The sequence below is a fragment of the Lygodium microphyllum genome, chromosome 18 (assembly GCF_053477565.2).
Source record: "Lygodium microphyllum isolate KBCC chromosome 18, Lygodium_microphyllum_v1.1.10, whole genome shotgun sequence".
NCBI lineage: Eukaryota > Viridiplantae > Streptophyta > Polypodiopsida > Schizaeales > Lygodiaceae > Lygodium > Lygodium microphyllum.
The window spans coordinates 108,579,627-108,723,805 of record NC_141152.1 but is presented as its reverse complement, the minus strand read 5'-3'; the positions used below and the strand labels follow the sequence as shown (position 1 = coordinate 108,723,805).

Below are 144,179 nucleotides of genomic sequence, written 5' to 3'. Positions count from 1 at the left end.
CCGAAAAGTTCTTTTCATAAGGTTGTTCGGGAAGTCATGCAAGACTTGGAGCTGAAAGGGATGGGAAGATTTTGGGCACGAGTGCGGGATAGCCCACCAATAGGAAGGTGGACTGCTACAGCTATGGAGGCCCTACAAATAACTGTACAGGGGTTTCTCATCGACTTGTTTGATGATACACAACTTGCGGCCATCCATGCAAAGCGTGTCACAATCACATATAAAGACATGAACTTTATCATTCAGCTTTGACACATCAAGGGGACTCATCCATAAGTTACGAGATTAATGATGCAAGGTTTTGTAATGAGTGTTATAACACCATAGCATCTTGGAAGGCCAAAAAATTTTGTATACTCTGCCACATTGGAATATTTATTTATATATGCATAACATCGCATGTGATGTGTATTGAATTCAAATAATTGAGTAAAGTTGTTTTGATTTGTTTCTTGAAACGCACGACTCTTTTTTTTTTAATGTACGAACGCATCGAAGTAGTAGTATGTACGGATACGAGTTACGTTATTGCTTATGCACAATCGCAAGTGCAATACTACGTGTTGAATTATGTTAATGTATGCGAATGCGTCATTCACGTACTGCACATTATCGTCACACTTACACAATCACAAGTATAGTACTACACGTTGAATTATGTTAACATATGTGAATGCATCATTCACATACCACACATTATCGTCAGACTTATATGAACCACATATTTATTTAATAAATATTTATTTATAGGAAAAAAGTAAAATATCTTATATTCATCAAGAAAAATGCATGCGATGGCTACTAGTGATGGTAGATACAAAAAGCCGATAGCCAACAAGAACTCTCAATTGTTCCTTGGCTTTTTCATCGATGGAGAGGAGGGGCTAGCTTCCGATGAAAATATAAGTTCCTTCTTTACTTCAAAAATGATGCGCTCCCCCTTCATCTCTTTCTCTAGGAGAAGCGGATCTGACACTTTAGCAAGGTCACCTAATGTAGCAAGCACACACATTGCTCCACCATGCATTTAATCAAACAAGTAAAGAAGCTTTGACTGCTTGATTAGCACCATCTTCTCCAAGCTAGATGTCACAAGTATCGCTCGAAAAGGTCCAAACTTAGTCAAAGCTTGAATTTTCATGATTATTTCTTACCCTCCTGGTGAGCACTTCTTATGGAAGACCACCAAGTCTGCAACAAGGTTGCCAATGTACTCCTTCAGAGCTAAATCCTTCCGTCAATTTGCATGTCGAGCTCCTCCTTCCCTTGATGCAAACTCATCTATATACAGTATGTCCTAAATGACAAAGTCAAATCAAACAATATATTTAGCGACTAACCTAGAGTTATCAAAAAGCCAAAAAGTGGCCCCATATGCCAACTTTGAACAGGGCAGCTGTAGGCATCATTTTTTGCCAATATTTCACCAATGGACTCCGAGGGAGCCAACGCACCCTACCATCAAGTTTCATCTCATAAAAATATATGGTAGTTAGAAATATCACCTTCTCCAGATCATCTTGTATCTTCATTTCCTCATGTGTCAGCAAGGCACCTCTTTGGGCAGAGGGATCTACAAACTCCTTGGTAGAAAGCTGGGGCCTTAGTCCGAACAAATCATGCTGTAGTGCTTCAAATTCAGCATTCAGCACAAGGTAATCTTCTTCAACCGAGGTATTATGCTCTTGTGCTACTATGATGGCACTCACTGTATCTAAGCTTATGCCATTATATCTTCCAATCTCTACCGTCGTCGGATGCACATCCATGTAATCATAATCGATCAGGTCTTCCATCGAATCCCTGACTAGGATGGAAAACAACTCTTCTTCCTTCATTTCCAAGTATTGCAGCACATCTGATAGAAGCAAGTATTGTACACCATCTACTTCAATGGGCATCAAGGAGGCAAGGTTGGGTTTGTCAACTTGTGGTTGTTTTGAAGAAGATGGCACCATGAGAGCCAACCCTTGCTCTGCCACCACCCAATGTTCCTCTTCAACATTTATGAGCTCTTCAATCGATTCTTCTCTTGTGTATGGATAGCAACAACCTATGGAGTTGTATCTTCATTGCTCTCCTCCTCTAGGGGTGTATCCAATGCAAGGAGGTAGATTTCCAATACACAATCACACGAGATCCAAAGATGTTGTACCTGGTGCACTGCCCATGGGAACAGTGCATACTCTATGCGAAGGATCCACATAGACCAAATACCTATTCACCACTTTTTGGTGATTCTTCCCTGCCTGAAATACCATGAGTTGTTCCAGAGGCACCCAAGTCATGTCGGATTCCTCGATGGAGTATGTGCAGGTAGCAATGGTGCTCCCAAAGTCTTCCAAATCCTAAAAGGGGGGATCCAGGGATGAGAGCACGCTTTCAAGGTTGAAGTTCCTAGAGAAAACCTGGAATATCTCATCACCCTGGTTGGCAAAGATAGTCTTGTGGATCCACTCTCATCAAAGTGTGCGCGAGCATCCATCGTAGCATGTAGGAGGAATGTGGTGGATATAAAGAGATGAATAGAGAAAGTGTGAAATGAAACAATGAAACAAGAACTAAACTAGTTCTACCTTAAAAACCTTAAGTTTTAAACCATTAAGGGATGTTCGCATATGATATTTAGTTATGGCTTTACTAACGTATTTGTAAAGTTTACATGCATATGTAAATGTATTGATGTGAAAAGTGTATAACAAGTGTATGATTTTGCATAAATACCATATTTTTTAAATATTGCAAGCTTGCAAGCAACAATATTCTATTATCCAAAAAAATCCAAAAATTAATAGGTGTTGGATATTACAATTTGTGGTGTTGGGATTTTTAGGGAGACTCTACAATTTCTAAAATATGTGGAGCCACACACTTTCCGCTACTAATAGTATCCTAAGCTCGGCTTCAAATTTTCCTGCCATCTAGTTTAAAATAGAAGCTAGCAGGTGGATTCTACATTAACATTGTAATTTCCTGGCGCATTATACTCAAGGGCCAATCATCCTCCATTTGCAACACTTGGGGCTCGCGGCCCTCATAAATGAGAGTAACATCCACAACTACACTTTCACGCATGTCTTGATCAAGGCACAACCATTTACCCTTGAGCATCCTCCATCTATGATACTTGAACACTAGGCATAAAGTCTGTCGTGTGACAAAGTACCTATAATTGGAAAGGAAAGTTAGCCAATTCATCCCAAAGTAAGATAATAGTCAACTAAGAGAGAAAAATTTTACCTGAAAGCCATGTCCCTTGTTGTGACTCGATACTCCACTGTGTCAGGACTATGAGTTATTTTTTATGTCCAAGTTTTGCCTAGAATCCTTGTTACATAATCCTCTGATGCACTTTTTATGGCGTATGTGATTTTGGTACGTCTCAAACCCTTACATTCCTTAAACATGTGTGCAAAAATTGCAATCAATATGAACTAGCTTGGATGTACATTCTTTGAGCCGATGCTTGGCTTCATAGAATTCAATATGTCTGCTGAAATTTTTGTGCTACACATGTGCAAAATGTCACTACTACACAATGGCCATTCTATGCTATTGAGATTTGATATGTGCATAGACTCAAGGGTTCCATATTCTCGACCCCCCTTGCGCAATATGTACTTGGAGTCATAAAAACAAACAAGGTCCTCTGCGAGCTACTTAGTTGTATGCCCCTCAAAGAGCAATCTACCGATTTCGAGGTGGTAACACTTAAAAGAACCAGTGAAACTCTCAACATTTTTCCACTCACAGCAATCTGAAGGGTATACTTGTGTAAATATGAGACAAGTTGTTACATAGGTATCATGAAATTTCTCATTCTTAATGAGTTGCAAATACTTACTGTTTGCAATGTTTCATTGAAAAGGGCACAGTGGGCGCAATATATATTTATTTTTGCATGAATACATGTTGTACAAATGCCTTTGTTACAAGGTAAGAATCAACATTCCTTTTTTTGGGAACTAAAATTTTACCCTTCCAATGCTTTGATACATCTGCAATTGTAGATGCTTTCACCCTGAAAGCTCCCTTCATACTTGGACGCATATATACCCAAGACAAGCAATGATACGTATCAGTGATCCAATTCCCTTATTCATCTTTCTGTTATGTACTTCTATTGAGAGAATGCTTGTTCTTCTCTCAGGCATTATAACCTATGCATTAGATATAAAGAAGTATGTATTAATCCCTAAATAATAATCATTTTAGGTCTGTCTAGTAATCACCAATATGCCATACAAATCAACATGGCATTAAGAGATGTTTACACTTTTCTAAACAGACATAAGCATCGATATCGAAATGCATGTGGATATGTACATCGACACAAAGTATAGATTCCATTTCAAGGCATCACTTTAATCATACAATTTACATGAAATATAATGAAAAGAATAGCACAAGAATACTCAGAGAATTTTGCCAAAATAAATTTTATTATGATGAAAAGGAGTCTGATTTGACTCAATAAAATGTATAAAATGTGGGTATTATAGAGTAGTTATTACAAGGATAGCAGCCACATGGCATGAAATCTTAATAGGTACATTGGATTGACACTTGAGATATTCTAAGACTCAACACATTGTGTGTTATATGGATGATATGATACAAGAGTTTCATGGATCATTGCCAATTAGCATGGAGATCCAAATGGACACATAGGACCAATAAAGCAGAGGATTTTCGAACCATCGACTTCCAACATATCCATATCATCCAACACAAAGGAATCACTCACCACATCAAAATAGTCGATCGAGAATTATGTGCTTCACCTAAACCTTGTACAATACATGCATGCACAAAAAAATACTTGCATGAATCCCTTTTAACAAAAATACTTGCATGAATCTCTTTTAGCAAAAAATATCTAGATAACTGCATGAATAGAAGCAATACAAAACAGGGCCAATTTACCTATAAGCTGATCTATTGGAGATAAGATTGAATCGTTGCTAATCAAAACCCATTGCAAATTATGGACATAAGAAAACATCCATCCCATCAAACATAAAAGTCACTAATTAAATGAATAAATTTTGGCACCACAAAATATGGCAGATTTACTTGTAAATTGAGCTACAGAATCTCTGCTCTACCTTGTGTTAAGTGCTGCAACAACAATTGATCCTTAAGTTAGAACTAGCATCAAACCCTATTATAAAGAGAGTAGAAAAGGGATAATGCAAAGTTGAAGAAAGAGAGAATGTGTGAGTATGCGGGAGAGAGAAAGAAATGAGCACCTATCCAATCTTGCCCAAATTGATCTCTGCAAAAGACAATGGCAAGAGTTAGTATTTACATGAAGGTATATTGAAAAAATGGTAGAAAAGAGGAAACACAAAGAGAGAAAGAGAGAGAAAGAGAGAGGGAGAGATGAGCACTTATGCAATGTCACCCAAAATGATCTTTGCAATAAAACAACAAGTGTTAAAACTAACATTATGTTGTGTTGAGCACCTGTATCTCCTGCCCCAAACAACCTCTGCAATAAAACAACAATAACAATAAGAAACGACATCAAACCCTATTGAAAAAATAGCAAACAAGAGAAAATGCAAAGAGAGATGGACACCTGTGTTTTGCCCAAAATCTGGAGCTGCATGGAGAAGAAAGTGCAGAGGTAAGCAAAACGCTCAAAACCCTAATTACTCTCAATAGGGAGCTTCAATGGAGACGAAAATTCACGAGTATAGAGAAAAGAGGGAAAGTGGTCTATTGCTCAACTTTTGGGTCAAATTGATTTTGTGAGAGGAAAAAAAATCGAAATTGAAAATTTTCCAAAAAAAGAGGGGATATACGAGGTGAGAGAAACTCAAATTTTATGTACTATTCATTCTCCCTTTTTTTTAATCCCCCACTATCCCTTTATTTAATAGGAAACCCAAGATTTCGAGAGAGAAGATTCACCCTCCATGGATATCAACATCTAGCCTTCCTATTGGACAATCCAAAAGGCCCACATCTTAAACTATATTATTTTTAAGGGCCCATTTGTGAGTTCATTTTTTTCCTAATGTTTGTTGCTACTCCTACTGCAAGGGTGTTATTAAGATTATGGTGATGATCAAAGAAGATACAATTCAGGATAGTAGTAGATCAAACATGGATAGTAGGCGCCTTGTCTTCCTTCCTTAGGATATCAAACTCAACCCCAAAAAATACATACTTTTATTTTTTCCTTTTTTTTAAATTAATCTCTCTCTCTCTCTCTCTCTCTCTCTCTCTCTCTCTCTCAATGGGAAGTAAGAAAGTAAGCACAAAATGATTGCACACACATGAATAGCATTTTCCCTTAGTTCTCATCCTTTTTATACAAGAATTTTATGGTTAGGGTTTCCCCATCTCCCTTTAGCAAGAGGGAGGCATAGATTCCTCCTCTGCCTCCTATGACTTTTTCATTGTCCCCCGACTTTCATTGTTTGTCAGCCATTGATTGATTGAGGTCATAGTTATTGACTTCTTTTAACTCATCTTCCTACATTTTATACTCAAAAAATTGGGCCCCATCTACAAACTCATCTTCCTTGTCCTCAGAAGTGCTCATATCCCCTACTTAAGTCTCTCCAAAGTAGGCTTTAGGGTTTTCTCTCTCTAATTTGATCAAAAGGGCTAAGAACCTATTCTAACCCCCTTTCCCATTTATGTGTTTTGATTTCTTGGATTGCACTTTCTAATAATTGTATTTCTCATCTTGTGTCTTTGCTAAGCTTGGGAAGGACTTCCTTGAGGATCAAACGTTTTTTCCTTGATTTTCCCACTTGTGTAGTCTCTAATAAGGTGGGCCTACTTCATACATTTGAAGCCTCCATCTGCTATGTATGAATTACTTGGCCTATCAATTTTCTAAGGATCACTACATCATTGAGGTTTTTACTCATCTCTATCTCTACAGCCAATTAGGGGGCTTGGGGAAATACCATGGATACACCTCAAAGGTTAAAGATACCTGCCCAACTAGTTGAATGCTAGTATTTGCGGATGCCACCATAGGTTAATGTTTGATTGTAGTCTTTGCCCAAGCGCCCTTCTTGATGGGGCCGCAAGGGTTCCTAAATCCCTATAAAAAGGGTTGAGTAGATCAAGAAATACCATGGATACACCTCGAAAGTTAAAGATGCCAGCCCAACTAGTGGAATGGTAGTATTTGCGAATGCCACCATAGGTTAATGTTTGTTTGTAGCTTCCTGATGGTGCTGCAAGGGTTCCTAAATCCCTATAAAAAGGGTTGAGTAGATCAAGAAATTCCACCCATAATTGCATGTTTATTGGCTTAGGCCCATGGGCAGACAATTCTAGTGACCACTTGAATAGCATCAACAATGGATTTCAAAGCATCCATTATCCATAGGAGAGATCCTTGGATTCAAAGAGAAATATGCAATAGTTGTTTGGAGATAACCTGCTAACAACACCCAAATTCCTAGAGGGACCTAGTTATCTCTTATCCACGTCCTGACGATCTCAGTGGGGGGATGGGTGGTCCATGGCAAAGATTGATCAATGCATGCTCTTTATACACATCAAAAATCTTGAAAATAGTTTTATTAAAAAAACATACAAAATACATATATTCTCCTTTAGCTTCTAGATTTGTGTTTCATGCTTCCAAACCTCCACTTGAAGTTATTGTTATGGCCCCCTAAGGGTTGCCTCTCTTATCTATGCCAGGATGGACCAGATTTCTTCTCATGGTGTCACTTCCTTGTTTGTTCTAGTCAGCTCATCCCACTTGCATCGTTGTACTTTGGCTACTCCACTATGGGATGGTTTGGGGGTGGGGGGGAGGATGGCCTTTCTTTTGTGGTACATCAAAGGTTCTATAGTAGGATCCAAAGGTGAACCCTTTGTAGGATCCAATTGCTCCATAACCTACTCCTTCAGCCCCTTAGAAGAAAAGGGGATTTCTCTAAATATGATGGAGGGAAAGGAGAAGTGCATGTTGAGTAGGGTTGATTCACTAGTACATGTACTATGAGAGCAAGATCCCTCCCAAATCCCTTTGAGATGACTAATGGGACACACCTGTGTGCCCTATCACACAAAGGATTAGTGGAGAGGTTCTACCCAAAAAGTGACCAGTTGTGACTCTATTGTGCTTGCTTGAGCGAATGGAGACGGAAAATCTAGATTAGACAGAGGTGTACCTATCTACCCATTACATGTTTCTTCATTGTGCACTCCTTGCACCTACAAGGTTTCGAGCGAGCAGGAGGAGAGCTGCAGAGGGGGAATCTCCATGCCATGTGCCTACATGACCATGCTCCATGTGGTGAGAACCTAGACTCCCACCACCACATGGCCATTGCACTTCCTTTCCACATTTTTCACTCCTCCCTTTAGCAAATTTTTTTATAATGACTTCTTTGAGAAATTTTGAATGAGGATTTCTCCACAACATCAAGGCCTCTAAACTAGGTTCTACCCTTCTTACCTAAACATAATTCGAATACTTGAGGTTGCTTTGCATTATCCATGAGATTAGCTTCACACACTTGTTTGATATGGGTCATCCCTAACTCTGTATTGGTCTATTTTCCTAATCACGATGATATATTTACTTAATTCCTTGTCCCTAATGCGTTTTCTATTCCTATCAGCAAGATTTCAGTTGTGTGAGTTTTGACTTGGAGCATAACTATGTGGCCAAAGATTTGTCTCAACAATAGATCAAATAATACATCTTATGAGGACCCTATAGCTCCTCTATTTTGCAACATTCATTTGATACCATCCATTTCTGCTTGTATATAGCAATTTGTTGCCATGTATCATTACTAATATCAACCAACCAGTTAAGAGTCCTAGTTTCTCAATCTTTCAATTCTAAGAGTTTTCATTCCATAGCCTTAAGAGACGTGATGGACACATTGAACTACGCAACATTCTTGCAAGCATATATGGTTACTTGAAACCCTACCTCCTTTCATGCACTTGCTACCATTCAAGGTATGGACTTAGTTGAACCCATCCTAGAATATCCTCTGCTTGACAAATTCTCATGGAAGAGGAGCTGCACATTGCTAGGATGTGAGGACAAGGTACAATATGACTTGAGGTTGCACAATATTTATATTTCCTAGTCGAACTGCCACATCTTCTCGATGTCTATGCTATAGTCGAGTATAAGCCTGAGTTCTACAATTGGCTTTCACACCTCAACCTCAATCAGTTGGTTTTATCCATTTTGGTAAGCCTCCTAAATCCTCCTCAACCTTATCATCTTATCGCACTCTCACAAAGATTTAAAATCCTCTAGTACCACATCACACACACATACACAAATGGCACTCCACCTAGCCATGCTCAAGTTAGATGTGCCCAATGGCCTCAACTATTTAACCTCCTAGCCCCGTTTCCTATTCCCCCCATATAAACTCACGACATATCAAGGGCAAGACATACCTAGGGACTCTCAATTGATTGTCTCATAAATGATCATTGTCTCCTACAAATCATGTGTATCCAATACTTCATCAATCTGTGTGCCTTGGCACAAAATAGATTTGGGCTTTTTGTAGCTTCCTCATAAAGTTTGTCACCTCCGAGACTAAACACCACTATTCCTGCTGCCGCTCTATCTTTAATACGCTTGTAGACCCCATCGAAGTAGAGGGCATGGGCATTCTCCACTCGTGGCGGGTCCTCAAGAGGAGATGTCTCCTCTTTTACATTTCCCTTCTCTTTTTCCTTCTTTTGATGGCATCTATGAGTCAAGAAATCAGCTAGGCAGGCTCGAGTAGAGTCCTCCACCTTGAAGATGTAGTCAAACTCTTGGAGTTGTATCACCCACTTAGCGATTCTGGCTGAAACATCCATGTGTTGTAAGGTATAGGGAAAATGCTCTTGTGTCATGATCACTGTGAACGGCCTAGGGAGAAGATAAGGACAAAACAATGTATCTCTCATGCCCGGCCACCTCGTTGAGTATTTCATCCTGAAAGGGAAGAGGGAAGTGATCTCTCTTTGTTGCAGCATTTAGCGGCTTGTAGTCCATACAAATCCGTCATTTACCGTTCTTCTTGGGTGTCACCGCTATAGGTGAAATCCACTCTGAGTCCCCTACTGGATAGATGAAGCCTGCCTTCAAAAGTCACTGCACTTCAGTGAGTAGAGCATTTTGTTGAACTACTCCCAACCATCGTAGCCATTACACCACTGGCCTTGTTCCATCTTTTAGATTAATGTGATGTTGTACTGTCGTCACACCTATGATGTATTCATAATCAGAAATAAAAAGTGCAGAGTGTTTTATCACCACTTCCATGTAGGCTGCCTTCTCCTTAGCTGATAGATCCTTAGCCAATATTTTTTCTAACCCCTCCTTCTCGACCTTTAGAAGCTGCTACAAAATTTCACTACTAGAAGGCCCTTTCAATGTAATCCCCATCCTTCTTGAACTTTAGAAGGTGATAGATCCTTAGCCAATATTTTTTCTAACCCCTCCTTCTCAACCTTTAGAAGCTGCTACGAAATTTCACTACTAGAAGGCCCTTTCAATGTAATCCCCATCACTTCTAGAGAGCTTTCTTCTTCCTCATTAGAAGACTCATCCTCTGTCGTGGATGACCAATCCTCATTGGAACTCCATTCATCAGCGGTGGTCTCTAACGCAAGATCCTCCTGTCAGCCCTCCTTCATATTGTAGATAGTGCTCTTCCATTTTTTTTGTAGCCTGGTCTTAGCTCTAAAGCCCCTGTCTCCCAATCTTGTCTGGCTTTCATTCCCATTAGCCATGGTTGCCCAAGAATGAGTGGATAGTCGTCCCTCTTCACTGGCATTACATACATGTCAAGCTCCAATTACACTCTGCACACCTTTACCTTGACTTTCTTTATAACTCCCAAACAATTTACTACTACATTGTTAGCCATTTTGACCCCAAATTCAATAGTTTCACTTACCTCTTATCCCAAACGATGCATCAACTTTTCCATCATGACACAAATTTATGCACCTCCATCCACATATGTCTCTCTGCCCATTGCTTTCGGCTTCCACTAAAGGCACAATATCTTTCGTCTTTCTAGCCTTGATTGCATTCATGTGTCTTTTCTTCATGGGTCTAATGCTTACCATCTTTGACCATTGTCGCCGCATTATTGGAGATAGATGGAGTAATTGTGGCCATAAAATTTTTGGCCCTAGATCCCTCACATCAACAAGCAAATCATAATCTCTAGTACCTTTACCCAAGGAAAAATAATCTAGCTCAATACATTGGCGTGAGTGAGCCCTCCTCTTTTTAATGCCGTGTGTCTTTGTAGCCTTTGAAGACTCTTCTTCTTCTTCCATATTTTTAACATTCTCTGGTGGTGTAGGCTCCATCCTCTCAATTCTATGAGCTTTCTTCACTGGCATTGCTTCAACCTCTACTACTTTGGCCTTTCTTTTGACATCAGTCTCATCCAAACTGATCATCCTGATGTCATGATTTTCTCACAGTGGCTGGATAGGTAAGGGCGGCACCTCTGCAAGTGGTCAAGGATGCTGGAGAACTTGAACCTACGGTGGAGGCCCTAGATTTGGTGGAACAAGCCTCTCCCTTGGTGGTGTCACTTGTTGTCCCCTCCTTCTTTGTACGAATCCATTTCCTAGCAGACGCCTCGGATGACGGCAAAAGTACATACCATGGCCAGTCTCCCCACAATTATAGCAAACATACTCTCTTTCTTGTCTCCTTGGGCCCCGATTGCCTTCATTTGCGAGGAGAGGGGACTGTACTCCTTGCATAAATTCGACGAAAGGCTTTCAAGTTGATTAATAATGCATTGTAGGAGCTCTTGCTATGGCATTTCTGGTTCGGGTGGGGCCTCTGCTATTTCTCTAGGCCTTGGCATGGTTGGTAAAACTTGCATGGGCTCAACTCCCCCCTTCAACTAGGCTCGATACTTTAATTTCCTATCTTTCTCCCTAGCATAAGTGATTGATTCTTCATAGGATGTAGGAAACTTGCCTTTGACCTTCTCCCTTAGTAGAGGGTAGAGTCCGGCCAGAAAACAATCTTTCTTAAGGCAATCATGTACTCTCTCTCCCTCAGCTAAGGAGACTATCCATTTATCCCATAATTTTGTAAACATGCCTTCATATGCTTGGGACTCCCCTGGTAAGGTTTGGCAAAGATCCAAAAGTTATCTCCAAAGATCTTCAAGTGGCTATGTATCTTGGTACTCGTGCAAGAATGCAATCTTGAGATCCTCCCAGTTACCCCTTGTAGCCTCTAGGAGAGCTTGATACCATACTTGAGTATCACCCTTTAGAACTAAAGAGAAGGCCCGTACTTTGGTTGCTTCATCATCTCGGTCTGTTGACTGGGAAGGCCATTTCTAAGTCATCCAGAAAGTCTAGAGTTTTCTCCCCTTTGTGCCCAAAAAAGCTTGGAAAAGCTATGATAGAAAGATGTTGATCTAGCTCAATACAAAACAAAGATGAACACGTCTAGGCCCAAGTCATATCTTATTAAGGGTAGAATAAATGGATTCATAGATGCATTAATTTCAGCAACATGACAAGGGCCCAATAAGCCCCTTATGATATTTTGGAGCCTGAGCTTTGTGCTAGCTATTATGTGCATGGTTTGTCTAACAAGAGGACGGATAGGGCCGTACAAATCCCTACAGTTCATGAAATGCACTTAGAGTAGAATGAATATGTGCATATTAAAGGAAATATTATAATCCAAAATAGGAAATATTATGGAATCAGGGGGCAACAAGATCTCTCTCAACCTCTCAGCTCCAAAATAGAAGACCAACCTTTACTGAAAATGTATCTTTCTACTAATGCACACATCCACCCTAATGTTTTGAACCAATTGAAAGTTGTAGAAAATAGGATTATTTATTCATGCACTAACTAAAAATTTCCACTACAAACTTTCATGAAGCGTGTTGTTGAAGCTCTAGTCTCTTAGATCCCACTTGAAAAGGATTTGCTCACCAGTGATTAGCCTAGCTTTGGTGTGACCATCATCACCCTTGATAGCTACCTTTGTAAAAATTACATGGCGCAACGAACAGAATCTGAAAAGAGATAGAGATAGAGAGTACACAACAGATAAGAGGAGAATTAGAAAATTTCTTTAGCTTCAAACAACTGATACAGAGATGGCTCTGTCCACTCGTGCGCTTCCACAGTGAAGCTTAGATTGCGATCTAGACAGAAGATAGGTGAAGAGCTTAAGGCTAGCTGGAACAACTCTGATTGGGTGAAAGATAGATGATCGATGGCTATGAAGGGGTTTATCTTTTATATCCTGTGAAGACGGTTAGGTCGGCATGACCGACCTACCATATGAGCCTCCACAAGTCGGCCAAGGAATATTCCCTTACCCCTTTTAACTCCCTTACTCGATGCAATGTGCCTCTAGTTACTGCCAGCTTAACTACTCAGTCCAACCCAAAGATTAGACCCACAATGGTTACCTTTTTGCCATCCGGTCACATAGACCTCATCTGATATACAAGTTAGGACTCAATCAATGTCTGAGCTCACATTTGGCTTCTCCTCATAATGGGGGCCTTACAACTTTGAGCACCATGGATCATTGGTGGCACCTTATGAGGGTGGGGCATTGAGCATATCTAACAACATTCTCAATTACTTTGAGCCTTGTTGCTAGTAGTAGTTGAAGTGCATCACCATATGTAGCCTCTTGTCAATACTGCACACCATTGATGTGTAACTCCCCCTCCAAAAACTTGTTAATCCCCGAATTTGAAAGCGCCTTCACCACTTGAAGACAAGGCAACTTTAAGGTGCAAAGCTTGCACGATATTGAGAGCTGAAAAGATGGGTGGGTTGCCTCTTACCCACCCAACCTCCAATCCTCACTAAGAGAGCTAAAGAATGGAACCACCTAGCCAAAGGGAGGATGGGCTAGGACATCCCTTTCCTAAGCGAATGGAAAGAACCAAAACACAACTTCACAAGAGAGAATTTATAGCCCATCTTAAGGAAAATGAAGATGATGGAAGGTTAAGAGAGGTGGTGGCTCCTAATTTCTCCCATGAACATATATATAACATGAGAAAATAAGAATTTCCCACTAATAGAGCATATATGCTTCATCCTCCTCACTAAGGTCCTTAGCAATATATACCAACCTAGGGGATTCCCTTGGCTCAGTGATATTTACTTCTTTGATCTTCACTAGTCCCTCGATGGGTTCATTGGATGTGCCATTGTATTTAGCCCCAAGAAGTATAATTATTCGATTGCTTTTCTTAAACTTTTTGAAGCAAGGTGATAGATCATGTGGTTTCTTTTGGCTTTGAGATCCAAACTCAATACTGCATACATCATGTGCTAAGTATTTTCTCAGTTGATGGATTGGAAGTCTAGTTTTGGACTTTAGGATTGATATCGTTATGGAATTTTTGGGTCAAAATCGTAATCTTCTTTTGTATCAAAGTCAAGGCTTATCATGGTGTCCTCTTGGATATTGTCTTGGTTATTCATAGCTAAGAATACCTTTGCTTAGGACATAAATTATTGATTTGATATGATCTAGACGTCATATTAGAATATGAGAGAGAGAGAGAGAGAGAGATGAAAAGAGAGGGAGATAAGAGAAGAAGAGATAAAGGAAGCTTGCCATTATGTATTCATGGAATTCTATATAAAAAAAGAGACTCACTCATAGCTTATCCCAAAGAGATAGACTAGCATGAGTGTGTTGTATAATGTGCTCTTAGTGGCTCCCCTTTGGGCTTGGTGATCTAGAGTGCTCTCATTTGCTTGTGGTTGTTTGTCTTTATATCTCCCTGGGCACCTTATATAACCTCCATGAGGGATTAGATTAAGCTAATCTTCTTGATTAACATAATACTAGATTATGTATAGCATCTTTGATATTATGGAGAATAATGAATGGGACAAGTCCCCATCTTGGTCATCATGCAAGAAGCCAAGGGTGGTGATAGACAAACTAGAGAAAGGGAGCTAGATTACAAGAGGTTGGTGCCCGAAGCACATTATTATAATATGTTTCTTCTGCAACTTTGTAGATCATCCAAGTTGAAACCGGTCAGGCAGCGCGGAAATTTTCTTAAAATTAGATTTTTCCAAGGATTTATTAAAATTATTAAAAATGGCTTCCAAAAGATGCTTTGACTTTAATTCCTTATATATATATAAATACATATAAGCATGTGACAGAGGGGTCCATGCTTGTAAGCTTTTGTGTAAAATCCAAATGACACCATGGTGTAGGCATTGGCTTGTGTACAAGGGTGAGGTGTCCTCTAATAATGGTGATAGATCCCAAATCTTGGTGATGTAGGTGGAGCCCAAGTGTAGTTGGAGGTTAGTCCTTTGAAAAAAATCTATGCACTCACTCAACCCCTAGGTGTAATCCATTTCCATCTTCACTAAGATAACCCATCCCTTTTACCCTTTACATTGACATTCCTCGTAAGAACTTGTTTTCCCACTTGCTAGAGTTATTATAACTGAGAAGCAATGTAGCATACCTAGTGCTTGAGGAGTAAACCCAAAGTGATAAAATGTAGGGTTTAAGCTATGGGTAAGGCTTTTGATAGGGGTTTTGGCCAAATTTTGTGGTAGAAATCCGATCTGTAAAAAACCCAGATCAATATAAATGGGTGTTTTGACTGAAAAAGATACACTCTTGCATTTTAAAGATCGTGGGGACCATGGATATGCTTTAAGTTTGACGAGCTAAGGCATTTCTTTAACTTATCAAAGCTCTTTACTTTGTAGAAGTTCATATTACCTTGATCTGCTTCTTGAGAAGTTCAATCAAGGGAGTGGCAATAAGGATCCTTGATAAAATATGGTACCATCTTGTGATCCCTATAAATCCTTAGATTTTTCGAATAGTCTAGGGAGATGACCACTCCTAGACATCACTCACTTTTACAGGGTCAACTAAGATTCCCTCGGTTAAAACAATGAATCCTAGGTACTCGATGTTCTTTTTCAAAAAGATGTATTTGATCGGCTTGGCATAGAGCTTGTTTGCCCTCAAGGTATTAAGGATGACTCTAAGATGGCTTAGTCAATCTTCCTCTTTTTTAGAATAGGCTAAGATAGCTTTGCTCCTTGAAGTCTATTAAGTAACTCATTAATCCATGAGATTGGATATTTATTTTTTATGATTACTTGGTTTAGCCCATGATAATCAATGCAAATGTTTAAGGTCCCATCATTTTTCTTTTGGAAAAGTATGGGAGCATCCCATGGTGAGTTGCTAGGTTGGATAAACCCTTGCTCTAAGAGTTGTTTGACTTGCTTCTTCAATTCAATGGCCTCAGGAATTAACATTTTGTAGGGCCTCTTTGCTACTACTAGTTCAACCCCTAGGATTAATTTGATTTCATGATCTACATCTCGGCTTGGAGGTGATTTAGTTAAATATTCAAGAAACATGTCTATATACTCGCTAAGCCATGACACTTCTCCAGGGTCCCAAGGTGAATCTACCTTATTTAATGTGATTAAATTAATGGATAGTTCATCTCTTAGACCCTTAATTAGTAGACTTGGTTAAGGTTCCATCAATGTTGTTAGAGGTTATTGTACCTTGCCCATACTGGATACTTGCTTGATTATCCATATCTAAAAGATAGTCACATGCTCCTAAAGATAGGACCCTAAATTTTGCCTTTGTGCATTGATTTTCTAAGTGTGGATCAATGTTTGATTATCTAATTTGAGTACACTTATTTCCCATTTGCTAGTTCAACTATAAGTTTCCTAGTGAGTTTAGGTTCCAATCATAATTTTTTTATGTAGTTAGGAGATATAAATGAATAAGTAGCACCACAATCAAAAAGAATTCAAAAAGGTTTGCCTTGGTGCTCTACAAGCACTTCTAGGACAGTGAATTGGCATTCAACATATTGGTTATTGATGACCACATGGATAGTGCCTCTCTCCAATTCCTCATAAAGGGAAGGATCCTTTGCATCCTCATGTCTAGCAAGAAAACAAGCATGGCCAAATCCCACTCCTCATTCTTATCCTTGATTTTATTGAAGTTCTCCTTGGATGGAGGGCTATAAGGAGGGATGGTATTGTTTGTACAAACTATTGGGGGTAAAGGCGCCTCCGCCTAGCCGCCCGTGTATTACTACACTGACAGTACCCACCACTGCACACTTCTAGTGGCAGGCGCCCGTCACAGTCACTTATTCTTTATTCTTTTAGTGGCAGTTTGAATAAAGGAAGGCCCGGCCACACATTGTGGTTATTGGATTTCTCATTTCTTGTCTCTCTCTTTCTTGCACTTGCTCTCCCACCATAGCTCTTGCGTGTAAGCTTTGCTCCTTCTCACCTTTCAACTGGTATCAGAGCATAGATTTCCAACTGGTATCAAAGCATAGATTTCCAACTCTTGAGCTTGGCTCGTGGCATTCTCAGCTTCCCATCGACTCCCTACTCGCATTGGGTCTCCATCCCGGCAGCCATAGCCAACTCCCTTGAGCTCCCGTCACTCCCCAGCTTCCCAGCTTCCTCCTGGCCTATTGAAGCACCCTCAGGGCATTCACACAAAGGTATTGCTTCATTCTTTACTAGGTTTTATTCAGTCCACAGGGTGTAGGCAACAGGGCAGCCATATCCAAGGTTCATGGAGCTCATATCTTGCTCCCCCTTCATGGTGGCTTGTTGAGGCCTCTTCCTAGGCTTCATTGGTGCCTACCCTACCCCCCACACTTGCCATTTAGGCCACGTGGCATTGCAGCAACTCCAAAGCAGCCTGCGTGTTTTGCACCAAATTCTAGCTCTACGTGTGATTAGGATTCGACTACACACTTCATGCTTGGTGGCTCATATACTAAGTTTTGAGCATTTAGGTGCTTGGCAAATGGTCCTTGGCCATGTATTGATGCTCCTCAAGATTGGGCACTGATTTGAAGCCTCTTTAGCACTGTTTTGAAATAGTTTACGACAGGTCACATGCATTTTATGTTAGTACTACACTGGCATTTAATGTTATGCTTGGTTTGGGCATACATAGTGAAGCGGTTTGACACCCTATTGATGCCCGGTGATCATGCTATCTTATGCATATGCTTTGCCATCATTTTGGTGCTGATTTGAGGCTTGAAATACTTAGTTTGGAGCAGTGAATGTCTACTGTAATATAGTGGGCTGAAGTCATTTTACTCATGTATTCTTATGCCTATGCTAATCGGGCTACGTCTTTATGTCTTTGGGATATGCAATGAAGTATTGACCTTCGGGGTATAACATCGAGCTTGTATTTGGTTCCAGAATGCTTTTGAGCTTGTATTAAGCTCCGACTTGGTTGTTCTTCACTGGCATTTGGCTTCAGTTGGCATGCTTTGGACCGGTCTATGCCTATTGTCAATGCTTGACATTTAGGCCTCTTGCATTTATGCTTTGGTCAGATATGGATGTCACTTGGTTTGCCCAGGCTTGACAATTACTTGGAGCTTCATCTTCAGATGTATTTGAGCATTTTGGATCTACTGGGCATTACATTTGGTTGTCAATTATATGCTCTTTGAATGCTTTCAAGCTTATGCTTTACGGGTCTGGGATTTATGCTCCGGATGTACCCTAATGGATTTGGCATGTCTGATGCTATGTATTTGATATATTAGAGTGTCACTTGCTCTCTTTGCATCTGAATTCACTTCCAGTGGGAGCCTCTTGGTATATTCGGATGTACACAGAGTCTTATTTACAGATGAGCTTGAGCTTGTGGGATAGTTACATGCATTTGCTCTCTTGAGAGCTTTATGTCTGCAGTTAGTCTGTAGTGGGCTGATTTGATACGCCTATTGGGGTAGGCACCTATCTTTGTCAACCTGGAAACTATTGCCTCAATATCCCATGGTCTCCTTTCCAATTGTCTGATTCAAAAAGTTAGCAGTTCCTCTCTACTCGACCCTTCCTACCAAGGCAGCACACTCCATGTAGGAGCCACCTCCTCAATCGGCATAATGGGCTTCTGACCATGCATAAACTTAGCAGGCATAAAACTTGTCACTGCACTATGTGTCACCTTATCAATCTATAATGCATATGGTAACATTCGTGCCACTCCTTAATCCTACCTCAGCATGATTTTGCCAGTGCCTTAATGATAGGTGGGTATCCCCTCTTGCTCTTTCCATTTCCCTTTGGATTGTGTGCTAAAATTAATGCTAATCTTATCTCCAAGCATAAGAAGAACTTACAAGCCTCATCTGCATCTACTTCTCCTCTATCAACTATAATCTTGCCAGCACATCTGTATCAGCAAAAGACCTCTTTGAAGAGAAACCTATAGACATGCAGTGTAGTCTGAGTACTTAGAACTCTTCCCTCCACTTGATTTGTCAAGTCTTCCCATGCAATACAGGATATCTCGTATGTTAGAGACTTGTAGCCATGGTCACTAAATCAACCACCTACTTATAGTGCATGGAAAAAACAATAAGTCTGATGTAGTCCATCTCTATGATTTACTGTAGAGTACACTTGACAAGTGTTGCAAGATTCCATAAAGTGTGAAATATCCTTGTGCATACTCTGCCTACACTAGTACCTTGATTTTCTCAAATATCCCTTACACATATCTATGGCCAACCCATAGACTCTCATGAAACTCTTCCATTACTTGCAGTTGAGTAGATCTATCACCAATAATTCTCAATGGAGCCCCTTTCTTCTTCTTCGCATGCTTCTAGAGATATCCATCTTTCAAGAAGAACCCATACACCTTCCTTTTTATCCTCTTGAATTCCTCTCCCCGTACCACTTGTCTTTCTTGGATAGTGTGCTTAGCTACTATTCTATTTTTAGCTAGTCAGCTACATATAAATCCTCCAAAAATATCTCCGTGGCTGAGACATAACATCTATAATGACTTCTTCTTATTGAAGAAGATTTGTTCATAGCTAAATACACTCCTTGTCAGTCTACTTATTGTACTTGTTGCATTTACTATTGTCCTTGCATTTATGATAATTGTATCAACATTTGTGACACCTAAACCTACAATTACTACATTTGCCAATTCAACCCCTATTGTAACACAAGCATTTTCAGTAGCAAACTCCATCTTTCTCTTCATCCTCCATCATTCTCTCTCCATCCTCAAACTATGCCCTTGATAACATGTCTGCAAGCAAATCATCCCTTCCTGCAATATGATGTAATTCACAAATTAATGACCTAATATATGCTATCCATCGCAACATAGCAATATCCAATGTGTCAAAACTGGTAATCATTCCCAATAATGGTAAGGAATCTATCTCAATAATCACATGAGCACCCATAAAGTATTCTTTATGTAAGGGTAGTTACAATGCCCCAAAGCTCTCTCTTCACTTGTGGGTATCTTCTTTGCCTCTCATTTAGCACTTTCACACCAAATTTGATAGCATACCTATTCCCCTCATCATCATCCTATCCAACTGCCCACTTAATTCCAATTAGGCTTGTGTCAAACTATAAGGATAATAGATCTTATCCACCCTTTTTTATGTTGGTGCAAACTTTAATAATCTTTTCAACTTCTTCGTAGCTTTAGTGTTCCCAATGGAACTTCTACCCTTTCCTCAAGAGCTAATAAAGGTCACCAAACACATGTACAAAGTGAGGAATCCATATGAGATTAAAAATAGATGCACCTAAAAACCTCTTGACTTCTAACACACTAGAGCATGTCCTGTTAATACCATTAAGTTTTAGCAATGAAGGATTTCTACCATAGGGTCCACACATGTGACCTACAATTAGCACCTCTTCAACACCAAAAATAGACTTTTGACCTAATAGAGTTAAATGTACTTCCTCTAGTCAAGTCAAAATCTTTTTTATGTCAATAATGTGATTGGCAACAAGCAACCTGCAACCATTTGCATCCAACTCCTAGTTTTTGTCATGTATTACACAACCCTTAATAGGCAAATCATCAAGAAAAAACATAGTAAACTATGGGATATAGTCTTTCATAACCTTATTCATTACGTTCATCATGTGGGCTATAGAATTTGTCACACCTTTTATAAGGGTACATGTGTGTACCAATCCTAAGGGTGTGTTCATAGTGGTGATATCTCTACTTTCCACTACCAACAACTGAAACTAATCATAACCTAAGTACAAATCCCCCGACAATGAGTAGATAGCTCTTGTAGCAAATGCTTCTGTAAACTCATGGTACTACAACCCAGCTCCAACAATTTTAACTGTTACTTAACTGGCTACATGTCTTGAATGAACCGCAATGCACCATTCTTCTTAGGCACAATAAACCAATGGTGTGAATATGGAATTGATGGCTCCAAAATTTTCATCTAAATCTTCTCATTTATTAACTCCATGAGTTCAAGTAAGGCCTCTATTGTAGATAACCTTTGCAATTTATATTTTTTAATGTTACTTTATTGGGATTTACTCATGTTTGTTTCCCCATTGGAGTGCTTTAGTTTTGACATTTAGTTAAATGAGTATGATTCAATTATGTCATCATGTACACACTTCTTCCATTGAGCTAGATCATAAATCCTTAGAAGCATGTATACTTTAGCCATAAATTGTTGAGGTTTGCAAGTTGTTGAGTACAAAGCACATAATTTGTTGCATAAAATGCACGATTCATCCTTTTTTGTGATGTGAATCAAAGCACTAGGGTAAGGGGGCCAGTTTACCAATAACTACTAGGCCATTTGTCATGTTGTCAAATGTGTTGGGGGTAAAGGCGCCTCTGCCTAGCTGCCCAAGTATTACTACACTGACACTCACCGCCACTGCACACTACAGGTGGCAGGCGCCTGTCACCGTCACTTTATTCTTTATTCTTTTAGTGATAGTTTGAATAAAGGAAGGCTCGGTCACACATTGTGACTGTTGGAGTTCCCATTTCTTGTCTCTCTCTTTCTTGCTCTTGCTCTCCTGCCATAGCTCTTGAGTGCAAGCTTCGATCCTTCTCACCTTTCAACTGGTATCAAAGCACAGCTTCCCTACTCTTGAGCTTGGCTTGTGGCATTCTCAGCTTCCCATTGACTCCCCACCCTCATTGGGTCTCCTTTCCGGCAGCCATAGCTCATTCTCTTGAGCTCCTGTCACTCCTTGGCTTCCCGAGCTTCTTCCCAACCTATTGAGGCACCATCACGGCATTGAAATCGAGGTATTGCTTCATTATTTCAGAGATTTATTTCAGTCCACAGGTCCAGGCAAACAGGGCAGCCACCATTGAAGCTTCCAACCTTCATATCTCTTTGCCACCAGTTGTGGGTTGCTAGAGGCTTGTTCCCAGGCCCCTTTGGCTCATATTTGATCCCTCCAACCACTCCAAATCTTCCACATGGACCAACAGGACCAGCAGCAACCCCATGCAAATTTGCGCCTATTTTCTGGACAACCACACAGTCAGCCACTTCAGCTCCAGCTCCAGCTTGGCATCAAGCACTTGTTCGGGCTCCATTTCGGGCTTCTTGCATATGTATTGATACTTGGCATTGATCCTCTGAGATTAGGCATTGATTGGTGGCTAAAAATAGTGTTTCAAGACTGTTATAAATAGTCCACAGACATTTGATGCCAGTGCTACATTCAAGTTTATGCCTATGCTTGTTTGGGCATGACTACATAACCGGTTTGATGCCTATTGCATCCCGATTGATTTGGGGATTGAAGCTATATGTAATACTATGATTTTGGCCTGATTGTGGGGCTGAAAATACTCAGTTTATAACAATAAATGCATGTTGAATACTCTTGTGCTGAAGCTATCTTTCATGCTTTGACATATGCCTATTGGTTCCGGGTGCATGTCTTGGGTTATGCTATGATGTATTGATCATTGAGGGACGACTTCAAGCTTATCATTGGATCTGAATGCTTTTGGAAGCTTGAGCTTATTTCAGCCTGCACTTATTGACATCGGTCTATGCTTGACAGTGGGGTCAGTGCTTTGACAATTATATGCTCTTTGGGTACATGCTTACCCGACGCCTACGGCTTGATGCATTTGTCTTGGCACACTATACCATGTACTTGTTGAGCTTTAGTGCTCTCTGAAGACTTGACTTGGATTCTCATTTGCTATTCCAAAATTTTGTATTGGATGTCATTTTGGTTGTCAGAGATCTTTATTGGGATGTATGTCTTACTCATGGATGCTACCTACAGTTGCTTTGTAGCCGTCATGCTCTTGGGATGCTATTGAAGCATTATCTTCGTTATCTGTCTTTGGTACCTTGACTTGGTTTGATTGAGTTGTTGAGCTCATTTATCCGACTTTTGTGCTAGTGGGAGCATCTTGTATGCTTGATCGACATTGAGCAGGAGGTTTATGCTATTTGAGCATTTTGCAGATACTTGAGACTTTGCGATCTCATACATTTAAATCTTGCATGGTTCATGCACTGATACCTTGGAGTTGCTTTTGACCTGAGCTTGGGCTTTGCACTCTTGTGAGCATACACTTACTGGTGTCAGGTCTTGCTAGTGTTATGTATACTTTGCCCTATTGTCCAAAGGGTATACAGATGCTTTGGTGACATGTTTGGGTGTTTGCTCAGGGTCTTGATGATTGTTTGGTGCTGATTTATGCCCGTTTAGGCTGGTCATGTCTTGGCTGTCATTTCTTGACTTGGTACAGTGATTTGGTCAGCCACCATTGACTCTCACAGTACCCTGCTGCCATTTATTACATCAAGCATATAACTCCGAACTGGCATGGATTTTTCATACTGAAATATTCTAAAATGATGTACTTTCACTAGTACTTGGTGGGCAACTTTGGTTACACTTTTCTCGCCATTTTCTCTCGATTTTGGCGATTTTTTTATCATTTTCTACAGTAAACAACAAGCAGTTTTAAACTATCTGCAGTCTTCCAGCCTACATTATGGCGAGTTCGTCCACTGATCATGCTATTTTCAACATCACTAAGCTTGATGGTACGAATTACTCTTATTGAAAGAGCTAGATTTGGCAGGTGTTGGTGCAGAAATCGCAGATCAAACCATTGAGGTTGAGCGGGCATCCGCTTGCAACTATGCCAGATGAGGAATGGCTTGAGCTTGATGAGTTATGCAAGTCCACTATTGTATTATCCCTCATAAAACAGGTTCATTACAATGTATTTGAGGAAGAACAGAGTGCATGGCAGTTGTGGGATAAAATCAAGAATCTCTATGACAAGAAAAGTCCAGCGAGTCAAATGTATTGGCTGAAGCAGCTTATGGATTTGCGCATGAAGGAGAATGTGACTATGTCTACTCACTTGAGTAAATTCCATGCTATACTCAAGAACTTGACTTCACAGGACATCACTTTTGCAGAGGATGTCACTCCTCTTTTCTTGCTTGGTACTCTTAATGAGTCATGGGATATATTCCGCATTGCATTATATGTGCCTCTACTGCTACCTTGAAATTATCTAATGTTGAGAGTGCTCTTCTGGAGGAAGAGGTTAACCGTAAGAATTTGGATGCCTCTCGTATGTCACATGCTATGACAGTTAGAGGTAGAAATGATGGATATGGAAAGCATGGCAGTGGCAGTGGCCGTGGACGGGATTCTCAAAAATCTCAGTCCAAGTCTCGTGGGAAGTCACGTAGCAAATCCCGTGGCAGGAATGTAGATGTTACTTGTCACCATTGTGGGAAAAAGGGCCATATTAGGCCACAATGCCATGAACTGCGCAATGAAAGGTGAAAAGATAAGGGGAAAGACAAAGTGCAGGATAAGTCTTTTGATCGCAGCATAGTGCCTACAAAGTCCAGTGTTAAAATTGAAGAGATCAATGTTATGCAGCTTAAGGATGTTGATGATGATTATATCCTTGCGGCTTCTTCTAGTGCTTTGTAGATGACAGAGATACACTCTATGTATGCACAGTGTTGGCTCTTGGACTCAGGTGCGTCCTTTCATGTGACACCTTGCCGAGAGTGCTTTCATTCATACCGTACTATTTCAGGTTCTGTGCACTTGGGTGATGACAGCTCTCTTGATATTGTGGGCATTGGTGATGTTAGGCTGCAGTTTCCTTATGGCAGCAGTTTTGTTATGTAGGATGTATGTCACGTACCTGCTTTGACACGTAGTCTCATGTCAGCTAGACAGCTTGATGATGCAGGTTATCGTGTATCTTTTGGAGACTCTGCATGGAAGATCACTCGTGGCAGACTTGTTATTGCGAGAGGTGCCAAGGCTGGCAGCCTCTATCCCTTGATTGTATCCGCTTCTTCTCTTGATCATGTTTTGTATGTGGGTCTTATCCCACATGTATCTCTTTGGTATGCCCGTTTGGGCCATATGTCTTTGAAGGGAATGAAAATGCTTTCTGGTTTCCAGTACTTATCGCCCCTTCATTATGCATGTTTTGATTCATGTGAGCATTGTCTTTATGGCAGGCAGACTAGGTCTACGCATAAGAAGTCTGGTAGGCCACGCATGAGCGAGCCCTTGGCATTGGTACATTCGGATGTCTATGGGCCCATGCCTTGTCAGTCTATGGGTGGTGCAAAGTATTTTGTTACTTTCATAGATTATTTTTCACGGAAAGTTTGGGCTTATCCCATTAAGCTAAAATCCGATGTCTTGGCTGTGTTTCAGAGATGGCTTGCATTGGTTGAGAACCAGTCTGGGTATAGGCTAAAATGCCTAAGGACAGATAATGGGGGTGAGTATGTCTCATGTGCTTTTGAGCAGTTATGTGATGAGAGGGGTATTAAGCGTTAGTTGACCGCCCCCTACACCCCCCCCCCAGAATGGTTTGGCTGAGCGGATGAATAGAACCATCCAGGAGCGTGTACGTAGTATGCTTACCCATGCAGGCCTACCACAGAGCTTTTGGGCTGAGGTAATTAGTACAGCTATGATCACCTTCTAGTGGTTTGGATTTCCAAGTTGCAGAGGAGGTATGGACTGGAAAACCTCCCTCTTATGCGCATCTTCGTGTCTTTGGATGTGAGGCATTTTGCCATGTGCCCAGGGACAAGAGAAGTAAGCTGGATCCTAAGAGTGTCAAATGCATTTTCCTTGGTTATGGGGATGCACGCGAGATGGGTTACCGTCTCTGGGATCCGCATGTGCACGGAAAGTCATCTGCAGTCATGATGTAGTCTTCCGTGAAGACAAGATGCATAGGCAGTCTGAGAAAGTTATTGAGATCCACAGGGTCATATTTTAGGAGAAGCTGAGGGCTCTCGCACAGTCAGTTGGACAGCCTACAGCTGCACCAGCAGATGCTCATGGTCAGGGTGTTGGACAAGCAACTGGGCAGGTAGTAGAGCCTGCCGTGAGACGGTCTGCTAGAGACAAACGTCCACCTGATAGATTTCAGCCCTCGATGCATTATATCTTGGTTACAGATGCAGGAGAGCCTTTCACTTATGATGAGGCTATGCGCAGGGGTGACAATCACTCCTGGGAGAGGGCTATGTAGTCTGAGACAAACTCCTTGCATAAGAATGAGACTTGGGATTTGGTTTCCTTGCCTAAGGGCAAGAAGGCTTTGCCATGCAAGTGGGTGTACAAGCTGAAAAGTACCCCTGGACACCCCAAGCCAGCATACAAGGCTAGACTGGTAGCAAAGGGTTTTAAGCAGGAGCATGGCGTGAACTTTGATGAGGTCTTTTCTCCTGTGGTTAAGATGACCACCCTGCGCTTAGTCTTGGCTTTGGTTGCTCAGCTTGACTTGGATTTATACCAGATGGATGTCAAGATGGCTTTCTTACATGGGGACTTGCATGATTAGATTTATATGGAGCAGCCTAAGGGCTTTGCAGAACCTGGCAGGGAGCACCTAGTGTGCAAATTGAAGAAAAGCCTTTATGGCTTGAAGCAGGCACCTAGGGAGTGGTATCATAAGTTTGATGCCTTTATGGAGTCACAGGGCTACAACATGAGTGCTATGGATCCGTGTCTTTACACAAAGAAAGCCCGAGATGGTTCTTTATTGATTTTGGTACTCTATGTGGATGATATGCTGATAGAAGCAGGGAAAGCTCATGATGAGCTAGATGCTCTTAATGCTCAGCTCAAGAAGAGCTTTGAGATGAAAGATCTGGGAGACAGGCCTCTCACATACTTGGTATGCACATTAGACGCAACAAGCATCATGGACTCCTTTACTTGTCACAGAGGGAGTACATTCATAAAGTCCTTGAGCGCTTCCACATACAAGACGTAAAGCCTATTGGCTGTCCATTGCCTTCTTATGTGAAGGTATCACGGGCTGATTGTCCACAGACAGATGAGCAGAGGGCCAAGATGGCCAAGATTCCCTATACATTCGCAGTGGGTAGTCTTATGTATGCCATGATAGCCACTCGTCCAGATATTGCCTTTGCAGTTGGTGTTGTGGCACGCTATATGGCTACACCTGGCAAGAAGTATTGGGATGCCATGAAGGGTATCATGAGGTACCTGAAGGACACTGCAGATATGTGCATATGCTATGGCAGCCAGGATATAGGAGTCATGGGGTACACTGACTCTGATTATGCAGGACATGCAAATAGTAGAAAGTCCACTTCCGGCTATGTATTCACCTATGCTGGAGGTGTTGTTTCTTGGATGTCTAGGGTGCAGAAATGCACGGCCCTTTCTACTACAGAAGCCGAGTATGTTGTAGCCACTGAGGCTTGTAAGGAGGCCATTTGGTTGGGTCGTTTGGTTGCTGACCTTGGTATTGATGCTATCCCTACACTGCATTCAGATTCTATGAGTGCTATTCAGTTAGCCAAGAATCTGATCTTCCATGGGAAGATGAAACACATTGAGGTGAGGTATCACTTCATACATGGGGTCGTTGAGGACAAGTCTGTTGATCTTGTCAAGATCTCAACTGGCCAGAATCCTGCAGATCTGCTCATAAAAAGCCTCTCTACAAAGCGCTTTGCCTTCCTCAGGAGGTTGATGGGCATGGGATGAGATGACGTCTTTCTCATCCTGTTGTACATGTCTACATGTTGTACTGTCTTTTTTCTTTTTCTTTTCACTCTTCACTAGGGAAAATTCGCCTTTAAGTGGGAGGTTGTTGGGGGTAAAGGTGCCTCTGCCTAGCCGCCTGAGTATTACTACACTGACAGTCACCGCCACTGCACACTGCATGTGGCAGGCACCCGTCACTGTCACTTTATATTCTTTATTCTTTTAGTGACAGTTTGAATAAAGGAAGGCCCGGTCACACATTGTGATTGTTGGAGTTCCCATTTCTTGTCTCTCTCTTTCTTGCTCTTGCTCTCCCACCATAGCTCTCGAGTGCAAGCTTCGATCCTTCTCACCTTTCAAAATCCCACTCAATGTTCATTGTCACAGTTTCGACGAAGTGAGGCCCCAATTAAATTCTGGGACAACAATGTTTCACCTCGACGTTATGTCAGGCATGCAAAGATAATCCTTTATTGAAATTTTTACCCATAGTTTGATGGGGAGAAGGGGAGATCCATGTCTACGAGATACCACACAAAAGAATATAAACAAGCCAATTAGAATTCACAAAATAGGAGTAAAAGCACTAAGTTGCTTGTTAAAACAAAGTTGGGGGCTTTTATGATATAGCATAGAGGTCTGTCATTCAATTGGCCCCTTGAGTTTTAAAGGCTCCATCATTCAATTGATCAGGATCTAAGAAGGGAGAAATCAATTTTTATTCTAGGGGAAGCCATGGATCTCCTTTGATCTAGTGATCATATGAACAATTTTGTAATTGGGTTTTAAATCTATAGAGAGCGAGGGAAAAGCTTGAACGCTGGAAATTCATAATCATTAAGTTTACAAAGCTCTATAAGATCTTTATTCTCTTTGACATAAGTTTGTAAATTTTAGTATATATATATCACACACACCCCCTCCCCCTCCCCCCCCCCCCCTTCCCTTGCCTCAAGCTTAGGAAAAAAATGCAAAAGGAGCTAAGTGCAACCTTGAAAACTAATCTCTCCCATATATTATTAAAAGGTTTATTGAACCTCTCCTTTCAAAGCACATAAAGCTTTCTTGAACCTAAGGAAGATCTCCCTTATTTTTTGACAATCTCGTGTATATATTATTAAAAGGTTTAACAAACCTCTCCTTTCGAAGCACCAAAAGCTTTCATGAACCTAAGGAAGCTCTCCCTTATTTTTTGGCAATATTTATTCAGAAACATAGATATATTTATAGCTTCTCATAAAATATATTGGTCTAAGTTTGAAATAGCTGTCTAATATCATAGATGAGGAGAGGTTCAAGAAAACTCTATCCCTTCTTTTCTTTAAATGTAGGGATAGAGGAGGAAGAGAGGTATATGCGAGAATGAAGGAAGATTAGGGTGGCTTATGGTGACTCCCTCTCCCTCCTTGTCTTGACATGTAGGGATAGATGAAGAGAGGCATGTGCAATACTTTGGGGTGGCTAATGCCAACACGAGAGCAAGCTAGAAGCAAGGCTAAGTGGTGAAGGCAGAAGCATGGCACCCCCTTCGACTGGCAATGAAGATTCACTTCTAGTTGGATAACAAACATGTCATAGATGTTTGTCAAAGGGCACAACTGTTCATAGGTCGTCATGACCGAATACATAATTGTTAATCAACTAAAGTCACGAGCTTTGTCTAAGGTCACAACTATAGATATATTTAGGGTTCACAACCTACATAAGAAACCAAAGATTAATTGCATGTAGCCTACACCTCTTTCGCTCTCACATGTGCTATTGTGCAGATGACACCTCAAGTCTATAGATCATAAGTCAGCAAGTCACATCTCAGATTTGCAGTCATCCAAGCTTGATGACACTAATGTGGTGTAGTATTTGCACAATGCTCTCTCTCTCTCTCTCTCTCTCTCTCTCTCTCTCTCTCTCTCTCTCTCTCTCTCTCTCTCTCTCTCTCTCTCTCTCTCTCTCTCTCTCTCTCTCTCTCTCTCTCTCTCTCTCTCTCTCTCTCTCTCTCTCTCTCTCTCTCTTTTCTCTCTTTTTTTCTCGCGAAGGAGTTTGAAATAAGTAAAAGTATTTACATTAGGCCTTTTGGACAACCATGTAAATCCTGTCAATCACAAGTTAAAGTCAAAAAGCTACCAAAACATAGCACATAAATATCATGCAGGCAACACAATAGGAGTAGACCGAACAATATCTACCTAAGGAGTAGCTACATCAAGGAGGACTAGGCCTGCTGAAATCATGGAAGAAATTTGCAATAAGAATAATCCTCTAACATGAGCCACATGACCACAAATACTTGAGGCCAAATAAAAATTAAAGGCATTACAAGTATGCCAAATGTGCTAAAGAGTTGTTCATCTGAGAATATGGAAGAGGTAGGGATGATTTGATACAAAATAGGCAGGGATCTTGCCCAAGGCCTAAGAACGGATGGGTGTCTGTCAAGTCACTAAGGTCTACACATGATGAAGGCATCTTGCCAACGAATGGGCGTCTATCAAGTCACAGAGGTCCACACACATGAAACGAAGCTCCATATTTGTCTTGCTAGAGGGCAATAGATGAAGAGATGAATCGATATCTCCTCACAAGTAGTACAAAAGACACAACGGATGTCACAAATGTGGATCTAGAGCATGGCGCAAGAGCTATGGAGGATGGAAGATGAATACACAACTCATGATGACATAGACTTAGATAGACTAATTGTTACGCAAGTGAATTAGGTTCTAAGATGGAAGCTTGGACTCATAAACACATTCTTGTGTATGATGGACAATGACTCAAACTAATAGTTTCATTTCATTGAAATGAGTGTTAAGTACAATGCTTTATAGTAGTTGGGTTGTTCCATTCTCCTCACTGTGCATATGGGATTCAGGACATATCTTCCTAGAGCATACATCGTTTGTCATTTCTCAACACCCCCCCTCAAATGATGAGTTCCTGCTCTTGCTGGCTTTTGCCCCCTCTACATGATGACATGGCCCGGGAGACTAGCTGATAGGTAGCCTAGTCAAGTTAAAGCTTGAAACTTTATATATTTGGCAAGGGTTTTGTTTTACAAAGCAAATCCACTAAGGGAAGCAAAATCCACTATAGGAAATATAATTTCTTCAAAACAATATGTCAAAGTTGTTGTTGATAGCGGAAGCATCTTCTTCTTTTTCTCTTTCATTCATGAACTGATTCTGGTGGTTACCATTCTGCACCTGTTGTGTTCTTTTACGGTGGAAACATTCACTAGCTATATGACCAGTCTTACCACAATAATGACATGTCATCCGATCTTTGTTGTCGGAGTTGAATCCTCGGTCTTGGCCTTTAGCTCCAGCAACTCCTTTGGTGTATAAGAGATTTTCCCTAAATGATGGAACACCATCTTTTGCATTCTTGTTCTTCTATTTATTTTCTTCATCAAGAAGAGAGTGCTCAATATATTTCTGTGAACAATTAGGTACATTGCTGAGAGTAGAGACAAGATTTTCATAAGGATCTTGGTTTACATTAGCAAGGAGTACAACAACGACTTCATCTTCATCTATTGTTTTCTTCAAAGTGGCAAGTTGAGTTTTAAACTTTTGAATTTGTTAATATGCATAGTCATTGATGTGTTGTTTTTTATGTCAAGCTTATAGAACTGCATTAACAACTTGACCTTAGAGTTTTTGGCTTGACTTTCAAAGATCTTGCCAAGCTCATCCCAAGCCTTTTTAGCATCTTTGATGCCAGAGATATGGTGCAGTACATCATCAGATAGTCCCCAGCCAATGATTCCTAGATCCTTATTGTTCATCTTTTTCCACTCCTTTGTTTTGAGCTGGGTCTTCTTCAACGAACCCGTCTTCATCATCTTTCTTCTTGCTATGTGCATCATTCTCAAATAGGTCCCACAAGTCCTTCCCCATAAGCTGGTACATGGTCTTCTCCTTCCAGGCATGAAAGCCTTCTCCATTGAACTTGGCTATTTGGTCAAGTTTTGCCATGTTGATGAGCTTCAAATAGCTATGATAATACCAGAAAGTGAGTTGCCCAAGAACACAAGTAGATTAGTGCCAAATAACACTAGTTGAGTATCCATAGATACTATGTTTGAAGATTTGAAAATCTTTACATTGAGCTTGATGTTGCTAGTGATTTCTCCCCTTCTTTCTAATTTGATGGGAAAGAACTTACTGAAAACTGAGTGAATCACCAAATCAGAGTTGCAAGAACTTCCTTGATCTAAGAGAGGTGTGAAAATGAAGTGAAAAGAAAGCTTGAGGTGAAATGGGTATGGAGTCTTGGTCTTCTCTTGAATCTTTGTGGATGACTTCTAAGCTTCCTTGGGCAATTCCAGATTTGCATTGAACTTCAGAGAGTGTATCTTAGTGATTAAACTCACTGTTGATAGCTTCAACGAGAAGACACAGTGAACATGTCAAGCTTTGAAGCTTTGGCTATGGCTGCCCACAAAGATGATAGTTAGGGTTTCACTGATTGTGACAGATAGATAGAGAATTTCGGGGAGCCCTTTCAGCCTAAGATTGCCCACTTGGGGTTCTTCAAATGCCTTATGGTAGTCATTAAGATCGCGACCTGTACTCAGCCCTCGGCACTAGTATGACTAGACACAGGCGCAAAACAAGGAGCAATGGCAAATTTCTGCAATGCTGGCTTCTCTAATCAACAATGTCCAGCTGTGATGTAGTAGATAGAAGTGCCTAGAGTCAGGGATCAAATCCCTAGAAGGAAGCTCATGAAGATATGCCTTGTATAGAGAGATCTAGGAGCTCAAAGGAGGAAGGGTGTAGGCTAGCTATGGCAGACACAAGGTCAAGATGAAGGTGAATTTGAAAATGGAGTCATGAGTTGGATGGACAGAGATGACCAGAGGTGAAGAGAGACTAGAGAGGCAGTGTATGGAGCTATGCCATGCTCACCTGAGCTCTGATACCATGTCACAAATGCGGATCTAGAGCATGGCAGGAGCTATGGAGGATGGAAGATGAATACACAACTCATGATGACATAGACTTAGATAGACTAACTATTACACAAGTGAATTAGGTTCCAAGATGGAAGCTTGGACTCATAAACACATTCTTGTGTACGATGGACAATGACACTGACAATGACTCAAATTGATAGTTCCATTTCACTGAAATGAGTGTCAAGTACAATGCTTTGTAGTAGTTGGGTTGTTCCATTCTCCTCATTATGCATATGGGATTTAGGACATCTCTTCTTGGAGCATACATCATTTGCCATTTCTCAACAATGGCCCCATGAGCTCTTATTGCAAGCATGTAGGACATCTCTAGTAGGAAGATCATTGATAAGCAGTCTTCATACAAAGACTTTCCCTTGATAAGGAATCTTGGACCTCCACAATTGAAGAAATTTGTCTTGCCACTTCTCTCTACTATCCTAAGCATGCCAGACTTTATCAGATCTCTCAGTGACCCATCACTTATCCTCCATCATATTGTGGTAGATCTAAATAGCCCACCTTTTATAAAAATCATCACGTTTCACAAACATCCAATCCTGTCAAGGTGAAGTAGGTTGAAAAGAAGGCAATGGATTATACCGCTAAAGCTACTCCTACATGGTTAACCATATTTGGCTATAGCCTCTAGGTACCCAAAAGTACTGGTATATGTGACAGAAATAATAAAGATGGGACTGCCCAAGAATGATAGCATCATGTATTGATTGCATGCCCAATCTAGCTATTCAATTAAATTTATCTCTTTGATGTGAACAATCCTTGACATGTAAGTAATGTGCTTCTCCACATATCCTTGAGATAGTGAAATCCTTGTAAAAATTCTTATAAAGAGTGAACACTAGCTTTTTTTTAAACTTATGTGTACTTTTAATTTTGATAATTTTGGTTTACTGTGATCCAAGCATGTGAGTATATATGTTGTAATTAGTCAATCACACTAGTTAAAATCACAATTAAATTGCAAGAGGCTAGAGTTCTGTAGCCTTTGGAATATTGTCTTTGCATAATGATATATTGCAGCTCAACTCTTCTACTCATTTTTTGAGCACTCACTCTATTGTTGGAAGGAATGAAAATAAATGTTGGAAGTATTTAGATTTCTAACTGTTGTGTTTAAAGGTCTTTTAGATTTTTTTCTTTTAAAAATTCAATATTTTCTATAGCTAGACTTGAATATACTCAACGATCCAAACATGTTTGAGGATATAATGAAGTGTAATGAAGCATTTGTCTATTTGAGTAATTTTGATGGTGGCTTTCAATTATTGAAATAAAGTATCTAATCTCTTAGCATCTATGGACCTGGGTTAGTCTTGCACCACAAGCTGCAGATGGATCCCAACACGAGGGTGACCTACAATGATGTGGTAGGGGGTGCAAAGATGAAGCTAACTTTATGGAGGTGTTGGAGTTCATGCAACAACTAAAAAGGTTATGGGTAGTGGGTGTCACTAGTGGGACCCAAGCCCACTTAGGGAGTGGTTATCTAGGGAGAGAAGGGGGTAGTGTGGGGGCAAGACCTAGAGGAGGAGAAAGGGTTGGTGGTGGTTGAGTACACGTAGAGTAAGGTCATGCATGGCCTTGGAGAGGAAGTGGCACTTGAAGAACTTCTAACAAAGTAAATAAGAAAGTCAAAGCCAAAGCTTGATTGATATTCACTAGGAGGCTTAAGAGATCATTACTCCAAAGGGGACTCGTATGCATCCTTGACAATTGCACCCACTAAGAGCATATCTTATATGGCCATACAAGGATGGTTATAGTCTATAACCACAATAGTTTGAGGAGGTTGAAGAAGTAAGGGTGGGGAAGGTGGCTAAGCTAATAGATAATTTCACCTTGTGGGTGATTGCCATGGGGGTCAAGGTAGCTCGGGCTACATAGGTCGGGGAGGAAGGGCATAGGATGGGGTTGTTGAGAGATTTGCGAGAGAGGAGGGAGGTGAGATTTAAAGGATGTTGTGAGATTATTGGCCAAAGTCCAAATGCTTGGTTACGGAAAATTCCATGTAGTCTTCACCTATGATGGGTAAATCCTTGAAACAAAGTACTAAGTCTTACGAGAATCATAGTGTAAGGGAATACACATATGCATATGCATGTCTTTAAGGATACAAGTTGAGTTTTACAAATATAAAATGATATTTCTCTTTTTATATTGATGTTTATGCATTGTATGAAAAGTGTGGAAGGATGAATAGTTGAGGAAGGTTGGAGAAGAGAGGACCTTATATTTGAAATTGTGCAAAGATGATGACCTTTATTTTTTGTAAAAATATTGTTCACACATGGGATTCTTCACTTAGATAAATTTTGATTCTAACTTTAGGGTTCAATATTATGATGGGTCTCTCTATTGAGTATGTATGCATGTGTGCATGTATGTGTGCATCTTTCAAGAGAGAGGACTTTAGCTCCACAATGTCATCTTGGTCTCTTAGGAACTAGAGAAAGTTGCATCTGTATGAGAGAGAGTGTATGTGAGACAGAGAGAGATGAATAAAGTGAAGTGGGCAAGTTAAATTTAGAAAAATGATAGAGAAATACTATGTGTGGATATAATTTTTTTACCATTACATACCAAGGTCCTTTACCTTCACATGTGGGAATGAGAGACAAAGAGATAGGGTAAGGGAGGGAGGAAGAGTGCCCCAACAATATCTTATTTTATGACGCACACTCTACTGCACCAACAATGATGAGCTTATGAGACTAGAAAAATGAATACATGCATATAAATCACACACACAGACACACATATATGTTTGGCTTCTTTGTGACTCAACCACCCACAAATCTCATTGCCACATGAAATGCACATTAGGACGTGAAGTCCCTTAAATGTTAATAACATCGGTCTTTCAAATACCAGTGCGAAAGCATTGAAAGAATACTGGCCACGAAACGCCAGAAGAATCTAGGTGTGGAGTGCCTAGTATATAGTATGGCTCCAACGATCACTTGTTTCCACGTGAGCAATCTGTTCATAGGGTCCCTAAGATCACATAGCTAGGTTGTCCCGTGCTCATCTGAAGGAGGTGATGTAAATATACCATTTTTGATAATTTAATTACTACCACGCATTATTAAAAATCGAAAAATTAAGTTAAATCGTATGCTCAAATTGTAACTTTATGCTCTCTCTCCACTCACGGTGCGGAATGGCTTCCATGGCAGCCACAGGATGGCTCTTCTCCTCTCCGGTCGTGTCGCGCTCAGGTCTGCAGACAAGCACAAGCGGAAGGACTTTGCCACTGTGGTCGCGGAGAAGTCAACAGTGGATGGTGAATGCTGACAATTTAATATTACGCAGGAGATTAGCTAGCGGTTCAGTCACTTGTATGGCGGTGAGTAATCGACCGATGGCTTCGCATTCCATGGCACCGAGCAACTGATTGATCACACAGAGACATCACAGAATGCTTACTTCTGACCCGTATCTTGATAGCCGAACATTGACGAGTCATAAACATCATTGAGTGCTTGCTTCTACTTTGCAGGAACCTTACTTGATAGCCAAACTCGACTCAGCCGAGCGAACCTACAAGGAATTATCGGTATTCGCATGTTTTATTGTCATGCTGACCTTTGTTATTTTTGCATTCCCAAGCTTCAGCAGACACTTTTCTCTCAGGTTAGGCTGGCCGATCCTGATGTTGCGAGTAATCCTGGTGAATATCAGAAGCTTGCCAAGTCAGTCGCAGAATTAGAGCAGGTTGTGGATCTCTTCTTTTGATTTTGTTCCATACTTTCAAAGTAGCTCTCGCTTAGTTTAATCCTGCAAGCAATATGACAGGTAGTCACGATCTATCAACAGTTCAAGAATTCTCAATCTCAGTTGGAAGAATCCAAAGGTAGACTCTTTTCTCTATATTACAGTGTTGTAAAATTCAAGTTCCAAGATTGATTCCTCTATGGTTTGATTGCATTGTTCCCTCCTTTTTTTTTTCTTTGGGATTTTGGTCAGAGATGAAGGATTCACCTGACAGGGAGTTGGCAGAACTGGCAGCTGAAGAATCTTTATTCTACCAGCAACAGCTCGAAGATCTAGAAGCACAATTGAAGGTTTCATGTTTGCACTATGTTGGCATCAAGACTTAACATAATCATATGACAGACAGAGTACGAATCTTTAGATAATAAAACCTTGTAATTCTGAATAATGCAGTTGGCAAGACAATCATGTACAATACCCCAGGGGTCAAGTCTAGTTTGTGAAATTTGTGTATTGCTTTTAACGATTGCAATAATATCATAGTTGAACTTCCATTCTAGACTGAATGATGAGGATGTCTTATTTGAGAAGCAATACTTCATGATGTCATTGGCAGATAGAGCTTTATGAAAGCCTCCCAATGCATTTCAAGATTGTTGAATATCACACAATCTTGTCCATCCATCAATCTTGAAATCACAAAACCTTGTCCATCCACGGAAATCTATGAAAATATTTGGATGCTAGAGTGTTATCTGCTGTAAGCTACAAAAGGTTAATTAACTTTAGTCACTTTTTTCAGCTCATAAAAACATCCCCAAGGCTCAAATATTAAATGTCCCAAAAATGCCTGGGCACCACCCGAGTGCTTGGGTGCCACCCTAGACGTTGGTTGGCTTGTGTTTATAAACAAGGATCTGTCCAGCCAGTTTGCACATCCCTCAACCATTAGCTGCACCCTCACCGTTGCTGTCCATCTACTGCTGGTTGCTCCACCTATTGCCAAGCCATTTGCTGCTCCTAGAATAGCTGTGTTTGCTGTGCAGCAGGCCACCCTGTTGCTGTACAGCTGCTGCCCAGCTGCCTCCCTGCTGCCTCAACCTGTCCAGGCTGCTGGTGACCTGTTTGGAGCTGATTGTCCAGCATTTCCAGCAATGAAACAGCTGCGTTTTGCTGCTGTTTTGACTGACCTGGCTGATGTCACCATCACCACAGTCTACTGCCTGCATTTTTACTTGTTCGTGCTGCTGCTTGATTCCCGGACCATCCAGATAGCTGTGTTTTCTTCTCTACCGGCTGCATTTGCTGCTGCCCACTTCTCTGGGATTGTTACAGCTCCATTTTCTTATTCTTCAGCTGCAGTGGCATCCTCTGACATCTGAGCATTGGTGGTGTGTTGCTTCGGGATCATTTGGGGGCTATCTCCATTGACTCCCTCTGCTCAGCCTGCTCCTGGAGAGAATGGTTTGAGTTTTTCTTTGCTCTTTGGACAAATATTATGTTATTCAGTTCATTGGTTATTCCTTTACTCTACACTTTTTGTTGTTTTGAGTTTCCTTGAATCTCTTTTTGAGTTCAATTGTTTTAGATGAGTTCATATACACTTTGTATTTTCTATACAAACCCTAAGGTATTCTCCTCACATTTGAGTAAGGAGGCCTATCAAAGGCTTGTGTAGAAGAATCATGGTGAGTGACAAATGAAGGTTGGATAGAGAGATGGAGGGAGGGGAGTTTTATTGAAAGGAAAACTACCAAAATACCCCTACTCTGTGTGGAAATTCTATTCCCGTCATACACCTCCATTTTACCTAGAATTCCCTTGAGATTTTACCAATTTTTGGAAGGATCCATACCTTGAGGGGGTGATTTTGAGTTTTTTCTCGAGAGTAATATGGTGGGCTAAGGTCTCTTGATGATAGAGAGGAGAGCTTTGTCCACACCTCCGTTGCCAACCGCAACCTATGTACATGGACAAGGACAGAATCTTGTTGTTTGGTCCATAGTAGAACCAATGGCGGGATCCTTTAGAGGTTGAGGAATAGACATGGTAACAAAATCGCAAAGATCAAAGGTGTCGAGGAAGCACTCTGCTTTGCATGACCAAAGAGAGTATTCAACCCGTCAAGTCCATCTTCTTTGGGTAAGGAAGGAAGAACCGGCACCTGTATAGAGGGTGCCATTATAGCAACACAAGGGCTAGAAGGACAGGCCCTGTGGGAGACTTGTAAAGAAGTGAGAGGAGGAGAAAGCCGCCTTGATCTTCAAAACCTGTTAGAGTGATATTTCTTTTTGGAATGAGGCCGTGATCTCCATTCTTTGTGCCACTCTTTGCTACATTTAGACTAGTGAGAGGATGCCTATGATTTCCGCATCGAAGCCATCAAACACATTGAATTGGTGGTATTCCATCTCTGTAATAGCTTTGCAATCACATTAGAAAATTTGTGTTTTTGTGTAAAATTGCCTGAGCGGAGGGAAAATCAATGTTGAATACATCCGAGATCCACTACATATGAGAGCTGTCCAAAAGTGGCGAAGTGGAAGTGCTACCTCCCTCTTGAGCATCAGGCAATGCTCCGGACCCCTGCTTCGCTGAATTTGATTGAGCTCGAACCAAAGTTGACTATAACTAAAAGGCATCTAGGTAAAGTTGTAACAATCGAGGATGGTTTGCCAAGTCATTCTCTTTAATCTACTTTGCATCCATTGGTGAATAGTTCTCAGACTTCATCAAGTATCTCTTGGAAACTTTATCTCTAACATTGCTTTCCTTGTGTCCCAAGATGTGCTTAGGTATCAAGATCTCATTTAGCTACTCAACCTTAGGTTGAGTTTCTATAGATATATTCTCTAGTACATTACCAAGTAAAGGCCTCAACAAACTGACATGAAAGACATTATGTATCCACCAATGTGGTAGTAATTTCAGCCTATATGCCACATTGCTGATCTTTTCTATCATTGAGAAGGGCCCATAGTATCTCATACTTAACTTCGGATACAATCTCTCTCTTCCTTTCATCTTTTTCAGCCTTGTCTTTTCAAAACACAACAATACATTATCACTCTTTGCAAATTGCAAAGCACGTCTATGGCGATTAGCTACTTTCTTTTGCTTTTTGTGTGACCTTTGAAGTGCATATTTTATCTTTGCATAGGTTGCATCCAAGTTTTCCACATAACGATCAGCCTCAAAGATCTTATCCTTAGTCTATAAGATAGATGGTACCTTCTTGTCACCCTTAACCACCTCAAATGGAGCTTTGCGAGTGGAACTATGCACCGTATTGTTGTAAGTAAAGGCAATCACTTCATTCATTCACCATCTCTCTCTTCAGTCATTCTTGACCACCTTCTATGGTCACCACCACCACTTTTCTTCTCTCACCAACCCCTTCCACCAACCTCACACCCCTTCAGGAGAACATTGCAATTCATGGCTCATGGCTGTCTTCACCCTTCCTCTTTTGCTTCAGGCGTCCTGTTCCATCATCAAGCCTTGCATTTGGAGCATCTTCCACTTGGTGTCACCATCATTTGCTTGGCATCAACACCCTTCTCTATTAGGCTCCACCTTCACCTGCATTTTCCAATGTGGAGATCTTCTCCTTGCCTGGTGTCATCATCTCTAGCTTGGCTTCAGCATTGCGATGGTCTCCATCATCGAGCATCGGTGATTTCATCACTCGTCTATCACAAGGGCTGTTGGGACCTACGTTTTTGCAGCTTGGCTCCTCCTCCATCACCTTACATCATTCGTCTATCACAAGGGATGCTAGGACATGTGTTTTTGCAACTTGACTTATTCTCCATCACCTAGCATCACTCCTTTGTCGTAGAGGCTGTTGGGACCTGCGTTATTGCAGCCTGGCTCATGCTCCATCATCTAGCGTCATCGTCATCCACCTGGCATCAGCATCTAGGCTGCTCTCCATGCATTTGTGTCACGAGGACGTGAAAATTTGATGCTTTGCTTATGTTTAATTGACATTTGATTAAAGGATTAATCAAATGTGCAATTAAAAGAGGCACATGTGTTGCACATGTGAGGTGCAAGCTACTTTCTCACTGTTGAAGACCGAAGGACCCTGTGAAAAAGATGGGTGTCAAAGGCAAAAGTTGTAACAAGTTACACTTGTTAGATTCTAGGTGAATTTTGGTGTCAGTTTGCCCCTAGGACCATTAATTGGCCATTAAGTGTCAATGGTGATACTAGGGACTAGGCATTAATTAATGGATTAATGCTTGTCCAAGGGTCAATTAATGCATGGGACCACTTTGGGTTGCAAATGGCCTAGCCAATTAATTTTTGGATGGGCAAGGTCAATTTTTTGGGCATGGATTAAGGGCTGAATTAATTCTGAAAATTAATTAAATGGCTGGAAATTGCTGAAAATGGATTAAGAAAGCTGCCACTTGGCAAAACTTTCCCATGCAAGTGGGGGAAAGGCTAAATAGGGCTGAAGGGAGAGGGAAATCTCGTTTTTTCATTTGGGACCTGTTGGAAAGAGGTGTTGGACTATTGTTGCCAGCTTTTGGGGCCAATTCCCAGCCATTGGAGACCATTTTGGTGATGGAGATTGCATATTCTTGACCTTGGGAAGCTGACAATTGCTGCTGATGCACTTTCTCCTGAAGATCACAGTCTTTGATGCTCCTATTGTTGTTGGTGCATGTGTTTGGGGCTGGTACAGCAGGGCAGCAGCTGATTTTGATCAGTTCTTCGCGACAAACCTCAAAATTTTCTCTCTCTACAGCATTCTCTCATCTCTTTCAGCCTATGCTCAGCCATTCTCAGCAATTCTCAGCCATTCGGAGGAGATCTCAGCCATTTTTGGTGGGCTGATCTGTAATTTCTACAGTAAGCCCTAATTCACAGCAGAAATTAGGGTTTAGCAGGCACCTTGGGATCCGTGCCAGAGATTGAAGGCTCAAGGGACTGAAATCAGCAGCTGATAATTGAAGATTATCAAGGGATTTTAGGAGCCAGCCCATCCCGAATTGATTTGGGGTAGCATTTGGCCAGACAAGGGTCAAATTGGAGAAGAAGTCCTGGTGGAAACTGTTAGCAGTCATGTTTGTCATGCCTTGTCATCTCTTGCCTGTGAGCCTCAGTCTGAGTCAGACGAGGACTTTAGAAGCTCTGACTTGTCTATCACTTGTTTTGACGGAGGAGGTAGCTCATTCTAGAGCACTCAGTTTATTGCATTTCAGTGTATTTTCTCCTCCAGTCGGGATTTTATGTGCATTTCCCGGGGTAGTTTCTGCATTCTTCAGCTTGCCTCACCTGCCGGACATTGTCCACCCTTTCCGAGATTTTTCTGAGCATTCCTGGCATTTTTACCAGCATTAAATGCTGGTCGGATCAGCATTAAATTCTGGTCGGACATATTTATGGCCTCAAATTTCAGGTCGGCCAGTTTTTGGGTTTTTTGGCTATTTATAGCCATTTCCCACTTGGCAGTCAGTTGTATTATCATCTTCCCTCCTTCTTTGGCAGGTGCACACTTCGACTCCGTCATCTTCCTCCGTCTTCGGTGCTGCTGTCATCATCAGCCTGATCTGGTGCCCTCACTGACGCTTCGGGCTGCGTGCAGGGGCTGATCAGTCCACAGTTTTGTATTCAGCATTCATTATAGTCAGTGCAGATTTTCTTCCTTCATTTTCTGCTGTCTCTCTCTCCTCCTCTGTGTTCGTGTTCTTCCGTTGCGCACTCTCACATGGTATGAGAGCCTGACTGATAGCACGGAGGACCTAACCTTATGGAGAGATACCTCACCCCTCTTCTGCTGCTGTTGCCTCATCTCCAACTGCCTAGGCGGCCCCTCCACGTGGCCATTCTTCTTGCGTTTGCTGCAGACGACTCCTCTAGAGGCTGCCACGTCATCAAACGACCCCTCCTGCTTGCGTTTTCCATCAGGCGGCCCCTCTTTCAGCTGGGCGACACATCATCAGGCTGTGTTCTGCAGATCTGGTGGTCGTTTTCACTCTTGATGGCTCATCTCCTGCTGGCGACCCACTCCCAGGCTGCGTTTTGGTGCTGGCGGTTTCTGTTCTGGTGATCTTCATCAGATACCTTTGCGTTTTGCAGCTCCAGGTGTTTGTAGGCTATCACAGCCTGTGTTTTGGTGGTTGGTGACCAGACTGCTGGTCCTACTTCGGCTTCGGCACAGTTTTCTTTGGTGTTTGGTGTTTTGCAGATTGGAAGATGTCTTCTCATCAGTTTACGGGCTTTGATGACTCAGATGACGAGCTTTTGTCTCAACACTCATCTGAACGGAGGCGTGATTTTTATCACGAGGACCGTCGTCCGGAGTCTATTCCTCTTTCCCGTCCCCCTTCTATTCATGTATCTCGGCGATCCCCTTCCAGTGGGCCGACGATGCAGCCTTTGGTACCCCCTGTACAGGTACTCGTACTTCCTCAGCTGCCCAAAGAGGACCGGTTGGATGGCTCCAACTTTTCTCTATGGTCCTGCAAGGTGGAGTGTATCTTGGACTCCTTCGATCTTTGGGAGCTTGTTTCTGTTCCTATTCCCCGGCCTAAGGTGGATCTCGCAGATGGGACATCTATGGATCGTGCAGCCTTATGGGATCGGCTTAATTCTAGAGCCAGATCTTTCCTCTTTCTGAGTTTGCAGGATTCTGTCCTTGTTCATGTTCACAGGTTGAAGACTGCAGCAGACGTGTGGAGAAAGCTCGCGTCTCTCTATCAACAGAAGACGTTTGCCCACCGGATATCTCTTGAAAAGAAGTTGCGGATGCTCGCTATTGATGATAGTCCTTCCATGAAGGACCACATCAACAGATTACAGGATATGAGGGATGAGCTTGCATCCCTCGGTCGGACGATATCTTCTGAAGACATGGCTATGATTCTTTTGACTCAGCTGCCATCGCCTCGGTTTGATGTCTTCTACACCAGCCTTCTTACATCGAGGACCCGTGAGAAGCTTCTATGGGAGGAGCTATCCCCGCTTGTCTTGGAGCATGACGAGTGACTCAGAGAGGTCAGTGCTAGTGGATCCGACTCCACTAGAGCCTTTGTTGCAGGTTCGGGAGGACAAAAGACGAAGAAGACGAAGTCAAAGGCTAAGAAGAAGGACAATTCTTCAGGCTCTGACTCAGGTTCAGAGAGACCGAAGTGCCCACACTGTGGGAAAGGGACACATCCCGAGGAGAAATGCTGGAAGAAGTACCCTCACCTTCGTCCGGGAGCGAAGGGTGGATCTACATCGGAGCCTTCTTCTACCTCTACACCAGCTGTTACCCATGAGTCAGTGTTCCTTCATATCCATGCTTTGGAGGAGGATCCTTCTTCCGTGGCTGCAGTGTCTTCTGCGCAGCCTTGGTTAGTGGACAGTGGTGCTTCGAGTCATATGACTCCCCGAGGTGATTTGTTACAGGATCTCCGTCCATCAGAGGGTTCAGTCACTGTTGGTGACATTTTATCGGTGTCTATTAGTGGTGTTGGCACATTGCCTTTGTTTACCGACCGACCTTTGAGCTCCTTTTCACAGGCCCTACATGTTCCGGATTTGGGCCTTCCCCTCCTCTCAGTTTATGGCCTTACGAGGCTTGGCACACGAGTGATCTTCACCGAGCATGCCGTTGTTATTGAGGATTCTTTTACAGGAGTTGTCTTATCTACAGGTTGGCAGGAGAGCGGGCTTTACAGGCTCCATTCCCCTTCTTTGATGCAGGGTCCTCCGAGGCAGTCTATTGCTACACCCGTTCCCGCTTGTGCACCTTCTATTCCACAGGTTCCTTCCCATCCCCCACCCTCTCCTCCGGTGGTTTCCTCGTACCCCCCATCCCTTTCCGAGGGGGACGATCTCGGTGATGCGGCTGTGGATTCCCTGGCCCCTAGTGTTTTAGAGGGGGATTCCCAGGATCGTGAGGAGTTCATTCAGCAGCAGTCTACATCGACGGACTTCATCGACCTTGGCATTCCTCTTGCCACCCCAGGATCCGTTTCTCCCTTGGCCTTCAGTCACATCCAGGATCTGAGAGGGGGTGTTAGCAGTCATGTTTGTCATGCCTTGTCATCTCTTGCCTGTGAGCCTCAGTTTGAGTCAGACGAGGACTTTAGGAGCTCTGACTTGTCTATCACTTGTTTTGACGGAGGAGGTAGCATTTCAGTGCATTTTCTCCTCCAGTCGGGATTTTATGTGCATTTCCCGGGGCAGTTTCTGCATTCTTCAGCTTGCCTCACCTGCGGACATTGTCCACCTTTCCGGGATTTTTCTGAGCATTCTTGGCATTTTTACCGGCATTGAATGCTGGTCGGATCAGCATTAAATGCTGGTCGGACATATTTATGGCCTCAAATTTCAGGTCGGCTAGTTTTTGGGTTTTTTGGCTATTTATAGCCATTTCCCACTTGACAATCAGTTGTATTATCATCTTCCCTCCTCCTTTGGCAGGTGCACACTCCGACTCCGTCATCTTCCTCCGTCTTCGGTGCTGCCGTCATCATCAGCCTGATCTGGTGCCCTCACTGACGCTTCGGGCTGCGTGCAGGGGCTGATCAGTCCACAGTTTTGTATTCAGCATTCATTACAGTCGGTGCAGATTTTCTTCCTTCATTTTCTGCTGTCTCTCTCTCCTCCTCTGTGTTCGTGTTCTTTTTCCGTTGCGCACTCTCACAGAAACAAGGGGCAAATGACCCAAAAGGCTTGCTGGACATTTATGACAGCAAGAGCAATTGGTTAGCAGGAGGAGATTGAAGAATCTCAAGTTGTACTCCTTCCAATTGAATGAAAGCTAAAGAAATATCGCAAGGGGCGTCAATTTTGGGGCCAACAGGGTGTCTACTGTCCAAGAATGTTATGGTAAAGTGTGTATTTCATTTTATGTGCATTTATTTATTGCTGTAATTAACTCTTAAATTAGGTTATCACCACCCATTCCAAGAAGGAAGGCTGGTTTCATTTGATAGCTCAAGCACTCAAGGATAGGAGTGTGGTTGACTCCCTCAGTTGCTGTCCTTCAGCTTCCAGTGATTACTTCAATAGCCCACTGCCCGGAGGACTGCATTTCACTCCCTTCACTGTGTAGATACCCCGCACGTGTTGCTACCTAATTCAGATAGGACAATGCAATTATCTTTTGAGATTCGTCTCCATTGTATCAGCTTTTCTTCTCATAGCATGATTCAATGCATCATCACCGTGTTCTTGTGTTTCAGAGTTTCTATTCTCTGTCAGTGTTTGTCGTACTACACACTCTTTGTTACTCTCTGCAAACCCTATTGTCTCTCTGTATTGTCGCTTATTTTGACATGGTATCAGAGCATACATGTTATCTTTGACATCGTATCAGAGTGCAATAGCTTAGAGAGTAAAGGACCTTGTTCATCAGAGAAGTCAAAGACATGTTGCGAGTTCCGCATCATCTACTATTTTCCCCCTTCATTTCCACTGCATCACCAGGAGACAAAGATACCTTTCTCTTCCTCTCCCAACCACCCTCTATTATACAGGTAGACACTCCGGTGCTATGACTTCTCCACAGGTAGATGAACAAATCACTAGGTGCTCCTCTTGAGGCATCAGCGGAACCCCATCGATGCTTGTCCACATGGACCTTTGATCTCTACCTCATCCGAGTATGTGCGTCTACCCCCCATGCACTCGTTGTGCCACCTCTCCCTTTTGGGCCGTAAAGTTTATTCTGCACCGGCTTTTAGATTTTTATGCTCAAGGCCATAAGATGTATCCGATGCGCACCAAGCCCTTTCGAGCCACTGGAGGATTGACTAGTACCATGGCCTCCTCGCAACCGCTGCAATGAGCTACCGAGGTTGTGTTGGGAATAAAGGGCCATCCTGCCTTTTATATGTGCATGGTTGTGAACACACCCTTAGCACATTTGTACTTTCATATATATATATATATATATATATATATATATATATATATATATATATATATATATCTATCTAAAAACCTAAAGGGGTACACTCGTCATCGTACCCACAAGTCGTGCTCACTCTCCTCTCAACTCTACACTCTCTGTGTCTCTTTGCTGTGAGAAAGCATTGCGTGTCTCGATCCTTGCGCTCTCTGTCACAACAAACCGGTATCAGAGCGAGCAAGGAGTGCACACTTCTCGAGACGTCAGGAGTGAGCCAATGGTTTACACAAGTATGCAATCGTGATGACCGGCAGTCACCGCTGACAATACAATCGTCATCATTGGACCAATAGGCAGCAGCTGTGTTAATGCTTGCTACAGGCATAACGTTGTTGAGGAGCAGGCGACAAGACAAGTCAAGCGTGACTGCACAACGGATCAGGCAGACTGTTGGCAAGTAGACGACGGTAGCAGCTGGGTGTGACACGGCAACGTCGTGGCACAAGGCGACGAGGCAGGTAGGCGTGACCAGCAGGTTTGACGGATGGGGAGTAGCGGGGCAGAGGTCGCATGATGGGCTGATGGTGGACAAGCGGAGGTGACGACCTGCAGGTGACTGACGTTGACAGGCGCGTAGCAATTGCATGGCGGGTCAACGGACCTCCCCTCGTCACGTTTCTTTTCCTTTTTTCTCAATTTTTTTTTTTTCAGTTTTTACCCCTCTTTCTTGACGGGGTTCGTGCTGAAATTGCTCTATTTTGGCAAAATTGGCCTGTTCTATGCATGTCAGAGACAGTGCAGATGTATGGTTGATGCTTTGAGCACAAAAATTTTGGAGCTTTTGACAGTGGGTGTCAAATTTTGTGCCTGTGGGTGTATGTACAACAGAAATTGCAGCTAAAATTTGGGACTTCTCATGTAATGTGATGTATTTGTCCTTGGAACAGCTGTAATTAGTTGTGGAGTGTTGTAGCACAAGGTTTGGTGCTTCTGAAAATTTATTTGCAGATCTGAAATTTCTGCTTTTACGTGGTTATTTATTGCTGGTTGGTACTTGTTTGTACCTTGGTCACTTGTGTGCAGTTTGGGCCTGCATTTGCTGAATTTTTTGGTCACATTTGGGCTGAAAATCATGGCTGGCAGTAGTGACAACAGCCATCTCATGCACATTAAGAAGCTTGAAGGAGCACATAACTTTGCAGTCTGGCAAAAACAATGCTACAATATCCTGTTGCAGAAGAAGCAGGCAAAGTCGATTAAGACCAAAGGGGCAAAGCCTGTAGATATGGAATAGGAAGATTGGGATGAGTTAAATGAGCTTGCACGCTCAACCATCAAGCTATCGATTTCTGATGCATTGTTGTTTAACATTGAAGGTTTGGACTTTGCCTACGCTATTTGGACTCGACTGGAAGAACTGTATGCACAGAAGAGTGCCGCAAGCAAAGTTTATTGGCTGAAAAAGCTTATGGATTTATGTATGAAAGAGGGTACAACAATATCTACTCATCTGAGTGAGTTTAACTCCATTTTCAGCTAGCTGGTTGCCTTGAAGTTCTCGATTGATGAAGAATTTAAGGCTACGTTCTTGCTTTGCACCCAGCCAGACAGTTCGGATATATTCAGGACTGCTATGAGCAATTCTAATGTGATCCTTTTGTATGTTGATGTAGAGAGTGCTTTACTCATGGAAGAAATGAATCGGCGGAACAATGCATCCAGTAAGTCTTCTAGTGCTTTGCATACTAGGGGCAGATCAGAGCAGAAAGGCAAATCTGATAGTAAGGGACGCAGTAAATCACGTGGTAAGGATGTTGAATGCCATCATTGTGGCAAGAAGGGTCACTTTAAACGTGATTGCTATAAATAGAAGAAAGAGAAAGGAAAGGGCAAGAAGACAGATGATAGCAAGGAAGAAAAGAAAGAGTCAGCCTAAGAAGAGCAATGTCAAAATCGAAGAGGTGAATGTAGTCACTCATGACAGTGACAGTGGCAATGTCGTACTCCTTGTCTCTTCACACTTTAGTACACATGCTTTACTTGCAGATATGGATGATGACATGCATACTTGGATTTTAGATTTAGGTGCTTCCTTTCATGTCACCCCTCATCGTGAGTGGTTCTCTGACTATACAGGGGGTCGACATCATGTTGTCCATCTTGAGGACAACTATGCATGTGACATTGCAGGTATTGGAAGTGTGCAGTTGCAATTTCAGCATGGTTCTGTCTTCACACTTCAGCATGTACGGCATGTACCTCAGCTCAATAAGAGCTTGATTAGCATAGGGCAACTAGATGACAATGGATTTCATACCACCTTTAGTGATGCGAAGTGGAAGATCTGTAAGGGATCTAGAGTGATTGCCAGAGGTTGTAAAAGTGATACCTTGTATCCTCTCCATGTATCTAGTGTGAGTGATCATGTTGTTGCCGTGACCGAGCTGCCAAGTGTTTCTTTGTGGCATGGCCGATTGGGACACATGAGTCAAACTAGAATGAAAGTGCTTTCTTGTTTGGGTTACTTGCCTTGTCTTCGTTATGCTGATTTTGAGCATTGTGATCATTATGTTTATGGTAAACATTCATAGACGTCTCATAAGAAGTTTCTTTCGCTGAAATCTTCTCCTCTAGAGTTAGTACATTCCGATGTATGTCAGATGCCAGGGTTATCTTTAGAGGGAAATAAATACTTTGTCACCTTTGTTGATGATGCTACACGGAAGGTATGGGTTTATCCTATTCGTAGCAAGGATGAAGTGCTTGATTAGTTTAAAAAATTCTTGGCATTGGTTGAGAATCAGACTGATAAGACACTTAAGTGTCTTCGCTCTGACAATGGTGGGGAATATGTGTCCAAGGCCTTTCAGGCATTTTGTGACAGCAAAGGGATAAAGAGGGTGCTCACTGCCCCTCATAATCCACCCCAAAATGGAGTTGCAGAGCGTATGAATCGGACCATACAGGATAAGGTCCGTACGATATTGTCTCATGCTGCATTACCCCATGGTTTTTGGGCAGAGGTTGTTATGACAATCGTACACTTGATTAATCGATCACCAAATAGGTCTTTTGGGGGGGGGGGGGGGGGGGGGAGTTTCCCAAGAAGCGTGTTCGGGCAAGACACCTTCGCATGCACACTTGAAAATGTTTGACTGTGAAGCATTTGTGCACATACATAAGGAAAAACGCAGCAAACTTGAGCCAAAGTCTTGTAAATGTATTTTTCTAGGATATAGTGATAAAGGAGAAATGGGTTATAGATTATGGGATCCCGAGAAAAGGAAAGTAGTACGCAGCAATGTTGCTATCTTCCGGGAAGATCGCATGCATAAACAGCCCGAAAAAACTGAGGAGGTCCGTAGGGTTGTATTCCGGGAAGAAATACATTTTGGATAGCAAAATATGGCCGTTGTACAGCAGCAAATACTTGCTGTAAATGAACCTGCAAATGCAGAAAATAATATTGGAAATGATCAGCCAGCTATTGCCCATAATAATGAGCCACTAGATGTGCAGGAATAGCCAGGACAGCAAGTTGTTAATGCTAATTTGCAGGCTGAAATGCCAGGACACCAAGTTGAAAGTGAAAATTTGAAGGAACAGCCAACAAACAATGATCATTGGCTTAGGAGATCGTCTAGGGCTACTAGACAACCTGGTAGATTTGTTCTTGGTGCAAACAATGTGGTTGATTATGTTATGTTGATAGACTATGGTGAACCGTCTTGCTTCAAGGAAGCAATGGACAGACAGGACAACAAGAAATGGTATAAAGCCATGTTGTTAGAGATGGAATCTCTTGAGAAAAATGACACTTGAGACTTGGTGCAGTTGCCTAAAGGACAGAAAACCCTTACATGTAAATGGGTTTACAAGATGAAGGTCACTTCTGGTTCCTTGCCAAAGTACAAAGCAAGATTGGTTGTGAAGGGGTACAAACAGGAACATGGAGTTGACTTTGATGAGATCTTCTCTCCTGTAATCAAGATGACTACATTGAGAACCATTTTGGGCTTGGTTACAGCTGAAGATATGGAGCTCATACAGATGGATGTAAAGACTGCATTCTTACATGGTGATGTGCATGAAGACATATATATGCAACAGCCTGAAGGGTTTGGGAAAAAGGGAAAGAGAAGATGGTATGTAAACTCAAAAGGAGTTTATATGGGTTGAAACAAGCACCAAGAGAATGGTATCATAAGTTTGATACATTTATGCAGTCTTAAGGTTTTCATAGAAGTCAAGTGGATCACTGCTTGTACACCAAGAAGGCCGCAGGTGACAGCTTGATTATCTTGCTGCTGTATGTTGATGACATGCTGATTGTTGTCATGGATACTTATGCCTTGGACTCACTGAAGCAAAGTCTTCATGGCAGCTTTGACATGAAGGATCTTGGTGATGTAAATCACATTCTTGGCATGAGAATACTCAGAGGTAGGTCAAAAGGATTTGAAAGACTTAAGAAAAGTGTAGTAACAACCCCTATTCTAAAGCTTCCCAACCTAAATCAAGAGTTTGTGATGACTGATGCAAGCTCTCTCATATTAGCCTTGTTTAAGAGTTTGGATAGTGAAAAAAAATATTTCAATTTATTGGAGAGAGAGTTTATTCAATTCTCAAAATGGTTTGCTTTTACAAGAAAGAGAGTGTTTCTTCAATTCACAAATTGCTGATTGATTTGGTTATTAGAAAGACAAGGATTGATGCTTGGTACATTGAGCGATTGTTAGATGTCTATTGATATATTTTACTTGGGATTGTGTACTTATACTAGAGGGACACCTAGTTGCATATTCCTTAGAAAGTTGAAGACAAATGAAGGAAACTAAGCTACCCATGTCTTAATGTTGTTGGTTATGATCCATGCTTTCAAGTTGTGGAAGCTGTCTAGGGTGGTGTACCACTGTGTGGGCACCCACTGAAAAGGTGGCCAAAATGTGGACACCAGCCCTTTTTGGGGCTGTCAGTGGAAACCCTAAATGAAGTGTGTGAACTGAAGAAGTGGTTTCTCAACAACTCCATCTTTGCCGAAAGCTCCTAAAGCATGTAGAAAATTTGTGTTTTTTTGCAGCAAACAACAGGTTGAAAATATCTGTTTTCAGCAGTAGGGTGGTCTTCTCAGTCTGAAACCTTTGTGTCCACACTTAGGCAATAATACCATGTGAGTGCGCAACGGAAGAGGAACACAAACATAGAGGGATAAGAAGAAGAGAGAGACTGCAGGAATGGAAGAGAAATCTGCGCTGAATAGGAATTAATGCAATATAATGATGGACTGATCAGTCCCTGCACATAGCCCAAAGTGTTAGTGAGGGCACTGCCTCATCTTTGCTGAGAGCACCTGCAGCAAAGAACAGGTTGAAAATATTTGTTTTCAGCAGTAGGGTGGTCTTCTCAGTTTGAAAATTGTGTCCTTACTTAGGCAATGATACCATGTGAGAGTGCGAAACAGAAGAGGAACACGAACTTAGAGAGTAGAAGAAGATTGAGACTACAAGAATGGAAGAGAAATCTGCACTGAAGAGGAATGAATGCTTAATATAATAATGGACTGATCAGTCCCTGCACATAGCCCAAAGTGTCATTGAGGGCACCGGATCAGGTTGAAGATGATGACAACATTGGAGATGCAAATGGAGATGGATGTTGGAGTGTGCAACCTATAGAAAAACACAAGTGATTTGCTCCATCCCAAGTGCCGTGCTATAAATTGCAAAAAACCAGCCAAATTGGTTGATTTGCCAAAAATGGCACTAAAAATAGCAGTGGGCCTGCTAAAACTGGTCAACCAACACTAGATGCCAGGACAATGCTGACATGGCACCAATTGGGACAGGCTGTGCAGCCCTTGGCAAAGCTGGAAAATGGCTGTGTATTTAGTGTAAACACACTTGACAACAATTGAGTAAGATATGCACACAAAACTGAATGGGAAAACATAGTTTGATCTCCACTGTCTCTGTCAGACTCCGATGGAGCTCACAACCAGGAGATGATAGATTGATAGGATATGTCAGACTAACAATTCTTTCCAACACTTCTCGGGATGAGTGCGCTTCATATAGTGTGGGCATTTGGCTTCTCTGAATTCGTGTTAGAGCTTGAGGAAGACTTCAAATGTTTAGCTTGCTTCTTCTTCTTGTTCTTCTAATTGCTTCCTCTTGAACCGGCAGCCAAATCTTTAAAAAGGCTAGATCCACTGTCATCAATCTCTTTGAGTTGTTATTTGTGCTCAAAAACAAGTGGAGCTAGCTCTTCCCATGGAAGACTTTCCCAACCCTGGAGGTAAGCATGCTGGTGTAGAAGATGTTATACTTGCAAGATCGTAATTGAGTAATGAGAATCATCGCTACGTCCTCTAATGAAATCATCTTGCCAAGCGATGCAAGCTCATTCCACATGTTCTCCATCCTATTGATGTGATTGTGCATAGAAGGGGAATTATCAACAGAGAGCATTTGAAGTTTCTTCTCCATGATGATATAGTGGGCAAAGGTCTTCTAATGGTACAATGAATAGAGCTTTGTTCACACCTCCGCTACGGTTCGAAGTTTGTGTACATGCACAAGGGCAGGATCATGTGGACTCATGAAGAGAAAGATCACGCTCTGGAGTTGAACCAATCCCAAAGGGTTGCTTAGTCCATTGTAGAAGTAGTGCAGGGATCCTCCACTGCATCGTGGTAGTAACAAACTCCCATAAGCTGAAGATGTTAAGGATACACTCCACTTTGCAAGACCAATGGAGTAGTTCGCACCATCAAGTTGATCTTCATTGAGGAGAGAAGGAAGCATGGACACTTGAACATAAGGAGTCATCACGGCTGTTTCAGGACTTGTAGTATGGGCTAGGTATGTGAGAAACATGTAGGGAAGGGAAAGTTGGGGGGGATGGGAGGGGAGAAGGGTGCTCCAATCTTCTCGATCTATCAAAGCAAGAACGAGACTTTGAATGTTGATCCTCATGTTGCTCTTCACAACAGTTTGACTGATGGGATTGCCCATTAAAGGAAAATTGAATAATCTCCTCATTTGAGTGATCAAAGTTGCCAAACCAGTACTCCATAACTCTTTAAATAGACCTGCAAACATACAAAAAACTCTTGCATTTTGGTGTTTGGCTGGCCGAATGGAGAGAAAATCCGCTACTCCCCTACAAGAAGAGTTGTAGATATCTTATGCACTTTGTAGAAGGCTTGAACAAAGCAGCAATGTGGCATTTTTTGGAACAACTCAACTATACCCTTGCAAGAAGAGTTGTAGATATCTTGTATACTTTGCAAAAGGCTTGAACAAAGCAGCAAGGTCGCATTTTTTGCAACAAAACTGCTCCAAACAGTGTGGTCTTCTCTTTGTAAAGTCTCCAAGTTCTCACTTTGGTGATGGTACCATGTGAGAGTGTGCAACAGAAGAGGAAACATGAACATGTTGAGAGAACGGAAGAGAAAGACTGCAACGAAAGAAGAGAATGGAAGAAGAAAGTTTGCACTGAACTCCAAAAGAATTTTAAATACAAAACTCCAAAAGAATGCTGAATACGAAGAGGACTGATCAGTCCTTGCACACACCCCAAGGCATCAGTGAAGGCATAGGATCAGGTTGATGATGGAAGGCAACATTGGAAGATGGAGAAGAATCCTTGAATGCCAGAGTTTGCTGAAACCTGTAGAAGATAACAACCAGCCAACTGAAGATAAGATGTATATAGCCACATCCATAAAAACTTGGCCGTCCAGCATCAATCCAAGCTTCAGTGCGGGCCGACCTGCATTATTTAATGCAGAAATTGCTGGTGAAATTGAAAAATGCAGATCACCTCATATAGCCAGTGTGAATGCAGTCCAAGCCACTAAAGAAGAAATGCATAGGCTGGAAAATAACCAGCCTTTGCGAACGCACCTAAAACTGACTAAAGAAGAAATGCATGTTCTAAATAGAGTTGCCTCCTCTGTCAAAACTCATGACACGCTGAGTGTTAGAGCTCCTAATCGTCAGAAGTGGAGCAGCAATGGAAGCATAAACATATGCTGTAATAAACTGCTGAAACATAAGATAAAAGAGAAAGGGAAAGAAAGAACATTGAAGGACACAATACAGATGAGAACTCAAATATATGCTCAGGAAATGGAATCCATATATCCAACACGAGACAGTCGCATACAACAGTGAGTCATTGGCTGCACGGGCATTGGCATTGGCTCCTCTCCCCAACAAAAGATCCACAAGTAATGATGAGTGATTGACTGACTGGGGAGGAAGAGCCTAAATAAATAGGACAAAAATATGTCCTCAAAATGATCAGGTTGACCAACATTTAATGCTGGTCGACCAGCAGTAAATGCCCAATATGACCATAAAATGACACAAATGAAAATGCCTAAATATCCTAAATAATGTGCCCAGCCTCTGCATGCACAGACTCACACGAGCTGATATATCTGTGAACACTCTCCCTCAAATCATGGGTGATTTGATACAATACAATGGTACAATGAGAATGAATTATAAACCATACAATAGAGAACCGCCAAGTAGAACCATGGATATCCAAGCAGTGGGTGATCAAGCCACCACCAAGGTGCCTCGGAGAGAACCTGATGTCGATGTCAATCGTACCAGCTCTTGAAAATAGAGAAGATCATAGCATATCTCTGTGTCTATCCCAATGTTGCGCAGTAGCATACATGACCATCCTGTCAAAAATGCCTCTGGAACATATGTGAATATGGATTCCTGGCCTTTGGCCAGCAGACCGCTTAAGTGTCTCCTCATGTGAGCTCGAGACTAGGAACCAAACCCACTCTTTGTTAAAGAAACAGCTTATCATGAACTTGGATGGCAATCCTAGCTCCAGGATTTGAACTTGCCAGACTTCAATCAATGCGTCAGGGAAGTCTCTCTCTGGATCATGTGCATCTGTATAGATGTATAGATGAGGCGCGGCTGCCCCATCTCACCACCCTCTCACACTCCCTCTCTGGCACTGGAGAGTCGTGATGGATGCCGTCATCACCATCACTAGAAAGTGTTGGGTGTGAAGGCCCTTTACGCTCTCCCGTGTATATATTACTTCACACACGTGAACTCACCCTAGTGGGATGGTCTAGTCACCCTGACTAAGATCAAATCACAGGATAACCCTGCAGATGTTCTCTCTAAAAGTTCAAAGGCTCAACATGAGCATTGCATTAGACTTGTGGGAGTTGGCTAAAGGTTTGCTTCGGATCTTTAAGTGGGAGGTTGTTGGGTGTAAAGGCCCTTTACGCTCTCCCGTGTATATATTACTTCACACATGTGAACACACCCTAGCGGGTGTAAGTGTACCGTACCCTAAGTAAAAATACATTCTTTTATTCTTTGTGTGTGCCACACTGGTACACACTTATCTGTCGACTCACTCTCTCTCACTCACTATTTAGTACTATTGAGCACCTCGATTAATGTGCATGCACTCTCTCTTTACTTCCGCTTCTACTTGACAGAAAGCAGTTGAGAAAGGGGCTATCAATCCCGTCCCACGATCCTTTTCGCGCCTTGGACTTCTCCTTGGCCGGAGGATCGGAGTCTGAGTCTGAGGCAGATGTGACTCGTCGGAGGAGTCCACATCCCGCTTCATCTTTTTCTCTTTCTTCTTCCTGGAAGCCGCTAACTCTTTGCAGTCCTTCCGTAAATGACCTTTCTTCCCATAGAGGTAACACCTGGTCTTCAAAGTCATCTTCTTCGAACCCCTCTCTGAAGCTGCAAGAGCCTCACTAGAACTTGATGAAAGCCTTCTCTCTAACCATACTCAAGCAGTGTGGAGGTCATATGTGTAAAACTCATAGGAGTCGATGATGTCTGCGCCCTCAAAGTATTCCCCACTTCATCGAACACCGGAGGGAGTTTGGAGTGTACGAGTCCAGTAAGATGAGCCTTTGGAAGGGCAGACTGCATTTGCTGAAGCTGGTCTTGGATGTGGGTCACACGAAGTAGAAAAGATTGGATAGTATCTTTGATCTCGAACAAAATTTGTGGAGTTGTCCATAAAGAGTAAGTGCCCTCATGGTGGAAGGTGCCGCATATATTAGCTGCAACTTTGCCCATACGTCAAAAGATGTCTTGTAGGAAGTAACCGCTGGTAGGACTTCTTTGGAAATACACCGAAGCAAGGCCGAGTAAGCACGTGTAAGCGCCGCTTCCTCATGGTTGTCTTCATCAAAATTAGTTGGAACAGGAGAAGGCCGCTGAGGACATTCAATAGCTCGGCAAACAGCATGGAGAAGCCATTTGTAGAGGATTTAGAAGAGAAGTAGAGAAAAGAAGGTATTTGGAGAGGAAACACAGCCAAACCACAAGTACAGACTGTAGAAGATGAGAGGTCACTTGCAATATTCACCAAAATTTGACCAAAACAAGAAGAAAACTGCTGCGAAAAGTCAAAAAATCAGCCAAAAAATGCCTGAAATAGCAAAAACGGCTTGAGAATGCAGTCTCCCAGCCAAGGGGAGATGCAGAGACACCAAAACGCAGGTTGGAACTGATACGCAGGCAAGAGACGGGCTGATGCAGGCAGTACGGATGCTGACGTTAGCAAAAACATAGGTAAAACAGGTCGTTTGGTTGGAGCAGCAGTTGCTTGATTAGCAATGATCAAAACAGGAGAAGGCCGCTGAGGACGTTCAATAGCTCGGCAAACAGCATGGAGAAGCCATTTGTAGAGGATTTAGAAGAGAAGTAGAGAAAAGAAGGTATTTGGAGAGGAAACACAGCCAAACCACAAGCACAGACTGTAGAAGATGAGAGGTCACTTGCAATATTCACCAAAATTTGACCAAAACAAGAAGAAAACTGCTGCGAAAAGTCAAAAAATCAACCAAAAAATGCCTGAAATAGCAAAAACGGCTTGAGAATGCAGTCTCCCAGCCAAGGGGAGATGCAGAGACACCAAAACGCAGGTTGGAACTGATACGCAGGCAAGAGAGGGGCTGATGCAGGCAGTACGGATGCTGACGTTAGCAAAAACGTAGGTAAAACAGGTCGTTTGGTTGGAGCAGCAGTTGCCTGATCAGCAATGATCAAAACAGTTCTGAAATCAGCAAAGAAAATACAGTAGGAGCATAGAACCTGAAATCTGATACCATGTCAGAAGTGGAGCAGCAATGGAAGTGTAAACATATACTGTAACAAACTGCTGAAACACAAGACAAAAGAGAAAGGGAAAGAAAGAACACTGAAAAACACAATACATATGAGAACTCAGATGTATGCTTGGAAAATGGAATCCACATATCCAACACGAGACAGCCGCATACAACAGTGAGTCACTGGCTCCTCTCTCAGTAGAAGATCCACAAGTAATGATGAGTGACTGACTGATTGGGGAGGAAGAGCATGAATAAATATAACAAAAACATGTCCTCAAAATGATCAGGTCTGCCAGCATTTAGTGTTGGTTGGCAAGCAATAAATGCCCAATATGACCATAAAATGACACAAATAAAAATGCCTAAATATCCTAAATAATGTGCCCAGCCTTTGCATGCATAGAATCACACATGAGTTGACATATCTGCGAATGCTAATGTCCCTATTTGACTTAAACTAAGGCTCACAGGTAGGAGATGATTGTGCAAGACAGACATGATTGTTAATAGATTCTAAGCTCACTTGTGGGTTTTGAAAGGTTTGCTCTATGGCCTTGGCACAAAGTGACCATGCTTCATTGTGCTGGGTGCAAAAGCCCTTTACGCGCTCTCCCATGTATATATTACTTCACACATGTGAACCCATCCTAACGGTACCCTAAGTATAAATACATTCTTTTATTCTTTGCGTGTGCCACATTTGTACACACCCATCCGACGACTCACTCTCACTCTATCACTGTCAAACACTCTTCAGCTCTAGGTCATTGAACTTCTCGATCATTGTGTCTGCTCGCAGCTCACAGCTCTCTCTCTCTATCTGCTTCCGCTTCACCTCTGCAAACTGGTATTAGAGCCAATGGCTCACTCAAGCTGTTGAGGGGTAGACCAACAGGCGTAACAGTCTTGCGGATTGTTGAGGAGCAGGCGACACGTGGGGAGTAGATGAACAGGTATGCAAAGAACGATTGACAGACAGGCGACTGCTTGTCGGATGCAATCGACGACAGACTGACGACAGGTTAGACGGACTGCGTGACAGGTGATGAGGCGACCTGAACGCGATGTCATACGGGCTGCGTGATAGGTGACGAGGCGATGTGAACGCGACGGGGTTGCACGACGATCGATGGGGCTACACAACGACCTCTGCATGACGGGACAGGAAGGCTTCCATGTGACGGGCAGAGGCAGAAGGTCAACGGCCTATTTTTCCTTTGATTTACTTCATCCTATTTTCCCCTTTATACCGGGTGTTCACACATACAATCACTCTGTGCAAATCTATGCAAATCTATGTCTTAAAATTTGGGGCTTTTCCCAAATTTGGTGCCTGACACATATTGCAGTGATCTCTGGACCATAAATTGCAGACATTGAGTGCACATGCCTCAAATTTTTTTTTGGGGATTCTCAAATGCAAGTGAAATTTTTGCTTGGATGAGCCAATTTCTTGGAAATTGTGTACTGTTGGACCTTGAAATTTGGGGCTTTTGCAGAAATTGTGAAATTTCTACAACATTAGCCTTCAGTTGATGCTCAGGATAATGTATTTATGCAATTGGAGCAGATTTACTGCAGAAATTTTGGGGCTTTTCACATTGGTGATGTATTTTTGAGTTGTTTTGAGACTGGACAGTGAAATTTGCAGCAGATTCACTATTGAGTGGGAGTCTTTAGAGTTTTGGATGCTTCAAATGTTGAAAAAGGGCAGCTTCTCTTGGTACATGCATTGCTGAATACTCATTATGCAGTGAAACAGTGGTAAATACATCATTTGGGTCATTGCATTTGGGATTTTTGGTGATGGTGATGGATCTCATGCAGAAGTTGGTCAACTTGAAGCTTGATGAGTCCAAACCTGCCTCAGAGCATTTGAATGCTTTCACTGGTATTTTGAGTCAGCTATAGGATGCAGGATTGCCAGCTTTTGATCCTAAATTGAGGGCTATCTTCTTGCTCATGACCTTGCCCGATTCATGGGAAGCATTGGTTGTGTCATTGAGCAATAACCTCAACTTGACATTTGATGATGTGCGTGGTTCTATTCTGAATGAAGAGATTAGACGCAAGGCAAGTGGGGAAAATAGTGGATCAGCCTACAATGTAAGAGGAAGACCTGAAAAAAGGTACAATGCTACAAATAAAAACAAAAATTGCAGCAAAAGCAAGGAAAAACAGCAAGATGTAACTTGTTATCAATGTGGTCGCAAAGGGCATAAAAAGCCCTATTGCAGGCAGGTACTTTAAAAAGGAACAAGAACGTAAGAAGCAGGCTAATGCAAAATGCAAAAGAATGACAAGGATGACAGCTCTACCCCTAAAGAGATAGAAAAAGAAAATGTGGTATCTAGTGTTGTTATTGAGGAAATAGAAGATGATAAAGATGCTGATTTGCTGGTTGCATTTTTAGATCTGCTTGCTATGACAATGGAGGACATGTATATCACTAAAACAGATGTGATAGATGCTTTGTTGTCAGCTCATGATGGTTTATCACAATTATGGATTGTTGACAACAGTGCTTCTTTTCATGTAACTCCATCTTTGGAGTGTTTTTCTACTTATGCAGAAGGTAGTCTTGGAAAAGTTTACCTTGGCAACAATCATGCAAGTGATATTGAAGGAATAGGCACCATACACCTGATTCTAGAAAATGGTCAGGAATTGATTCTTCATGATGTTAGGTATGTTCCTGGCGTCAAGAAGAGCTTACTTTCTGCTGGGCAGCTAGACAACAAAGGCTATTTCACTACTTTTGGCGATGGTATGTGGAAAATACAGAAAGGATCTATGCTAGTTACTAGAGGTCGTAAAAAGGGGACTTTGTATTATCTCTACTACAAGGCACTTCCTGGAAAGTTTGTTGCAGTTGCTGAAGTACAGTCACACAAGGAGTTATGGCACAAGCATCTTGAATATATGAGCCAAAAGGGTTTGCAGGCACTCTCTTCACTTAGAAGAGTTGATGTGAAAAGCTCAAAGCTTGACTTTTGTGATGATTGTACTTTTGGTAAACATGTAAAGAGTCCCTACTCTCATGGAGCCTCTAGGAAGGCATGTATCTTGGATTTAGTCCATTCTGATGTTTGCACCATGCCAATAAAAACTCATAGTGGTTTTCGTTATTTTGTGTCTTTTATTGATGACCACTCTAAGAAGCTATGGGTCTACTTGCTTAAGCAGAAAAGTGAGGCATTGGATGCTTTTAATGTTAGCAGTCATGTTTGTCATGCCTTGTCATCTCCTGCCTGTGAGCCTCAGTCTGAGTCTGACGAGGACTTTAGGAGCTCTGACTTGTCTATCACTTGTTTTAACGGAGGAGGTAGCTCATTTTAGAGCACTCAGTTTATTGCATTTCAGTGCATTTTCTCCTCCACTCGGAATTTTATGTGCATTTCCCGGGGTAGTTTCTGCATTCTTCAGCCTGCCTCACCTGCTGGACATTGTCCACCCTTTCTGGGATTTTTCTGAGCATTCTTGGCATTTTTACCAGTATTAAATGCTGGTCGGACCAGCATTAAATGCTTGTCGGACATATTTATGGCCTCAAATTTTAGGTCGGCCAGTTTTTGGGTTTTTTGGCTATTTATAGCCATTTCCCACTTAGCAGTCAGTTGTATTATCATCTTCCCTCCTCCTTTGGCAGGTGCACACTCCGACTCCGTCATCTTCCTCCGTCTTTGGTGCTGCCGTCATCATCAGCCTGATGTGGGGCCCTCACTGACGCTTCGGGCTGCGTGCAGGGACTAATCAGTCCACAATTTTGTATTCAGCATTCATTACAGTCAGTGCAGATTTTCTTCCTTCATTTTCTGCTCTCTCTCTCTCTCTCTCTCTCTCTCTCTCCCCCTCTGTGTTCGTGTTTCTTCTTCCGTTGCGCACTCTCACATGGTATCATCGCCTAACTGAGAGCACAGAGGAGAGCTTCCATTGCAGAGGAGGACAGCATCAAGTGCAGCCTTTCTTCCCTCCTTTCCAGCCCTTGGCGGTGCTGTCCAGGCTGAAACGCAGCCTTCCATACCTGCGTTTTGTTGTTTTGCAGGATCAGGAGGAGTAGGCGACAGTTTTCTAGGTGTTTGCAGCTTGCGTTTGCATCAAACACAGCCAACAGGAGGTGGTCAACATCAGCAGAGGAGCAGGCGTCATCATCTGGAGGATAGGCGACGGTTTTTTTTTCTCCAGGCGGCAGCATTTTCTCTCTCCTCTTCCAGGCGACAGCATCTTCTGGGTCTTTTTTGACATAGGCAGCTCCATCTTGACTGTCTGTTGGTTGCAGATTGTTTGGTGATTGCAGATATATACGAAGATGCCTTATCACTAGTTCTTTGCTGATTCAGAGGATGAGGTCTCTATTCCTTCCTTTGAGAGACGGAGAGACTTTCGTGCTAGTTCACGCGACGACTGGAGGTTACCTAGCCCATTTGACCGAGATCCCTCTATTCCCCGTTCTCTCCATGTTTCACAGAAGGCTCGTTCTGTTGGCCTTTATATGCCCTCCATGGCACCCTCTATACAGGTGCCCGTACTCCCTTCTTTGCCCAAAGAAGACCGACTTGATGGTTCCAACTACTCGCTTTGGTCGTGTAAGGTGGAGTGTATCCTTGATACCTTTGATCTTTGGGAGTTTGTTACCCACCCTATTTTTCGTCCAATGGAGGATCCCACCGTTGGATCATCGATGGATCGTGCGGCCTTACGGATCGGCTCAACTCACGAGCTTGATCTTTCCTCTTTATGAGCTTACAGGATTCTGTCCTAGTGCATGTGTGCAGGTTGCGGAAAGCAGCGGAAGTGTGGACAAAGCTTGCTTCTTTGTACCATCAGAAGACTTTTGCCCATCGGATTACTCTCGAGAAGAAATTACGGATGCTCGTTGTTGATGATTCTTCTTCCATGAAGGATCATATCAACAGGTTGGAGGACATGGGATGAGCTTGCGTCCCTTGACAAGATGATCTCTTCCGAGGATATGGCCATGATTCTTTTGACTCAGCTGCCATCTCCCCGTTTTGATGTCTTCTACACCAGCCTTCTTACATCGAGGACCCGTGAGAAGCTTCTATGGGAGGAGCTTGCCCCGCTTGTTTTGGAGCATGACGAGCGCGCCAAAGAGGTAGCCAGTGAATCCACCTCCATCAAAGCTTTTGTTGCAGGTTCGAGAGGGGGGACACAAAAGAAAGGGAAGTCACATGCTAAAAGACAGGAGAGTTCTTCAGGTTCTAACTCTGACTTGGAGAAGCCTAAATGCCCATACTGTGGGAAGGGGACACATCCAAAGGAGAAATGTTGAAAGAAGTACCCTCACCTTCGTCCAGGAGCGAAGGATGGAGCTAAAACATCTGAGCCTTCTACCTCTCCTCCAGCGGTTACCCATGAGTCAATGTTCCTTCATATTGTTGACTTGGAGGAGCCTTCTTCAGTGGTTGCCTCATCTTCTGAGAGACCTTGGCTGGTTGATAGTGGAGCTTCTAGTCATATGACTCCCCGAGGTGATTTGTTGCAGGATCTATGTCCTTCTGAGGGCTCAGTCACTGTTGGTGACATTGTTTCGGTGCCTATTTGTGGTGTTGGCACTTTGCCTTTATTTCCCGACCGTGCGTCGAGCTCCCTTTCCCAGGCTCTTTATGTTCCTGACTTGGGCTTTCCACTCCTCTCAGTCTATGGCCTTACTAGGCTTGGTACCCGAGTTGTCTTCACCGAGCAGGTCGTTTGTATTGAGGATTCTTCTACAGGGGCTGTTATTGCGACAGGTTGGCAGGAGAGCGGGCTTTATAGGCTCCATTCCCCTTCTCTTATGCAGGGACCTCCGAGGCAGTTATCTATTGCTACACCCGTTTCCACTTGTGCACCCTCTTTTCCACAGGTTCCTTCCCATCCCCCACCCTCTCCTCCAGTGATTCCCTCGTATTCCCCATCCCTTTCAGAGGGGGACGATCTCGATGATGCGGCTGTGGATTTCCTGGCCCCTACTGTTTTAGAGGGGGCTTCCCAGGATCGCGAGGAGTTTCTTCATTGGCAATCTTCATCGACGAACTTCATCGACCTTGGCATTCCTCTTGCCACCCCAGGATCCGTTTCTCCCTTGGCCTTCCGCCACATCCAGGATCTGAGAGGGGGTGTTAGCAGTCATGTTTGTCATGCCTTGTCATCTCCTGCCTGTGAGCCTCAGTGTGAGTCAGACGAGGACTATAGGAGCTCTCACTTGTCTATCACTTGTTTTGACGGAGGAGGTAGCTCATTTTAGAGTACTCAGTTTATTGCATTTCAGTGCATTTTCTTCTCTAGTCGGAATTTTATGTGCATTTCCCGGGGCAGTTTCTGCATTCTTCAGCCTGCCTCACCTGCTGGACATTGTCCACCCTTTCCGGGATTTTTCGGAGCATTCCTGGCATTTTTACCAGCATTAAATGCTGGTCGGACATATTTATGGCCTCAAATTTCAGGTCGGTCAGTTTTTGGGTTTTTTGGCTATTTATAGCCATTTCCTACTTAGCAGTCAGTTGTATTATCATCTTCCCTCCTTCTTTGGCAGGTGCACACTTCGACTCCGTCATCTTCCTCCATCTTTGGTGTTGCCGTCATCATCAGCCTGATCTGGTGCCCTCACTGACACTTCGGGCTGCATGCAGGGACTGATCAGTCCACAGTTTTGTATTCAACATTCATTATAGTCAGTGCAGATTTTCTTCCTTCATTTTCTGCTTTCTCTCTCCCTCTTCCTCTGTGTTCGTGTTTCTTCTTCTGTTGCACACTCTCACATTTAAAAGGTTTTCATGCATTTGCTAATACTCAAAAAGGCCTAAAGTTAAAATGCATAAGAACAGATAATTTATGGGGGAGAGTATGTATCTAAAGAATTCAATAAGTTTTGTGATGACAATGGGATTAAACGAGAGCTTACAGCTCCTTACAATCCATCTTCTAATGGTGTGGTTGAGCGAATGAATCGCACGTTATGTGAGAAGATTTGGTGCATGCTGTCCATAGCTAATCTCTCGCAATCGTTTTGGGGAGAGACACTTAAAACCGCGGTGCATATTTGCAACCGATCTCCACATCGTGCACTTGAAAGTGGCATCCTTAAAGAGGTTTGGTCTGGCAAACCTGCTTCATATGACCACTTAAGAGTCTTTGGCTCTGCGAATGCAATGTACATGTACTTGTTGATAGCGGAACCAAACTTGACATGAAATCTCACAGAGGCATCTTCATGGGTTATGGAGATAAAGGTGAAATGGGCTATTGAGTTTGGGTTCCAAGCATAAAAAAGGTGCTATGCAGCTGGGATGTGATATTCAATGAGTCAAAGCTGCTGAAAAATGTCACATTCAATGACTCGGACAAAAAGAAAGTTAAATTTCAGCATGATCAGTTACTAGAGCAGCCATCAGCCATTGAAAATTCAGCTCCTTTTGATGCTGATTATGACAATCAGCGTATCATCATTGAGCCAGATGAAAATGGGTAGCAAGGGGAGGCTGAACATCAACTTGAGCACCAAAATCAGCATGCTGAAAATGAATTACAGTAGCCTGAAATTGTATTACAACAACCTGAACATGCAGTTCAATAACCAAACAATGAGGTCATAGACATTTCCTTGGATGTGGATCCACTACTTGATAACACAGATCATTGGGTAAGAAGGTCTACACGTGTTAGAATACCTATAGAAATATTTGATTTTCTTTGGATTGCATTTTGCTCATAGATGAAGGTGAGCCTCTTACGTATAAAGAGGCCTTATCATGTGAGTTAAAGAAAAAGTGGGAGCTAGCTATGCAAAAAGAAATGAAGTCATTGTATCAGAATGATACTTGGGATTTGATTACATTACCCAAAGACAGAAAAACCATTCCTAACAAATGGGTCTATAAAATCAAATGTGTGGATGGCAAACCCAAATACAAAGCCAGACTTGTGGCTAAGGGCTATACACAAAAGGAGGGCATTGATTTTCGGGAAGTGTTTCTCCTGTTGTCAAAATGACCACTCTTCGAGTGTTATTTGCCATTGTAGCATCTATGGATCTTGAGCTTGATCAGATGGATGTTAGAACTGCATTTCTGCATGGTGATCTGGAAGAAGAGCTATACATGAAACAGCCCGAAGGCTTTGTTATACATGGAAAGGAGCATTTTGTATATAAGCTTAAGAGAAGCTTGTATGGTTTGAAACAACTTCTAGACAATGGTATTCTCACATGGTTTTAAAAGGAGTAGTGCAGATCATTGCTTATATATTAAGAAGGTTGATGATGGAAGCCTTATTATACTTGTGCTTTATGTGGATGATATGCTTATTGCTGGTAAGCATAAGAGCTAGATTAATGCATTGAAAAGGCAGCTGAATTCAGCCTTTTCTATGAAGGATTTGGGTGCAGCTGATCATATTTTGGGCATGCGTGTCACACGAGATAGAGGGCAACAATTCTTATTTCTCTCACAAGAAAAGTACATCAGTAAAGTACTTGATTGTTTTTCTATGTTTCATGCTAAGCCTCTTGGTGTACCTTTTCCACCCTATCTTAAGCTTAGCAAAGTAGATTGCCCAAAAGATGACAAGGCAGCGCGTACCATGAAGGGTGTTCCTTATGCTTGATGTTCGGTATCATTTTATTAGACAGGTTCTGGATGTCTAGTCACCTTGACTAAGATCAAATCATAAGATAATCCTGTAGATGTTCTCACTAAAAGTCTTGCAAAGGCTCCACATGAGTATTGCATTAGACTTGTGGGAGTTGGTTAAAGGTTCGCTTAAGGACCTTTAAGTGGGAGGTTGTTGGGTGTAAAGGCCCTTTATGCGCTCTCCCGTGTATATATTACTTCACAAATGTGAACCCACCCTAACGGGTGTAAGTGTACCGTACCCTAAGTATAAATACATTCTTTCATTCTTTGTGTGTACCACACTTGTACGCACCCATCCGACGACGGACTCTCATTCTATCACTGTCAAACACTCTTCAACTTTGGGTCATTGAACTTCTCGATCACTGTGTCAGCTCTCAGCTCACAGCTCTCTCTCTCTATCTGCTTCCGCTTCGCCTTTGCACATTGCTATTGTCAAGATCATCAAGTTGCATGGGAGGAATATCTACCATTGATCGAGCATGCGGTCAATGACATGGTGGCATGGTGCACACCTCTACTGAGTGAACTCCATTTGAGATAGTTAATGAAAGTTGGTGGTGCCATACCAAGTGTTTCTTCATAGGTACAGGAAGGATATGCAAAAGATGGAGCTCCAATATTTGCTCAAGTTTCAAGGTCACCCCATGCACAAGCCTCAAGGTAATGTGGTTGGATGAGTCCCAGTTTAGTGATGACTCTTTGCCTTTGCTTTGTATCTGGCCATTCTATTGGGCATTTCTCACATACATGTGCTCATATGCTAGGTAAGCGATGGGACTAGTAGAGGTGGATCACATAGCCAAGGGAGCATTTGAGAAACGGATTGTGTGAGAGTTGAAATATGTGTGCTAGGTGAAACATGTCAAGGCATACAACATGATTGTGGGCAGCAGGTTGCTTTTTGTACAAAGGATTGAATAACATTTTAAGGCATTCTAAACTTTGGTGACATGGCATTTTTAAGGTCGGCTGCTTTAACACAATTGCTGGGCTGAATGATGGATCGGCAGCATGATTTTCTAAGGCGGATAAGAATAGGCTGATGGTGAACTGTGAGGATCATTGTGGTGGTCAACTTGGTGCAAATCAGCAATCACATCTTCTTCTTGTGCTCATACTGAGTTGCGAGGAGCAGCTAAGATCGAGTCTACCTGCATGCTGGAGTGTGCATGAGATCGAGGCAAGCTGGAGTGTTTCTGGCTTGATTGAGGTGATGACTGTTTGAGGCAGATTGAGATGGAGTGAAAAGCTGTCTTGGAAAGGATATTTAGGGGACTTTGTGGATTCGAAGTGCGGGTTCATGATTGGGCACTTGGAGTTGATACTTCTACAAATCTTTATTAAACAGTTGTACTTAAGATTCCTTCGGAGGTCATGAAATATTGCATGCCTTGACGATGTTTTACTAGTGTCGATGTTTACATAGGATTTTTAAAAATGCTGGCAGGAGTGTGGGAAATTCTTAGATGCTAGAATTCTTCCACAAAGGGGCATCATCTACAGATAGCCTTACAAATCTTGACAAACATAAATGTCCTGAGTTTTTTAAATTAATGTCAAATTGCGTGTCATGTTTTGGTGGCCTTCACACAATTCTTTCCTTGCTTGCAAAATCCCATTTGGATTAGTAGTACACTTGCTGCGTGGTCGCAATTGTAAGATGCATGCCAGGAGGTCCAGACTGCACACTGCTGGCTGAGAAACGTTGAGCTCTGGTTTTGCATGATTCTGTTTGTAGTCAGGGCTATTGTGTGGGGATCAGAGTTTGCTGGTGTAGAGTGTAGGCACATGCTGCCAACTTTGGAGGATCTCCAATTCTATTTGTTGTATTTGATATGCTGGAATAAAGAGTAAAGAATATCACAAGGAGCGCAAAGGTTTTTGGCCAATCTGTCTTGATGTTTGTGTGAGAATTGAGCAATTCTATATGAACAATCTAGATCCACTTGTGCTTATTTTAAAGTGGTAAATATGCATGACAAAATTAAGATCTACTGCCCTTGATTATCATGCTGCCAGCTTTGAAGGATCTCCAATTCTATCTGTTGTATTTAATATGCTGGAATGATAAAGAAATATCGCAAGGGGCACAAAGGCTTTCGGCCATTCTGTCTTGGTGTTTGGGTGAGAATCGAGCAATTGTGTGGGAGCATTCTAGCTCTACTTTGTTTTGTTTAAAGTGCTAAATTCATTTAACAAAGTTAAGATCTGCTGCTATTTGATAACAAAGGGCAGCAGATTGATAGCCAATGTATCATCTGATTGGGTAACTTGGGCTGAAATAGTGAGCAACCATGCCAGTTTCCCATGTTGGATGGGCAGTTTGGGAGGTAGTGCTTGCTCTCTTAGAACCTTGAAAGATACCTGTCAGCTTGTAGAGAATGTGGGTCATTCGTGAGGTGACATGTGCTTGGAGGGTCTTGGCAGGCCATAGGCAAGAGGTTGATGTTGCTATCCCATTGGTTTGAGCTACCTAGCAGGTTTTCCTTGTCGTGAGGAGGATCTCGGGCAGCATAGTCTTCACTAGAGTACCACTTTAGGTGGTTGGTTTGTCCTTTGATCCTCTTCTAGATAGTCTTGCATGGTTCAAGAGCATGACTGGGACAGCCTATTCGCAGTCCAGACAGCTCGTGTTAGTCCTTGACCTATGCCAGGCATGGCTAGGTTGTTTAGGCATTTTATTATGGTCATTATGATGTTTATCTGGAGCATTTTATGCTGGCTGACCTGCCCCTACTTTGTTATTATTTTCTTCTTTATATAATCAGCTCTCTCCTCATTCAATCACATCATCACCTACAGGTTTTGTGGAGAGAGGGAGCCAGTGCCAGTGCCTTGGAGCCAGAGACTCAGTGTTGTACGCCTCATTCTCGTGTTTGGTATATGGATTCCATTTCCTAAGCACATCTTTAAGTTCTCTGCTTTTGCAATGTTCTTCTGTTTTATCTTCTGTCTTGTGTTCAGCAGTTTATTTCAGCACTTGTCTAAGCTTCCATTGCTGCACCATTTCTGACACAGCCTTTCCAAGTCGCAAGGCTAAGTGGGAAGACCTTGCAAGCAAACCCTTGGATTGTGTAGTGGGAGCTACATGAATGGAGGTTCCAGATTTCGAAAGGCAAATTCTTGGGTGAGTTGGATTGGGACCAACTTGTGTAACGGCTACTAGAATCCTCAGCCTTTGAGAGTCTAGTGAGCTCTTTTGACACACCAAGGCATGTAAATGTTAAGAAGACTGCTAGGGTTTGCACTGAGGACACACAAAGTGTACGACCACGACAGAAACACAAAGACACAGACACAGACACAGAGGGCAAAACTCAAACCCTAAACGCAAAACTCAAAACTCAAACCCTAAACGCAAAACTCAAAACTCAAACACAAACAGAAGAAGGGAGAGAGAGAACACTACTCTGAAGTGAATGAATGCTGTAAATGAATGTAAGAGTGTACAGTGTGCTTAAGGGCATAGTAATGTCGGAGTGTGACGTCCACCGAAGACGGATCCCAAGTCTGTGACCACCAGTCGGAGTGTAGGAGTGCTGAATAGAGAATGGCAGGAGGCTGGTCACCAAAACGTAGCAGTTTGGAGGCTGGAAACTGGTAAACGCAGCAGTCTACCACCGATCGAGGGCTGGAAACTGTGCACAGTCTGTTGTAAACAGTAGGCTGAAATAGTGTCTGAGAGTGTCAGGGCTTGCAATGCTGAAAACACAGGCTGGCTGATCCCGGAGATGATGGACAACAGGCTGAACAGGAGTCTCGGACAGTTTGGAGCAGTCGCCAGTAGCTGAGAGCTATCGCCTACAGATGATGTGGCTGCAGTTGATGATGGCTGGACAGGAGATGGAGGCGGGCTGCAGGCTGGAAATTGGGCGCCAACAGCAGCAGAGGGTGTGTGGGCTGGTGTAACCTGCAAAACAAGGATGATGGCTGAATGGGGGCAGCTTGTCTATTTATAGATGTGGAAGGGCGCCCCAAAAATTAGGGTTTCCACTAAACTTTCTCGAACCGCTCCCTGTTTTAGGGTTTCCACTGAACTCTCTCGAACCACTCCCCGTTTTAGGGTTTACTCTAAAAGAGCATTTTTAGTGTGTTTTGGGGCTGTTTAAGAGGCTAATCAGCAAGTAATGCATATTTTAGCTCAACAGTAAACACATACATAGCTAAGACATGCAAAAGTAATCTGATTCAAGTTGATGTTGGATGGCCCCCCACCAAAAGTAGGCATTAGGGTATAGCAAAGAATTATATAGCATTTAGGTGTGCCTTTGGAGGTGTTCTTGGTAGGTTCACTGCAAAGGACGTTTTTCTTCTTTTGGCTGGTTGTGATGGTGCCTAGTAGTTTATGGATGGCATAGATGTAGTAGAAAGGGGCATTTGAGAATTTTCTATGATGTGTTTGGCGACACCGGAGCTTTGTTTTAAGGCATGTGAGGAACCACAATTTTTTTGGATGAGGTACTCACAAGATTCTTCACTATGCAAAGCTAAGTTTCTGTTGTATTGTTCAAGAGTGAGAGATGCACAATTGAATCTGTATTATTGAGGTGGCTCATGTGCCATGATTGGAATAGAGGGTGTGCACAACGAATAAATTTTGGTAATGTACAGCATCTTGCTCAAAGATAAGTGAGCTTATGAGGAGCCTTATAGATGGCTGCAGGGTGGTCTTCCGTGGAGAGCGCTCTTTGGTTTTTGTCACATTAGTGCAGGTTTGGACTTTCATTATTCATTCTCTCAAAGGGCCTTGGAATCAGCTTCATAGCAATTCATTTCACTGGCAAGATCGCAGGCAGCTATTTCTTTGCACCGTTGCCCCTCTTCTTCATGTTATGGGATGGCATCACCTAGTGGATCTATACTCCTTTGTTGCCTTGGCTTCTTATGCCCATTCCCCTTGCCTACCATAAGAAGCTGTGCATGTTTTCAATGTAGAAACAGCTTTGCTGCAGGCCCTTACATTTGCTGCTTCAGCCATGCAAAAGTACCATTTTTCTCTCATTTACCTCCCTTTCTAAATAGCTGATGAAACCATGTGTCACAGTGTCTTTCTTTTGAGTTATACAATTAGCTGCTACCTTTACTGCAAAATAAAACAGAGAAGTATCTAGTAGAGATTGCTGCCATGGTTCACCTTCATCTATCTGCAGTTTTTGAGGCATCTGTATCAGTGACATCCATGACTAGGCTTGAATGGTATAAGAGAGGATACCTTTTGTATAAATTCAGGTAAAATAGTTTTACAATTACTTATCTTATCAGCCTTGTGGATTCTTTTCTTAACGCTAAATAAGAGAATGTATCTGGAATATGAAAAATAAGTTTCCGACTTTCCAATTCATATGTCTTTCTTTCACATATCTTGGCTTTTTGCTATGCTTGGTTGTCACATGCTTGTGTGTTTTCTTTGTTTACTCACTTCTTGTTACATGATAGGATGCTATTGCAATTTTTGATTTGCTTGTGATTATCATCTATGAAGCTTGCACTCTTAGCTCATGTTTCACAAGTTTTCTTTTTATGGACAATGAAGCTCTAATACTTCAGGTTTTTCTTTTCTGAAAATTGGGAAAAATAATTGACTAATTGATAGTTTTGGATAAAGTCTTTTTATAATTTTTAACGAGTCTATTGTATGGTGCAGGTCATGCTTTTACCAAGTGACCCTTTGGATTCACGAAATATCATGTTGGAAGGTGGGAACATCCATAGAAGTTTCTGTGTTCTTGACAACAGTTAGAACATATTTGTGTTGCAATTTTGTATTCTTTTACTTGGATGTTTGCCAAGCTTGGAGTAATCCAAAACTCATCTATGCATCATATAAGAGTGGGATTCTTTATATTATGGGACTTTAATGTAGGAATTCATTGACATTATCTTGTAAAAGACTCTCATATTCGTCAAGTTAAAATGTCCATGTGGAGGATCAAATACACAGATTTAGTGGGTGTAATTGAGGCCCCATTAGAGAATCATGAGTACTCTAGACAAATGCTAGCACAATCCCAACAATAGCAGCTCTCAGTTTAGACACACACATGCTTTTTTTATTTTGGTGAAACCACTGTTCGGCTATCGACTTCGTGATCCCAAAGAGCGATAGAAACAAGCTGATTATCTGGGACTTCTTCATCAATGTTTAATAATTGTTCAATAAGATCTTTGATGCCGGTGAGATATTACCTCCTTCCATGCAACATCTTCCAATTGCTTACATAGGTAGGCAATGCGCACTTCATTTGCGCACTTGATATAATGATACAAGCTTATGCCATGCATCATTGGTTGTCTTGCATGATTTGATGTTTGGAATGATACCTCTCTTCACTGATAAAGAAACTAAGGCATGCACTTGGGCATCACAGCCATCCCATTGAATCTAATATTGAGTAGGAGGTGTTGAGGAAGAGGAAGACGATTTTGCATCATGAGGGAGGTAGGATGTGGTGTTGGTTTTGGAGAAGCCAGCCTTTGCTCGGTGCCATTCACAATATGTTTGCAACAAGAATATGTCGCACCATGTAAGCCCACATTGGGTAATTGGTGCTGTTGAGCTTGTTGTCCGTGCCAAGCATACCCAACAAATCATTATTATTGGCGGCCATGAGTGATGATCAACAAAATAATAATTTCCAAGTGAAGAGAAAATAAATGCTCAAACAATAATAAATCATTGATAGAAGAGATGTTGCGTGCCTCAATGAAGTTGGATTATATGAAGAATAATAAAATTTTTGCTATTTTCTTGCTGAGGAGAGAGAAAAAATATACTGAGATCAAAGATTAAGGCAATAATTAGCAATGCTGAGATCAGAGATTAATGGTTGAAACTGCTCCAATAATGCGAACAACAGTAGAATTTAATGAAAATTCGCTCAATAAATGCGCTGAAATAATAATATTTGTCTTCAATGTCGGGAAAAAATTAGAGCCCACAGTCAAATAATATGATCTTTGAGCACGTCGAGGCCAAAAGGAAGTGAATTGAGGCAAATACTCCAAATTTTGAGCACCTCAATGGTACAATTAGGCGAAAGCTCCAAATTTGACCCAAAAATTGAAGAGAAATTGAAGAATTTGGATAAAATTATTACCTAAATGTTGTCAAATGCCATGCTGCAAGGTGATTTGAACCTCGATTATGAAGAAATTTGATGAATTTTAGAAAGAATTTTCAAAAGAAATTGGGGTGAAATTGAGCTTGAATGTTGAAAGCCCCAAATTTTATTGAAGATTGAAGAGAGATTCGAATTTGACCCAAAAATTGAAGAGAAATTGAAGAACTTGGATTAAATTATTACCTAATTGTTGTCGAATGCCATGCTGCAAGGTGATTTGAACCTCGATTATGAAGAAATTTGATGAATTTTAGAAAAGGTCCGAATTTTCAAAAGAAATTGGAGTGAAATTGAGCTTGAATGTCGAAAGCCCCAAATTTTATTGAAAATTGAAGAGAAATTCGAAGAAATTTTGTGAAATTTTTACTCAAATGATGTTGAATGTTGCGTCTATTGTTAAATTAAGCCTGAATCTTGATGAAGAATACCAAATTATCAATAAGTACCAAATTTTTGATAAAATTTGGACTAAGTTTGATTGATCCGATGAAAAGCCCCAAATTTGTTGATGATCAGTGTCGGATTCCTTCGATTCGATGATGAATTTAGGCAAAATTGATGGGAAGCCCCAAAATTTTGTGTGAGAGAGAGAGAGAGAGAGAGAGAGAGAGAGAGAGAGAGAGAGAGAGAGAGAGAGAGAGAGAGAGAGAGAGAGAGAGAGAGAGAGAGAGAGAGAGAGAGAGATCAAAGCTCAGCTGAGAGTGCAATAGACAGTGTGGAGAGTGAAGCACGACACCCAATGCAATGGATTGAAAGAGTGTAACCTGAAAGTACAAAGTACAATCCTTAAACCTTAGGGTTGTAGGGGGTGTTCACACCCGAACACGATAAGTGTCCGTAAGTGTGTGACATAAGCACATACGAAAGAAGACTAAGTCTGGGGGAAAAAACCTCTTGTACCGAGAGTAAAAGGTAGCCCAGTGTCCTATTGATCACTGACACTCCTCTATGAGTGTAGGCATGAGTGAAACGTGAGTGAAATCCAACAAACTCCCCTGGAGTAAAGAGTGATCAAAAGTACAAGGATCATCCGCCACCAAAGGAAATCAAATTTAAAGCATTGTGAAATGCTTCAAATTTGTCACGAGGAAGAGCTTTGGTGAAGATGTCTGGCACATTAGTGGTGGTAGGACAATAGACAAGGCTGATATCACTCGCATGTATGATAATGTATCTCAATGTGTTATGTGCGTGCATGCAACACTGGGTTCCGTGCCACTGCAATGGCACTTTGACTGTCAGTGAACAAAGGAGTAGGCTCTGTAAACAGATATATCCGGATCAACTAGCAAGCATCTAATCCATACGCATTCAACTGTGGTAGTGAAAGCTACCTTGTATTCAGCTTCACATGACGATGTGGCAACATTGGATTGTTTCTTGCTAAGCCAAGATATGTAAGATGAGCGAAGAAAGAAACAATTGCCACTAGTGGAGTGACATGAATCATAATCACCAGCCCAATGAGAATCACTGTAAGCATGTAACTTCAGTGGTCCCCCCTTGGCATAAAGCAATCCAAGAGATCTAGTACCCTGCAAGTACCGAATAGCTTGCCAATGTGACATGCATGGCTGATGCATATATCTGATCAGGGCTGAAATTGCAAATTGTACATCCGGCCTAGTGTTGCATAGGTAAATAAGACATCCAACTGTTGGAGCATATGTGTGTATATCAAACAAATCACTGTCATCATGTAATGACAGCTTTAGTCCAAGTTCCATTGGTGTACAGATTGGCTTGCAATCCTGTAAGCTAAACTTCTCAAGAAGTTTACCAATGTATCTTGACTGTGATAAACCAAACTTCTCAAGAAGTTTACCAATGTATCTTGACTGTGATAAACCAATACCTCTAGCATCATGTATGAAGTGAATGCCCAAGTAATAATGCAAAGACCCCAAGTCTGACATCTTAAAAGTTTGCTACAAATTTTGTTTAAATGCTGAAATCTGATCAGTATGTGTCCCTGTAAGCAAGAGATCATCAACATATAGACAAATGATTAGCATGGATCCCCCCTCTTTACATACGTAAAGAGTAGACTCATATGAGCTGTTTATAAACCCTTGGCTGAGTAAAAAGGCATCAATCTTTGCATACCAAGCTCTAGGATCTTGTTCCCCATGTAAAAATGCAAATTATATCTAACTGATGTAGAGTCCATCCATAATGGGCAGCCAAAGCAACCATAGACCTGATGGTAGTCATTCGGGAGGTAGGAGCAAATGTCTCCTCATAGTCAATGCCTTTCTTCTGTGCATAGCCTTTAGCTACAAGCCTTGACTTATATTTGTCAGTGGATCCATCTGCATTCCGTTTTAGCTTGTAGACCCATTTTGTTCCAATGGCTTTCTTCCCAAAGGGCAAAGACACTAAATCCCATGTTTGATTCTTAGTGATAGAATCCAATTCAGCTTGCGTTGCTGCCATCCAATGCACACTTTGTTGTGCATCCTCAAAACATTCAGGCTCCTCATCATCAATTGTACTTGCTGCCATAACAAACTCCATGGTATGTGCACTATCATGCATACGAGCTTGCCTTCTAGTACGACCAGCCATGGTGCATCCAAATGACTATCTTTCATAGTCTGTAAATACCATCTAGGCATTTGTCTTGCCTCCTGACTGTGCATAAGCTCTTGCTGAATTTCAGTTTCATCCCTTTGATGAATATTCAGATCAGCCAATGGCTGATTCCCTGCATTTTCCAATGGAGCAGCTGGCTGAACATTAAGTTCACTTGCTGAAACTCCAGCTGAATCACCAAATGAAACGGGCAGCAGCCCTTCAAATACATCACGGGCAGCCTGATATGTGTCAAAACCAGCAAGGGACAATTATGATTTTTCATCAAATAGTACATCCCTACTGACAAACACCTTTTTAGAGACAGGATCATAGAGTCTGTAGCCTTTGCTCTCACTACTATATCCCACAAAAATGCATTTGACAGCCTTGTTATCCAACTTTTTTCTGAGTACCTGGGGAATGTGTGCATATGCAAGACACCCAAAGGATAGAAAGTGCCCAACTGAAGGTTTCCGGTTGTTCCATGCCTCAAAAGGCGTAATATTCTTTAATGCTTTGGTGGAGCATCTGTTTAAAACATGGCAAGCGCACATTACGGCTTCCATCCAAAACTGTGTGGCAGGCTCTTTGCTTTTAGCATACATCTGGCCATATCCAGGAGTGACTAATTCTTCCTCTCTGCAACCCCATTCTGCTATGGAGTATAAGTAGTAGTGAACTGATGAATAATGCCCTTTTGCTTCAAAAAAGAATTCAGTATAGAGGATATATATTCCCCCCCTCGGTCCGAACGGAGAGTCTTTATTTTACAGTCAGATTGGTTCTCAACAAGTGCTACAAAAGCCAAGAATGCATCATACAGTTCTGACTTTTTCACCAAAGAATAGACCCAGCAGAAGCGAGTAAAGTCATCAATAAAAGTCACAAAATAGTAACATCTACCCAATGACTTTGTCCGCATAGGCCCATATATATCTGAATGCACTATCTGTAACTTGGCTGTGGCTCTAAAAGCAACATCACGGGGAAACGAAAATCGATGCATTTTTCCCAAGATACATCCTTCGCACAAGTGCTTAGGAGGTCCCTCCAGAAGAGGTAATCCATCTAGCATCTGTGTATGTTGTAAGAGCATTAAGCTACCATAGATCACATGCCCCATCCGAGCATGCCATAACTCTGCTTGTATAATAGCATTAGTAAGCTTGGATGCCAAGTACGCTAACTCATCAACTGAAAGAGCATCCAACTCATATAACTCATGACATAAAGTGCCAGTCAAGAACAAAGTCATGTGTTCCTTGTCTCTCACCATGCATCTGTTATCATCAAAGGTGACTTACAATCCACAATGTGCCAAAGAAGAAATAAAGAGCAGATTCTTCTTTATACCTGGCACAAACAAAGCATCTTGTAGGTGGAGAATAGAGCCATCAATGGCTGTGAGCACAATCTCCCCAATACCTCTAACAGGTTATGATGCATTTTTAGCACATTGTACAGACTTGCCAACTGGAGCTGCACCAATAGAAGCAAATAGATCTCTGCGAGATGTGATGTGTCTAGAAGCACCACTGTCAAAAAACCAAGTGCCTGTATCCTCAGTAGAGCTAAATGGTCGATTAGCCCAAGAAGAGTCATAACTGCATGTATAAAAGCAACAGTCCCTGTCTGCAACAAAGGACGTTGACTCAATAGCAGTGGAAGGAGCATCAGAAACATACATCCCTAACTCCTTGTTCTTCTCCTTAGCGATGGGCTTTCTACACTCAGTGATGTAGTGGCATGGCTTCTTGCAATAATGGCATTTGCCCTTCTTGGCTTGTGTGCCCCCTTGTTTTTTATTTCCATGTGAGGTGCTTGAAGTCCCAGAGCTCTGCGGAGCATTCTTTACTTGGCTGCCTTTGCTCTTTTGTCTAGCCATAAAAGCTTGCTCAGAGGCTATGACATCCACACCACTATTTCTTCTTGTTTGCTCCTCCTCTAGAAGCAAACTGACTAACTGAAGAAAGGAAATAGGCTATGAGGCAATTCTCATTGTGAGGTTTAGGGCAATATGAAAAGCCAAGTACGAAAGAGGTAATGAGTTCAATGTAGTAGATATCAGCTGTGCATTTGAATAACACTCATCGACATTCATAAGTTGCTCATGCAAGTCGTGAATTTTATTCAAGTGATCCTGCATAGAATCACCCTCATCCATCTTCAATGTCTCAAGCTCTTTCTTTAAGAAAGAGATGCGGGTCTCATTCTTACTAGCAAACATGTGCACGCAAGTCGTGAATTTTATTCAAGTGATCCTGCATAGAATCACCCTCATTCATCTTCAATGTCTCAAGCTCTTTCTTTAAGAAAGAGATGCGGGTCTCATTCTTACTAGCAAACATCTGCTTCAAAGTTAGCCAAGCTTCTCATGAAGAAGCTGCAGATCGAATGTGAGGGATGATGGACCGTTGAACTGCCAATGCAATCAGTGACAAAGCATGTGCATCCCGTGTATCCCATGCTTTTTGAGCTGCTGATCTTTGGGGAAGTGGTTGAAGTGGAACAGGCTGAGGTGCCAGTTGTCCACGTCCTCCTGGAGGAGGAGTAGCAGGAGCCACAACTCTGGGCCTAACTTCTCCTCCATTGACGTATTTCCAAAGTTTTTTCGCAACAAGCACATTCTTCATCATGAAGGACCAAAGTGAGTAGTTGTTACCATCCAATCTGTCCTCCTTGGATATATAGGTAAATACATCTCCTACTTGATTTGCCGTGATAATCAATACCAAGAGAAGGCAAAAGAGCAATGCCCAAGTTGGACTAACCTGGAAATCTCCAAAATTTCCAGAAATTACAGCAAATAGCTTGCTCTGAGGTACACTGTCTAAATTGTCTGGAATGCATGCAGTCCAAGGTGCATTCAATGTTCAGCAACACTGTATGAGAAAAAACCCCAAAATTTCTAGCCCCAAAATTGTCCAAAACAGTTTATCTCTGACTGACATTGTAGTACATGTGCCAATGTCTTCAAAAACCTCAAAAGCTCCAAAATTTTTAACTTATTTGCCAAGAAATTTGCATCAATTGTGTCCCAGAAATTTTTAACTTATTTGCCAAGAAATTTGCATCAATTGTGTCCCAGACATGTACTTCGAATTCTATGCGCACCCGGGCAGAAGCCCCTTTTCTAGAGATGAATTTGGAATAAAAAAGTAATTTAAAAAAAACATCTCAAACTAGTCAAGGTGGTGGCAGTAGGTGCAGACCATAGGGTGTGGCGGTGCAGGTACAGGTGTAGGCGGCACTTCAGTTGGGCGTGGCATAGGGTGTGGGCAGCAGACGCGTGAGGTGCAGACGGGCGGACGGAGTACTGACGGGTTGCAAGGGCAGTGGCAGCGATTCCAGGCAAGCTGGTGGGCGTTGCACAGGCGGGCTGGGCGTCGCAGGGTACAGGCAGGTTGTGCTTGTCAGGGGTGGGTGTGGCCAGAGGCGGATAGGTGTAGGCGGCACTTCAGACGAGCTCACGGGCGTGGCACTTCAGGTGAGGGCAGAGGCAACCTGGTGGGCGAGCTCCCAGGCGGACTAGTGAGCTGCAGGACGGTGGCGCATTTGTGCTTCCTGGCGCCATAGGTGACAAACCTGCTTAGCAATGGTGGTTGCTTCCTGGCTGGCGGTTGCTGAGCAGAGCCTCAGCTCTGATACCAAATGTGTGTGAGAGAGAGAGAGGATCAAAGCTTAGCTGAGAGTGCAGTAGACAGTGTGGAGAGTGAAGCACGCCACCCAATGCAATGGACTGAAAAAGTGCAGCCTGAAAGTACAAAGTACAACCCTTAAACCTTAGGGTTATAGGGGGTGTTCGCACCTGAACACGATAAGTGCCCATAAGTGTGTGACATAAGCACATATGAAAGAATAAGTCTAGGGGAAAAAGCCTCTTGTACCGAGAGTAAAAAGTGCCCTAGTGTCCTACTGATCACCGACACTCCTTTGTGAGGGTAGGCATGAATGAAACCCAACAAAAATGTTGTTGAAATTGAGGAAAAATTTAGAGATTTAAAAAAAAAATCCCAAAATTTGTCCCAAATCATGCTTGATATGGGGCAAAATGGGTGAATTGAGGCTTGTGCTAGATAAAGTAAAAGAATTAATAATCAATGAACCTTTGGACAGAAATAATATGTTGGCTTGACAAGCGACACGATTGGTGATGTGGATTCGACTGGTCAAAGGCGGTATCGGAGGCGACAACTTGTTGGTTGCTATGTGGCATTGAATATTATTGTCGGTGATGAGGCGCTGTGTCCGAATCAGTGTGGCAGTTTGGCATAAATTGTGCGGCTTTAGATGGTAGATCTATGGTGATCGTGGTGTCTAGGTTGGCGATTAGATTGGCAGGATGCTAGAATAGCCTGGCAAAGTGTTGGCTGCTAACCAAGTGGCGTTGAAGATGTGTAGGGCAGTGCATGACCATACAATGGGTGGACTGAAGCCTAATCACGAATAGGTAAACTGTAGCCATCGAAGGCCAGGGCAGAGAGGCCAGTTGAGTAAGGCGGCTTTGAACAATTGCTAGGCAATGACCATGATGGGAAGAAATGCTACCACATGGACCAGGAGTAGGTAGCGATCTTGAAACTCTATGGGTAAGCGGTGGGTCTTGCAGCCAAGGTTGATGCACAATCAGTGGTTGGAAGTGGTGGTAGTATGTGTAAAATTGGTGATGAAGAAAATAGAGCCAATGTGGTAGCGATGGCTCATGGAGCAGCTAGTCGAGCGGGAAGAGTTCAATGGCAATGGCTGGTGGTGTATGGTTGTGAGCAATGAAGATAACCTTGCTTTGATACCATTGTTGGCCCATATGTGAAGTAATTGCACAATTAGGTGAAAGAGAATGAAAGATAATCAATGAATTAATCGATGCACAATAACTCAATCACGAAATGAAAGGCGATGTATTAATGAGTGAGAGAGAATACAATGTTAAAGGCAATCAAAATGAATAATGCCACACTTGTGTGCTGACGAGGCACAAAGTGTATTTTTATAATAAAATAAAACCCTAATGGCTTAACCGTCATAGGAAGTCCTAAAAGAAACCCTAACCCTAGTGTCACTTAGAGCTTAGGACACTAGGGGCAACAACTACATTTAATGACAATTTAAATGCCTAGGGAGCTCGGATCATGGATTGAAGGGCATCAATGCCACAAGATGGCCTACACTTTTGACATCCATCTAATAGATTGGCCAACCATGGTGAATGGCTAGTGGAACCAACAAACGGAATGATGTCAACCATGCAGTAGGAGCAAAGGTCTCTTCATAATCAATGCCTTGCTTTTATCGAAACTCTTATACGACAAGGCAAGCCTTGTACTTGTCTAAAGTCCCATTAGTCTTTAGCTTGATCCTAAATATCTACGTCGTCTCGATGAATTTCTTGTGACTTGGACAATCCACCAAGGTTCAAGTCTCATTTCGGTCAACACTTCCAAGCTCCTTTTCCATGGTCTCTCGCCATTGGGGGTGTTGAAGGGCCTCTTGCTAACTATCCAGCTCAAAATGCGCTATGTAATCAATTGTAAATAGCAACACAAATGAAGCCTGAGATGCAAGATGGACAAATCTTCTAGGGCTCTCGGGAGTGAAATCTAGTGGAAGGATCCATGAATCTTGTATGATTTGTTGGTACCATCGAGGTAATGGGTCTTGCGGAGGGGGCTTGGGAGTTGAAGAATCTGCAGGAAGGTCAAGAGTGGGTAGTAGACCCGGCTTAGAAGGCACTATCTTGAATGGACTATGCGGAGGAATTGGCTTGGAGTCCTGAGATAGCTTCAGGTGTGAAAGGCCCTCAATGATCTATCAACGGGACAACTCATAAAGGGAGTCATATTCGAGGTGTCCTAAGTGAAAATGCCAAGATGCTCAGTGTTTGTTGTCTCCCATGTAGTGGCCAAAGCTTGGAAGCGATGGAACTCGAAGCCCTTGGTTGTCGACTCGGAAAGAAATTGGCTTATGTGGTACATGCCATTGTTGAGCTAAAAATTCATTACCGACTGATTAGCTCTTTAAGACAGCTCCAAAATGGTAAATTACCAAAAGTTTCATTGAATAGGGAGTGGTTGGAGAGAGTTTATGTGTTCCACATGCAAAACCCTAATGTGGGAGGTTCCTTCCACGTCTATAAATAGATAGTCTGCCCACCATTCAGCCTATCCTTGTCTTGCAAGTTTTAGCCATCAGCACTCTTCCACTGGCTGTCCAACCCTCAGCGACTGGTGCTATGTGGTCTACAACTGTCACCTAGCCTCCTAGTGTTGTCATTGATCATCTCTACATCAGGTCGTTTTTGTGTTTTCCACACTTTTCTTCATCAGTCTCTACTTCGATTGGTGGTTGCTCCACTTGGGATCCATCTCCGGTGGACGATACACATCGATACCTCCCTCAACTTGCTCCAACAAGAGCCACTGGCTGTTGGACAGTTTTGCCCTTAAGCATCTTGTACATTCTTTCCTTCATTTAGAGCATTCATTCATTAACTTTAGAGTTCTCTCTCTTCTCTGTTTGTGTTTGTGTTTTTACATTTTGCGTTTAGGTTTTGAGTTTTGCACCTCATTGTCCGAGTCTGTGTGTTTCAGTTGTGGTTGTACTTTTTGTGTTTCTGGAGTGTAAACCCTAGCATATCTTCACACAGTATTAGAGTCCGTGCTCTTGTAAAGAGTACCCTACAGATATTGTGGAGGCTTGGTTTTGTGCGAGGTACACGAACGACATGTAACTGAATCATAATGTTTCAGATATCTTCTTCTTGGGATCCCACGATGTCTTTTGAGGCTTCTTCATCATTGGGGGCCTTGAGGAGGCAATATGGACTCGGCGAGGAAGACGACAACCCACCTTCACCTTCATCTTCTTTTTCTTCTCTTGTTCTAGATTTTAGTCACTTGATAGAGGAGAAGTTTGAAGAGTACTTGTGCATCACGTATAGTCGAGCTTATATCCTCCTACCAGCTTTGCTACTCTATTTGGACCGGTTGGTGAGGTAGGCCATCTCCCGATCATGGAGGATATACGACATTCGGGATGATTGGTGACTCGATTTCATCATCTCAGCTAGACCCAGAGTTAAGCTCGTACAACCCCTTTGAGTTGTATGAATGAAAATCCTCTCCTGTTTCTCCTTTTGGTGTGTAGGATTCAAATTGTTTTTAGTATGTAAACTTCAGTAGAGGAGGCTCTCAAAGCAATCATCCTTCATCAAGTATATCTACATCTTCTGTTTCATTTGAGCATGTAAACTACTCTTCTCAAATTCCTTCCATCCCACCCTCTTCTAATCCATACCTTGATTTTCTCTTTTATTCATTCTAAAACCTCAAATTACGCCCTAGTTCCACATCCAACACACTAGGAGTTGGATCCTTCATCTCTGGTCCGAGCCCTCTCTCTTTCTCCACACCATATTCTACCTACCCTCACTTGCCTTTGCACCTTGGTACATCACTATTGGGGATGTGACCCCTTAACAGTGTGTCTTCCACATTCTCGCTGAAGGGCGTGAGAGGAAGAACTCGGGTAGTGTGCGTGTCAATCGAGGTGTATTCAACAATGCATTGTAGAGAGTGGAGTTTCGAGAGATGAGTGTGTACGAGTGTGGTAACACAAAGAATAAAAGAATGTATTTATACTTAGGGTACGATACACTTACACCCGCAAGGGTATGCTTACACATGAAAATAAATATATACACGGGAGTAGCATAAGGATCTTTACACCCAACAACCTCCCACTTAAAGGTCTTAAGCGAACCTTTAACCGACTCCCACTAGCCAAATGCAATGCTCATGTTGAGCCTTTGCAAGACTTTTAGTGAGAACATCTGCATGGTTATCTTGTGTTTTGATCTTAGTCACTGTGACTAGACCATCATCCAAAGCTTGTCTGATAACCAAACGACCAAGCCAAACAGCTGCTTTCGAAGCTTTAGTGGCTGAAATATATTCAGCCTTAGTGGTAGATAGTGCTACTATCTTTTGCAATTTAGAGTACTAAGAAATGGCCCCACCAGTCAAAGTAAATATGTACCCTCATTAGTAGACTTGCAAGCATCCAAGTCACCTGCCATGTTTGCATCACAATACCCTTAGTCATTTTCTTTATGTGCCCTTGAGGTACCGGAAGATGCATTTCAGTGCTTCCCAATGTGCTTTGCCAGTATTTGACATAAACTTGCTCACATCTCCCAGTGCATGAGCAATGTCAGGTCTAGTGGCAACCATAGCGTACATGAGTGACCCACAAGCTGAAGCATAAGGAACATCTTTCATAGAGCTAGTTGTCTTATCATCTGTTGGGCAATTTGCTTTGCAAAGGTATGGTGGTGAAGGAACATCAAGTGGCTTAGCATTTGCCATAGAAAAATGATCAAGTACTTTGGTGATGTACTTTTCTCGTGAGAGAAATAAGAGATGTCTGGGCTTTGGCCAGTTCAAACGCGGCGGCGAAAACGGGTGCAACCTCAACAAAAATTCTAGTGTGACGCTTGCTATGCTCCCCTCCAACCTCTGGCAAGCTCCAGGATCCAAGAATAAGAAGTTAGCAATCAAACCAACTCACCAGTAGCCCACAAATGTGTCCGATCACACGAATCGTAGCTCTCCTCACCTGACTGCTGCCCTACAACCAACTTGTCTAGCTCTCTCTCTCTCTCTCTCTCTCAACTTTGAATGTAGAAATGAGCTCCCCTTTGCTCTCTTTGCCCCTTTAACCCCTTGTTATTTAGTCTTCCACTCCCCTTCTTCTCTCCCTCCTCTCTTAATGCATTGAAGCCCCTTTTTCTCCCTGTTCTTCCTTGTTTACAGCAGCTACCCTACTGTTTGTTTCTTTGTTTTCGTGATTTTTTCCTTACCTAAATGCATCCAAACAACAAACAAACACCTAGGCAAATCCAACCTAATTGCCTAAACCTTAAAAACCAAAAAACTTACTTGTGAAAGAGATGGAATGCCTTCTGACTCGCTTCCTACCTATCTCAAGCACCCTATCTCTTGTCACATGCATGCCCAAAATGTGTTCAGTTGAACCCAAGTCCTTCATGGAAAAGGTTGAATTCAGTTGTCTTTTCAGTGCATTAACGTGGCTTTTATGCTTACCAACAATAAGCATATCATCCACATAAAGCACAAGTATTATAAGGCTTCCATCATCAGCCTTTTTTTATATATAAGCAGTGATCTGCGTTGCTTCTTTTAAACCCATCTGAAAGCATGAAGGCATAAAATTTTTAATACCACTATCTAGAAGCTTGTTTTAAAAGGCTTCTCTTAAGTCTACACACCAAATGCTCCTTTCTTGGCATAGCAAAGCCTTCTAGCTGTTTCACGTATAGCTCTTCTTCTAAATCGCCATGCGAGAATGCAGTTCTAATATCCATTTGATCAAGTTTAAGATCCATAGATGCTATGGTAGCAAACAATACCCAAAGAGTGGTCATTTTGATAACAGGTGAAAAGACTTCTTGAAAGTCAATACCCTCTTTTTGTGTATAGCCCTTAGCCACAAGCATGGCTTTGTATTTGGTTTTGCCATCCACACACTTGATTTTGTAGACTCATTTGTTAGGAATAGCTTTCCTATCTTTGGGCAATGAAACGAAATCCCAAGTATTATTTTGATGCAATGAAACCAAATCTCAAGTATCATTCTAATACAATGACTTCATTTCTTCTTGCATAGCTAGCTCCCACTTTTTCTTTAACTCACATGATAATGCCTCTTTGTATGTGAGAGGCTCACCCTCATCTGTAGTCCAAAGAGGGATCAAAGCCTTGTATAGGTCTCCTAATATGTGTAGACCTCCTCACCCAATGATTTGTGTTATTAGGCAATGGATCCACATCCAAAGGAATGTCAATGACCTCATTATTGGTTGCTGAATTGCATTTTCAGGTTGCTGTAATAGAATTTCAGGCTGCTGTAATTCATTTTCAGCATGCTGATTTTGTTGCCCAAGCTGATTTTCAGCATCCCTTTGCTGCCCATTTTCATCAGCCTCAATGATGATACGCTGATTATCATAATCAGCATCAAATGGAGCTGAATTTTTAGTGGCTGATGGCTGTTTAAGTGGCTGATCATGTTGAAATTTCACTTTCTTTTTGTCCAAATCACTAGATGTGGCATTTTTCAGCAGCTTTGACTCATTAAATACCACATCTTGGCTTGCACGTTTTTAATGCTTGGAACCCAAACTCTACAGCCCATTTCACCTTAATCTCCATAACCCATGAAGTTTCCTCTATGGGATTTCATGTCAAGTTTGGTTCTGCTATCAACAGGCACATGTATATAGCATTCGCAGCCAAAGACCCTTAAGTGGTCATATGAAGCAGGTTTGCCAGATCAAACCTCTTTAGGGATGCCACTTTTAAGTGCACAATGTGGAGATCAGTTGCAAATAGACACCACAGTTTTAAGTGCCTCTTCCAAAACAATTGTGAGAGATTAGTTGTGGACAGCATGTACCGAATCTTCTCACATAAAGTGTGATTTATTGCTCAGCCACACCATTAGATGATGGATTATAAGAAGCTGTAAGCTCCCGTTTAATCCCATTGACATCACAAAACTTAGTGAATTCTTTAGATACATACTCTCCCCCATTGTCTGTTCTCATGCATTTTGATTTTAAGCCCTTTCGAGTACTAACAAATGAATGCGTCCAATGTCACGCTTTTTTGCTTGAGCAAGTAAACCCATAGCTTTCTAGAATGGTCATCAATAAAAGACACAAAATAATGGAAACCACTTTGAGTTTTTATTGGCATGGTACATACATCAGAATGGACTAAATCCAAAATACATGCCTTCCTAGAGGCTCCATGAGAGTATGAACTCTTTACATGTTTTCCCAAAACACAATCATTACAAAAGTCAAGCTTTGAGTTTTTCACATCAACTCTTTCAAGTGAAGAAAGTGCATGTAAACCCTTTTGGCTCATGTGTCCAAGATGCTTGTGCCATAACTCCATGTGTGAATGCACTTTTGCAAGTGCAACAAACTTTCGAGGAAGTACCTTGCAGTGAAGATAATATAGAGTTCCCTTTTTACGGGCTCTAGTGACTAGCATGGATCCTTTCTGTATCTTCCACATTCCACTACCAAAGGTAGTGAAGTAACCCCTATTGTCAAGTTGAGTTTTTCACATGAACTCTTCCAAGTGAAGAAAGCGCATGTAAAACCTTTTGGCTCATGTATCCAAGATGCTTGTGCCATAACTCCATGTGTGATTGCACTTCTGCAACTGCAACAAACTTTTGAGGAAGTGCCTTGCAGTGAAGATAATACAGAGTTTCCTTTTTACCGGCTCTAGTGACTAGCATGGATCCTTTCTGTATCTTTCACATTCCACCACCAAAAGTAGTGAAATAACCCCTACTATCAAGCTGCCCAACAAAAAGCAAGCTCTTCTTAATGCTAGGTATATACCGAACATCATGAAGAATCAATTCTTGACAATTTTCAAGAGCTAGGCGTATGGTGCCCATTCTTTTAATATTACATGTACGGTTATTCCCTAGGTAAACTTTCCCAAGGTTACCTTTTTCATAAGAAGAAAAACACTCCAAAGATGGAGTTACATGAAATGAAGCACTAGTGTCAACAATCCACGATTGCCACAAACCGTCATGAGCAGACAACAAGGTATCTATTACATCCCTTTTCAATACATATCTTCCACTATCATAGCATGTGGATCTGAAGATGCAACCAACAAATTAGCATCTTTATCTTCTTCTATCTCCTCAATAACAACATTAGATTTGCCTTTTTTGTTTATTTAGGGGTAGAGCTGCAATCCTTCTCATTCTTTTCGTCTTTTGCATTAACTTGCTTATTGCATTTTTGCTCCCTTTTATAGTACCTGCAATCAGGCTTTTTATGCCCTTTGCATTCACACTAATAGCAAGTGACATCTTGTTGTTTTTCCTTACTTTTGCTGCGATTTTTGTTCTTGTTTGCAGCATTTGACCTCTTTTTGGTTTGTCCTTTTACATTGTAGGTAGATCCATTGTTTTCCCCACTTGCTGTACATCTAATCTCCTCATTAAGAATAGAACCACACACACCATTAAAATGTCAAGTTGGGGTTGTTGCTCAATGACACAACCAATGCTTCCCATGAATTTGGCAAAGTCATGAGCAAGAAAATAGCCCTCAACTTAGGATTAAAAGCCGACAAGCCTGCATCTTGTAATTGACTCAAAATACCATTGAAAGCATTTAATGCTCTGAGGCGGGCTTAGACTCATCAAGCTTCAAGTAGTACCTTCTCCTTTGCATTGCATGATTTCATCATCTTTGTAAAGGGTGCTTAGGTAAGTGAACAATTTTCCTACGGGGGACACCATCCAATTGGTACCTATTGGATGCGTATTCTCATCATGTAGCACACTCCTATGCATCTCATTGTGCAAAGCACACTTGAGTAGATCTTGAGCTATCTCCATTGGTGGTTCTTCATCACCTTACTACCACCTTACTCCTCCATTATCCTTTTCCTTGTCATAGACATTCTTTTGTGGTTGGGTTAGCTTGTTTGTTTTGTGATGTGCTGGATCTAACCATCTTTTTTAATTCTCCCCATGGGGCACAATTACTTGAAAGGCTGCAAACCATATCTATTTTCATTAAAAAAATAAAAATCACTATGGTTTCATTTGCCTTTGCAGGACTTCATAGGCCGCCTTGTCCTCTCTTGGGTGACTACTTAGACTTTCTTGGTAAGATAACCATTGCCTTTGTAGTCTTGGTAGGCCACTGGGCAACGAATGTGCATCCTTTGTTTGATGCCCTGGCTACTTTGAGGTGGGATGCCTTGGGGTAAACATGGGCTTGAGCTTTTTTCACAATCCCTTTTTGGTTTCAGTTTTGGGGTTGAGAGGGGTGTTGAGCTAAAACTCATTACCCATTGTTTAGCTCTTTAAAACAATCCCAAAACAAGAAATTACTGAAAGTTTCATTAAATAGGGAGCGGTTCTAGAGAGTTTTTGTGTCGCGTATACAAAACCCTAATTTGGGAGGTTCCTTCCATGTCCATAAATAGAGAGGCTTCCCACCATTCGGCCTATTCTTGTCTTATGGGTTTCAACCATCAGCCATCTTCCACTAGCTGTCCACCCCCAACAATTGGTGCTATGTGGTCTATAGTTGTCACCCAACCTCTCGCTACTGCTAGTGATCAGCTTCCATTATCTATATTAGGTTATTTTTGTGTTTTCAACACTTTTCTTCATTAGCCTTTGCTTCAATTGGTAGTTTTGCACTCGGGATCTGTCTTTGGTGGATGATACACATCAACACCTTGTGAAGAAAGTTGTGGAGTAGCTGCTAGGGTTTGCATTGAGGAAACACAATGTACAACCACGACAGAAACACAGTGGTACAGACACATATGTGCAAAACTCAGACTCCAAAAGCAAAACTCAAAACTCAAACATAGAAACAAACACAAACAAAAGGAGAGAGAAAGAGAACAACTCTGAAGTGAATGAAAATTGTAAATGAATGAAGAGTGCATAGAGTGCCCAAGGCAGAGTAGTAGTGTCGGAGAGTGATGTTCACCGGAGATGGATCCCAAGTAGTGTTACCACTAGTCGGAGGGTCAGAGTGAAGAAACTGTCAAATGTAGATTCTAGTGGAGGCTGGAGAATGTAGCAATAGTAGAGAAAGATACTGGAGGAGGCAGGTGGTTGCCAGAAGTTGCAAATGCAGCAGTTGAGTAGCCACTTGATGAGGAACACCTGTCATTTGGGCAGCTGGAGTGCAAATGCAAGCAACAACAAAGTGTCGGATGATGGTAGTGGAGGTCCAAATGCAGCAATGGATGGTCACTAGGTAGTAGGCGGCAGCATGGAAGAAGTCGCCAACCAGTTGGAGGAATGGACGGAGTAATGGTAGCAGTTGTGCGAGCTCGATCGCCATGTGGTAGGAGATTGATGGCCGAAATCTGCATGCAAGGGTGAGAGACCTACATAGAAGGGATGAAGATTGAATGGGGGCAGCTTCTCTATTTATAAATGTGGGTGTACCCTTTCAAATTAGAGTTTCACAAAAAATCTCTCGAAGCACACACCTTTTTTGCATTTTTCATCGAATAAGTGTGTTTGGGATTGTTTGAGAGGCTAAATAGTATGTAATGCATTTCTTAGCTCAACACCCCCTCTCAGGCCTAAAACAAGGCTAGAAAGGTGGCTGCCCAGTGGCCTATCAAGACTACACAGGCGATTGTTATCTTACTAAGGGAGTCCAAGTAGTCACCCCAGTGAGGACATGGCATTGCACATAGGGTACTCATCAGCTGCCCAGTGGCCTACCAAGTCTTGCAAAGGTGGATGGAACCGTAATGAACTTTGTGTGTGTGTCGAAATGAAAAAGGTATTTTTGAGGGATGGTTTGTAGTTGATTAAGTAATTGTACCATACGAGAGAATGAGAAGGGATAGTTAGGTCAAAGCTATCACAAAATAGACAAGCTATCCATCCACTCGAGGGTGTCAATAATGAGAGAGGGGTGATGAAGTAATGGTGGTGTGGTGTACAAACTGTTGGTGAAAACAGCTTTAGTATCCATCTAGTGGTGCTTTGCACAATGAGTATGGTACATGTTGTAAAATGCTCATGCAGGAGGTGCCACCTAGATAGTGTTCCTTGTGGGAAAATTTTTCACTTACCCAAGGGCCCTTTACAAAGATGATTTTTTGCATGCAATGCAAAAGGAGGAGGTACAACTGGGGGGGGGGAGGCGGCTGATGTTGTATGCTAGTGTCAAAACTTGTAGAATACCAAGAAGGGTAGCAATCCCCTCTTGATCTTGGATGTCGATGCCAAAGGAGGAAGAGGAGCTGGGTGTCGGTCTTCATATGGTGCCGAGAATCATGAGGTGAGGAAGCATCCCAACTGGAAGAACAAGATAGGAATCACCACCATGATAGCATCAAGAGAGATGTTGCATGATCCGCCTTGAGAGGGGAAGCCTCCATGCTAGTAGAAGAGCAAAACTCCTAGAATGATGAAACCAAGAGTGGAATGGTGTGCATCCCAAGTCTCCGATAGAGATAGGATTGGTGCAAACCTGCATGTTAGCCCAACATTGAAATCAAAACCCTGCAAAAGAGATGATCTGCAAGCACAAAGGTCAGTAGTGAGATGCTTAAAAAAAAAAACCAAAACTGAATGGAAAAGCTAATCTAATGAACAATGTGATGATGCAAATGTGTATGTGTGTGGGGAGTAAATGCAATGGAAGTCTTAATAATGAAAATCTAAGGACAAAATTCTATTGGCCGGATTCAATAGCCTAAAGACCTAAGAGTGTGAGATGGAGCTAATCTAAGCATGTGGCTACCATTGCGTACGCCCACTTGAGGGCTGTGCCAATGAAATGCTTGATGAGGTAGTCCTAGATGGAGGTGGATGTGAAGTGGATGTACGTGTAAAGTGCAATGGGATTGATACTTCTAGACCAATTAGCCAGTTCCTTAGGAGTAGTGAAAGAGACTGTCTGCCGAGGCTGTTTGGATGCCACATGTGCATCAGTTGCTGGGGCCGAAGGAGTAGATGGGATAGCAATGGGAGGCGTAGCCCCACGAAACTGTCCAATAGGAGTGGAGACAGTCGTAGCGGTTTGTTGAGGTTTCTTAGGAGGAAGACCTTGGACCTTAGTATGACACTCCTTGTCCACATGGCCCGATCTTTGGCAGTGTTGTTTGCAAAACCTATTTTTCTTAGGGAGTTGTTGCCAGATGGGTTTTGTTTCTTTGGTTCCATTTGAAGAAGGAGAGTCACCCTTGGTTTGGCTTGCCTTTGCATCTTGAGTTCTTGCCATTGTTGCTTTCTCTCCCGAAGGAGAGGCAACGACTCCCCTGTGCTTTGAGTAAGGTTGGGTGGAGGCTTTCTTGTGGACTTGATTGTGCAGCCTCGCGTAATGCAAGAATTGACACTAAAACTCGTAGAAGGTCGGCAATCTAGGGAGTGAGATAATGTGCTGGATAAAATGGAAGAATTTTTCGGGTAACTTATCCAAGAAAAACATGACTTGATCATCGTTTGACTTAGAGGAGTCAGTAGTGGCAAACTTTGCGAGTAATCGCCGATATTCGGCCAACTTGACTTTCAGATCATCCCCTTTCTAATGGAAACTCTTGAAGCTCAAAATCGAGATTAATATGTGGAGTGTGATCTTGTGTTGCATAACCGTTAATGAGATGACTCCAATGCTCAGATGCGGGGGGAAATGCTGTAAGTGAGAGGTGGAACTCAAGAAGCAACCTCGCATTAACTCAACATTGGCTGTGGCATTGCAAGCTCTCCATTGATCGATGTGATCAGGGTGAGCTAATCCAGAGCATAGGCTCTAGACCAATGACAAGGTCGCAAAGTCCTTAAGATTTTAATCACTGTTGTATGAAGTTTGACCAAGTCCTGAAATTCAAGTGGTTAAAACGATTCTTATTTGTAAAGGCATTCTTGACCATTGCAATAGGAGTGTTAATGCTTGGATAAGATGGATAGGGTGTGGAATGAGGGTAGGGTGGGGGAATGGAGTATATTTGGGACTAGGTCCGAGAGTGCCCACCATGCATGCATGAAGCGTGCATAATGGATCCAAATGTGTGCATGGGATGACTGGGCATGGGCACGGTAACCAGATGAGGAGCCCAGGGAGGAGGGATAGGGACACATGGAGCAAAGGATGGGAATCCTTGTGTAGGAGTGACCCATGGAAAGTGTGATGATGCACCATAAGCTGAGGATAACAATCCTTGTGTTTGAGAGGTCAAAGGATGTGTGTGATGTTAGACAATCATTTCTTGGATAGTCAGTGGATAGGAGAGTACGGCAGAGTGCCACGTTAGCAGTACGGATGTCAGCAGCCACGTCAACAGTCTGCGCAGGTGCCACGTGGCAACGTGCAGTCGGACAATTTATTATTATTATTATTATTTTCTGCAGTCGGCTGCATTTAATGCTATTGACCTGGTGTCGGGCCTTCTTTATTTCCTGGCTATTTATAGTCAAGTTGTGGCACACTCTCCCATCTATTCACTTTAGATTCTGATCTTGAGATTTGTTGGCTGTGCTTGGGCTAATGGAGATCGAGGTCATCAAGTCGGAGACATACGCAGATATTTCCTTTGCCCCCGTGTATATTTTTGCACTCTTATACAGCATACTACACTGCAGATTTTCTGCATTTACAGTGTCTCCTTTTCTCTCTCTCTCTTCTCTCTATGTTCACTCTCTCTCAGTCTTTGTCCTATGCTTCCGCATCGCTGCACTCTGACATGGTATCAAAGCGGTGAAGATGGACTGACTGAGGGCTAAACCTATCTGAAGAGGAGGTTTCAATGCGACACAAGACTGCGTTTCTAGGATTCGAGGGCGAGCGGAAGGGTTGCGTATCGGACCAAGGCTGAAGCGAGTGTGGGCGTGCGAGAAAGGAGTCTAATCGGTGAATTTGTGTCAGAGTGCAGCGGTGCGGAAGCGTAGGACTGAGAGAGAGAGAACGCAGAGAGAGAAGGGAGAGAAAGAGACAGTGGACAATGAAGATCTGCTGTATAAAGAATGCTGAATACAAAGATATACACGGGCGCAGTGCGCTGGACTGCGTGTCTCCACCTCGACGATGCGACCTGCTGTTCACCTCGAAGTCTGCTGCAGTCTGCACTGTCTGCTGTCTGAAATCTGTGAACAGAGACAGAGACTGCGCGTCACCGGTCTGTAATCTGCGTTAGAGAAGAAGTGTACTGACTGCTGAAAGTGTCGACTATTAAATACTCGAAATCTGCCACGAACTGGGGCGCCAGAAACAGGGCGCAGCCTGGAAACAAGTCGGCTGCATTAAATGCAGCCGACTGGGCTGCAGACAATCGGACTGCCACGTGGCAGTCCGACTGCACAGTCCGACTGACTGTGCAGGCTATGATCTGTCTAACACCCCCTCTCAGAGCCTGGACAGGGCAGAAGCCTGAGGGATCTGGAATGTTGCCGAAGTAGAGCCTGAGGAAGCGCCTTCGTAAACAAATCCGCAAGATTGTCCTCCGTCTTGCAATACTCCACAGTGATGGTCTCATCCAGAAGCTTTTCTCGGATGAAGTGGTACTGAATCTCAATGTGCTTCGTCCGGGCATGAAAAACAGGGTTCCTTGCCAAGGCAATGCAACTCTCATTGTCACATCGCAACAATGTAGGACAAGTCTGGGGGCACCCAAGCTCATCCAACAATCTCCGAAGCCACACAACCTCGCATGTGGTGGAAGACGCGGCCCGATACTCCGCCTCAGTAGACGAAAGGGCTACCGTGGGCTGCTTCTTGCTACTCCATGAAATAACACCTGCACCCAAAGTAAAGCAGTAACCTGTTGTAGACCGCCTGTGGTCCACGTCACCGGCCCAATCCGAGTCGCTCCAACCTGCAAGTACAAGATCTGACCCATCTGTCCCTGCGGGGTAATGAATCCCCAAATCAGACGTCCCCCTCAGATACCGAAGTATCCTCTGAGCAGCCTGCCAATGCACCGTCTTAGATTCACTCATGAACCCTGCCAAGAGCCCAACAGCAAAACATAGATCAACCCTGGTGTTGAGAAACCAAATCAAGGACCCTATCAACTGTCGATAGCGGGACGCATCCGCCAAAGGAGAAGCTGAATGGGAAGTGGCCTTCCAGTTCGGATCCATAGGAGTAGAGAGGGCCCGACAATCTTCCATCTCAAAAGACACCAAGAGCTCTTGTACATATCTCTGTTGGGAGAGAAAGATCCCCCTTTGAGACTGATAAATCTCATGGCCTAAAAAGAAATGGAGTAGCCCCAAATCCGTCATCTCGAACGTCCGATGTACAGGTGACTTTGCCTCCTGGACCTGCTGTGCATCATCACCTGTGACAATCAAATCATCAACATATAATACAAACAGCACACAACCATCCTCGGAAGTGTGAACATACAGCTGCGGATCGGCCTTGGACCGCCGATATCCCAACTGAGACTGGAGGAACGAATCAATCTTCTCGTTCCAAGCTCGCGGGGCCTGCTTGAGGCCATACAGGGCCTTCTTCAACCTGTAGACTTTCCCATCTGAAGAACCAAAACCAGGAGGCTGCTCAACGTAGATCTCCTCCTTCAAATCACCATTCAAGAAGGCCGACTTCACATCCAACTGATAAACAGGCTATCTCCTATAGCCAGCCAAAGCAAGAACAACTCTAATGGTTGCCATACGAGCTGTGGGGGCAAAGGTGTCATGACAGTCAATCCCTGGGCGCTGTGCAAAACCCTTAGCTACAAGGCGAGCCTTGTGCTTATCCAAAGTACCATCACTGAGATATTTGGTCTTGAAGACCCACTTGACTCCAATCACCTTCTTCTTCGGGGGGCGTGGCACAAGTGACCAAGTGCCATTCCTCTCAATAGCCTCCAACTCAGCTTCCATAGCTTTCTTCCATGGGGCGGACTGTAAAGCCTCCTTTACGGAGGTGGGCTCTCAGTCCTGCATAACACGGGACATCAAACAATAATTGGAGCAAACAAGCTCCGAAGAATGCGCCTGGTGCCTCCGTGACCGCCGCGGACCATCCTGCGGTCCCCACTCCTCAGGAACCCCCTCGATCCTTGAATCACGGAGTGTGTCACGGGCCCAGCGAGGAGGAGGCTGAACCTCCCCTCGTCGTTCTCCATCAGCAGAAGACTCTGGAATATCCACCGGTGGTAACTCCTCAGAGGTGTCCGGTGGAACAGTAGACTCTGTGTCAGAAACAGAATCATAATCAAAAGGCACGGGCTCCAGTGGAACTGTAGAAGGAGCCCAACTCTCCCCTGGATCTCCAAGAACGGGATGCTCCTCACCCGTTGAAGAAGCCGGAACCTCCACAAACCGCACATCACGGCTAGTGTACACATCCCGCTTGACGGGATCATACAGTCGGTAGCCTTGGGACTGGGAGCTGTAGCCAACAAATACCTGTTTTCGAGAAGCCGCTTCAAATTTATCACGGTGAGCCTTGGGAATGTGAACATAAGCATCACACCCAAAGATCCGAAAGTAAGAAACATCTGGCTTCGTCCCAAAATAAGCCTCAAATGGAGTCATCCCTTCCACGGCCGAAGTAGGGGATCGATTAAGAATGTGGACTGCAGTAGCCACAGCCTCGGCCCACAGAACCTGAGGGGTCTGTCGGTGCTCCATCATGGTGCGCGCCATCTCGATCACACTGCGGTTCTTCCGTTCTAGAATACCATTTTCTTGAGGAGTATTGGTATTGGCAAACTCCTGGTGAATTCCTCTATCTGCACAAAACCGAGCAAATTCATTAGACACAAATTCACCTCCCTTGTCGGATCGCAAGGTCTTCAACTTCCGGCCTGATCGGTTCTCCTCAAAGAGAAGCCAATCCTTGAAGTGCGAGAAAGCTTCTGACTTTAGTGCCAAAAAATAGGCCCATGTCATCCTGCTATAATCATCCACGATCAGCATGAAGTACGAGCTCCCACGCAGGGACTCATTCCTCATAGGGCCGCATAGATCCGTAGATACTAGCTCCATCGGTGAAGTAGAGCGCCGCGAAGCTGTGTGGGGAATGGCATCCCTATGCTGCTTCCCCCGTATGTAGGAGACACATGGCTGCTGGCTCACCACTATATCCGGCAACCCTCGAACAAGCTGTCCACGTGACGCCTTCCGAAGATAGTCATAGTTCAGGTGACCAAACCTAGCATGCCATAACTCAGACTGTGACTGTGAGGTAAGAAGAAGAGTAGAGAGGGCAGTGGAAGACTTCAGTTTGTAAATGCCGTTCTCCTCATATCCAGATGATAGAACCTTCCTCGATTCACGATCAAGGACTCGCACTGTAGAACTATCAAACTCCACCAAAAGACCAAGGGAGCAAATCTTATGGACTGAAAGGAGATGGTACCCTAATCCTGGTACATGCAAAACCTCTGAGGTATGGGTGCCACCTCGTCCATCCGGAATAAGCTGCATCTTACCCCGACCTGCAACAGAAACGGAAGAGCTGTCGCCAATGAGAACCTGCCCACGCGAAGGTCGCAGCTGGGCAACACCATCTGATGAAGGAGTCATGTGCCGTGAGGCACCACTATCAACAATCCACTCTCGAGCCAGGGGAACCGTCATCGCAGCATCAGAAGCATTCGGTGAAGCGTCCTCAATGACAACTAGATGTAGAAATGCAGCTGATGAGGGTGCAGCCACCGCTCCAGAATCCTTGGTATCCTTCTTCTTGGTGTCCTTCGTGTCTTTGTCAGGGCAATCCTTCTTCCAATGGCCAGTCTTTCCACAAATATGACATGTGGAGTCTTTGTCCTTGTCCTTCTCCTTGTCCTTCTTGGACTTGTTATCCCCCTTCTTCTTCTTTTGGTCCTTCCCCTTCTTTTGAGAGGCTTGACCTGTCAACGCCTCCGTCTTGGAAGCATTCTGTCCCTTTAACTGTTCCTCTTGGTCCAAGACCATAGGAACCAACTCTTCCCAGCGAAGAGTAGACTCTCGCCCCGAAGCAATAAGGGCAGAGTAAAATGTACCGAATCGTGGCGGCAACTGGGACAATAGTGTGATCGCCATGTCTTCGGAGGAAATCGGCTTCCCCGCATTCTGAACCTGCATCTGTAGCTGCCTTAGCTTGTTAATGTGTTCCCTTAGCGAAGAAGACTTATTGACGGACAAGGTCCGCATCTGTACCTCCAAAGAAACCCTCTTCATCAGGGTCATCCGATTGTACATTTGATCAAGCTCCAGCCATATCTCACGAGCCACCGTCAAGTGCTCGATGTGAGCGATCACGGCTGTAGTGCATGATAGAAAGAGAAAGGATCGAATCCTGGCATTCAGTTTGTCCCAATGAGACTGGGCCCTGGCCAACTCCGCACGAGCATCGGAAGAGAGTTTGGACTCATCTCTTACCGAAGGCCGGTCAATATCCTCCTGTACCAACTCCGCCAAATCATAGGACTCAAGGATGGCCAACATCATAACGCGCCAAATGCGGTAGTTGTCGCCGTCGAGCTTCTGATCTGTAGGAAGAGCCGGTAAGACAGGCACCTTCCGGTCCATAATCGCCTGGAACTCCAAGTCCATCTCTGTAGACATCTTCACCTGCAATGCCTTCTCAAACGCAAAAGCAGCCCCCTCTGACTAGGTAAACTCAGCCTGCTAAGGCTCTTCCGCGTCCTGAAGCTTCTTCATCCGCCGGAGGCGATGAAAAAGCAAAACCTGCACTTTTAGGTTGAAAACTCAAACTTCCTCCGCGTCAAACAGCAGTAAACAGCAGCAAATCCACCACCTGTACTCCTTTCCTATGCGCCCACACTCGTTTCAGCCTTGTTCCAAGGCGCAGCCCTCCTGTCTGCCCTTAAACGCAAAAAACGCAAATTTGTGTCGCGATGGAAACTCCTCTTCAGGTTGTTTATGCGCTCAGTCAGCCCTCAAACACTGCTCTGATACCATGTCAGAGTGCAGCGGTGCGGAAGCGTAGGACTGAGAGAGAGAGAACGCAGAGAGAGAAGGGAGAGAAAGAGACAGTGGACAATGAAGATCTGCTGTATAAAGAATGCTGAATACAAAGATATACACGGGCGCAGTGCGCTGGACTGCGTGTCTCCACCTCGACGATGCGACCTGCTGTCCACCTCGAAGTCTGCTGCAGTCTGCACTGTCTGCTGTCTGAAATCTGTGAACAGAGACAGAGACTGCGCGTCACCGGTCTGTAATCTGCGTCAGAGAAGAAGTGTACTGGCTGCTGAAAGTGTCGACTATTAAATAGTCGAAATCTGCCACGAACTGGGGCGCCAGAAACAGGGCGCAGCTTGGAAACAAGTCGGCTGCATTAAATCGGCTGCATTAAATGCAGCCGACTGGGCTGCAGACAGTCGGACTGCCACGTGGCAGTCCGACTGCACAGTCCGACTGACTGTGCAGGCTATGATCTATCTAACAATTTGCTGTAGGTTATTTCTGTTCGAAGGGGAGGAAGGTTGCGTTTGAGGCCTTCCATTGCAGATTTTACTTTTTCATCGCCTCGGGTGGGTGAAGAAGGTTTGGGCAGCGGAGGACCCAGCCCTAGACGGTTGCGTTTACACAGTCAGAGGGGGACTGATTTTGCGTTTGTGCAGGTATTGCAGGTTAACATGTCTAGAAAGACTGATTTGGAGTTCCAGGCGATTATGGACAGGAAGGTGCCTGTTCTACCAGCCCTTCCATTGAATCAAAAGCTTGATGGTGACGATTACCGCATCTGGTGGGTGATGATGTTGGCCATTTTGGAGTCTTATGATTTGGCGGAATTGGTGATGGAGGAGATTAATAAGCCCTCGGTGAGGGATGAGTCCAAACTCTCTTCCAATGCTCGTGCGGAGTTGACCAAGGCCCAATCTCATTGGGACAAACTGAATGCCAGGATTTGATCTTTTCTATTTCTGTCTTGCACTACAGCCGTGATAGCTCACATCGAGCACTTGACGGTGGCTCGAGAGATATGACTGGAGCTCGACCAGATGTATGACCGGATGACCCTGATGACGAGGGTTTCTTTGGAGGTGTAGATGCGGACCTTGCCCGTGAATAAGTCTTCTTCGCTTCGGGAACACATCAACAAGCTTCGGCAGCTTCAGATGCAGGTTCAAAATGCGGAGAAGCCTATTTTCTTCGAAGACATGGCGATCACTTTACTGTCCTAGTTGCCGCCACGATTCGGTACTTTTTATTTCGCCCTTATTGCATTAGGGCGAGAGTCGACTCTTCGGTGGGAAGAGTTGGTTCCTATGGTCTTGGACCAAGAGGAACAGTTGAAGGGAGAGAATGCTTCCAAATCGGAGGCATTGGTTGGTCAAGCCGCTCAGAAGAAGGGGAAGGACCAAAAGAAAAAGGAGGGCAACAAATCCAAGAAGGACAAGAAGAAGGAATCGACTTGCCATATTTTTGGTAAGACTGGTCACTGGAAGAAGGACTGCCCCGACAAAGACGAGAGGGACACCAAGAAGAAGGACACGAAGGATTCTAGAGCAGTGGCTGCACCCTCATCAGCTGCCTTTCTACACTTAGTAGTCATTGAGGACTCTACATCAAAGACTTCTGATGCTGCGATGACAGCTCCCCAGGCTCGAGAGTGGATTGTGGACAGTGGTGCCTTATGGCACATGACTCCTTCTGATGGTGTTGCCCATTTGCGACCTTTACGTGGGCAGATTCTCATTGGAGACAGCTCTTCTGTGTCTATTGCTACGTGGGGTGAGATGCAACTTATTCCAGATGGATGTGGTGGTATCCACACTTCCGAAGTGTTGTATGTGCCAGGCTTGGGGTATCATTTGCTTTCGGTCCATAAGTTGTTCTCTTAGTCTCTTGGTGGAGTTTGACAGTGATACTGTTCGCGTCCTTGATCGTGGATCGAGGAAGGTTCTCTCTATCGGGTATGAGGAGAATGGCATCTACAAGTTGAAGTCTTTCCCAGCTCTTACCTCTCTTCTTCTTACTTCTCAAACACAGTCCGAGCTTTGGCATGCTCAGTTTGGTCACCTGAACTACGAGTACCTTCGGAAGGTGTCACGAGGGTCGTTTGCTGGAGGATTGCCGGACATAGTAGTGAGCCATCAGCCATGTGTCTCCTGCATTCGTGGGAAATTGCATCGGGATGCGATTTTCAATAAAGCTTCTAGGCGGTCTACTTCACCCATGGAGCTTGTATCAATGGATCTTTGTGGCCTGATGAGGACCGAGTCCCTGAAGGGGAGCTTGTACTTCATGTTGATTGTAGATGACTAGAGCAGGATGACTTGGGCCTATTTCTTGACTTTGAAGTTGGAGGCTTTCTCTCACTTCAAGGATTGGCTTCTCTTTGAGGAGAACTGTTCTGGCCGGCGACTGAAGACCTTGCGTTTAGACAAGGGAGGTGAATTTATGTCTAATGAGTTTGCTCGTTTTTGTGCAGATAGGGGCATTCACCAGGAGTTTGCTAACACCCACACTCCCCAAGAGAATGGCATTTTGGAGTGGAAGAACCGAAGTGTGATCGAGATGGCTTGCATCATGATGGAGCACCGACACACCTTAGTTTCTGTGGGTTGAGGCAGTGGCTACCGCAGTTCACATTCTCAATCGATCTCCCACTTCGGCTGTTGACAGGATGACACATTTTGAGGCTTACTTCGGGACTAAGCCTGATGTCTCTTATTTCAGGATCTTTGGGTGTGACACTTATTTGCACATTCCGAAGACGCAGCGTGATAAGTTCGAGGCGGCTTTTTGACGATAGGTTTTTGTTGGCTACAGCTCCCAGTCCCAAGGTTATCGTCTGTTTGATCCCATCAAGCGGGATGTCTACACGAGCGCAGATATACTGTTCGTGGAAGTTCCGGCCATAGAGGGGGGTGAGGAGCACTTCGTTCTTGGAGATCCAGGGGAGAGTTGGGCTCCCGAGACAGTTCCTTTGGAGCCAGAGTCTTTTGATGGAGATTCTTCTTCTGATTCCGATTCTTCACTTCCATCAGCCCCCCCGAGAAGCTTCCGCCGGTGGATGTTCTTGAGTCTTCAGCAGTTGGAGAGCGACGGGGAGAGGTTCGGCCTCCTCCTCATTGGGCCCGTGACACACTCTAAGATTCAGGGATTGAGGGGATCCCCGAGGAGTGGGAACCACAAGATGAACCGCGGAGGTCACGGAGGAACCAGACACATTCTTCGGAGCTTGTTTGCTCCAACTATTGTTTGCTGATCCGTGTTATGCAGGATGGTGAGCCCACTTCCGTAAAGGAGGCTTTGCAGTCTGATCATTGGCGGAAGGCTATGGAAGCCAAGTTGGAGGCTAATGAGAGGAATGGCACTTGGTCTCTTGTGCCTCGTCCCTCTTACAAGAAGGTGATTGGTGTCAAGTGGGTCTTCAAGACCAAGAACCTTAGCGATGGTTCTTTGGACAAGCATAAGGCTCGCCTTGTTGCTAAAGGTTTTGCTCAGTGCCCCGACATTGATTTTCATGATACTTTTGCCCCCACTGCTCATATTGCGACTATTCGAGCTGTTCTTGCCTTGGCTGGCCATAGGAGATGGCCTGTCTATGAGTTGAATGTGAAGTCGGCCTTTCTGAATGGTGACTTGCAGGAGGAGATCTATGTTGAGCAGCCTCCTGGCTTTGGATCCTCGGATGGGCAAGTTTATAGGTTGAAGAAGGCCTTGTATGGCCTCAAGTAGGCTTCCCGTGCATGGAACGAGAATATTGACTCGTTTCTTCAGTCGAAGTTGGGATATTGGCTCTCCAAGGCTGATCTGTAGCTTTATGTGCACACTTCCGAGGCTAGTCGTGTGTTGTTTGTGTTGTATGTTGATGATTTAATTCTGACAGGGGATCATGCACAGAAGGTCCGAGAGACCAAGATAGCTTTACATCAGACATTCAAGATGACGGATTTGGGGCTTCTTCATTTCTTGTTGGGTCACGAGATCTATTAGTCTCAGCCTGGGATTTTCATCTCTCAGCAGAGATACATTCATGAGGGGGATTTTCATCTCTCAGCAGAGGTACATTCAGGAGCTCTTGGTGACTTTTGAGATCGAGACTTGTCGGCCCATTACTACTCCTATGGATCCGAACTGGAAGGCCACTTCACACTTTGATTCTTCCGTGATGGATGCTTCACACTACCGTCAGTTGATTGGATCCTTGATTTGGCTTCTCAACACTCGTGTTGATCTTTGTTTTGCTGTGGGTCTTTTGGCAAGGTTCATGACTGAACCCAAACAGGTGCATTGGCAGGCTGCCTTGAGGATTCTTTGGTATTTGAGGGGGACCTCTGACTTAGGGATTTCTTATTCCGTAGGTACAGATGCTTCCGATTTGGTTCTTGCAGGTTGGAGTGACTCGGATTGGGCTGGTGATGTGGACCACCGACAGTCTACTACAGGCTACTGTTTTACTTTGGGTACAGGTGTTATCTCTTGGAGTAGCAAGAAGCAGCCGACGGTAGCCCTTTCTTTTACTGAGGCAGAGTATCGGGCTGCGTTTTCCACCACATGTGACATTGTGTGGCTTCGGAGATTGTTGGAGGAGCTTGATTGCCCCCAGACTTGTCCTACTCTTCTGCGGTGCGACAATGAGAGTTGCATTGCCTTGGTACGGAATCCTGTATTCCATGCCCGAATGAAGCACATTGAGATTCAGTATCACTTCATTCGGGAGAAGCTTCTGGATGGGACCATTGATGTGGAGTACTGCAAGATGGAGGATAATCTTGCAGATTTGTTAGATAGTCATTTCCTGGATAGTCGGTGGATAGGAGAGTACGGCAGAGTGCCACGTCAGCAGTACGGATGTCAGCAGCCACGTCAGCAGTCTGCACAGGTGCCACGTGGCAGCCTGCAGTTGGACAGTTTATTATTATTATTATCATTATTTGTAGTCGGCTGCAGTTAATGCAGCCGACTTGGTGCTAGGCATTCTTTATTTCCTGGCTATTTATAGTTAGGTTGTGGCACACTCTCCCATCTATTCACTTCAGATTCTGATCTTGAGATCTGTTGGCTGAGACAGATTGTGCTCGGGCTGACGGAGATCGAGATCATCAAGTCGGAGACATACGCATATATTTCCTTTGCCCCCGTGTATATTTTTGCACTCTTATACAGCATACTACACTGCAGATTTTCTGCGTTTACACTGTCTCCTTTTCTCTCTCTCTCTCCTCTTTGTGTTCACTCTCTCTCAGTCTTTGTCCTATGCTTTCGCATCGCTGCACTCTGACATGTGAATGGGATAGTGAGGGGGATGCCCATCACAGCTGTCCAAGTGCGAAATGATGTGCTTACTTGTAGAAAGGCTGAGGGAACCGTGTTAAAGGGCGGCACGCCTTGTAACGAAGCCCCATGGTGCAAAGTGGTTTAAGGGTAAGTGGAGGGTACAACATAGTTGTCTCCGTACGTCGTACGGTATTAATTGTACCGTACGGTACGTATCTGTACAATAAAAACGGGGCCACTTTTGCCACCGCAACTATTGCCACCAGCTAGGGAAGGTTTCTAGGCAGCAAACGCAGATATAGACAAGTCCTGGATCAGCTGGTGGCAGCCAGGAGCAGTCACTTGACAGTAAATGCAGCTAGATTTTAGTGTGGTGGACGATAGGAAACATTAGTAGGAGGGAAGATCAGCAAGAAGATGGCTGAAAATAGGCACCAGTGGGTAGTAGATAGGTTGGGCCAGCTTTGATTGAGAGGTCCTCTACAAATGGGATGTGGGCAGTGCAGCTCTGGTACCTGCAAATTGCAAAAACGAGATTGGACTAAGTGGGAGGGTAGAATGTCTATTTATAGAAAGTTTGGGATCTCTCAAATTAGGGTTTACATGTGGGACATAAAAACTCTCTCGAACTGCTTGTGGTTTAAACAAAATGGTTAAAATTCATTAATTAACTTGAGTTTTGGGGCTGTTTAATGAAGGCTAATGATAATTTAGCTCAATAGAGGCCATCTGGCCAACATGCGTAAGTCATGTGCACAACTAAAAAGACAACCAAAATAGCTACATGGCTTCTAGCAAAAATGAAACTTGTTAAACCCCATGAACACATTGTGTCTTGCACTTCCATGCATGAACTGGTAAGTTATCGTGTTCCTCTTTGTTCTAGTATGAATGCTTCCCTTATTCATGGGTACTTTTTACCTTCTAGCTGGAGCAAGGTTTTCCCTCTGAGTGAACCTCCTCTTTGGTTGTGGTATTATAGTACCTTAGGGATTATACTTTCATTCATCATTCCCACATAGTGGATGTGACATTTCCAACAATCTCTCTTCTCTTGCTGTTCACTGTCCACTGTGTGTGTATTTGCATGCGCACTCATAGGGATTATACTTTCATTCATCATTCTCACATAGTGGATGAGACATTTCCAACAATCTCTCTTCTCTTGCTGTTCACTGTCCACTGTGTGTGTGTGTGTGTGCATGCGCACTCATGCGCATGCATCTGAGCGTTGTTCCAATAGTGACATCAGAGCCACTGGAACTGCTACCATTCAGCTAGTGAATGGCCGCCATCACTGGTGCCATTGAGCTTCAAGCTTGTCTCCTCTTACTCTCTGTTCAGCTGCCTCAGGTCTGCCAGCCCTGCCAACAGCACCATTGAGCTGCCTCCAGCTGCACTGCATTATAAATTCCAAGGTCTTGCACATGTCCCCTACTGCAATGGCAATCATGCGCAGGCTAAGAGTAGGTTTACATGATTGTGACAGAGTCTAGTTTCCAAGAATCCCATGACCACCTGAAGCATTTCTAGCCTAGAACACCGAACCATTGTCAAAGTACCATGGATGTGCTAATATCAAGTGGCACACTGGAATTTGGACATCATTGAAAGAGGCCACCATCTCTCACACCCACAATTGGGGTGCAGTGATGCAGAAGCCTTCAAATTACTCTTGCGTTTCGGTCAATTGTCCTACATATACATGAGAATTTTCCCAAATCAGGGTAAATTGGAGCAATTAGGGCTTTGACCCTAATGTGCTCCTCATATTTGGTTCTTTGTTGGTTACAATTTCTGAGGCTTCTTTGCCCCAAAATTTGGAGAAAGTCAACATTTGTGGGGAATTATGACATAATTAGGTGTTGTTCCAGTGGAAGCACAATATTTTCTAGTTCTTAGTTGCTGTTTTGAAGTTTGTTTTATTACATGGCTCCTAATGTATGAGACATCGGTGGCTGTAGCTTGTCCACATTTTGACTGGCAAGTTAAAAGCTCTAATGTTTATTAGATGTTGAAAATTAGAGCTGAAACTTTGATGGCAGCTGTGCACTTTTGCTGTGCTCTTGTTTCCCTGCAAATGACTGAGATTCGCTACATGGTTCAGAACTGAGTGCACATACTTCACTAATATCTACCATCATCTTAATGTTGGATGCAGTTAGGGCTGGGACTGGTGGTGATGAAGCTGGCATTTGGGCTGGGGATCTTGTAGGTACACCTTCCTTGTATCTGAGTGCTTGTCTCTGGTACAGCTACATGAATAATCTGACAATGATTACACAGCCATGATAAAGACTCACTCAAGTGTCATGGCGATGATCGCTACGGTGCAGATGTTCATCTGACTGCTGTTTTAATTTCACTAAAAAATGCATATTCAGGAAACTGTGACGCTGCTTTGAAAATAGAATCTACTTGTGATGATACTGCTTTTACGTTTGACTATTGCTGTCCTTAAGAATTGTTGACAGTCATAAAATGGGTTATTGATATTGTGGTGACTTTGTGCAGGTAAAACTGTACCAAAAGTTTGCAGAACGAAATTTCTGGAAGTGGTCACTTCTGTCATTTACTGAGGTGAGTATTTAGTGATGTACCTCTGAGTTCTGCGTTGATGTAGTAGAGCTCTAGAACTCTGTTCACAGCTTGATCTTACAATTCAAGGTGGTTTGATCAACTTAAAGGCAGAGAAAGGTGGCTATAAGGAGTATGTGATGGAGATCACTGGTGAGCGTGTTTACAGTAAGCTCAAGTATGAAGCAGGTGTACATAGAGTCCAGCGAGTGCCAGCTACAGAATCACAGGGGCGAGTCCATACATCAACAGCTACAGTTGCAATTATGCCCGAGGTACAGATTAAGAAGTCTTGAGAAAACTAGATGATCCATAGCTAGGAAAGAATGTAGCCCAGCTAAAGTGATTGTTTAACATGAAGCCATAAACTTTCAGACAAGCTTCAGTTTGAAAGGTAAAACCAAAAATATTCATTGGATAATGTTTATGGATTGGCAGAAAAGCAAAACTGCATCAAATGTGTTTTCACAAGATTGTTGCTCAAGAGGATGAAAGTTTTTTGCCAAAAGGCTTGAAAGCAGCAAGAATGATTTCTCCCTCAAAACAAGCCACGCCATGCTTGTGCCTGAAACTTTTCTCTATGCTGACATAGGTTGATATTGTAAAGCATTACCGGCGACCGTTGTATTCTACATATGCATCCTTGCTTGCTATTCATAAAGGCAAACTTTGGTTTTGAGTTTGCATTTCAGATGGAGAAAGGGAGTTTTAAGTGTTTTATTTGGTTATAGTCTGAATTATCACAAGAGTTTCACCTCCAGGTGGATGAAGTTGAGGTTGTTATAGATCCAAAGGATATTGAACTGACAACAGCAAGATCTGGAGGTGCTGGAGGTATGAAGTCAATTACTGGTTTGATTTTGACATCTTATTAAATGCTGGAATATACCAATCATCCTCTCAAGGTGCCTATGAGTTATTATTATGTTATCAAGAATGAAGGTAGATTCATCTTTAATTAGTCTTTTTGCTTCTCTGCAACACTTCATGACACAAGATCTTGATTGTATTCCTGGTTAAATGGATCTGCTTAACTTCTGGGGGTGTTTTTTACTGCTTTTTTTGTGAACGAATTCTTGGTATATGTTGCTTAATTTGCCTCAAGATGCTCAGTGGGTGTTTAAGTTTGATGTGCAGTCCATATTATCAGTATATCATCTCTCCCCACTCTTGAACATGCTCTGGTAGGTGTGTAGTAGTTGCATGTCCTTGGGATCTAAGCCTGTGTTCATAGATGAAAGCTGATGAAGATGCTCTTTGCTTAAATTCATGCATTACAACAAGCAAGGCAAGTGAAGAGATTTCTTTGAACATATTCTGTTCTGTTACCATTTCTTTCTGATCTTAGTGGTACGTACTTGTATCTTGACTTGTTCATGTTCATCCATAAAAGCAAAAGAAGCAAGCAACATTTAATAACTTCCCTTATTCATGTTCATGCATAATTCAAGATATTCTTTGCTTTTATCTTCTCTCTCTGATCTTTGGTGGTCTCAGTATGCATTTGCTGGAGGCCAATCAAGATGTTGTGGACGTTGTGAAGGTGGTTATTTGCATTCCCCTTCCTTCCCCCCCCCCCCGCTGGCGGGGGTGTACTTATTTTGCTCTTATTTGTGCTGGATCGTGCAGTGTGATATCCTGTGCCTTGTAGATTACTTCGAGTCTCAGTTGCAAAAACGAGGGACTCTACTGCTGTTGATTTTCAGGAATGCATTTGCACAAGATGTGTGAATTATGCTCATCCTTCTGCATCCTTGGCATATAGTGATAGGTCATCACTATTGCATATCACTGTTGATATCCTCTGAACTGGTAGTGCAAGTATCAAGTGAAGGAGGGACAAGCATTAGGAAAGGAAAATCATAAAAATCTGTATATTGATTATTTGTTATTTTGGACAGATCGTGTACTCAGAGGTATAATGTTCATAATATACATATCCTTTTGTATTTTAGATTCAGCCTACTCATGTTCTGTCCCTATGGAACTTAGTTAGTCCCCATACCATCTGGTGGAAGCAAACAAATGAACATGCTCTACCTCTACACAAAGAGCTTCTTTATAGTCAAATTAGTCAAAATCAGTCATTCACAGGTCCAATTCTGTACAGCTGACTGTGCAGCTTCTTGTTGGCTCACTGCATTATTCAAATCTTTCTGATTTTGTTTCTTTAAAGATAAATTTGCATGAAATGAGTGTTGCTTTTGCACATACGTTGGGGTGGTAGATGACAATCAGCAGCCTGCCTTGTCACAAGATATTAATTTGTTTGATTCCTTTCTATTATGTGCATCTTCCATTGCAACTTTGAGGTGTTATCTCTCTTACATGTGTTTTGGAGTTACTTTCTTTGATGGAGCTCAATTGTTGGCACACACATGATAAAGCCTGAAATATTGCAGATTTTTAGAAAGTGAGAAAAGGCAACAGTTGTAATGTATACACAGTTGTGATGTACAGGTCAAAATGTCAACAAAGTGGAGACAGCAGTTGATCTCTTTCATAAGCCAACTGGTATAAGAATTTTTTGTACTGAGGAGCGTACCCAACTAAAAAATAAGACTCGTGCATTGCAACTCCTTCGTGCAAAACTGTAAGTCATGCTATGATTTTGCTAAGTTAGTGTAAGTTATATTGGTTTGCACAAGTGTACATGGGAATGCATGTAAGTAATTAACCATCCTCCTCCACTTGTGTGGATTGACTGGATGAAGAGTGGCGCTTGGGTCTTGGGTTCTGTCCGGTGATAATATGCCACAATCTTTTTTGCACAAACCAAGCTTTCATGACAACTCTGCCAGTGCGATAGTTGAGACCTTGGAGCTTATGATCTTTGTTCTACATGGAAGTGCCATAGTGGAAAAATTGAAGATAAAAAAAGAGTAGAGAAAATGAGAGATACCTAGAGCCATTGAGAGATCTACAAGCCAACCAATTGCTCAAACTGAATAGGCTTAGTGAGTAAGCATGTCAATCAAGATGAAATCCCACAATCATCACAATATGCATGTGCAATCAAGAACATGCTTAACAATGTGTGGAGTTCAGTGTAAGCACTGAATCAACATTGAAGAAGCCCTCTCTAAAGGTACAATCCAATGCGAGCAAGAGTGGGAATTCAATCACAAGGGATACAAGGCACATGAAGTAAAACTCCACATTAACTAAGGCTTTGTCCACACCTGCAACCAAATGCCAACAGCCAACATGTACAGTCCATGGCAGCAATGTCAAATACAACAAAAAATGATGACATGTAGGGCAAGCAGCATGCCAATGGCAGTTCAAAGGTTAACATGTAATACCACCACAATAGGGAATGCCAGCAAGTGGTAGTAGGCAATGCCAGAAGTTCAAAGGTCAATTATCAAGCATTACTTGGCTGTTGCAGTCCAACGTCGACTGCCTGCAATAACAGTTAGGAAGAAAAACAGAATAGGCCAAGATCAATAAGAGCTACACGTTTGACTACCATGCGAGAATGCACCATGACAGAAATAGAAGCATACCAGACAAATCACAAAAAATACATGTGAACATGAACACACAAGCACAACATGATCAAAACTAATCAATCTCGAATGAGAGGAGCTCAATGGCAATGGCTGGTGGTGAATGGTTGTGAGTGATGGAGGTAAGTGGCTCTGATACCCTTGTTGGCCCAAGGGTGAAGTAATTGCACGATTAATTTAATAAAGAATGAATGAGAACGAAATAATTAATTGATGCATAAGAAGACTTGATCACAAATGAGAAGCGATGTATTAATGAGAAAGAAACTTTCTTGTTCTATCTACCCTTTGCATTGCATGATTATCATCTTTGTAAAAGGGCATTTGGGCAAGTGAACAAATTTCCGTATGAGGATCTCATTATACAGTGCATCCTTGAGCAAATCCTAAGTTGTCTCCACTAATAGTCCATACTTCTTCACCCCTTTTTTCCTTTGTCATCAACATCCTTGCGGGTGATTGGGTACATATTGTATTGTTTTGGGATTTGTGAGCCAACCATTCTTTTATTTTCCCCCATGGTTACCATTAGAAATGGTTTTTACATTGCCTTTGCAAGTCTTGGTAGACCACTCGGCAGCCCGACGAGAATGCTTTGTCCAATGCCTTGGCCTCTCTGGGGCCCTTTGGACTCCCGCCTTTGCAATCTTGGTAGGTTCTTGGGTAGTCGATATGTACCCATTGACCAATGCCCTGGTTGGTTTGGGTTGGGATGTCTTGGGGGGTAAACACGGGGTAAGCTATGCTTGCTGTCCCTTTCTTGTTCAAATTTTGGGCCTAAGAGGGGGTGTTAAGCAAAAGAGGGTGCATTACGCATTAGATCTTAATTAGCTCATTAAAACAGCCCTAAAACTCAAACTTAAATGCTAAGAAGAGTTTGTTGCCCATGAGCAACCTCTCCCAATTTGGTCGATTCCTCATCTATAAATAGAAAGTGTGCTCATCAATTTAGCATCCTATTCATTTCGACCATCAGTCTACTCGCCTAGTGGCTGTCCAGCCCTCAGCCAACTGCTGTTAGTTGCCATCTATTCCGCAAGAGTTGCACCAGCTGTTATGTTTGTTGTTCTACTGGCAAGTGATAGCATGGAGCCCATCTCCAGCCCCTAGCGATTGTTTCCCCTCCATTTTGTGTTTCTGCAGGCTGCCCGGCATCACAGCTCTCTATGATGGACCAAGTAGTCTTTTGGGATCGGATCAATTCTAGAGCGTGATCTTTTCTCTTCATGAGTGTGCAGGATTTTGTCCTTGTGCTTGTGGGTAGACTTTGGACCGCAATAGAGGTGTGGATGAAGCTCTCTTCTCTTTACCATATAAAGACTTTTGCCCATTGCATGAGAAGAAGCTTTGGATGCTTTTTGTTGATTTTTCTTCTATGCAGGATCACATCAACAAGATGGAGGACGTGCCAGATGAGCTCGGATCCCTTGGCAGGATGATCTCATAAAAGGACATGACAATGATTCTCCTTACTCACTTGCTATCTCCCAAGTATAATGTCTTCCACACTAGCTTGCTTACCTCTAGGGTTTTGGAAACCTTTCTATGGGAAGAGCATTAAAGATTGTATCGTAGGTTTGAAAGGTGGCAACAAGGACAAGAAGACCAAGCACAAGAAGAAAAAGTAGGTTAGACATTCCAAGTCTTCTTCGAGCTTTGACATGATTCAAAGAAGCATAAATGCCCATGCTGTGGGAAGGACACTCATCTAGAAGAGAAATGTTGGAAGAAATACCCTCACCTTCGTCCTAGAGCGAAGGATGGATTTAAATCATCTAAGCCTTTCTCTACCTCTTCTCCTACTGTTACTCATCAATTCATGTTCCTTCACATTCATGTGGTGGAGAAGCCTTCTTCTTAAGTTGTCTCTCCTTCAGAGAGGCCTTCTTCGAGTCATATGACTTCCTCAAGGAGTTTTGTTGTAGGATCTTCATCCATTAGGGGATATAGTCACCATTGGTGACATTTGTTTGGTGCCTATTAGTGGTGTTGGCACTTTGCTACTATTGTTAGACTGTCCATCGAGCCCCATTTCAAAAGTCCTACATGTTCTGGACTTGGGCTTCCTACTCCTCTTAGCTCATGGCCTTACTAGACTCCGTACCTTGATTTTTTTCATCATGTAGGCTGTCTTTATTGAGGATTATTCTTTAGGAGTCATTTCAGTGATAGCTTGATAGAAGAAAGGGCTTTATAGGCTCCATTCCCCTTTCATTGAACATGGTCCTTTGTGGCAATTGCCTAGTGCTACACCTGCTCCTGATTGTGCACCATCTATCCCATAGGTTCCATCCTATCCCCCACTATCTCCTTTGGTAGTTCCCTCGTACTTTCCCATTTCTTTTGGAGCCTAGTTGTCCACGTTCGATGGATGGATGGACTTCTTTGAATCATCTTGTCCAATGCTGTACAATGATATCCAATACAAATTGTTCGACCATTTTAAAGTTGGGGTGGTTGTAACTGTTGTTTAGGCTCTCTCTTCCATAACACACGCACATCCATCATCATCCTCCCCCCCAAAAACCCTGAAGCTCTCAGTCCTCTACTCTCAAAAGCTCTCTTTCTATCCTCTAGCTCTCCATCTTCTCTATGCTTAAGCTCCACCCTCAAGCTCTCAAGCTTTCCATCCTCTCTACCCTCAAGCTCTCCATATATAAACTCCTAGTGTAAAGATTCTAAACATTTGAAGTGTATTGTTCAAGTCTCAACACTAAGTATAGGCCTTAAAATTATATGTAGAATTTATTGCATCGGACATAGCATCAAACGTATGCCCAAGATTTATTAGTTCGATTAGTATTGCACTAGTATTAGACGTTACTACTTGGACGCCATTGGAGGTGACAACCATGTTTTAGAGGGGGACAATATCGGAGATGCAGTTGTGGATTCCTTGTCCCCTTTTGCTTTAGAGGGGGGTTCCGAAGATCATGAGGAGTTTCTTCATTGATAGATTCCATTGATGGACTTCGTCAGTCTTAGCACTTCTTTTGCCACCCTTGGATCCCTTCCATCCTCTTTGGCCTTCAGCCACATCTAGGAGCTGAGAGGGGGTGTTAAGAGTTGTGTGTCTTGCATATTCATATCTTGCCTATGAGCCTCAGTTTGACTTAGATGGGGACATAAGGAGCTTTGACACTCAGTTTGTCATGTGTTTTGATGGAGGAGGTAGCTCTGTTTAGAGCATGCATTTCTTTTTTAGCGAGTTTTAGGTGTGTTAACACTGGCTGGTTATTTTCCAGCTTGTGCATTTCCTTTTCAGTGGATTTGGAGTGCATTCACATTGGCTAGATTGAGATGACCAGCATTTAGGATGGGGACAACAATTCAGATTTATGCAGTCAGCCACACTTTTGGCACATCATGGCAGCAATCAGCCAGTTTTGGCAGTCTCTGGCTATAAATAGCCATCACCCACTTGGCTGGTCATCTGCAGATCATTCTTCTGCAGGTTTCCAGCACACTGACATTCGGGACATTCCTTCGTCTTCTGATGGTGCCATTTGTCAGTGCCGTTATTGACACCTTGGGCTGCATACAGAGGCTGCCCAGCTAACCTTTGTATTCAGGTTTCAGTGTAGATTTTCTTCTTCCATTCTCTTCTTTCATTGCAGTCTCACTCTTCACTTCTCTCTCCGTGTTCGTGTTCCTCTTCCATTGCACACTCACACACCATCTGTCTTCAATCATAAATGGAGAGCCTAGGAGCTCATATAGGTGATGCTTACATCATAGCTGGAGTGACCAATGTATTATATAACCATTATTTTATTTAGGGTTCTTGAAAATGGGTCTAGTGGTACTGCTGTGCCCAAGTGCAGCATACCCTCATGTGAGCCTACCGTGTGATGCATGCCTTATGGAAAAGCAGCCTTTTGAGTGAGTAAAAGTGATGCCCAAGCAGATGTAAGGGTCTTTCACCTTCACCTAGCTGTCTCTATATCTGGTCACTCTCTTTAATATCCACCCACATGTGTGTAAGACCATGACCTTGGTGTTCCCAAGGTTCATTCGGACGCCCCTCTTGGTACAAAAATTATCTAATGCATCTGAAAGCTGCTGCAATCCCAGGAAATCAATATGATATGTCATCAGCATAGAGTGCAAAATTGACCAGTACCCCAAGAATGATGCCACACTATCACCTCACAGTCTTTAAAAATCTGCAATCTATCTATGGTTACAGTCCAGAGATGATTATGCTTGCTCTTGCTTTCCTGTGAAACAGTTATGAGATGAAACTGAGGGAACAACAAGAATCAGTAAGTTCTAGACGCAAATCTCAGGTACAGCAGGTTCTTCTTTCCATTGATTTTAATCAGTTCTAGTTGTTGATGAATGCATTCACAGCAGATTCTAGGATTGTCAGCCACTCCTTTGGCTCATGCTGGTGTTTCTGATATCAGGTGGGGACTGGTGCACGGTCAGAAAAAATACGGACCTATAATTACAAAGTAGACCTGCCAAACTATCTTGTGGTGTGCTATGAGTCAATTCTCTGTCATTACCTGTTTCTCATGGTTGTTTTTTGAACTGTAGGATAACCGGGTCTCAGATCATCGTACCAAGCAGAATTTTGATCTCACATCATTTCTGAATGGGGATATTGATGGAGCAGTTCAGGTACATGTTTTTGAGATGAATCCATTTCACCATCGTGTTTAGTCTTTGGTAATGTGGTCAGAGTCTTAGTAGTTTTGCACTAACTCTGATTCTCTTGTAATGCATTAACCATGTTTTCCTATAGGCTTGTGCTGCTCTGGAACAAAAGGAACTTCTTGACGAGCTAGCAGCATCAGCAAGCATGTCTGCTGTTTAATCAAGTGGAGCCTTCATTTTGTGGCCGCATGGGGTCCTGCAAAATCAGTGTCCCTTTGTGCAAAAGGTCTAAGGATTGGAATAGCTCTCACAGTCACCACACCGTTGAGAATACATGGCATTCCAACTCATCCTATGGCCTCTGAGATTACATTATGCAGAGGAGTAATAGAGCAGATTCACCTATTGACAGTCATATGGGTTCTTGTTTCGGTGTTATGTGACATGGAAACACCCTTGGTTGGGGACAGAAGACACCCAATACATGTGAATTGTCAGAGTAATTCCAAGAGTGCAGATGCTAAAAATCTCTGCTCCATAGATGGATATCATTTGCACCACCCCCCTTGTGCCCGCTTCATGATCCCGTTCTTTGTTCTTCTGGCTTTGCATTCTTGTAGCCTTTTGGCTTTACGAGTGTTTGCTGCATGTCTTTGGTTATGCTAGGTTGGCCAGATGGCCTGATGTAAATATTTCAATTCATTTATCAAACTTCTTCATGAAAAAAAAGTAACTTTTAGTAATGGTAAATCAGCATCGCATGACCTTGTAAACATGTATTTGCCCAAAAATGAACCCTTGTAAGTGGCCTGAAGATTAGGTCCTGATTAGCAGGATTGGAGAGGTTGACTTCTATTGACTTGAGGAAGAAAATTGATTGGAGAGCGTCATAGACTAGTTTTGTTGATCACAAAGCTTTCCAAGTTCTTTCTGGAATGTTCACTCTACATATGGACTCAATGTTTAATAGGATTGCACCTTTTTAGATGCCTATACTAAATGTTACTGTTTTTCGAGTGAAGCGGGGTAATATGAAAGGAGGTAGACCTTTGGTGTAGTCTTGGGGAAAGTTCACTAAATGTAGCTTTAAAACACTTTTCCTTATTGAAGGGAAAGAGACTAATGCAGAGTTGAGAAACTCATCGGAGAAATATTGATATGATATTGATCATGGAACTAGAACAAATTGTGGCATACATCGAGGGATCGGGGGGGAGGGGAAATGCAAAAGGTAGCGTAAAATGCTCACATGAAGTAATGCGTCTGTATTGTAAGGTGTGGTTGGATCATCTTCTTGAGTTCATACCTATTTGGCACTTTTATACTTCCTCCTTGGAATTGAAACAAAAAGACAAGCCTATGGATAGGGCTTCATAGGTTACCTCTCAATGATAGGTGAATGGCTAAACTAAAAGGAAAAGGTATTACCTAGGGCATAACATGATGTCTTGGATATACTTGCCTTTTTATGGTGGAAGTTGAAGTATGCTACTCTTACAAACAGGAATACTAAATTCACCTCTTTTATTAGAAGAAGAAACATGCTCCTTATGCTTGGAAAAATGGGTTCCAATGCAATACAAAATAGTGCTTTCCTAACCAAAGACAAATATCATTGATAGACAATCATAAATACTTTGTCATGTCTATGGAGATATACAAGGGAAAATGATCAAGTCTTCATAGAGGGAGATGCTTGTATATCTGTTGAGAAAGAGAGAGAGAGAGAGAGAGAGAGAGAGAGAGAGAGAGAGATACATATATATATATATATATATACATATATACATATATACATATGTATATATACATGTATACATATGTATATATATACATATATATCTATATATATATTAATTTATATATATATATAAATTAAAGTCTACTATATATATATACATATATATAGATATATATGTATATATATACATGTATATATATGTAAATATATATATGTATATATATGTATATAAATTAAAGTCTACTAAAGGCCAAAATGACCTATGAGACCATGAGTTACAATCATGTGTATGATGGGATACCTGTTTGAGCAAAATATGTAGCACAAGCAAAATAAGAAAGGAAACTAACTATGGCTGTGTAAAACATAGAGCTCTATCTAGTAATAATGAGCTTTAGATGGTACAATCTTATGTGGGTACGGCGAGCCTAGCCCTATCTTGAGTAATAATCCCTTGTATCTTCCTATGAAGGTGTTGTTGGTGCTTGTGTTTGTTGAGGCCTAGGATGTTTGGATTAGCTTAGCTAAGCGGCCCGCCTTGTTTGTGTGTGGACTGTTGCTGTGAGAGTCTCTTGTGTGAACTAGGGTTGTAATTGTATTGAAGTCTCCCGAGTCTTCTTTGCAAATAAGTTTGTGAGCTGCTTTTGTAAGGAGCCTCGGTATCTTGGAGTAGTTGTACTCTTAAGGCGCATGTCATGAAGGTGTCGTATCTCAAGGAGAAAGACGCCAAGGCATCGTTGATTGGTAAAAGAGCCATAGCTTGGTGTGGGGTTCTTGAAACTGCACCTGTGAGCACATCCTCTCCAAACCACCTAGTGCTGTGTATCTATGAATCAGTCTAGTATCTGTTGTCTCTCCAAACCACCTAGTGTTGTGTATCTACGAGTCAGTCTAGTGTCTGTTGCCTCGTTGCATAGAAAAGGTGGGCCCTATGAATAAGACTCCTATGTATGTATAAGAGTCCACATACTCTAGCTCCTTAGATCCATATGTGAATTTAGTTGGTGATCTCTTGACCCACTATGGTGTAGTATTAAATACAATCACCTTGGTTTCACCAAGGTTCATTGAAAGCCCACTATTCAAAGTATAGAAGTATAGTGCATCCAAGTGTCTTTGTAGATTCTTTAGAGAGTTAGCTATCAATAGAATGTTATCTGCATACAATAGGAGAGGTATCTAGGTGCCAACTACTAGTGGAGCTCTTCTATCTCCTTTCTCTCAAATATAATTAGCAATCCCATTAATGTACAAGTCAAATAATGTCGGAGAGGTCAGAGAGAGGGGGCATCTTTGCTTCACCCTAAGGGTGGAGAAAATAGGTGCTAAAAGGCCCTCGGGTGTCCATACTTTGCCCACAACCCTCATACAGTGCCAAAATACACCAACTGAGCTCTTTAGGTATCCCATGGCATGCAACATGTGTAATTAGCCTATCTCTCGGCATTGTGTCAAAGGCTTTGCAGAAGTGCACAAAGCAGCAGTAGGTCCATCGGCCATGGGCCCTTCCCTCCTCAATGATCGCTTTGAGTGTGAGGATGTGATCCAATTTGGAGAAGCCTCTCTTAAAGCCAAAGTGTCCCTATGCTCTAAGACCCCACATCTTTGCCCACGTGCTTAACTCATGCTCAAGGATGGAAGCATATAACTTAGCCAATATATGCCCAACCATGATAGTATGATAGTTACTGGGTAAAGTAGGGTCTCTTGACTTGAGGATAGACACAATAGTGTTTGTGCTCTAGCTCTCTAGTAGGCCTTCACACATGGCTTTGTTAAACATGTAAGCTAGGAACCGTGCCACAAAATCTCTAGCATGGATCAAGTGTTCGGCTACTAATCCATCATGATCTTGTGCCTTTCCTCTGCTAAGTCTGTAAATTGTCTCTTGAACCCTACATTTGTAAAGAAAGTGGTGGTCTTTGGACAAGGCTTAGGTGGGTCAGGAAGAGGTGACTGACCCTCCATAGTATAAAGAGTAGCTGCATACTCCCATGTAGAGGTGGATGTAATATGTGTGGTTGGGCAATGCTCTCTAGAATCCTGGCTCAAGAATAGTTGATATAGGTCTTGCTGTAGCTAGGCCAAGAATGTTCTCTTCTTTTGCCGTGTGAGGCGTCTAAAGAGTATCTGTTCCTGTCTATGGGTGGTGGATCCCAATGCTATCTTTGTTTGTAGTCGTGCTCTGGTCTCACGGCACTCATCATTAGACCATCAGTTCTTTTGAGGTGTCACCCTAGTGGAGGCTTTCTATGTGGGTCGTGAGTGGCTCCCCACACCTGTAGCGATGTGTAGGGCCTCACTGAACTATTGAGTCACCTCCTGTAATGGAATGTCGGGGTTTGCATCATGTAATAATCTAAGGATATCTGCCTCATAGATATCCTCTCTGTGGAAAAGAGGTATCTTGGGTGTCGGTGAGCTGCATGATGGGTCTGTGTGTTAGTGAATTGGAGGTCGATGGTGAATGATAGGTAGGCATGATTCACTGCAACTTTGAGAAGTTGTGGTGATATTAAGGGGTCCTGTATGTGAGATATCAACATCAGTGGAGTAAGTATATAGTCTACTGTGCTGGCATTGTGTCGATGCAAATAACATGTGAAGACACCGGATAGGGGGTATCTAGCCAACATGCCATTGAGAATGGCCAACATATGTGCTGTGCCCATCTCCATGAGGTATCTCCTATATTCGGTGACTTCCCCCATATCTTGAGATGTCCTCTCCAACTGTAGCTATGATACATCCTGCTCCTGTAGTATCTTCTTAGATGCATCAAAGAAAGACACTTGATGGGAGACTGTCCTGGCATTAAAGTTTCCTAGCAAGATAACATTTTTCTCCTTCGAGAACTCCCAAATATCCTCATCCAAAGCCACATATGGTGATTGCACCTTGGGTGGGGCGTACAAAGTGTGTTTCTCACTACACACTCTTACCTACATGTATCTAGCGTGCTAATCTCAGTGGACTACTTGGATTATCTGCTATAGTTCCTCCCTAAATAACATTGCTACTCCTCCTGGCCTGCGATTACTGTGGTCTGTGCGTGTCTCCTTCCTACAAGATGACTCCCACCTATAGCCTGTCACCCGTGGAAGTATAGTATGTGGTCCTTGATGTGTCTCTAAGTACAACACTATATCTCTCCCTGTGAATGTCTCCTCAAAAGCTCCCACATCTAGTCAGAGGGCTCCATTATAGTTCCAAAGTGCCACTGCAAGGTTGGTCCCATAGGTCTCACACTATCATTTGTGGTGCCTTTGCATGACTACCACTCTCCCTTCTCTATAGAAGGTGAGTTTGCCTTCCAAGCTGCCTTAATTTTTAGCATGTACTCCCTCATGTGGGCTAGTTGGGTTGGTGTGAGGTCATCACCCAGGAACACACTAGTCCCCTTCAATGTATGGCGTTGAGCTAGGAAGTATATCTTAGCCGCCATGGTGGGGAAGCGGAGAATGAGTGCACGCTCTTTTGAGCTCTCCCATTCTGTGCTTTTCTTGCCCTCGATCACACTAGGTTGAATTTCTCCTTCCTCTAGCTTGGGGTTGAGTTGAATTTCAGTTAGCTGTTGCCTAAGTGATTGAATCTCCCCATCTTGGGCTTCAATCTTCAATTCCAGCTTTTTAATCTTATTATTCAACTGCTTGTTCACAACGCTCAGTCCATTGTCATACTCCCCCTTGACTTTGTTGATGGCATTGGTAATCATTTGCTCTATCTGGATCTTTTCTATTTTGGGGGGCATCTTGTTCTGTTGGGCCTCTTGGGGAGCTCGATTCAGAGTCCAAAATAGAGGACAACCGTTTTAGTGTATGTGAGGAACAACCATTTTCATGACAGGTTTAGTGTCTGTAACAAGAGGGACTGCGAGACTGGGAGATAGTAGCAGGGAATTGGGGGATGCAGAGGTGGTGGGTGGGGAGCTAGTGGATGGCAAGAGAGGTTGGTGTTGCAGGCCAGGAGGTGGCACATATAAAGCCAACGACGGGGAGATGAGGTGGCGTAGGTGGAGGTAGGATGGAGAGGGAGTTGACGGTGGGAGGTGACGAGGAGTTGATGAGAGTTAGCTGTGACGAGGGGCTAAGGTAGCGTAGGTGGGGGGAGAGAGAGAGAGAGAGAGAGAGAGAGAGAGAGAGAGAGAGAGAGAGAGAGAGAGAGAGAGAGAGAATCGATGGTACACACGCACGTGCAGGTTAGGAGATGAGGAGTTGATGAGAGTCTGCTGTGACGAGGGGTTGAGGTGGCACAAGTGGGGAGACAAGAGTTGATGGGATGCCGAGGAGCTGAGAGAGAGAGAGAGAGAGAGAGAGAGAGAGAGAGAGAGAGAGAGAGAGAGAGAGAGAGAGAGAGAGAGGGAGGGAGGGAGGGAGGGAGGGAGGGAGGGAGGGAGGGAGAGAGAGAGAGAGAGAATTGATGGTACACATGCATGTGTAGGTCAGGAGATGAGGATGCATTATATGTTGATGACGAGGGGTTGAGGTGGCACAAGTGGGGAGGCAAGAGTTGATGGGATGCCGAGGAGCTGAGAGAGAGAGAGAGAGAGAGAGAGAGAGAGAGAGAGAGAGGGAGGGAGGGAGGGAGAATCGATGGTACACATGCATGTGCAGGTCAAGAGATGAGGATGCATTGTATGTTGGCAACAGGTACAAAGGCACCCTGTCAACTTGAAGCTCCTGAATCTCTCTCCACAGGTCATATCTGAACCTGCTTTCTTCTAGAAATTTGTTCCTTGACTCCCAAGGCTTCTCTGTATCACTTAAGAGATTGACATTTGTTCCTTGACTCCCAAGGCTTCTCTGTATCACTTAAGAGATTGACATTGGCCACTCCTGTAAACGCCCCGAACAACGTAGTATGCTTAACAATTATGATATTTGCTTGTTTTCGAGATTTAATATAAAAGAGAATGAACACTTAAAGCTGAAAATGAAAATTACTCACAAAATTACAGCCATGAAAATGTAAAAGTAATGGAGACAAGATTGAGGGTTGAAGATGGGCAACCCCCCCCGAAGGAATGTATTTCTGCTCAACCCAAGTCCCTTAGGGAAGAGCTCAGTTACAATCAACCTGAGAGTGAGAAGAAGTAATTCTCACTCTCACAAGATCATGCAAAGATGTACAAACACACATGCATTATCTATTATGCAATGATAAGAACTGATTTCTTTACAGTATGAGAGAAGAAAAAGGGGAATTCAGCCTTTCTCCATCGTTGATCAGCAGTACATGGATAGAGCTTGCTTCTTGTAGCTAAAATGGAAGAAAGAGCTCAAGAAGGAGGTGCTGTAATGAATTTACAGGCTTGCTGTCTTGTAAAACAACAGTGATAGAAGAGGGAATATGGAGGAATTTGATAATGGAGAAGTGGGGGATGATGATGGGGATGGATGGGGCCAGTTTCTGGCTATCTGTGGGTGGTGTACATGAGTTTACAGCAAAGAAAAATGATGTTGAATGAAGAAAAACGAGCTCTTATTTATAGGAGAGGAGAGAGCTAGTACAAAAGGGGAAAGTGGAGTAGCACAAGACAAGTGTCCAGCCACATGTCATGAGATGTGACAAGTGGTGGGACACTTGGAAACTTGTGTGACAAGTGTCTTGACACTTGTCTCTTCTCTATGGCCTTCCTTTTTGGGTTGAATACTATCAAGAATAGAAACAACCAAATTTAGTAAGCACAGTCAGAGTACAGAACTTACTATTTTTAGAATGACATCCCTATTTTTTAGGACTAGCATTTTTAGGCTAATTCGAGGCTCCTAAAATTTAGGGACCTCCTAAAATTTAGGAATCTCCTAAAATTTAGGGACCCCCCCAATATGGGTATCATATGAAAGCTTTTTCCGTGTACATCGCAAAAATGGTATCCGAATCTTCATGTGACTTTCCTAGGCAAAGAAATGTGCATTTCAAGCTTTCAGCCCACACATGCACATTATACAAGCATTTCATGATCATGCCATCTTGTTGATTGTAACTATCTGTTCTGGTGGATCTAGCCCACACTTCAAGGCATCAATCCTTTCTGTGTGCGAGTCTAACCCTGATATGCATGAGTTCTAGTCACAAGCGCCCAATCGGGTCATATAGGTGGAAGTGTGAACTATCTTTTCTCTAACCCACCGTGTGGGTCCACCATAACCTGTGACCACTCATCAGTGGCCAGCTCCAATGCACTTTTCTTTATATCTAATTAGTGCAAAGGAAATAAATTTAATAAATCATTATATAGACAAATTAATGAAAAAGGATACAAATTCTGTTTCTATAGAGTTGTGACAACTCCATAGCTCAGCATTGTGAGTCTACACAGTTGATGCCCTGTGTGTCTGCCATAGCCAGATAGACCCTGCCAACTTTGAGGAGCTGGATCTTGCAATAGAGGGCATAACTCTTCACGTTGTCTTCTACAAAGTTGTTCTCAACTTCAGGCGCATCATCGTGGCACAACAAAACTCGACATTGGTCAATGTATGCATCAGCATTACAAGAATTCTTGCTCGCAGTTCTGAACTACGCTTGTTGACGTTTGAGCTACTGCCGCCATCACTATGGGCCGCAATCTGGAGGAGGATCATAGGGCTTTGATAGGCCTTGAAAAGAGCTACATTTCCATAAAAAAAGTTTTGAAAATGATCAACCATAGCTTCTGCAATGTCAGAAAAACCAGGCCCCTGTCATGAAACCCTAAAATCCACCATAGCCAATTTTCCACTCAAGCTCAAAAATCTCATCATTTTCTCTCTCGTGCCACCTAGAGCAACACACTGCCACTCTGATCTATTGTCCCAGCATCAAATCAAGGAGGGGAGGGACCTTGAAAGATTGAAGAAGGGTCGACGACCCCGAACAAAGAAGATTCAAGCTCAACATCAACATAGATATAGTCTCCGCATAGTGTGTTTTCACACTGTCATTACTTGTGTCGCTTGACACATTGTAATCTGCTCTTCCACTGATAAATCTCAAAATTCTGAAGTTGATTTGCTACTGTTTCCGTAAGTCTAACATGGGCAAAGACTCTCCAACTGCTCACTTCAAAGGAGTCGGGTTTCACACCTGGCAGCAGACCCGCATCAAACTCATCCTGATGAAGAAGGGCCTCTGGGCCATTACCACTAGAAAAGAAAAGAAGCCTCATGATGCGGATCTTGCTATAACTTGGCAAAAGAACAATGATAAGGCCCAGGCCATTATCAAACTGGAGCTAGATGATAGTTATATCCACCATGTGGATAACTGTGAGACCTCACAGGATACATGGAAGAGACTTGACACCTTGTTCAGTGCAGAGTCTAAATCATCAAAGAATGGTCTCGTGATTGAGTTTTTCAAGCTTGAATTGAAGTCCAGTACATCACTTGCCACACATCTAAATTACATGGAAGGACTTCTAACCCAACTTGCAGGAATCAACAAGTATTATTGCATTATCATATATGAAAGTGATAGTTCAAGTACATCATTATATAGAGTTCTTTGGTAGCACTTAACATTCACTGTGCATATGGGATTTGTCTCTCTTCCTAGAATGGACTGCATCTTCCTAGCCTAGCTGTTCCATACAAAGAGACTAAAGTAGGTGTGATTGCAAATATCTCAACACTTACATAGGCTAGTACATAGTTAGAAGATCACTTTATGGCTTTCATTTGTCAATTGTTGGCGAGGTAAGGCATCAATTGATAGATACGTCATGGGAAGCATTGTCGTTTTTGAGGGATAACCAAGTTGGGATAATCATGAGTAGAATCTTAAGGTAATTGAGTAGAGTTAGTCTCATGGTCATGGATGCCAAGGGGGATGGCCTTTTAGGGCGCATCCTTAAGTAGAGATGCAGTGTCAGGCTATAGTTTTGGACAATTCTAGATTGACTTGTGGGATGATATGCTTCCAATAGTAGTGCCTTGGCAAGAGAGGATGGAAAGAATTTGTGTCAATGACTCAAGGAAACAAGTCTAACCGGGAGCTTGAGGATATACCTTTAGAGGATGTTAGATGTGATGCTAAAAAATGGAGAATGTTTCGGATTCTTTGTCAAAGCCCTCGATAGGCAAATCAAAGATGCTTCAAGATATGGACTACTTCACTATTTTTGGTGATAGTCAGCATGTGTTGGATGCAAGTGAGGCTCATTTTATGTTTGATGTGGTACATAATTGTCAGTATAAGTAGATTTCCATGCACTAGACTCTCAAAGAACTCATCTTTCTCTTCCCTCTTCCCTCTACTCTCTACTTTCTTCTCTCTCTATTCTCTCACTCTGTCTCTCCTCTCTTTACTCTCTACTTTAGCTACCCTCTATTTTCATCCTCTACTCTCTCCTCTCTAGCTACTTTCTCTCTTGTTTATTCTCTACTATCTACTTTAGCTACCTTCTACTTTTCGTACTCTAATCTCTCCTCTCTCTACTTTCTCTTATTTACTCTCTACCCTCCTCTATGTACTCTAATCGTTCTCTCCTTTCTCTTATCTTGTTCTACTTTCTCTACTCTACTCTCTATTCCCTATCTCTCCTCTCCTCTTTTCTCTAATTTATTTTTTATTCATTTTCTCTCCTCTCTTCTCTTTTCTCTCTCTACTCTCTCTTTCCTCCCCTCTACTCTCACCTCTTTACTCTATTCTCTCCTCTCTATTTTGTCTCTTCTCACTCTACTCTCTATTTTCTCTCTCTACTTTGCTCTCTCGACCCTTTACTCCAACTACCCTCTTTTTTCACTTTCTACTCTCTCCTTTCTTTAGTTTCTCTCTCCTCTTCTCTACTTTATCTCTTCTCTTTGTTAGACTTCTCTCTCCTCTCTGAATTTTCTCTATTCTCCTCTCTCTATTCTATATTTTCTCTCTCTACTCTCTACTCTTCTTTCTCTCCTCTCTACTCTCTACTCCAACTACCCTCCATATTTGCTCTCTCTTCCCTTGTCTCTCTAATTTCTCTCTCCTCTCTTCCACCTCTACTTTCACTCTCCTCTACTCTACTTGTCTCCAGTCTCTCTCTTCCCTCTCCTCTCTCTACACTACTCCACTTTCTCTCTTGTCTCTCTAGCTACTCTCTCTTTTCTCATACGAAATAATTACATAAAATATCTCTTATTAAAAATAATAAATTAGTTATTTTATTAAACTAACAAACATTAATTTCTTATTGAACTAATTCTACCCATTTCACATAAAACAAATACTTCTCCCTCTCTAGAAGATCCTCCAAGTTGTGCATATGTGCTATCCCTTTTTTGGTTTTGTGTTGGCTTAATTCACCAACCTCTTCCAAAAAGTCTGCAACTTGGGGCATAATTCCATGAGCTGGCCATACATCATTTTTTTTTCTTTGAGTGATAAGAGAATAAGGTGTTGCTCATAAGAGAGCTAGTGGAGGCACCACAAGCATAGTGTCCTTTGTGTGTGTGTGTGTGTGTAATCTCCATTCTCCTTGCAAATCCAATAACTAGTATCAAAGCTACCAATAGAAATCTCCACAGTTTCTATTTTGGACTAGATCCAATGTGTTGTTTTCTTATCTTAGGTTATTTCGGGCTCCAAGTGTTGCATAGGTTGTTTTCTATTTTTCTTCAATTCTACATAGGTTGTCTAGAACCTATAAAATAGGTCAAGGCTTATAGTGTCAACTGTAGAGACATTGTATATAGGTTATTAGGAATTGGTAACAAATGATAGACTATTAGAAACAAGTAGTTTTAGGTTACTAGTTGTCCAACACATGTTGCATATCTCAAATTTCATATTTAGAGTTTGTTGCTAGTAGCTGCTATTGTATGTAGCATTGTTAGTGGAGTAGAGACTTTGATGTATACTTGAGCTACATATATTTTCATATTATCCATGCATATTTTGATCATAACATAAGAAAACTAGGCAAGTGAAGCTGGTGGTTTGTTACTTACATTTGGCAATTTAGTATGTTGGTCCGTAAGAATTTACAATTTAGTATATTGGTCCATAACAATTTACAATTTTTTTAAGTGAAGCTGGTGGTTTGACAATTTAGCATATTGGTCTGTAACAATTTACAATTTTTTTTGTTTCGGTATTTCTAAATATTTTCTAAAGTGCTTTATCATTGTGCTTATATGCCACTCCTTTCTGTCTTTGAACTAGTTTTTTATTGTATTGGAGCCTTAGTTACAAGTGGTGTACTACAATTCTTTTCTATATTTGAACTAGTGTTTTCTTTTATAGACCACTTTTTAAAATCTTTGAACCAAATTTTTATTTTATTGGAGCTAGCTACTACAAGTGGTGCACTACAACTCATAAGTGGTTGCTAGCACAATTGTTGTTGTGATACAACTAACAAGAAGCATGCGACCAATTACAAGTGATGCTATGCTACTTATAAGTGATATGCTACTAATCATGGGTTTTATGCTTAAGTCATGATCACTTATAAGCACTTTGTTATAGTACACTACCACTTATAAGCTACATGTCTCCCATTGGAAAAGATGTGCTACATCGAGAAAGTGGTTGTTACCACTTACATGTGGTGCATTACCACTTGTAAATTGTTCCCTCTATGACTTGCAGCTAGAACACTACCTATTAAAATTAGGGCACTACCATTCATAAGTGACATGCCACCCCCTACAAGTGGTCTAATATTGCATAAAAGGGATGCAAAAAATTTTCAAGTGATCTGATACCACTTACTAAAGGTTCAACACCACTATCAAGCAATATAGTACTTGTAAATATTTCTTTTAAATTTTTTTTGAAAGTCCCCCTATGACATAATACTTCTCTAAAATTTACAAGTGGTACTTACCACTTGCAATAACAGGTCCCCTACCACTTATAACTAGTCCTCTACTGCTTGTAAGTGGTACACTACCACTTGCAATTGGTCCCCTACCACTTACAAGTGGTGCACTACAAATCCCAAGTATTCCCATAAAACTTGTAATTGGAGTATTACCACTTCTAGGTTGTGAGATACCATTCCCAAGTAGTTTGCTTCACCTTACAAGTGGCACCCTACCATTTAAAAAGTGGTGCATATAACTTTCAAGTGATCCACTTACAAAAAAAGGTCATCATTTCAGGTTCCTTTCTATCGCTTATAAAGTCTTTATACCCACCGTACCCTACTATCACTTACAAAAGCTTTATACCCACAATGCCCTACCACTTAGAAGTGGTGCATATAACTTTCAAGTGGTCACTTAAAATTGGTGCATACAACTTTCAAGTGGTCACTACCACTTACAAAAAAATGGTCATCATGTGAAGTGCCCTACTATCACCTACAAAAGCTCTATAACCCACCATGCAAGTTCCTTTACCACATACAAGTGGTGCACCACCATTTGAAAGTGATCCCCTACTGCTAATTACTAGAGCCCTACCATTGGTAGGTAGTGCACCACCATTCCCAAGTGGTTTTCCACCTTATAAGTGGTCCTTTAGCACTTCAAAGTGGTGCATATCACTTCCAAGAGGTATGCTACCACTAACAAAAGGTTTGCCACCATTGACCAATAGTAAGCCACTTGCAAATATTTGTTGTCTAAACTCATGTGGTTGCAAGACACCTATTTATGCCCAATGTTTGTTTGTGGAGATGAACTTATAAATAGTAGTTTGTTTGTTTGTAGGCGCCTCCTTAATTTTTATGTTATGTTAGTTTACAAGTAAAATATTTTTAATTAATGTAGTTCTCAGAAGTGCTCACTTCTTTTAGTTGGTGATCCAAAATTGACTATCATTAATTTTATTGCTAACAATACTGTGCTTGTATATTACTGGTTTACTTCAATAATAGATTCAAGGAAAAGTATATAGATATCTAGATTTCTCACTGTTGTTTTGAGTTTCTGAAACCATTCTTGTCCAAAATTTGATGGAATGCTACATGTATTTTAGTATTGTGTATGTATAGGTGCTTTTTCTCAAAGAGGTAGTAAATCAAATCTATCCTCTCCCCTATTCCTTTTGATCATTGTTTCCATCACTACTAATGTTTAATGGGAACATGCAATGCATGTGGTGTAAGTAAAATTTAGTTCTATCCAAGAGAAGATCTTGAGTAGAGTAAGTACCTATAAACGTTTTTCAAAACATAGGGAGTACAAGTGGACTTGAGAATGAAGGCATGAAAATCATCGTGAAAGACAATCCAGAAGAAAATGCTAGCTATAGAACTTTTGCAAGTGTATCGAGAATACTTGAATAAGTATGTCAGTCACAATTTTGTATTCAAGTGGCAACCACAATAGTTCAAGTACTAAATTTCTTTATTTCCAAATGAAGCATGGTTTTTGTTGTGGAATTCCTAGAGAACTACTCCTTCAAGGAGTAGAATTAGATCTAGTCAATGCATTCGTATACTAAGCAAGTCACTATTTTTGTTGCAATTATTTATTTCTAGTTCTCATCATGTGCAATAAAGAATACCCTTTACTTTTTTGTCTTGAATAATAAATGACATGACAACTTATTTGTGGAACATGTTTTTCTCTTACATGCTCAATGGCTAAGAGACCAAAGGCTTAGCTTTACAAAACATTGGATTTGGGTAGATGGTTCAGTTTCACAATTTAAAGCAAAGCGATTGTTTTACTTTGTTGCTAGATATTGGGGACTTACTAGCATGGAAATGACTTGGAATCTTTTTGCTTAGTGTAAAAATTACATGGCGCAGCGAACAGAATCTGAGAAAGAGATAGAGATAGAGAGTACACAACAAATAAGAGGAGAATTAGAAAAATTCTTTAGCTCCAAACAGCTGATACAGAGATGGCTCTATCCACCCGTGTGCTTCCACAGTGAAGCTTAGATGGCGATCTAGATAGAAGATAGGTGAAGAGCTTAAGGCTAGCTGGAACAACTCTGACTGGATGAAAGATAGATGATCAATGGCTATGAAGGGGTTTAGCTTTTATAGCCCATGAAGGCGGTTAGGTCGGCATGACCGACCTACCATATGAGCCTCCCTTAGTCGGCCAGGGAATATTGCAGGGAATATGGCCCCTTTTAACTCGCTTACCCCGCAACTCAATGCAATGTGCCTCGAGTTGCTACCAGCTTAACTCCTCAGTCAACCCAAAGATTAGACCCACAATGGTCACCTTTTTGCAATCCGGTCACATAGACCTCATCTAATATACAAGTCAGGACTCAACCAATGTCCGGGCTCACATTTGGCTTCTCCTCATAATGGGGTCCTTACAACTTTGAGCACCATGGATCATTGGTGGCAGCTTATGAGGGTGGGGCATTGAGCATATCTAACACCCCCCCTCAATGTCCATCCATAGGTGAACTATCTCCTCGTCCCAATGCCGAGTCTCTGAAGATGAACTTGAAGCAGATCCTTCGTAAGTGCTTTGGTGAAGATATCCGCTCCATTCTCCTCTGTTGGACAGCAGACCACTTCCACTATCCCATCCTCCATCAAATCACGCACATAGTGATACTGGATCTCTATATATTTGGTGCGTGCATGAAACACTAGATTTTTTGCAATGGCAATGCAGCTCTGATTGTCACTTCTCAGCACAGTTGGTTCTTCATCCTGCACTCTCATATACCATAGGATCCTTCTCAACCATACTACTTCACATGTAGCAAAACAAGCTGCTTTATACTCTGCTTCGGTAGAAGACAATGCCACTGTTGGTTGCTTCTTATTAATCCAAGAGAAAATTCTTGAACCCAAAGAGAAACAATAACCAAAAACTAACTTCCTGGAATCACTGTCTCCTGCCCAATCTGAGTCGCAATTCCCCACAAGAGAAGTTACGGAACTGTATGTGATACCATAGTCAAGAGTTTCCTTCAAGTATCTGAGCACCCACATCCCAACCTTCCAATGACTCTCATGAGGTTTGTTTGAGAACCTGCTCAAAACACCAACAACAAAATTGATATATGGTCTGGTATTACACAAGTAGATAAGACTGCTGACCATCCTCCTGTACCTCCCAATGTCTGCCAGTGCTGATGTATCCTCAACGGATAACTTTGCATTCACCTCCATAGGTGTATCTATCTCCTTGCACTCGGTCATGCCAAATGCCTTCAAGATCTCCCATGCATACTTCTTCTGAGAGATGAAGATCTTTCTTGGCTCTTGCCAGACTTCAATTCCCAAACAATAGTGCAGCAAGCCCAAGTCTGTCATTTCAAAATCAGAACTCAAAGCCTTTCGAGTTTGGTTGATCATATCTTCATAGTCACCTCTAATAAGAAGGTCGTCCACATATAGGACAATCACTACAAACTTTTCACCATCCCTGTAAACATACAAGTTAGCATCTGAGGCACATCTTTTGAAGCTTAAGCTTAAAAAGAACTTATCTATCTGCTCTGGTACCATGCTCTGGGGGCTTGTTTCAGCCCATACAATGCCTTCTTCAGCTTACACACTTTGTTCTCAGAATGGGGGGCCTCAAACCCTGGTGGCTGAGCCACGTACACCTCCTCCTTGAGGTCACCATTTAAGAATGCTGACTTAATATCCATTTGGTAAACTAGCCACTGCTTGTGGGTGGCCACTGCAAGTACTATGCAAATAGTGGTCATTCTGGCAGTTGGGGCAAATGACTCTTGAAAATCAAACCCTTGAACCTGTGAAAATCCTTGTGCAACCAGTCTAGCTTTGTACTTTTCTAAGGTACCATCAGCCTTATACTTTACCTTCTAGAGCCACTTGGTGCCAATAATCTTCTGCTTTGCTGGCCGATCCACTAGCTCCCAAGTGTCATTCTTCATTATGTTGTCATACTCGGCTTGCATAGCTGCCTTCCATGCTGGATTTGCAAGTGCTTCTTCTAAGTTAGTTGGCTCCTTTACTTCTCTCATAATCTTAGCCATCAAGGCCATATTGACTATGTGAGCAGAAGCCCTCCTTTGCTCCTCTATTCTCTGAGACGTCCTTGGTCCGTCTGCCTTCTCCTCAACAGATAGGGCATAGGATTATTGTGGTCATAGAGATGCTTCACCCAAGATGGAAATGGATTTTTCGGTGGGGTGATGTCAGGTTGGTGAACTTTTTCCTCATCATCTGAAGATGATGCTTCCTCCTCCTTAAGGATAGGGATAACTCTCGGGACATGTTCATGGTGGACTACTTCTTCGCTTGATGATAAAGTGGAAGAACTTGCCTTCTCCTCCTCCACTGTATGTAGCTGCTCCTTGAACACCACATCATGGCTCACGATGATCTTCTTTGCCTCTTGGTCATATAATTTATAAGCCTTCTACTCATCATTATAACCCAAGAAGATACATTTTCTGCTTTTTGGTTGTAACTTGTTTCTCTTCTCATCTGGAATATGTGCATAACATTCACATCTAAAAATTCTGAAGTGTGAGACAGATGGTTTCTTACCAGTGTAAGCCTCATGAGGTGTTTTTCCCTTGAGAGCCTTTGTGTAGCTCCGATTTAAAATGTAGACTGCAGTATTAATAGCTTCAGCCCAAAAACAGTTAGGCAATCCCTTGCCCTTTAGCATGCATCTTGCCATCTCAACAATGGTGAAATTCCTGCATTCCACAACACTGTTCTGCTGAGGTGTGTGATTGACGCTTGATCCCTTTGATCTTGCAAAATTCTTCAAACTCCTTTGAGTTGAACTCACCACCACCATCTATTCTAAATTTCTTCACACTTTTCCTTGTTTCATTCTCAACAAGTGTTAGCCATTCTTTAAACTTACCAAAAGCTTGAGCCTTATCACGAAGGAAGTACACCCACATCTTCCTACTATAGTCATTAACAATCAACATAAAATAAGAAGATCCCCTCAAGGCCCATATAGGCATCTTTCTGCACAAGTCAACATGCACCAACTCTAGAGAAGCATGTGCTCTATTCTTGCTTTCTTGTGGAAATGCCTTTCTCTGTTGCTTGCCCATCATACAAGCTTCACATGGTTCCTTCAATTCAGTCATTGCAGGTAGGTGAGCAACCATACCTTGCTTGTGCATTTCCTTCAACACTGCAAATCCAATGTGTCCAAACCTTTCATGCCAAAGCTTACTTGTGCCCACTCCAACGGTGGCTATAAAAGCACTTAGCTCATATAGGTTGTTCCTTCTTTCTCCTTTGCTAACAACTTTGCCATCACTGTTAAGAATTTCTGCACACCTGTCTTCTTGAATCTCACTTCATGACCAAGATCAGTTATGGCAGCAAACTGATAATAGATTTCTCCTAATTTCGAGAACATACAACACATTTGAAAGCTTTTTCACATCACCATTTGCAGCAACAAATGAAATAGTACCTGTGCCCACAGTAGGGCATTTTGCATCATTTCCAACCGTCACAATGATGGATTCTTGTAGAGGCTGCATAGAACTGTATAGACCTTTCTTGTTGGTCATGTGACGAGAGGCCCCACTATACAACACCCATGAGACAGTGGAAGATTCTTCTTGTGCCGAGGAGCACACCTCCTCAATGGTTGCCATGAATAACTCCAACTTTGCTTCAGCTGTATTGGTTGTCTCTTTTGCTTTACTTTTAAGGGTACCATTCTTTTCATCTACCTTCTTGACATGACAGTCAACGATTGCATGTCCTTTCTTCTTGTAGTAGAAGCACTCTCCTTGAAACTTCTTCTTACCGCCCTTCTTCTTTTTGTCACCATCATTTTTGGTGGAGGAACCACCTTTGCATTTTTCATTGTGGCAGAGAATGCAGCATCTCCATTGTTGCTTCCTTCTCGGGCTTTCAGCCTCAACTCCTCCTCCAGCAATAATGTACAAAACTCCTCAAAACTCAAAGCTTGAGGTCTCACTTGAGTATTAAGGGTAGTTACTAGTCCATCAAACTTTTGTGGACAAATCCGAAGACACCTCCTCGCTAGCTCCTCGCTAGTCTTTTGTATCCTAGCACCAGCCATTTGGTCGTGCAGATTCTTAATCCGAGTGATGAATGCTTCAGTTGTCTCTCCTTAAACAAACTTCTCCACTGCTAGTTGATTCTCCAAGTTTTGAATCCTTGTTTGGTTTCGTGTTTCATACTGACTCCTCAGTACATTCCAAGCCTCTGATGCTTTGGTTGTATGTTGAATCAAAGTCAAAACACTGTCTAAACAGCTTGTAACTAAGGCACACAATGCATCTGCATTCCTTCGTTTCCAAGCTCGTAGAAGATCTGCATTTGGAAGAATCATCACACTAGGATTTGATGGGTCGGGGGTAGGCTGTGGCTCTACATCAGTCCCCAACATAGTCTCCAAAAGCTCATAAGAATCAAGGATAGTTGTAATTTTGAACTTCCACAATGTATAGTTTGTACCATCTAACTTTCCTTCGTTGAAGGTTGGTGGACGAATCCTCAGTGTTTGAATAGCTGGTACACTCTCATACTCCCTCTCTCAAGCACAAGCTCAAGCAAGCAAGAACAAGAAGAAGAAGAAGAAGAGGAGAGCTACTTTTGGCCACACACAAGAATGAGCTTCTCATTCACTTTTCAACTTTATATACAAAACCGTAAATCCCTTTTGGGCGGTCATCCCCTTATCCCCTTTTTTACATGGCTGTAGGCCCTTTTTCCCATTATCCTCCTATCTTCCTAGCTTCCTTCCTACCGCCCATCTACCTTTACAAATTGCACAGGTGAGAGCCTGTGCTCTTAAAATAAATCATGGTGCACCTTGCGCTCTTTTACAAAAGTGTTGAGATGCGCTTTTTCTTGTGCACCTTTCTCCTTGATCTAGGACTTTTCTGCACTTCTTGTGTTTCTAGAGTCTTCTTGGTGCGCCTTCATCTTCCGTTTTATTTTTGCCTTGACCTTGTCTTTTGCTTTAGATTTTCCGGATTTTCTACCGTGTTTGTCTTAGGGTTAACAAGTGACATTTGAATAAAGGGAAGGCCAATCACACATTATGACTGTTGGAGTTCCAATATTGTGTGTGTCTCTCTCTCTTGCTTTTGCTCCTTCCATCGTGGATCTTGCTTTTGCTTCATGCTTGCACTTGAGGCCTCACTCCCTTCAACTGGTATTAGAGCTTTCTTCTCCATGAGCTCAAGCTAGGTCCAACTCTCTTTCAAATACCTACAACAGTTCCTTTCATGGCAGCCATACCTCCCCTATTCCCCATTTGTTTGGCCATGCTACAGGTCTTAAGTGAGCTCTGTTGAGCTTGATCTTGAGCCACATTTCAGCTCAGTCATAGCAGATAGTTTGAAAAATAGGACAGCCATACCTACATCTTCTCATTGAAGCTTGGCTTGCTTCCCACCTTGCTTGAGCTTGCTTGAAGGCTTCTTGGGCACCTCTTAATGCTTCCCTACCCTCCCCAGCTAGCATTATCATGCAAAATGTGGAGTAGCCCTTCATCTCAGGTCCATACTGACTGCAACAGTCTCGAAAAATCCTAACAAACAATCATTTTCATCCTTTATAACTCCCTTCAACTCATTGGCAGCCCCTCTAGCATTTGGGTGGTCCTCTATACCTTGGGAATACCCCTTTGCATTGGCCTTTGCTACTTGAGCACTCCATTGGAGTGTTATTCTTTAGCTATTGACTATGCTTGTATAGCTTACAAGCTGTAATAGCAACCAACCCCCTATCTTTGATGTCTCATGATTAGTGGCATGTTTGTTTGATGATCGAATGGCTACGTATGAGGCTACCATGTTTGGGGATAATATGCCTATGCTTTGAGCTCATTTTGGAGCTGATATGAGCATTGTTCTTGCTTAGTTTGATAGAGATTTGACTGTTGTAATCAGCAGGGTTGACGGTTATTTTGTCAATGAACTACACTTGATTGCTTCTTGGGTGCTTATTGACTACTTGGGTTGATATAGCAATGCTTATGGTTCATGTCACATGCTTTGTCATGACTTTGGAATGCTTTTGAGGAGTGATTGAAGCTCATTTTGATTGACATTATCTATCATTTGCTACATTAGGCAATCATTTGAGATAGTTCATGCCACTTATCATTTGATGATACTTTGGCTATCCGCTTGGATGTTAGATGTTTGAAATGGATGCCTCATGTCTTGGCTATGCTTGACATATATTGGGCTTTGCCTTTGGCTTGCATTTGAGTTAGTCTAGAGCTTTGGACATTAACATTGGTTGTTAGTTACCTACTTGGATGTTATAGTGGATGCTTTTCTAACTACTTTAACTTGAATGTTTTGGATGTATACACTTGGATCTTGGATGTCTAATGTTATATACATGATGTATTTGATCTTTGCTTGCTCATTCCGCATGTGAATTTGTTCCAGTGGGAACCACTTCATTGACTTTGATGTTACATAAAGCTCATGGTTATGCAATTGAGCTTGATTATTGTCACAGTGGGATATTCACTTTATGTACATGCTCTCTTTACAATGCTATATGTCTGTAGTTTATGCCTTGAGGGCTGATCTGAGTTGACACTTGTCTTGGAGTAGCACTAACCTTTGTTAGGTCATTGTCAATTATGCATACACCTGTCTTGGCTCTTTATTGAGATTTTTCTAAATTAGTCATGCCTTTGGTTGGTATTAGGTTATACAACAACCTATTTTGCCCTTTTGTGCCTTTACTTAGTCTCAGTATGGATGGTGGTTTCAATGATAGTGCTATCTTTAATATTGACAAGTTGGATGGCATCAACTATAGCTATTGGAAGGCCCAAATCTGGCAAGTTTTAGTGTAGAAAATGCAGCTTAAGCCGTTGAAACATGAGGGTCTCAATCCCGAACATATTGATGGAGAGGATTGGGCTGCATTAGATGAGCTATGTAAGTCCACCATCATATTGTCCCTCTCTAAGTAGGTGTTATATAATCTTATCTCTGATGGGTAGTCTGTATGGGACTTATGGGAAAAGATTCGCAATGTCTTTGACAAGTAGAGTCATACTCCTCATATGTATTGGTCGAAGCAACTTATGAACCTTCCTATGAAGGAGGGAAACTTTGATGTCAGCCCACTTAAATAAGTTTTATTCAATTCTCAGCCACTTCTCTTCACATAGGATTGAATTAAAGGGTAATATCCCCCCTTTATTCCTCTTGGTTATACTCCTTGAATCAAGGGATACATTTTGTACTGCTACATGTGTAAACATGCCTACTGATGGGCTAGACTTACAAGGTATAGAGAGTACACTCTTGAATAAAGGTGTTAACATAAAGAATATCAATGCTTCCTACACCTCTTATGCTCTGATAGTTAGAGGCCATAATGGTAGGTGCGGTCTTTCTCTATCCTAAAGGCATTATGCTTGCGTGGTCTAGAGTCAACTCGTATTTGTTCGATTACATGTCCCCTAGTGTGGTATTCTATAGTATCTATTTTCCCTTCACTCTCATCGTTGAAGGAGCAACAGTCTTCATATTCGTCGTCCGAGCTATCTTTGTTCGACTGCTCATCATTCTCCAAGTTTTGATGCGTCTCTTCTTGTTGGTTGGGAACTAAACCCCAATTGTACCTTAAGTTTAAATTGTGCACCTTGGACCATCTCCATTCAGGCTCATCCAAGAGATTGTGGAGTGGCCTGAGATGTGTTGTTGGCCAACTTCTCGATCAAATATCCTAGAATTTCCAAGAGCTCTCATCTATTGTTCGATACTTGGAATGTGATAGGGTTGGGCTTTCCGCGTAAGCTTCTAACTATCATGCAGAGATTGGTACTGAGGGTGTGTCCTTGGGCTTGCCAATCATCTTAATGGCTTGTTCGTACTCCTCATTGTTCGAGAACGGCTGGTCGATATGGTAGCAAGAACATGCATCCAATCTTGTTTGTCCTCAGGCATGGGATATACTTGGTTAAGGCCCCATAGGATTTCCTAATCTGGCTGTCACCCTTCAGCATGGTGAAGATGGCATCTAGGTCAGTTGGCACAGTCTTCCAGGTGTCCATATCCACTCTTATAGCCTCTATTTGATTGCCTAAGAAGATGAGACCGTTGCCCTAGTCTGCTATGACTCTCACGTTGCGCATCCAGGGCCGGCCTAGTAGGATGTTGTAGTCCACTCCCTTCATGACTATAAAGTCAACATAGAATTGGACTCCTGCTATCTTCACTAGCCAATTCTTTAACACACCAAACGGTTTTACCTTCATTCCGTTAGCCAATGTGATGTGAACCTAGCAGTTTTAACCGCCGATGGGTTACCCCAAATTTGGAGCACTGCATGGCTTAACACACTAACTCTCGCTCCCGTGTCTACGATTCTCTTTCTCGTGACATCTCCAAGAGTTAAGATTTGCAGGATTGCATGCATCTTTGTGCCTTCCCAAAAGGCATTCAGGTGCAAGGACTTAGGTACGGAGTGTAGCGTTAGGCTAGGTATTTGTGTTTCCGCGTCGTGCTCGTCCAAGTTTGCGGTAGCTTGTTCATTTGATTCTTCAACCCATCGTTTTAGCTCTTGCCTAAGCAGGCCTCCTAATCTTAGAGTTACAAGGGTGGTCACCAATGTATTAAGAAGGTTGGTAGCTACTTGCCTCTCTCCTGCCTCATGGTGTCTGGCCAATGGCCTTGACTAATTCACTGGCCCATAGCATTTATACTTTGACTAAGCGGCACTGCTTGTGGTGCAATTGCATCCCTCCATTTTAGTCGTGGGGGTGGGACTAGCATGCTTATGCCTGAGAGATCATCGACCTTGTCTTCCAGTATTATGGGCTCAACATCTTCAAGGTGCTCTTGGGCTTCTTTCACCCACTCCTTCACCTTCTCGATGGCTTCGAGCTAGTGCTTCGAGTTGGGTTACTCCCTGACCCTAGCACTTCCCATCGCAGCCGTCTTTAGAGCTGACATCTTTGCCTCTGCATCAGTGACCTTCTGTCCAGCAAGCAATGTTATGGCACCTTTGGTTTTGAGTGTGACCTTAGCATTTAGTCTTTTCTTCCTCCGTCTCCGACTCTTCCTTTCAATTGAGGTTGCGTCAAGATTGCTAGGCCCTGGCAATGATATGCCAGCTTGCTTTGTCTGTGCATGGGTCATGATATGCAATGGGATAGGTGTGGCCTCCCCATCGAATGTCTCGACACCGAACAACCCTAATGGAATCGATGGCTCATTTTCCGAACTAGAGGCTGGTTTCCGTCTAGGGCAATCGACAAAGAGATGAGTAATTCCACACTCAATGCATCTTAGGTCAGCCTTGTCTCTATTAGCTTGCTCCCTCTTGGGGGAGCACAAAGAAATGTGTCTTGGGTGACCGCAAGTCCAACACACAATTGGCTCTTATGTCTGCCCTCCTAGGCATCTGCCTCTCCCTCTACCTAACACCATCACCGGTACTGGTCAATAGTCCATAAGGACTGCATTGCCTTCTTTATTGTATGATACATAAGGGTTTACATAAGGCTCATCGCCGTTTGGCTCCTCCACGTAGTGGACTGGAGTATCACTCGGTGGATAGGTTACGTAGGGTCCAAGTGGTCTAGGGATACCTGTAGGGTTCATCTCCATCCTAGGGATGGTTGGCTTAGCGTCATTAGGTGCCGGGAGGGCCAATGGGGCTCCCCCTCCAAAGAAGTTTGATGGCCTATTCACAAGGTAGGGTTGACCGTAAGGCTGCGAGTATGGGAGTCTCCAAGGTAGTTGACAATGCATGGCGTCATGGCCAAACCTACCACAATTAGTACAAGGTCGTGACCTAGGGTCCTGACACTCGGCTGGTAGGTAGTTTTTGCCACAATGCACGCATTGGACATGTGGGCGTGTTGGTTGTCTCATCATCTCCTGCAGTTTGGCTATGTCCATCTTAATCTCTGCCAGCTATTGTCTTGAATCAGTGCCCTTCCCTTTATCCCAAGTGCTTGGGCCTGGTCTCTCACTCGGCACGCTGAGGCCCTCTCGAAATTCCTGGAGCTAGACTCTTCTTGATTCGAGCTTCTAAAGTTTCTCTCCTTGAGTTGGTCATCCACTCTAATAGCTTCTTCAAAGACCCTTGCCAGTGCGTCTCCTTGCAAGCTCGAGTTGCCGGCTAAGGCTTTGTAGAGCTCTTCACTTCATATTCTGTTAATGAATACCATGGACATCACTCTTTCGGTTGGTCTCTCAACCATAGGGATTCTCTTGAAGAGGCTCCTCACATGGGTCACGTAATCTCAGATGTCCTCTTTCTCTCTCTACTTGGCGTTCATAAGTCATACTAGTAGGTTATCGAAGTACCCAAGTTTGAAAAATCTCTTAATGAATAGATTTCTCAGGCTGTTGAAATTGGCTCACTCCGTAGCATCCAGGCTTGTGTACCAGGTACCAGTCCCCTTGTCACCTAAGCACAATCCGAAAGCTTGGGAGCATTGAGTAGGATCAATGAGACCGTTGGCCTCGTAGACCTGCTCAAACTGCTCCACAAAGATGTATGGGTCGTTGTTTGCTTGATATTTGTCCAACTGCTTCGCTATCATGGGCATTTTTGATTGGCTCTTAGAGCCTTGGTTGACTCCCAACCCTGCTCCAGTAGCGATGTTGCCAACACTGCAGTGCTTTGTTCTGTTGTCGTGTTATCTAGTAGCCACTTCATCAGAAGCTCGCTTAGCATGAGGTCTCCTTCTAGCGCTCTCTCGCTCTCTATTTGATTTTTCTGCATGCTAGGGCTAGCACTCTCTGGATCTCTCACATTTCCATGCTCTGGCGTAAGCTCCTAGTTTGTTGATCCTAATTGTATGTGGCTAGGCCTTGCAGAGCCTTGCATGCTAGCTTCCTCTCCTCCTCAAGATGTGCTATGATGTCCTCTGCAGGTCTGCCGTGGTGTTCTAGCCGAATTTGAGCATCATATTTGCTTACTAATTGCTGGATCACCTCAGGAAAATCTCCTAGGCCAAGTTCTTCGTTGCTTCTATGGCCTAGAGCTTCCCTCTTCCATGTCTGAGACTTCCCATTCTGCCAAGTTGTCGATCAGGTTGATGAGGTCAAGTAGATCCACTTCCGCGATAGTGTTGGTCCTTACTGTGTCCGGCTCTTCAATTGAGTTCTTCGCTTTGTCCTACTTTTGGGGATTTGATTACCTTTCTATGTCTTGGGATCTTCTCTTACTGGTGGGTTCCTTCAAGTTTTTATGTTTGGGTGAGTTCCTTGTTAATTACAACCAGTCCTCAACTTACCCTCACTTTGTGCGTGTATGTGCGTGTGTATGAGTGTGCATTCTTTTCTATGCACTGTGCGCAATCAAGCTTTTAGCTCTTTTCAAGTGTGTTTCAAGTACTTGAAATCAGAGTGAGTGAGAAAACAAAGTGTCTAAGCAGCTCTAGCACTCTTGAATATTGGTTTAGCCTGATAGGCTTGTGTGTTCGGTTTTTGGCTATCCTCGCTGGTTCATAGGGTTTTCTGCTACGCCTTCTGCTCAATCAAGATTTGTTTGGGGTTCTACGACTCCGCTTGATGTCGCTAATGGGCCAGATTGCTAGATGGTCACTCCGCTTGATGTCGCTAACGGGCCAGATTGCTAGATGGTCGACTAACATCGCCTCTACATTTGCGTCTCACTAATTCTTCTATTCCTTGTGCTAGAAAGGCATTTCAAGCATCTGTATGGTCTTCAGGTGTTCGTACGGCCGCTGTCTAGGTGGGTCTGGTCCAAATTTTAAAAATTTTGGAAAAAATCAGATTTGACCTAACATGTCTGAATTGCAGGGGTAGAGTGACTAACTCGGACGTGCTGAGAAACCGAGGGTGAAGTGAAACTGGGCCGAATGGCACGAGTGGGTTGAGGTCGAATATGGAATTCTGAAGGGCTGAACGGGTGAGGGCCGAGTACCTAGTCTGGTCGAGTGGATGACTCGGATGCGGGCCAGGTTGAGTGGCTACATGTTCGAATGTGTCAGGATGACTCAAACAGGCCGAATGGCCGAGGACAAGTGGTCGAGGGCTGATTTTGGGACTTAGCATTGGGTCGAGCTGCTTGAACAGGCCCAACGCGGTGCATTTTTTTCGAAATGACGAAAAATTTATCGCGCCGAGTGATCTGAGCTTCACACTCGCCAAGCACTTCCATATCCTATCTATGCATGAAGGAGAAGATGTGGGTATACCTGTAGTGGTCAACAAACTTGTCAGTGGCAAGATCGAAGTGGATCCACACAATGGAGCTCTCTCTTTCTCTCTCTCTCTCTCTCTCTCACTCTCACTCTCTCTCTCTCTCTCTCTTTCACAACCAGGGTTTCAAATGAGCTCTCCCTTGGCCTCTTGGCTATTAAACCCTTCCCCCCAAAGCTCTTGCCACTCCTACTCCCTCACTCGTCAACCTTAACCCCCTTAAGCACTCTTTCTTCCCGTTTTTCTTGATTTGTGCCTTGTTCGACCTGTTTTACGGTAGCAAATCCTACGCTTTTCCAACTGATCTCTTAACCCCTTAACCTACTCTAAATGCAACAAAAATTGAAAGCAAAGTACTGAACTGATTTCTCTTACTCTCCTATTCATCCAACCATCAAACTAACCCAAATACTTACTTATTGTGAAGATTAAAAACCCAAAAATTCCTACCTATCTCAAGCTTTGGTTTGAGGATGAAACCCTTACTTCGATGCTCGATTTGAAGCGCACAAGCACTCAAGCTTGAATCCATTAGTCATGGCAATGGAACCAAAATGTATAGAGAGCTCATGCTCAACCGCCAAGAGCCACGGACCGCTTATTGTTCAAGTGTTTCAATCGAGCACCTATGGCTATCTCTCACCTAGCTGACGCGCCTTCGATCCTACCGGGGTGTAGAGAGCATACCTCGATGCCCGAATGAGTTGCCTCCTCCCTCAAGCATACACCGGTAGCTCCACGATTCTTGATGCAAGCTCAAGCATCCTCAAGTCTCCACCTCCAAGCTCCATCCTCCATAGCTGCCCCTGAGACAAGAGAAGAAGAAGAAGAAGAAGAAGAAGAAGAAGAAGAAGAGAGGAGATGGTGGAGAGCTTTACCTCCTTGATACCTCACCCTCACACACTTACTCCCTCACACTCCCTCTCTCAAGCACACATGAGCAAGCAAAGAGAAGAGAAGAAGAGAAGAAGAAGAGTCTCTTGTTGCCACACACCAAAGAATGAGCTCTCATTCCCTTTTTGAACTTTATATACATGCCCTAAAATCCCATGGACACCCATCCCCTTTTTTACATGACCGGCCATTGTGGCAAGGTCTTTTTTCCCATTCCATTCTACTTAGTCTATTTCCTTTTACAATTTACACAGGAGAGAGCCTGGCACTCTATTATAAAAATTTTGGGATGCCTTTTACTTAAAAATGTGCTTTTGCCTTTAGCTTGATTTTAGAGGCCATCCTTGCACCCTTGCTTGTTCTCCATCCTGTTTCTTCCATTGCCTCCATATTTTACTTCTTTTTCTTCCATCTTGAGCTGGGGTTAACACTCCACAATATGCTAGCTCAAGCAAGCTCCAATCTCCAACCTCCATAGTCATGCATGCAAAAAAAGAGAAGAGAAGAAGAAGAAGAAGAAGAGAGGATAAGAATATCTTCTCTACATTCCCTCCCTCTCACACACTCACACTCTCCCTCTCTCATGCACAAGAAGGAAGCAAGGGCAAGAGCAAAAAGAGAGCTAGTTTGCAGACACACCAAGAAGGAGCTTGAACCCATTTCCATAACTGCCCATTCGGTCTTGGTTCTCTTTTCTACTTTATTTTCTATTCTTTTCCTATTCTCATTGCTCTTTTACATGCATTTTTCATTTACAATTTGCATAGGAGGGAGCCTGGTGCTCTTTTACAAGTGGCTAAAATGTGCTTTATTTCTTACATGCCTTATTCTTAATTTTTAAAAATTTTCCCATGCTTCTTAGTTTTCTTTTTCCAATGAGCTGTCTTTTTATGCTCCTTAATAAGCCTTCTTTGCGCCTTTGTGTTGTTTTGTGCCTTTGCGCCTTGTGTCATATCGAGGTTGTGTCAGTTCGAGGGTTAACATTACCCCCTCCTAGTTGTTGGTCCCATACCTTATATGCTAGTTGAGACATATTTTAGGTAATCCAAGTGACAATTCATGGTAATGTTGACTAGTAGGTTTTAAGTAGTGAGCATATAGGTTAGTGTTTAGTGGTATACACATGTAAACTAGCTAGCATATATGTCACTATTAACTAGCATATAGGTTAGTGTTAACTCGTACACGTGTTAAAATAGCTATTATAGATGTTACTATTGAGACTAGAATTCATGTGTTAATCAACCAGTGTATAGGTTAGTGTAGACTAGCATACAATGTTCTTTGGCTAGTCAATTGGTGCTACTTAGCATTCATAATAGTGTTGATTACATAAATGTATTAGCTAGCATATTGATTATTGCTAACTAGTATGCAATTTTGTGCTAGCTAGCATACAAATTTGTGTTAACTAGCATGCTTGCATAAATGTGACTCTTAACTAGCATACAAGTTACCGTTGACTAGCATACACGTGTGAACTAGCTAGCATATAGGTTAGTGTTAACTGGCTAACATATAGGTTAGTGTCGATTAGAATTCTAGTGTTAACAAGCCAACATATACGCTAGTGTAAACTAGCATATAAGTGTTAATTGGCTAGCCTATAACTACTATTTAGCAATCCTACCATTGTTGAAGTCTGGCATATGTGTTAGTTGGCATATAGATGATTTACAAATTTGTGTTAGCTAGCATACATATTTGTGTTATAGTCAAATGTAAACTAGTTCACAAGCTACTATTATAAGTAGTATATAGTCAATTTTTAACTAGCAAGTGGTAGTATATAATAGTCAATTGTTAACTAGCAAGTGGTTTATTTCTAGCATGGTGCCTTATATGTGATAGTTAACTAGCTAACATATGCAATTAGCACATACGTAATTCTTAACAAGCTAACATCTAACTAGCTAATATTTGTACTAACTAGTATATATGCCAACTGTTAATACAAGCTCACATAAATACTAGCTGCCACATATGCTAACAATTAAATAGCTAAGATATATGCTAACTACTAGTATATATACTAGTTGTTAACAAGCTAACATATATAATAACAAGCACATATGGTAACTCTCAATAAGATAAGATAATTGTTAACTAGCTAACATATATGCTAATTGTTAGTGTATGTGACTTATAACATCACACTAATTAGCCTTTCTTATAACTACAAACTAAAATAACATACCAATTACTTATAAATATCATATTA

At 42.6% G+C, this 144,179-nt stretch overlaps 1 protein-coding gene across 1 annotated transcript; it reads left to right on the top strand.

Moving 5' to 3' along the window:
* The first annotated feature begins 36,001 nt into the window (after nucleotides 1–36,001).
* On the top strand, nucleotides 36,002–114,942 carry APG3 (Peptide chain release factor 1). Its single transcript, XM_087699101.1, has 15 exons — nucleotides 36,002–36,212; nucleotides 36,366–36,422; nucleotides 36,500–36,580; nucleotides 36,662–36,719; nucleotides 36,833–36,930; nucleotides 71,851–71,902; nucleotides 105,813–105,862; nucleotides 106,166–106,231; nucleotides 106,339–106,503; nucleotides 106,990–107,062; nucleotides 108,689–108,821; nucleotides 113,972–114,029; nucleotides 114,150–114,197; nucleotides 114,283–114,366; nucleotides 114,491–114,942. The coding sequence occupies exons 1-15, from the start codon at nucleotides 36,027–36,029 to the stop codon at nucleotides 114,560–114,562; spliced, it is 1,281 nt and encodes a 426-aa protein (XP_087555227.1). The 5' UTR covers nucleotides 36,002–36,026; the 3' UTR covers nucleotides 114,563–114,942.
* Nucleotides 114,943–144,179: the final 29,237 nt, after the last annotated feature.

Coding starts and splice junctions, on each gene's coding strand:
- APG3 (XM_087699101.1), top strand. CDS start 36,027: ATGGCTTCCATGGCAGCCACAGGATGGCTCTTCTCCTCTCCGGTCGTG. Junction 106,232..106,338: donor CACTTCTGTCATTTACTGAG/GTGAGTATTTAG, acceptor ATCAACTTAAAG/GCAGAGAAAGGTGGCTATAA. Junction 106,504..106,989: donor CAGTTGCAATTATGCCCGAG/GTACAGATTAAG, acceptor TTTCACCTCCAG/GTGGATGAAGTTGAGGTTGT.